This window comes from Rosa rugosa, chromosome 6, assembly GCF_958449725.1.
Source record: "Rosa rugosa chromosome 6, drRosRugo1.1, whole genome shotgun sequence".
Lineage (NCBI taxonomy): Eukaryota > Viridiplantae > Streptophyta > Magnoliopsida > Rosales > Rosaceae > Rosa > Rosa rugosa.
The window spans coordinates 482,745-622,200 of NC_084825.1; the positions used below are offsets into that span (position 1 = coordinate 482,745).

Sequence of the window (139,456 nt, forward strand, 5' to 3'; positions counted from 1 at the left end):
TCGACTGGAACCCCGAGTGTCAGGAGAATGCGGAAACCACTCCGGCGCCAGATCTCTAGCCAACCGCACAATGCAACAGAGCTATTTCTGGCCCACGCTCGGTGACGATGCCAGGAAGGTTTCCAAGTCTTGCAACAAATGCCAACAGTATGCTGACCTCCCCCATGCACCGGCAGAACCTTTGTCAATCATCATTGGTCCATGGATCCACTCCATGTGGGGCCTAGACTTGCTCGGCAAATTTCCAACCGCCAGGGGTCAGTTCAAGTACATCATTGTCTCCATAGACTACAACAGCAAGTGGATCAAGGCAGAACCACTGACAGCAATAACTACTGCCAAGGTAACTCACTTCCTCTGGAAGAACATATACTGCCGCTACGGCGTCCCCCACACCAACATCACAGACAATGGCACACAGTTCAACAACAAGGAACTCATATCTTTCGCCGCTAACTTGGGCACCAAGATGAGCTTTGCATCTGTCGCTCACCCCCAAACCAACGGCCAAGTAGAAGCAGCAAACAAGATAATCAAGAAGCTGCTAAAAAAGAAACTCGACGACCCCAAGGGTTTATGGGCGGAAAAACTCCCGGAGGTGCTATAGGCCATCCGGACTACCCCAACTTCCACCACTGGTGAAACACCATTCTGTACGATGTATGGTACTGAGGCCGTCCTACCCATTAAGGTCACCCAACCTACCGCTAGGGTCGAGGGCTACTGTTCCGAGACCAACGACGAGGGCATCAACCTTGACAGGGACCTCCTCGAGGAGAAACGACACAAGGCCCACCTGCACAACTTGCAAAACAAGCAGCTGGTATCACGTTTCTACAACGCCAAAGTCAAAGCCCGGAACCTCCAACTGGGGGACTAGGTAATGAAGGAAGTCATTCCATCGCCAACGGTACTCCGCCCAACTTGGGAGGGACCATACAAAATTGTGGAAGTCGTTAGCCTCGGCACCTTCTACTTAATGGACAAGGATGGCGTCACAACGACCCACCCTTGGAATACCAAACACCTTCGGTATTATTACAAATAGTCATGCCGCTACCCAAGAGCATCTGGACTTAGCTAAATTTTTGCTCTATGTTTAGCTAAGGGAAGCTACCCAACTGGTACAACCCCACTTTTGTAAACGCTGATCTGTCAGCTATCAATGAAACGAGGAATTATTCAAACCATTGTCACTAAGTCCAAGCACAAGAATTAACTGGCAACGCCAACAATATTTGGCGGACCACGTCCGCTACATCGTGCACTTGGAACAATTTTAATTCCTTTAATGTTTCGATTGATTGACAAAAGCCTAAGTCAAAACTCTAGAGGTATGTCAACATGAAAGCAACGTAATCATTACAAACAATCTCACACTTAGAAAATTTCAGAGAAACTACGTTTCATATATCTAGGGTCGGGACTCCCCGCCCAAAAAATATCGTCAAGGTACAGAGAAGCCTTAGCGGCATTACAAAAAAGAAAAGAAGTCAACAAGCGCAGGGCCACAAGGGCTCGAATGATCTTCAGGGATTGTTGGGCGCGACAGCAACTTCTTCACCATCCACCGGCGGCTGTCGATCGACTAGGCGGCTTGTTTGGTCAGACCCGTGAGTAGTAGGGCTTGGCGTCACCGTGGTACCATCCGCGCGGGTGTGAGCCGCCATGAAGTTTGCACGGGAGACTTCTGATTGAGTTGGGGGTGGATTCCGCTGACAGTCATCTGCCGGACGGTCACCGCTCTCGCCACTACCTGAGCAGACACCCTCAGCTTAGGTGGGAACCACACCGCTCGCAGGAGGTTCCCTCTGCCCTGACGGCCCAGCAGACTGAGACGCCTTGACCTAGTCAATGGCGCCCTTCTGGTTCAGCAGTTCCAGGTTAACAGTGGCGCCATCCTTCGCCTCCTCCTTCATTGCTTGCTTGTATTCCGCAGATTGCTTGAACGCCTCCACGGCAGCGGCCTCGGTGCGGCTCCTCTCCGCTCCCCGCTGGGTAAACTCGCCCTCCAACCGCTTCACCTCCGCAGATTTGGCGGCGGAATCCCACTGAAGGATCTCAATCTTCTTGACCTTTGCCGCCAGTTGATCCTTTAGCAGAGCTATGTCTTGCTCCAGCTGGGACACACGGTCGTTCCGCTCGAGGTCCCGCTTGATGGCGACATGCAGCTTGCCGCTGGCATCCGCGGCGTCGCACTCTGCCTTGGTCAGGCGCTGCTCAACGTCCGCCAGCTTGTCTTTGGCCTCCCCCAGCTCCCTCTGGAGACCGTTAATCTCCTCCCTTAGCCCGGGGCTGGCTCGACGCCGCCAGGAACATCTCGTGTAGCCCAACAGACAGATGCCTGAAGGTAGAACTTTATGGCGATTGGTCTATGGCGGTCGAGTGCACTATCCCCTCCAGTCCGCCGAACCCCAACCGCTCGCAAAGGTGGAAGAGAAACTCCCGCTCAGGGTCAGTCAGAAACTCTGCATAGGTGGTAAACGAGTCTAGATAGCTCGTCTGCACCTCCCTACTGGCGGCCGCAGTCACCTTGGGCAAAGCCTGTTTTGCCCTCTTCTGCTGGCGGGCCCCGAGGTTTTCCGCATCACCTCCCTCCTCTTCTTCATTGGCATCGTTCTGTCGCCGCTTCTTCTGTAGAGCCACTCGTGTGGGACCGGCGGCGACAAGCCTCAAGATCACCTGGGGCTCTAGCACCGTAGCAGTAACGGATTCCCTCTCAGCCACCACTCTGTCCCGCTGGGGTCCACGACGGTTGGCGAGCACTCTCTCCCTCACCTTCTCGACGGCGGCTTGTACCCCGCTCCGGCCGGATGCCCCGCGATATGCGCCAATTCCCGCCTGAACCACGGGCAAACCATCGGTACCAAAATGAGAGTGGTGCGGCATCGGCAGCACCACAGGAGTCTCGAATTGGCTCACTGCCAGCATCTGAGGATCAACGACGGTTTTCTGAGCGGCCAGCCCAACGGCGTACATACCCTCCAAAAAATTATTCATCTCCGCGCGATCCATAGATTTGGCAAAGGCGTCGCGGCTCGCTTTGTTACCCGGCGGAGAATCTATACAAAAACAACTGGTTAGCCCGATACAAACAGAACTAGGACATAGTGCAGCGAAAGTTACTTACCAAGGGCGCGCGTCAACTGTTGATCTACCAGCAGCTCCCAACCAGTGAGAAGACCAAGGTCAAGCAGGTTGCGATTCTGACAACAGCCTCTAATCCTTGCCACGTGACACTCTTCCTCGCGCGTCAGGTTGAAACGCAAGCCCGCTACAAAAACAAAACGAAATAAGGGTGAGAACAAAATACAGAGACATCTAATACAAGCAAGGCTAGCAACTCAGGCTAGCGGAGACTAGCGACAACCTCGGATAGGTTGGAACTCCGACTTAATCGTGAATGTCGGCTCCCCAACATTCTCCCCCACTTGATATTCCCATCCAGCGGTAGCAACGCAGAAGGTCCCCCGCCAAGGAGACATGGAATCCTTCAAATTCTCGATTAGCTTGAGCGCCTCCTGGCGGCGGCTCAAATTCACTTGTCCGCTGCAGTCTTGGCGCTTCACATATACCAACTCGTAGAAATGCAGTACCTCCGCCACGGTCGGACCCTCGCAACCGGAAAAGCGCCATAGCGAGTTGAGCGTCATTAGGAACCGCCACATATTAGGGCATACTTGCTGAGCGACACGTCAGACCCAGAATCCTCACTACTCGAGATCTCTACGACGCTAGCCATCACAAACCCTAAAACCCAGGTACGTTAGTTCAACAACGATCTAAACTGTGCCTATGTCAGATTGCAGCCAAGAACATCAAGAACACCCATTCCTAGAAAACCCAGAAAATGCCAAAACAAGAACAAAACACATCCACACTCAAACCCAGATTCGGCCATCTAGCAAGGTAAGAAAGCCCAACTCTCTGTTAAACACCTAAAACCCACCCCCAAACACAATACTAGACCCTTATATACACCAGGGAATGGCAGAATCACTTCGAAACCACAAAACCAAAAAACTGACAGAAACAACAAAAATCTAATCAAACAGGGACGAGAGTCAGGCTACCAACCTCAAAAACGGAAACTTTGGTGTGCTCGACGGTGCTCGTCTTCGCTTCAAGAGGCTTTCGTCCCCCACAGATCGATAACTTCACGAAATCGCAGAATCTTCTTCTCAGCTCTCAGAGCGAAGCTTGAAGACGACGATACTGGTTCAAGATGCAAAGTGTTGAACCACTCAGTTTCCCTCTCTTTTATGTCAATATCAAACAAATCTAGGCCGTCCGCTACGAAACGACATCGCACGACAGCCGTACACGTGCCCCATGATCACACTAACTCTCCAGATTAACCGAGGCAATCCATCATTACTCACATTAATGGCGAGGATGCGGGCGTGTTGAGGAGATGTTATCCCACACGCTAACCAAATGAGGGAGGGCCACATGTCGAGCCCCGTCAACCGAAGCGTCTATCCGAAGTAACCGTCCACAAAGCAGGTATACCAACCGTCAAGCGAGAGTCTTCGCTAAGCGCAACACTGCTAGCGGAACTTCTCCATTTTCTTCTTGCAAGCGAGAGTCTCCGCTAAGCGCAACACCGCTAGCAGAACTTCTCCCGTTTCCTCTTGCAAGCGAGAGTCTCCGCTAAGCGCAACACAGCTAGCGAAACTTCTCCCGTTTCCTCTTACAAGCGAGAGTCTCCGCTAAGCGCAACACCGCTAGCGAAACTTCTCCCTTTTCTTCTTGCAAGCGAGAGTCTCCGCTAAGCTCAACACCGATTAGCGGAACTTCTCCCTTTTCTTCTTGCAAGCGAGTCTCCGCTAAGCGCAACACCGCAAGCGGAACTTCTCCCGTTTCCTCTTACAAGCGAGAGTCTCCGCTAGCGGAACTTCTCCCTTTTCTTCTTGCAAGCGAGAGTCGCCGCTAAGCGCAACACCCCTAGCAGAACTTCTCTCGTTTCCTCTTGTAAGCGAGAGTCTCCGCTAAGCGCAACATCGCTAGCCGAACTTCTCCCTTTTCTTCTTGCAAGCAAGAGTCTCCGCTAACCGCAACACCGCTAGCGGAACGTCTCCCTATCTTGTTGCACGCGAGAATCTCCGCCAAGCGCAACTCCGCTATTGGAACTTCTCCCTACCGCAAGTAAGACAGTTCGCTGAACTGCAACCAGCCAGGTCCCTGCGACAATTCTTGCCCCTTACCATCAGCGGAGGGACTTCCGCCAACGACGATTCCCGAGGTGACGCCTCATTCTGACGGCGACCGCCACGCGACGTCGCAGAAGCTACGTCCCTACGGGACAGGGGGACTTGTCAACAGTCTACGACAGCCCTGATCAGGCATGTAGACCCCCGCCATTTAGGTATCAAAGATTGGGCTCGCTACCCAACACCCTCTGCTCCGCGTAGCTCCCCTCAACAAACAATATACCGACCAAACGAAGGTCTATCTTAGCCGGGGAGTGGGGGACTCCCTGGGGGGCCTAGCAGGGGCCCACCCGAAAGGGTATAAAGCGTTTGCTCAGCAAGTCCATGGTTGACAACGCCCTGACGCTAATTATGCTCTTGCAAGTCTAGCAGAAGTAACGCTTCAAACCGCTAAGCAACTCCCCAACCAAGATTGCCCTCCTTGATTGGGGACTTGTACTTATATGAGCATTTGCCAAACATAATTAGCTAGAGTGAGCCACACTCATGGTACCACCAGCGGTACCAACTACCACCAACGGTGTGACCTACAAAAACACAGCCAAGCAGGCTATCGCCTGAGCCCCGGCTCACCCCCAGATCACCGCTGACGCGCCGCCACGGGCTGAGCCAAGATAGCATCAGAAGCTCCAGAAGCTGGGAACTGAAGCATGTCAGTCCCACATCGAAAACAAGGAAGAGGTCAGCCTCTTCCCAACCTATAAAAGGTTCTCTCCTCTCTCCTCATTAATTACGCATTTACTACTTACCTACTGTTACGTTGTCAACATAAATACATTGACTAACTTAGGCATCGGAGAAGAGAAGACCGCCCAGCGCGGTCTCCCTTTGACGCCTCTTTGTATTTCACTTGGCAGGTAGCAGGAATACCGATCATATTGCAAGTAGCGGTCCGCCCATCGGACTAGCGTTAATCAAGGTTTAGCTACCGCTGAACTTTAAACATTAACAACGTCATTTGCGTAAGAGTAGAAATTTGGATTCGAGTGTATGAAGTCTTGGAGCTGTCCTTTCAGCTCCAGCAGGGCTTTAGCAAGTACCCTGTTGTGGAGTTTTGAAAGTGCATTTACTTCTTCATTACAGGTGCTTGTGTTTCCTGGTTTAACTGTTCTGAAGCCCGGTATGCAACCCAAATTCCCTATGCCTTTAATCCCAAATTTTCTTCCAATTTTCTTGTATATTTCCTGAAAAAATGCATTGGAGGTAAGTAACTCATCTGAATTCATTTTTGGATTCATAAACATATTCAAAAAGATGACATTATATATTACTTTGATCACATTTGTAAGGGTTCCTGTCACCATGCCAACATATTCTTCATGTGAGTGAGACTCGAACAAACTTGAATTCGTTTTGAATGGGAATGATATAACGCCCCAAGCTGCACCTCACCAGCTTAAGCTCGTTACAGTGCCGCGAGTCTCTAAAACATAAACCGAACGCTCGGCTTACATCCTAGAGAGCCGCTAGGCATTTTATTTGAAAAACTTTTTGTATAAACACAGCGGAAGCTACAAATATTTTTGAGGTGAAAATTCTTGAGTTGCTAAAAATCATTTCATTCTTCCAGAACTTGAATGAATGTTTACACGAAGGATACGAACTTTAAGGAATGAGAACTAAAATTGACACAAGCTAACTATCAACAAGTTTCGGAACACAAAGTTCGAGAAAAAGAATGTAGAACAAAGTCCAAATGATGGTTTACCGAACTTGCACCGCACACCCAGCTCCGTCCGCTACTGTCCCTTCACCAGTGCACAGTACCTGCATCCACACTGTTGTAGGGGTGAGCTTTCGTCCTCGCTGCTCAACAGGAACTCTACCTCGACTAGATTTAAAACCAATAAATAAATCTTTGGGGCCCCAGTATGAAAACATGCTTAAACCAAATTTTTCAATGAAAGACAAACTTTTTAACAATGCTATCTGACTCGAAAATCGATGCAAGATACTCAAGTAGGCATGCAAGCTGAATCTTACCCGATGGCCAGTCCCATAGACCCACTAGACGACCTTACCTCAACTAATTTATGAACCAGGTAAGCGTAGCGAGAGCGTCCGCTACCTAGCAACATACACGGAATCCGGTCGTCTTTACGATCGCTCACTGTCCGATCGGTGTAGCTAACCCTCCGGAGGTTTCGGGGATCGAACCCAGGGAAGTCAGTGCCCCATTCGCTCTCAAGCCATCACATTTCTCACACGGTTTGGTTAGTATGCATTGCACTTTAACTTAACCAAACCATACCAACTAACATGCATCATTTAATAACAATATATAAGAAAATCACTAACCGAGGAGAGTCCTGAATCCCTACCTGGATTTCGATGCTTTCTCTCACGTACTCTGAGAGTCGCGAACCTTCCGTTCCTCGGGTAACTGGAGTCCTAGATTCCGACATTTCGATCGTTAATATCTCATTGAACTAATAGTGAAATCTCGACGATTAACAAATCGTACAACCAACTTTTCCTGGTTTGACCAGGAGTTGACCAAGGTTTGACTAACCTTTCCTGGTTTGACCAGGATTGACCAACGTTTGACCAATCGATACTGGTTCGATAATTAACCCAAATTACCGAACATTTACTTGAAATTACAATATCGATCAATTACGACTATGTCGAAGTAAATCAAGCAACGACTTAATTTCAGGCGTACATGAAATTTACTAAGGCCACCCAATATGCTATTTTCATTTCTTTACTTATTACCTTTTCACACAAGGTGTGTCCAAACTACTAAGGACACCCAAAATCACACGTGAGAAAGTTCACTCCTCACAACCAGTTCCTTGACAATTTACCTTATAAACCATAACAAAACATCAAGTTTACCAATTATCCACTTCAAGATCACAATACCAGATTATCAATTCTCAACAACTTAATAAACTTAAACACACAACCAGGGTAATCCGAATTCAACCACAACACTGTTCATAACTATTGAAGGAAAGAATCCCATGTAATCAGGAATTTGATTTTGTCAATCACTACGTGATAACTATGTATGTAATTATGCTTGATCTTAGGATTAGAATGTGGATCTAATTGTAATACTCATATGTATAAAGCGTGTAAATCAATACTGTGAATGATAAGAAAAACATTTTCTTCCATATCATTTCTGTTTATGGTATCAGAGCAACGATCTGAGACCTAAATGTGGAACAAACAGACCACAACCAAAAACTCCATGGCTGGTGATGAAGATCAGAAGGTCATTCAAATTGGCACGTCTTCGAATTCACTGAAGAACACATAACCATGGGAAAACTCAAACCATCCGCTTTTCCTCCACCATTCAGATCAGCCTGGCGCGGTACTCGTATCACAGCCTTTGGTGGAAGACAATTACACAACTTGGATTCAATCTATGAGCATGGCTCTCACAATCAAGAACAAGAAGGGATTCGTTGATGGATCCATCAAGAGGCCAACTGAGAGGGTTGAAGAACAACAACAGTGGGATTGATGCAACACACTGGTGAAAACGTGGCTGCTGGGATCCATGTCAAAGAAAATTTCTGGCAGTGTTATTCATTGCAAGGATGCAAGAAGCATGTGGCTTGAATTGCAAGAACGGTTCTCGCATACAAACACTGTGCAACTATTTCATATAGAAAATGCCATTCATGATTGTGAACAAGGCAGTTCCTCAGTAACATATTTCTTTACCAAACTCAATACTCTCTGGGATGAGAGAGACGCCCTCTGTGAAATCCCTCCATGTAGTTGTGAGACAGCCAAGGAGATTATGGATTACATGGAAACTCAGAAGACAATGAAATTTTTGATGGGTCTCAATGACAATTATGCCACGATTCGAAGCAATATCGTGGGAATGGATCCTCTTCCAAGCGTGAATAAAGCATATTCCATGGCACTCTGACATGAGAAGCAAGCAGAGGTGTCAAGTGGAATGGCGATGACTCAACCGGAAGCAGCTGCCTTCGTTATGAAGAAAGCCAACCGTGAGTTTGAATTTGGAGAAGGTGAAACTAAATGTGAAAAGTGCAACAAAACCAATCATAGCACAAAGAATTGTAGGGCACACCTCAAGTGTACGTTCTATAATTGGAAAGGCATACTTACGAGTACTGTCGCAAAAGAAAGGCTGCTATGGAGGGAGGACAAGTACGTGCGAAAGGTAATCACGTTGTCTCCATGAATGATAAAAGAGAGGTTGTTTCTAGTTTCCCATTTTCACAGGAAGAGTGCCAGCAGCTCATAAGTCTCCTAAACAAGAACAAAACTGCCACAGCAAATCAAGTTGGTAATTTTCCAGACTTTGATGAACTCTCAGGTAAAGCGTTCACTCTCTCTCAAAATGGTAAAGAAACAATATGGATATTGGATAGTGGGGCTAGTGATCACATAGTTTGTAAATCTTCTTTTCTCACCACATTGAAATATGTTAGCAATCGTTGGGTTAAGTTACCAGATGGTACCTCTGCTCAGGTCACTCATATTGGCAAAGTAGTGTTTTCTCCTCATTTTGTCCTGCATAACGTTTTATGTGTCCCATTCTTTTATCTGAACTTGATCTCAATTGGCCTTTGATTCCTTTTATATCACTATCTTTCTCAGACAAGTTTGTGTCATACAGGACCTACGATCGGGGAAGATGATTGGGATGGGAACTGAGAGGGAATGACTCTATTGCCTCGACCCCATGCAGAAAAGTTCATGCAATTCTATTCATAGCAAAACACACATCCTCTGGCATCAACGACTCGGTCACCCTTCAAGCAAAATATCTTTGTTATTTCCCTTTTCTGAAAATAAAGCTTGTGACACAAGCAAATGTACCATTTGCCCTTTGGCCAAACAAACCAGGATGTCATTTCCTTTAAGTACTTCTTCTAGTGAGTCTTCTTTCGATTTGATACATGTTGACATTTGGGGTGGATATCATGTTCCTTCAATTTCTGGTGTTAAATACTTTCTCACCATAGTTGATGATCACACTAGGAGCACTTGGGTGTATTTGATGAAACACAAGTCCGAAACACAAAATTTTCTCATTAACTTCATTCACATGGTTGAAAATCAATTTGATAAGAGGGTTAAAGTTGTGCGTAGTGACAATGGTCCCGAGTTTAAGCTTGAACATTTTTATTCCTCCAAAGGGATAGTCCACCAAACCATTGCGTCAACACACCACAACAAAATGGTGTTGTTGAACGCATACATAGACACTTACTCAATGTTGCTCGAGCCCTTCTTTTCCAAGCTCATTTACCCAAACGTTTTTGGGGGGATGCCATACTCACCTCAACATACTTAATAAATAGGACTCCAACACCACTCCTCAAGGGAAAAACACCTTTCGAAAAATTCTTCAATAAGGCACCAAATTACTCTCATTTACGGGTATTTGGTTGTTTGTGCTTTGTGTCAACTCATCCTCTCAAACCAACCAAATGCATATTTCTAGGTTATCCTCATGGTCAAAAAGGGTATAGAGTTTATGATATTGCCAAACACAAAGTTCTTGTTTCTAGAGACGTTTTATTCTTTGAGGATGTCTTTCCATTCCAATCCAACACCAATTCTAATTCTCCATCTCCCATGCCTCTTTTCCCGCAACCATCACAATCTTCATATCTTGATTCTGAACTTCCAATTTCGTCTCCATCACGACATGAAGACTCAATTCCTGAAAATCCTCATCATGATCTTTCTTCCGCTGCATGTCAACCACTTCCTCCTATCACCAATCCCTCTTCATCATTGGACTTACTTATTCCTCCATCTACAGATCACTCTTCTTCTCCTAATTTACATACTAAGCCTACCACCATGCCTTCTTCACCACCATCACTAATACGTCGGTCATCCAGGCCTACCAAGACTCTATCATATTTGCAGGATTTCCATGTAGAGGCCTCTCTCCCCTCCCGACTCACACCGTCATCTTCAACGAACGTGGTTCTTCCCTCAGGTACTGCTCACCCCCTTTCTCATGTCTTATCTTACAATAGACTTTCTTCTCACCATCGAGTCTTCACCACTAAACTCACAATCCACCGAGAACCTACTTCTTTTTCCCAAGCCGTCCAGAGTCCACAATAGAGAGAGGCAATGCACAAGAAGATTCAAGCACTCCAAGCAAACAATACTTGGAGTTTGGTGCCCTTACCATCTCATAAACGACCCATTGGTTGCAAATGGGTTTACAAGATCAAACTCAATCCAGATGTCACTATTGAGAGATACAAAGCACGCCTGGTTGCTAAGGGATACAGTCAGATTGAAGGGGTTGACTACAGTGAAACTTTCGCCCCTGTAGTCAAACTGACAACAGTGAGAGTTCTTCTTAGTCTTGCAGCTATGCAAGGCTGGCATTTACACCAATTGGACGTGAACAATGCGTTTCTTCATGGTGATCTATATGAAGAAGTCTACATGCATATACCTCCTGGGTTCGAACAAAAGGGGGAGACTAGGGTTTGTAAGCTACACAAGTCAATTTACGGGTTAAAACAGGCTTCACGTCAATGGTTCATCAAGCTTTCAACAGCTCTCAAGTCTGTAGGGTTCCGTCAATCTTGGTCTGATTATTCACTATTTGTCCGAACTCATCAGGGAAAATTCATAGCTTTATTGATTTATGTTGACGATGTAATCTTGGTAGGAAACAGTTTGAAAGATATCATGGACACCAAACAATTTCTTTCCAGTCATTTCAAGCTAAAGGATATGGGGAAGCTAAAGTACTTTTTGGGAATAGAAGTGGCCAGATCAAAGCAAGGCATTGCACTATATGTCAGAGGAAGTATGCCCTAGAGATTCTTGAAGACACAGGTTTCCTTGGTGCCAAGTCCTCACGTTTCCCTGTTGATCAAAGTATATCACTCACACAAACAAATGGAGATTTGCTAGATGATCCATCACAATATCGCAGATTGGTAGGGCGGCTCATATACCTTACCATTACAAGACCTGATCTTGTCTATGTTGTCCACTTACTAAGTCAGTTTATGGACAAGCCCAGGAAACCACATCTTGAGGCAGCGCATAAAGTCTTAAGGTACATTAAACAAGCACCAGGGCAAGGGATTCTTCTGCCTTCTACAGGGTCATTAGAGTTAAGGGCATATTGCGACGCTGACTGGGCTTGTTGCAAGGACACAAGGAGGTCAGTGTACGGATATTGCATTCTTTTTGGTAATGCACCAATTTCATGGAAAACAAAGAAGTAGAGTACAGTAGCTCGCTCAAGTGCGGAAGCGGAATATCGTTCCATGGCCACTATGTGTTGTGAGGTGACTTGGTTGCGCAATATATTGAAAGATTTGAATGTAAATCATATACAACCGGTTAGGTTATTTTTCGACAATCAAGCTGCAATTCATATAGCATTAAACCCAGTATTTCATGAGCGCACAAAGCATATAGAAATCGATTGTCATGTTGTTAGTGAAAAGGTGCAAAGAGGAATAGTTAAAACAGCATATGTTCGCACCAAAGAGCAACTAGCAGACCTGTCTACCAAGCCCCTGAGTTCAATCCAGTTTGAGGCATACTTCGCAAGTTGAGTGTAATCAACATATGAGGGGGAGTATTGAAGGAAAGAATCCCATGTAATCAGGAAGTTGATTCTGTCAATCACTACGTGATAAATATGTATGTAATTATGCTTGATCTTAGGATTAGAATGTGGATCTAATTGTAATACACATATGTATAAAGCTTGTAAATCAATACTGTGAATGATAAGAAAATTTTTTTCTTCCATATCGTTTCTGTTTAATAACACATACAAACAATCAACTCCTCCAAACTTAATTCCTAATTCGAGCATAAAATCCAAAAGCCATCAGTAAACTAACTTAACACAATCGATATCAGATAGAGATTTCATCTCACCATACCAAACCAAACTCAGTTCCCTATCTTCCAAGAACCAAACCAAGATCAAAACTTGATTCGAGGTTTGAAATATACCTTCAAAATCCGACTGCAATAAAGCTAAACCACATGCCGAAACTAGGGTGACAGGACCCGCCCCGGATTTTACCCCGAAATCCGAAGTAGCCCTACGGGGCCCACCTTAGAAGAAATTCTACCAAAAATTTGGCAGAACTTCCTCTAAAATGGACTACCCAAAACCTGTAGAAAAACATTTAAACTTCTAAACCATCCATCCTTATTCTCCTGAAGCCACCCTGCTCCCCAAATCAACATCATCCCAATTCACATAACACAAATCACAACTTAAATAACATTAATTCCTCAGGTGATCAGAGCAATTCTAATAGCAAGGGTAGTCAAGGAAAACCTAAAACAAAGAGAAAAACGCGGAAGCCATGCTGTTGACTATGCCTCAACTCCAGTGTACGCCCGACCTCAACTAATTTCGCCTGCAAACTGGGCATTTGAAACCGAAGGGCCCAGGGGAAAGTAATTGAAAAACATGTTAGAGTGAGTGGACAAAAATAAACAAATAAATGAATAATTTTAAAGAGAAGAAGCTGTATTACTTTCCCACGAACTTAAATTCATAAAACTTCGATGCATGCAACGTTTATAAAACGCATGTGTTTAAAACTCGGAGTCTCGTGAAAACATACCAGTCCCCGTTGGCTAAAAGAATCGGACTAGCCCCGCTAGTCAAGTAACAAATAAAAGGATATGGGGAAGGGATGTCACCATACGGTAAAGGAACCCCTAACCTCGACTGCCACCCACACATAGATTGTGTGAGGAAGAGAATAATAACCTCGACTACCACTCACGTGAGGAGGAGAAACCTCGACTGCCACTCACAAACACAAAGTAAGTGAGGAGGAGAATAAGCTACCTCAACTGCCACTCACAAACACAAAGTAAGTGAGGAGGAGACCTAGTAATTGGACCCCGGTATGGTGAAGGAAAACATTCAAAATCCATAAAATCCGAAAGGCTTCCCCAATCTCTCACGAGAAAATATATATATTCCAATGACATGACCCCGCACGTCAAAATATTCTCGAAAACATAATCAAATAGGAGAGAATCCTTCCGAAAACCTCAAGTACGATATTATGGTAGAAAAATCTCAAAATCGCCGAATAAGATGTAATAAAATTTCTGGAGTTCTCCTCGGAAAAATCTTCATCGATCATCACATAACTCACAAATTCATTTCCCAACTCATACTCGAGATGGATTAATCAATTCCCGAAAAATAAATCTTAAATCCAAATCCGAGTATAATAAAATTAAATTCCGAAACTCATACAGAAAAACAATGCCCAAAAGTATAGTCCAAAGCCAAATATTATACTTAATAAATAGAACGATAAATAATTAAATAAACCAATCATCATTTCGGAAAAATAAATGCATGCATCATTCTTTGAAAACAAAAGTCCACTCACAGTACTATTTAGGCGATCAAGCGTACGAGTTTCTTCGTCGAGCAATAGCTCGGTACGTCGCCCTGTACATAAATATAATTCATGAATAACGGTTCGGCAATTAAATACGAATCCCAAAATCAATCCTCTCAAGCCAACATCTCTATTTCCTTCTCCGATCCAACCCAAACTTTACCACTAACATCATTCCATTAATTTACAAGTTCTAGGGCAAATTCAAGAGAAATCCGACGGTCGGATTCTCGTAAATCGATAATCGAAATTCTAAATTTCAGAAATTTATAATAGATTCAAAACTCCTCCAATCTTCACCAAAATCACATATACAAACTCTACCTCAATTATGTGATTTAATTAGATAAAAACAGAATTTAAGTCACTAATCACGCGCTGCACTATTCACGCGACGCCACTGTTCACGCGGCGGCCAACATCTCCGATGATCACCAAATTTTGGCAGCAGCTTCATCTCAACCTTCCTAGCATTTTTCTCAACTACACCAAGTTCAGAAAACAACTAGAACTACCTCAACAATTAAGAAAACAGTAAACCCCAATTTGTGAATAGTGCCGGATTTTCAATCTCTAAAATCCTCCAATATATATGCAAAATTATACTCAAAAGAAAGATCATGAGGTAAAGAACAACTTTATACCTTGAGGTTTCTCTAAAATATCGACGGTTTGGACGGATCTCCCTTTCTTTCTTTCTTTCCTTCTTTCTTTCTCTTTCTCCTTCTCTTTCTCTCTCTCTTCCTTCCTTTCTGGTTCTGAACGTGATTACATGAATAGTAGAAGAAGATGGCTGATTTAATGAAGTTAGGGACAAGGTGAAATGACTAAAATGCCATCAAAACGAAAATACCCAAAACTTTCGCATACAAACTGCAATTTTAACGTGCCACATGTCTACGAACTCGGTTTAACGTCCTCTACGACTTTCATGAAGAAAATTTTCTCAAATTTTGATCCGAACAAAAAGTCATATTTTAGGGCTCCCTAAAAGTACCGAAACGACAGTAAAAGTGAAAGTAAATGTCATTTACCGTCCAAATGACTAGTAAATCGGTAAATTCAGGTTCGGGACGTTATATAGGGAGCTAAGGATGTTGACATAATCTACCCAGAAAGTTGCCCAATATCTTGCCTATAGTTGCAGTCGAGGCTGAGACCAAGCCAAGGAGAGCCGGAAAGGTCGCCGGCGGTAGCAACGACGCCGAACCCGAAACAACCCAGAAATCGATTTGTCAAAACTTGATCAAATTGAAAAACTAATTACACAGACTTGTAGAACATGACGAGAAGAGCGATTTTCATATCACTTACAGCCCAATCGGTCGTCGGAATTTGCAGAAACTCGCCGGAGCAGTCAGACATTCTCACCGTCGATTCTTCTTTCTCATCGAGTGCATGGACGATCTGAGGCCACAGGCGTGACGGCGACGACGAGAGGAAGAGATTGGTGGTCTTGCGTCGTCGATCGGTGGCCGGACGCCGGAGTTGTGACCGGATTGCCTTGCGGGACGTCGGGTTTCTGTAACGTCCCGTATCTTAAATTACCAATTTACAAGTTAGTTGGACGGTAAACGACCGTTATTTTCACTTTTACTGTCGGGTTTCTGCTAATGAGACTTATTGGAGGCAACGATCAAGGATTCAGTGGTTAAAAGATGGTGATCGTAACACGGCTTTTTTCCATAGACATGCTTCTAATCGGAGGTGTAGGAACCGTGGCAAAGGCTTACTTAATGATGCAGGGCAGTAGACTTCCAATCCGGCAGAGGTGAATGACCTGATCATTAGGTATTATGATTCTATTTTTAGAGCTAGTAGTACTGATTCGGTGGCTCTCGAGTCGGTTATAACTTGCTTGCAGCCCAAGGTTTCTGTTGCAATAAATGCAGAACTCACAGCACCCTATTCTGACGATGAGATTAAGAAAGCCCTGTTTCAAATGCACCCATCCAAATCCTAGGGTCCAGATGGAATGTCTCCTTGTTTTTGTTTTTGTTTTTTTTTTTTTTTTTCAGAAATTGGAGCGTTGTGGAGAAGGATGTATGCATGGCTGTCAGGGAGGTTCTTTGTACAGGTCAGATTTCTCAAGAGTCTAAGTTCACTCATCTCACGTTAATCCCGAAGATTAAAGAGCCTAAACTTGTCTCTGATTTGAGACCAATTGCATTATGTAATGTTGTCTACAAAATTGCTTCAAAGGTCTTAGCAAACAGGTTAAAGTCGATTCTTCCTCAAATCATCTCACCTCTACAGAGTGCCTTTGTCCCTGGAAGGCCGATCTCTGACATCACTTTGGTGGCAACTAAAATAGCTCATTTTATGAAGAAGCTCCGTAGACAGGTTGATGGTGTTTTCTTCCTAAAACTTGATATTTCTAAAGCATATGATCGCTTGGAATGGCAGTATTTGGAAGCAATCCTGTTGAGGTTAGGATTTTGTCCGAATTGGGTTAGGATTGTGATGGCTACAGTGAAGTCAGTTAGCTATTCTATTTTGATTCATGGGACTCCTACATGGTTTATCTTGCCTACTAGGGGCATTCGACAGGGGGATCCTCTCTCCCCATATCTTTTTATTCTATGTGCAGAGGGTCTCTCAGCTTTAATTTCTTCTTCAGTCCAGCAAGAGTTGATCAAAGGCATGAAAATGTCTCCTACTGCACCCACTATTCATCATCTGTTATTTGCATATGACAGTTTTTTATTTGGAGAGGCCTCAATGGTAGAATGTATAGCCTTCAAGCACATCTTAGCTGTGTACGCAAAGGCCTCGAGCCAAGACATCAATCTACAGAAATCAAGTGTGGTTTTCAGTGGTAATGTCAGTCTCCACAAGAGAAATCAATTGGCGGCAATCTTGGGTGTTGAATGTGTTAAGGAGCATGGGCTGTACCTGGGGCTCCCTATACATGTAAGGCATAACAAGATGACCATCTTTGCCTATTTGAATGAGAGATTAACAAAAAAGCTCATTAGCTGGCGAGCTAAGATTCTTAGTGTTGGAGGTAAGGAGCTGCTCATCAAGGTAGTTGCTCAAACTTTACCAAACTATGTTATGAACTGTTATGCTTTACCTAGGTCTCTCTGTGATGATCTCCAACAACTCTGCTGTCAATTCTTTTGGGCCCGTACTGATGATAAGCGTAAGATCCATTGGAGGTCTTGGGAGAGAATGTGTCTTCCCAAAGAGCAAGGAGGCATGGGTTTTAAACATCTCCACGCCCATAATCTTGCCATGTTAGCTAAACAAGGATGGCGATTACTTACTCATCCTAGTTCTCTTGTGGTCCAAGTTTTCAAGGAGGTATATTATCCGCATGGAACGTTTCTCATAGCTGACATGGGTGAGAGACCATCTTACTCTTGGAGGAGTATTATGGAGGCTAGGCCAGTCTTGCAAGCTGGATTATCTTAGAGGATTGGTAATGGTGCTTCTGTTGGCATTTGGGACTCGGATTGGATACCTTCTGTTTCTCATCATACTTTAATCCGGCCTCCGAATACTGTTTTCGAGAGAGTTACGGATTTGATTAATTTGGATACCTGGTTGTGGGATGAAGCTGCTGTTCACTTATGTTTTGATCCGCAGGTGGCAACTCAGATCCTATCTATCCCTCTTAGTAGACATCATGGTCAGGACAGAGTGGTGTGGAAATTGGATAAGAAAGGTTTCTTCTCGGTGAAGTCTGCTTATACCGTAGCTCGGGATCTTGTCATGGGCAATCAGTTTGGCTCATCTTCTGTTGGGGATACGTATGGTCCAGTTTGGAGGGCCTTGTGGAAAGCCAAAATTCCCAACAAGGTGGCCATTGGCTTTTATTTTTTTTAATTAAAAAAGTTACAGCGCAATTTCTCTCCTAATTTTAGGGAAGCTTCTCCTTTTTTCATGGGAGGTATTGCAAGTTTTTCAAATATGATATAGTATATTGACTATCTTATCCTCATATAGAAATAATTTATTTATTAATATTTATATTATGTGAGGGCATATATGGCGTAGTTCAAAAATTTAATTGGCTTAATTATATATATAAGATATAAGATTAGATTGCATTCTTTATTAGTTTCCTTATCTATTTTCAGTTTCCAATTTCGCTACATACTCATTAAAGCATTGATGTATATTTAATAAGAATTAAAAGCATTTATAAAAAGGGATATTGGTGAAAGAGAACAAAAGAAATCCTATTATGACCTAAATCTAAGTCTATACACACACACAAAAATAGCAATAAAAAAAAAACTTTTGAAATAATTAAACATGAGATACAAAAAATAGAGAAAAAAAAATAAACATTAAGAAAAAATGATTACTATGTTTTAGGAAAAGAGATGTAGAGAGAATAATAGAGAGAATTTGGAGAGAATGAGTTGTGCTTTCATTGATAATAGGGGCCTCTTTATATAGAGGATTACAAGCAGAGAATCTAAGTCTTACAAGGAAACTGAATCATACAATGAATAGAATATCTCTGTAGATATAGGTAAGACTAACCCTATTACAACTCAGACAAGTAATCAGAGTTTGGGCCAGACAACACAAACTAAGTGTCTTTAAACACTCCCCCTTGTGTCACCCAAACTTGGTGCTCCTCTCGTTGCCTCAGACATGTGCTGTCGCATTGAGAGTAACTCCACCGCCTTGGTCCATTTAGAATAGCGTTCTAATCCTCTCCCTCGATCTACCATGGCCTCCGATGGTGCTTCTCTAGTCAGTCCCTTCTTCTTCTTCTTCTTCTTTCTTCTTTCTTCTTCTCGGAATGCCTGTAATAACGGACTTTGATTTTGATTGAATTATTGGAGGCCAAACAAAAGGAATAGAGTAGTGAAGTTGTTTTTCGTCACATTCCACTTAAACCAATATAAGGGTCGAGGCTGACAAAAATAGCCATACGCATTTCGTCAATCAATAAAGAAATTTCAAACAGGCATTCTGTAGTTTGAGGGTTGTGTACGTGCCATATGCATCAACTGTTTTATTCATTATCGGCTCAAAGATACACCATATGCATATGCAAATAACCAAACTCAAAAGGATTTGAATCAAAAATATGAAGAACTAAAACAGTTAAAAACAAATTCAAGAATAAAAAATTAAAAAATTAAAAGCAACTCACCCAAATAGGCAAAGAAGACCCAATTGATGCATGCACAGTGAATAACAAAATCGGAGAGATTATTGGCACCAGCTAGATGTGTAGATGCAAAAAGTATTATTGAACCACGTTGTATTGTACAATGATCAGATATGTTGACCAAATAAAGTATGAGAACTAATGGAAATAGAAGAAAGCAAGTGTGAAAAGCTTGAATGAATGGAAGACAATGTGCATGGCAAAGAAGCACCCAAACTAATTGCTCAAACTATATTGGAGCTGAGATAGAAAAGAAATTGGATTCAAATACTACCTTGCAAAAACCCCATTACTCGTTTGTGACATCAACTAAAATACAATGTCGAAAACTTACTTGTTGAACAACTTAACCCTGTATTCCATCTCCTTCTCTGCCATACCAAAAATCCGCACACAATTATTTAAAAAGCATGAGTTCTAGGACAACAACTCAATAGCAAAAGAGTACCAATCCATCTCTAAGAGTAAAAATAAACCATCTTGTCGCCTATTAAACTCTCAGGAAATACCTTAGTTTCATTAAGATCAAACACTCATCACTGACCAATTAGACAATATGCCAAAATTGATTGCACCCAAATCGACAGAAAACAGAGATTCCAAATACCCACTAAGAATTATTTCAATAACAAAATCCCAAAACTTTCCCAAAAATCCAATCTTTGGCACACCTGAATTCCTTTTCTCATTCAAACATGTACAAAGGAAAAGCAATGAAGAAAAGGGTATGTACCTGTTCCTTATCCAAACCCACTGTAACGTTGTTAACAGGCATTGGACTCTGAAAAGTGGGTAAAAGAAAACCTGCTTCAGTTTGGTGGTGAGCTCGATCACATGACTTTGAATCTCCATGAACGGCTGTAAAAGATTGATTGTGGTAAATAGCTAGCAAGTAAAGGAATTGGAAAATCGAGAGAGAATGACAAAAGAGGGGCTTACAGCTCATTCTTCTTTCTTCCTCTTGGTGGGTGAAATTGTTCTATCACTCTCTCTCTACCCCTCTCTCACTCTTCTTTTTGTGTCAATCCAAGTTTCTACACTAGAAGATGAAAACTGCAAAACCGGATCTGTACGGATTCCGGCAGCATTTACGGCCAAACCACGATGAATTAAGCTCTGAAATTTTATTAGGATGATCTACACATATGGATAAACATTTGGTATGAAGAAACCGAAGGCCAATTCCGAAGTCTCGGTGGATATTCAATTGAAGGAAGAAAGGAGAAGAAAGTGCGCAAACGGACAAAAAAATGGGTCAATGGAGGTCAATGCCGAATTTCCAACCATTTCCAGCCAAGGACATGTGTGGAGGGCATGGAACAGCTATTGACTAGGGTTAGAGAGCTTAGGTGGGAAGACTTTAGGTGTAGGTTATTTTAAAATTCAAAATTTGAAAGATGACAAGTGGTCCTCCTCTTACATCTTACACCTTTGTCTCCCAATCACCCTTCTACCCTTACCTTTTCTTCTCCACCAAAATATCTATGGGCTTTGTAGGTCATTTCTATGTGGAGTTAAAGATTAGATCCACATTTTGTGCTCACACATTTGTCAATCACATCTAGCCCTTCATTTCCTTTGATCTCCATCCTCCATTCATCACTACTTTTGGCCTATAAAAACACCATGCATCCCCTCATTTGGACGTTTTTTCATCTATTCCTTCATCCATTTCATCTTCTTCCTCTCTTTATTTCCTCTCCCCTCTTCTTAGTTCTTCATCTTTTAGGTAGTTTTGTTTAGCCTTTGTGTATAGAGAGAGGTATAGCATCTTTGGTTGATAATCAAAACCAGATATTCTATACCTTTTTATCAATCACACTTGTGGATATATTCATAAAGCCATGTTCTTCATCTTCTCTTTGTGTTTGTAGATTTGTATAGTGTTTTGGGTTTGAGGAAACCGAAAATACTATACTTTGAAGCATCACATCTTCTTGGTTTGCATCTAGAAAACTTGTGGGGGGATTGATTCATCTCGGTTTGGTATTGACACACCAAACCCGTGGGTATTGTGACTTTTTCTCACCATCTTCTCTTTCTTTTTATGATGTATTACTCTTTTAAGGCTTTTATGTATATTTTTATGAGTTCTGAGTAGAATAAATTTGGGGCTAGGGTTTAGCCCTAGCCGAATTTGTGTACAAACTATGTAGTTAAATTTAATATGGATCATGCCATGAATTTCTACTTTGCTAGTTTAATTGTTCATCATTTATGCATCTTAGATTTGTCACCTAAGATTGGTAAGTGTTGATAATTTCATGGAAGTATGCTAGGCTTGACAAACTTAGTAAACTAAAGCATGTTGCAAATGTAGAAATGGTAATCTTGTGATAATCAAATAAGGTTGCTTGGGTCTTTACAATTGGGCTTGTCATGTGGATGTGGCTTAGGTGTCCGATAATCAAGGGATCTTAGCTTGCATTTACATACGTCTACTTGTGTCCGATAATCAAGGAATAGGTAGAAACTAAAAGGTTTGTAGGAGAGTTATGTCCGATAATCAAGGTGTAGCTTAAATATATTCTCTAGTATAATTGTTTCTTGGTTACTCGATAATCAAGAGAACCGAGGGGGATTTCATCTTGGCATGAGCATGTTAGATTTGGTTACTTAGATTTGTCACAAAGGAGGTTAGGTGTGATGCCTTACAACCTATTTATCTCATTGATCAAAGTCTCTATTATATTTTGTTTTTATTAGCTTAGTTTATTTTTGTGCAACTTAGTTTACTTTATAAATAATTAAAATCAACCAAGCCGATTCACCACTTTACCATTGTAAATATCATTCTTGATAGTTTTGGCTTCGAAAGGGCCGAGACTATTAATTTGTAAAAAGATAGACTCGCATGTGTTTTTCTAGGTTTATTTTCATGGTGATCTAGCTAGGGTAGAGTTAGTCAATCTCTTGGGTACGATACTCTCACTTTCCCTTTACTAAAACTTGACCTCCTATACTTGGGAGTAGGGCACATCAAACACAAATTTGCACATAGTTTTCATACTCGTGATGCACCCAACATTGTGCATAGTTGTCGTTCGATTTAGATACTTATAGTCGTTAAAAAAAATGGAATGAGTGGATCAATCCAAGTGCAAGAAATATAAAATAATGCAACGAATCCTCTTCACTATTTTATCAAACCCTAGCCGGCATGGCTGGGGATCTCAACAACAGCGATCGGCGCCAAGCCCAAGTGGAGTTTCCCTCTCTACTTCTCACTGTCTTCTCGCGATAATTCAACGTCAATTTCGTTCGATGAGATATCAACCTGAATTCCTCTCCACGACATCTCATATGAGTGATTTTGGAGAGATAGATGGATTTGCAGTCCAACCTATCGAGGTAGAGTCTGTTTGCCGAGGAGGACTCCGATCGGGTTCCACATTGCAAAGGCCGTCTCAAGGCCTATTATGATTGGTGAGCATTGCTGGAGTTGCAAGTTGGAAGTGAAATCGGACCTAACTAGTTGTTGGTGATGATGATGCAATATCGTTCCGGGCCAAGAAGAAGGAATGTGAAAGCCTTGGCGCTCAAATGTGCAGGTGCACAGGCAGTGGTCGGTGTGGAAGATGACGATGTTCAAGGGGTGCTAGCGGTGTTGGCTGCGACCGGGATAGGTGCAGGAGAGGGGATGCCCAAGTACGAGATGCCTAGATCATTTTGGAGGCCCAATTCGACTTCAGTGGTGAAGTCAATTGGGCTTGGGTGTCCAAAAGAGATAAAAGTGCTTTTTGGATTTGGGCTCTTTTGTGGACCAAACCGATGAGTTCTGATTTTGTAGTGTTTCGTATTTAGGAGCTAATCACACTTATGTTCTTTATGTTTGTAGCGGGTCTATGTACAATGCTTATGTTTCATAGTTTACTAGGCTTGCTTGAAATCAGTGAGCGTTGAATGTTCAATGAGTGAACCTATTTCTATGTACCATTGTGGTACAATCACAACTTCTTGTTTATCTATAGATGGCAGCGGAAGGATATGTAATGGTCATTCTAGCTTGAGATGAATGGAAAATCGTTATGATTTTAACTCTAACGGTGGAGAATAATTAGCATTATAACTACCTTAATATTTTTCACCGTTGTATCTAAATTCAATTGCTGTTGAACGCAACTGATCACTTGAGCAAGACTGGCCTATCTAAATAATTGGTCCTATTTGATATGGAACAAAATTGACGACTAACTAATGTTAACAATATAGGCTAAATAACTCAAAAATTAGTGGACAAAACCTTTGGTGACCAAATTACATAGGATATCATTGCCAGTCTATTAAATGAGAGTAGAGCTGAGCCATAACAAGCAAAACTCTACAACCTTGTTTGGTTTCCGTAAAGGAAAGTAATTCATTTGTCTTTCACATTAGAAGAGAAATTAATTAAATTTCCCACGAACTTTTCTTTCTGGTGTTTGGTAACAGATCCGGATCCTCTCTTAGGCTAGCTGCTAGTCTTCTCCTTGGTTGTCCTTGACTTTTATTTTCATATGTTGATGTAAAATCTAAAGGTTAACAATCATCCACGTCAGCACCAAGAGTATAAATTACCCAAAATTGGGTTTCTCAAGCTTAATGATGTCAGTTTTCCTTTTTCTTTCCATGGTATGTGCCTTTTCTTCTCAAACTTGGCTCTGTGAAATTCTCTCTTCCACCATACCATGAAAAATGGGCAGCAGACATTGGCGGAGGTGGTCGAGCCAGAATGGGAACTCGACCAGTAGTGAATGAATGGCCGTCGGCCACTAGATGAGAAGCAGTTATTGTAAAACCTCTTTCCCCGATCAACAAGGAACCTCCATGTGTTGTTGGCCTTAAATATAAGACGTCTCTTGTCTTCTGCTGGCGAAGAGCATGGCGATGAAAATGCCTCTGACATAATTGGCGATTCTGGAGTTTGGATTCCCCGATTTGAGCTGAGCGCGTTCTCGAAATAGGTTCGGGCCTAAAGAATCCCGCGCATACCTCCGCGGTCGATGCTAAGTATCCAGATTTAGCCTCTCTAGTTCTTGATCACGGCATTCAGGTCGGGTTGGGTTTTGGATTTCAGGTCAAAGGCCGATGAAGAAATATGCTTTGGCACCTAGAGCTTCTGATCGTCAACTAAAGCAAAAGGTGAAGAAAGAAAGCGAAAGAAAAAAAAATCACATTGAAAACTAACAATTGATGGTGCAAGAGTGAAACTTTTTTTATTCAAAGAGTGAATTTTTCAGAGAAAGAAATTCCAAGAGTCTTTTCTGAGAAAGGAGAAGGAGAGTTGATGATAATGATGTTGACGGAGAAAACCTACGTTGTTAAGCTTGAGAAATCCAATTTTGGGTAATTAATACTCTTTATGATGACGTGGATCAATATTAACCTTTAGATTTTACATTAACGGATAAAATAAAAAATTCAAGGATAACCAAAGAGAGAGGATAGCAAAGGAGAGGATTCGGATCCTTTAGTAACATAAGGATGGTTATCGGAAAAATTGTTAAAATATTTGTAATTAATGTAATAAAATAATAAAAAGTGAGTATTAAATGAAAGGAAATAAAGAGGGGAATGAATCCTTAGGTATGGAATGAACCACTTTCCCCCATATTTTTCCTTCATTCAGGAAAGTATTTCATTTCCTTTTGCATTTCAAACACAAAACAGGATTGAGTTTATTTTCCCAAGGCTCCAATTCCATGAACCAAACGAGGCCTAAAAGAAACAGACTCGTCTTTCCCTTGTTAGGATTTCCTCATAGTTTCATCAACACCTCTCAATCGCTTCCATTGCTTTGATGACTACAAGGCGCGATTCAGAGCTACCCCTAAAAGATGAGAAGGAGACTGTGAATCTTGGCAACCTTTGTGAAAGGGAAAAGGCTTCATTTCTAACCATTATTACTTGGTAGTAAGTGTACACACCAGCAAGGATATGCAGACCTAGCCGCATGGACTTATCACCATTAGCCACAATGTTCCAGGCCACACCAGTTTATCTAGACCATGCAGTACTATTTCTTGTCATGACCCAACATCGGAGCACTCATGGTAGGCAACACCGGCATCCACTGACAGTAGTACAGTAGCGTGGATAGATGCCTCAACCAAGGAGATACTTTCTGTTGGGGTAGACATCCATCCCACATCGAAAATAAAGGAAAGCTCCCTTCACTTTAGGAACATTTAATAGGCTTAACCACCCTCATTAATGGTAATTACTTCTAATTAAGTGTTATTATTCTGTCAAATTACATACATCGCCCTGACTTAAGCATCTGGCTTAGACCGACTAATGGTTGACGCCCTGTGTATTTCCTTTGACAGATAGCGGTACAATCCGTATCACAGAGACATGGACTCAACCTTGCTTCTACTGTACCTGGCAATCAGATATATACTAAAACATTAAGATTGAACACTATTAAGGACATTAACCATCACTTCTTGAATGACATTGGAATTTTAGAGGATGGATGGTTGCCTTCCATTCACTTTTATGGTGGTTGGGGATGTAGACAAAGTTAAGCACCAAGGGCTTTAGAGTTTCAATCGAGGTACAGTGGTTCTCAATGATTATAACATTTTCTTGTCGATCAAAGATTTGGCGCTGAATCATGTGTGGATATGGTTCAAATTTTCACGATACCTCCAAAATTCATCACTTCATCGATCATAACCCTTACCAACAAAATTACTAAAAGGATGTTGGATCTGGATCGTTGTGGTTTAAGGGAAACAAAGGCATGGGTGCACATGGAATTGAAAATCTAAAATCAGGTTCTCTGGACTGACGACTTAGGTTCTTTGCAATCGAACTAACCCTACGATTTAAGTTTGAACACCTAATAGGGCGTTGCAAGGATTGCGGGTCTCTCAATCATGTTGGAGCCTAATGTCATCTTTCTTTGGAACCACAAGATTGATAGTGTGGTGGTAAAATCGGCTGAGGACTTTTCCAATGATGTTTCGTCTTTGTGCAGTGTACCATAACCTACTTTGATTTTTCAAACAAATGTACTGGCATTACTGTCATTCCCCCCTACTGAACAACTTGCATTTTCATGATGTGTTTGGGAAACACATGAGTAAGAGATCGGAATCCTCATCTCCGTAAACGCTTGCATGTAACTTGCAAAATAGAATCTGAGCTCGGTTTGATACCAGACTTAGACACTTTGACGCTCAAGTCAATAATCAAGCTCAAGCAGTAAGCATAAGCTAGAATTCGTTACCAGAGATGGTGCATTGCGCCTCCATATATAGGAGAATACATGTCGAGGTAAGATGGTCTAAGGTAATCCGAACCCTAGTTGGATTACGTGTCTTTCAAGTAAAGAAGATTCATAAGGATTCTCTTTCCTTACTTAGGCTATCTGAGGTGAACTCGAATACCACAAGCCGTGATAGTGACCATATATAGGCCAAACCCATCCTTATTCAGGAGATGCCTTTCAAGGTATTAATATGTAGTCAATTGGGACTCTTCCCTATTCGGGGTCATATACATACTGAATTTGGTATGCAGGTTACTTCATTATGACCGTATCTAGGCTGTTATGGGCTTATATCAGGGAATACTTATTGGTCATGGGCCTTCCGTTGGGCTTCTTAAGGGGAAATTCTTTAGCATGGGCCTCCTCGAAGCTTGTTGGTTTACAACGCATATGGTTTTGGGTATCCTTATGCAGGTATACTGGCTCATGGGCCAAGTATATACGCAAAGTGAAAATCCATGTCCCCACAATGAGGTTTATGATTATCAGACTAGTAGAGGAACACCAGCTTGTGGTAGGGGTCCTTAGTTACTAGGGGACCTAGCGTTGGCCAAGTGTGGGCTGAAGCACCCACTCAAAAAATATACATGCTCTTCTCTATATAGAAGTTTTGATTGCTAGTGTGAATTTGAAGGTGTATACTAAGAAGGCTGTGCGCCCACTAGGAGCTAGTAATTGAGGTTCTTATACATATTTTTGAAAATATTATAGATCTTACTTATAGTTTCCCATGAAGATTAAATCTAATGGTAAAATTTTATCTTTAGATTGTAGTTTGACAATTTTCGCCTATCAATTTGCTATTACAGTTCAAGGTCGCCCCAATAGAAGTAAATTTCTGGATCTGCTACTGTACCTAGCTCGTCTAATTGGATTCCATTGGAACTAAGATGAGGATGATGACGATGAGGAGAAGCGCATGTTGCTCTTCATATAGTCATGCCCATTATGTTGCAAGCAGAGAATTTGGGCAATACCTAGTTAGAGTTGGAGATTCAAGTGACTATGGAGACATGGCCAAGCTTGCCCATGGTAGGCCTGGAGACAAGCCACAACCTAATTAGTCGGACATTGAACCCTTTACTCTTTCTTCCACTACTTCTATCCCTTTCCAACCATCATTGGGGAAAAGCAAAGGTAAGATGTGATCGCTGACAGTATCCATATTCATAGTGCAACTATGTTCGTGGCAAACTCCTTTGCAACATGAGTAATGTCTTATACCACAATTGTGTGCTTGGACAAGTCACAAGTGTTATTGTGACAATTGAGTGAGGTAGTTGTGTTTGATACAATTTTTATTCACTCGATTAAGTGTGCAACTAAAATTGTAATCGACTTTATTTGCTGAGGATCTTCAGCCTATTTTAGGCCGCAAATTAATACATGACAGTATGTTTATTCGGAATATAGACACTAGTGTATGCAATTTTGTGACAATGAGTATGGATAATCGTTCTCCTAAAAAAGAAACAGTAGAGTAGAGTAGAGTTGAGCCTTTTTCTTTAAGTTAGAGTTAAAGAAAAGACTCCAAAAAGGGAGATGCTTCGATTTAACAGACGGTATGACAACATTGCCGTTGAAGCCTTGAAGTTGAAGGACTGCAACTGCAACCTCTAAAGACAGAGGAGGAGACTTGGGAGTGAGAAAGTAGGCAGTACGTAGCATTTTACCATTCAGATTCACCAAATGAGTCAACAACACGGTCAGCTACTTCAGCAGAGAGATTTAAAAAGAAAAAAAAAAAAAAAAACAAAAAAAGAATAATTACCGCGTCGCCTTCAATCTCATCTATCATTCCCCAAATTCAAGTGCCTAAGAAAGAGAGGACTGAATTATTGAAAGGCAAACAGATTGGATGCGGATGCCATAACATTTCCAATTCATATTTGTTGTTTGGTCTTGTTCGAGGGAGATGGAGATGGGTCATCAGCAGACGTTCTGGTGCCACGAGTGCGACATGAGCGTGAGTCTGCCGACGACGACGACGACGACGAGTGTTGTCTGTCCTCACTGCTTCAGCGACCTCCTGGAGCTGATGGATTCGAGTAGTGGCGACAATTTCCAAGCTCCAGAAGCATTCCGCCGCCCCCACGATCAGGACAACTACCGCCTCAACAGCCCAGTCCTCCAACGGCTGATCCACCGCCTCTCCGAGGACGACGTCGTCGTTCCGCCGCCCCCCGCCAATACCTACTTACTGCCGGCTTCCAAGGCGTACGTAGACGTCATCCCAACGGTGAGGATGACGTCACGTTCCATGTCGGTGTGCGCTGTTTGTAAGGAGCAATTTGCGGAGGACGCGGAGGCTAAGCAGCTGGCTTGCAACCACGTCTACCATCCTGACTGCATTCTCCCTTGGCTTTCTTCCCGGAGTTCGTGCCCCCTCTGCCGCTATCAGCTCCCCACCGACGACCACCACGCTCCTCCTCAACAAGACTCCCAACACCGAATTCAACGTCTGGTGCATTACCGACTTCAACTTCAACTCCAGCTCCAGCTCGACCGCTCATCCTTTAATGGTATCCCTTCCTTTAATTGCTTATAATTCCGACTTCACTACTTTTACCAAACCTTCTGCGTACTTCTAAATCTCAAATTTCGTGCTTTTTTTTAATGCCCGCCTCTGCAGCTTTCTATATATCCTCTAAAACGTACTGCAGGAATATTGATCTTATTAATCATACGCAACTCTTTGATTTTTCATTATGTACCCTTGGAATATGATGAGAAATGTTAGAGAAAAATATCAACCAAAAAGCACATTTTCTTGTTTCCTAGGTAGTTTCCAAGATTTTACTCAGATTAGTACAATTTAATAGGACCTGCTGGGATGATGGCGTTAGTATAACAAAAATTGCCTAGCTTGTATACTTTGAACGTTTGCACCATTTCAGTCTTAAGTCTCGGCAGAGTGATTTGTATCTGTTTCTTTTTCAGTGGATTAGATTCTTACTGAGTATACATTCATGATGCTTTCTTGTTAGTTGACAGATCGAACATAGAAATTCTGCATGAGAAAAAAAGACCTTTGCGTTGATGAAACAGAACAAGAACAATAATGGCTCTGACTACCCTACAGTTTAAGTAGCCATGAATGATGCTTTCTAGTAGTTTTAAAGTTTTTAGCCATCACAAGTACATGTCCCTTTGGCTGGGGATTTTTCGGGACCAAAGTTTCAAAATGTCTGCTCTAATTTAGCATGGCTTATGCTTGCCACGGTGGAGTTCTCAATGCCATGTTACCTGGCTTAATTTATAATACTTACATGTATCTTTATAAATGTCAAGTACCTAGTTAAGAGAAAGGTTTCTGGATCTAATTGCCGGCAGGACATGAGTCTGGGCACCTACAATCCTAAGAGATCTTGCATCTAGGCAAAGTTATCACTTTTCTAGTCTAATATTGTCAAAAGGTAAAAGAAAAAAAGAAAAAAAAAATGGATTTCGCTTGCTTAGGGAAAGGGTTAACATCCTTTGGAATTGACATATAGGGCTTGCTTCAGGAGTTTCCTAACATTGGCTTTAAGGAACTGAGTAGTTAAATATTACATCATTATAAAATGCTTAAAGATAAAGACTTGTGTTTTGCTCTGGTTCTGTTGAAACAGGCCTGGTCTGAATTGGTACCTTAGCAAATAACTGGTTGTAACTGAGTAACCCTTTAAAAAAAGAAAAGAAAAGAAAAAATACCGCAATTTGTTGCCTAATGCCTTGTAGAAGTTTTTATTGTGACTACAACATGCCGTTCAAATTGTTTGGGTTGGAAGTTACAATATCTGAACCAGCTTTGGCATTGCCTAAGACCAGGATGCTCACAATGCTACGTAACCTGGCAAAACCATGTTTTTTACCTAGCTTGTATCGTCTTTTAAATACGAAATACCAAAGAACAAGGCTTGTGGTTTTTTAGATTTGGACTAATACATCTATCCTAATATCTGACTGCAGGTGGTTTACAGTAATATGTTTCTAGAGGAAACTGAAAGTTCTGTACTCGTAAAACTGGAGTGCATTTCTGAAGCGAGCCGTTGTTCTACTTTTTCTTGTTTGCCTTTTTGGCTGGTTCAGCAAGTCAATAACTAGATCTTATGAACGACAATTGTGCACTATTTCCACCTTCTCCCTCTCCCTCTCCTTTTTAGAGCCAGGGGTTTAAGTAATCTGTATACCTTTTTCACCTTCAACTTCAGTTAATAAATAGAAGACTTAATTGTCTGCGTCTGTGGTTTATGTTGAATCAGAGTTGTTTCGACCTCTTTTTTCACTGTATCAGTAAACCTTTGATCTGAATGCTCTTCCATGCATGATGTCACTTGTATTTGACACAGGCAATTAAGGATGTATCTGTTCTGAAATTGAAAAGTAACAGCTATGCGGATTCCATCTAGAATTCAAATAACAGATTATTTTGTGGCCAGGTGGTGAAGTTATTGTTATTATTAATTATCACGCTTGAAGCTTCCCTTTTCATTTAACCCCTTCTTATCTTTTTATATTTAGTGCGGCTATATCGAGGGATTTTCTTTGGTTCAATTCCCCCGGTATAACCAAAAAGAAAAATAACAAATTACATATAAGTTATTGACAAAAGATGACTTAACAAATACATCCATTAAAGATTGAATTAAACATATAAGGACTAAATCTTATAAATAAGGACAATATGCTCTTCACTTGCCACATGTCATGAGTTAATTTACTTTTTTACCCTTAACTACTTCTTTTGACTTCTAATCTCTTTACAATGATTAAATCTTACAAATAAGGACAATCTACTCTCCACTTGCCACATGTCATGATTTAATTTATTTTTAACTATTTCTTTTGACTTTTAATCTCTTTATGTAACTTTTTCTTTTTCTGAGAATAATCAAGTTATGTTACTTTTTTTTCTTTTTTTTTTTCTGAGAGTGATTCATTTATGTTACTTTTTTTTTTCTTCTGAGAACAATCCGTTTATGTTACTTTTTTTTTTTCTTGAGAATTTACGTTACTTTACAAAACCTCACTCTCCTACTACTCTCATCTCATCGCCTAATCCTGCTACTGCACTCATACTCGTCCAGTTCTGCTACTGCACTTGTACTCGTGTTCTAGTATTGCACTTGTGATCGCCTAATCCTGCTACTGCACTCGTCCAATCTTGTTATTGCATTCACACTCGTCCAGTTCTGCTACTGCACTTGTACTCGTGTTCTAGTATTGCACTTGTGATCGCCTAATCCTGCTATTGCACTCGTCCAATCTTGTTATTGCATTCACACTCGTCCAGTTCTGCTACTGTACTCGTCATCGCCCAATCTTGCTACTGCACTCATACTCGTCCAGTTCTGCTACTGCACTTGTACTCGTGTTCTACTATTGCACTTGTGATCGCCTAATCCTGCTACTGTACTCGTCCAATCTTGTTATTGCATTCACACTCGTCCAGTTCTGCTACTCGTGTTCTGCTACTGTACTCGTCATCGCCCAATCCTGCTACTGCACTAGTCCAATCCTGCTACTGGACGAGTATGAGTAGCAGAACTGGACGAGTGTTCTGCTACTGTACTCGTCATTGCCCAATCCTGCTACTGCACTCGTCTAATCCTGCTACTGGACGAGTATGAGTAGCAGAACTGGACGAGTGTTCTGCTACTGTACTCGTCATCGCCCAATCCTGCTACTGCACTCGTCCAATCCTGCTACTGCACTCGTCTAATCCTGCTACTGCACTCGTCCAATCTTGCTACTGCACTCGCTGCACTCATACTCGTCCAGTTCTGCTACTGTACTCGTCTAATCCTGCTACTGCACTCGCTGCACTTATACTCGTCCAGTTCTACTACTGCACTCGTCATTACCTAATCCTGCTACTGCACTCGTCCAATCCTGCTACTGTACTCGTACTCGTCCAGTTCTGCTACTGCACTTGTACTCGTGTTTAGAGATGATTTAAAGCATACATCGATATTGGATAAAGAAAATGACATATTTAAACATCAAATGCAAGCCACAATAAATTGAATCACCAGAAAATGACATATTTAAACATCAAATGCAAGCCACAATAATTTTAGAAAATTACATAGTAGTAGCAGTAGTAGGAGCAAGAGCAGGAGCAGGAGCAGGAGTAGGAGCAACAGCAGTAGCAATTATATATGTCAATCCATAAATGAAATTGAAGCCTCCGGTTGATTATCGGGTTATGAGTAGGATAATCAAGTAATGAAAACCCTATTTGGACAAAAAAATTGAAACATTTCTCAGTTTATGACCTCATCCTTGAGCCACGCAATTCTAATCTTCTGTTTATCAAATATCTCCACTATATTCTACAACCCTGCTTATGTTACATTCTCTCATCAACGTAATTCTGTATTTGTAACATCCAAATCATGCAAAGCAATCCTTAACTTCTATTCCAAAACAAAATTATGCTTGAACAAAGGTATCCTTCTTCTAAGCTCCAAACCTATCTCCTATGGCTAAAGCTAGTATGAGTATAGTACTATATCTACACCACCACAACGAGAAACCAAATTCAACAAAATCAATACATTACCAAACAAAACCAATTTCCGACATACATACAATCCAAATTAACTATAAGCTACAATATAACTATTAGGATTCAAAAAAGATTTAAACTTTATGAACCAGTTGAAGCACTATAACATACTTGGTGACTATAATCTGCTCAAACAGCACCTTCACCATATCAATCCCACGATTCACTCTCAGCAAATTCCTCGCATGATACCATGCCTTTCTCACAGTGCCCGCCTCCATATCCCGGTCCACCAACCTAATATGATTAGAATGAAGGCAAAATCCATGTCTGTGCCAAACGTGGTGATTGGTGTGCAATCTGGGTTGGTTTGTGAAAAAGAAGGGCATTCTTTTGGGTTCCCAGTATGATTAGAATGAAGGAAAAATCCGTGTCTGTGCCAAACATGGTGATTGGTGTGCAATCTGGGTTGGTTGTCGAGATTGATTTCGACGCTTCGGCCAGATCATGCACCTATATATATAATCATCCCCAAGTCCATCAAATTCACCTTCAATTTCTTCCGATTCCGATCAAACACAAATCTGAAAACAATAAAAAGCTCGTACCATTGCTACGTAGTCCATCTCGGCGAACAGCGGCGAGACGAGAGAACACGCCTGCGAGAACAGCGGCGTTTTGCGTTTTGGGATTATGCCCAGTGGCATGAGCATAAATTGTAATGAAAATTGGACATTTTAGTCATTTTCTATCAAAATTAGAAGTCAGGCCTGTTTAATTTGATTTTGGGCTTGAGCTTGTGTCCTTATTTGTATAAAACAAATTGAAGGTGGGTTTTCTGTGTTTATATCTTTGGTCAGGTGCTACTATGTAATTTTCTAAAAGAAAAAAGAAAAAACTCAAAAGGTTTGTTTTATCAGCTGCAGTGCAGATTAGGGCTGTCAATGGGTCGTGTCGGGTTGGGTTCGTGTCGGGTCAAGGTATTTGTCGTGTCGCAAAAGACAAACTCAAACCCAACCCATTTAATAATCGTGTCAAAAATTTAAACTCAAACCCAACTTATTTATTAAACGGGTTACCCGTTTCCAACCCGCTTAACCCGTTTAATAAATAGGTCGTGTCATGTTAGACAAAAGGACACATTTAAGGGTTAATAATGCAACCTATTTAACTAAAAAAATACATAAATTAATTAAATTTGCTAAAAACTCCACAAGTCGAAGAATATAAATAATTAAATCCAATAATTATAAAGAAAAATATGTCAAATTGTCTAATCCTATGATCAAATACTCCTGACGTCTAAAATTTCAAGAAGAAGTATATCATATTCAGGTTATACGGGTTCACTTCGTGTTGGCGGGTTGACCCGTGGCCGACCCATTTATTAAATGGGTCATGGTGGGTTGACCCATGGTAGACCAGCTTTTTAATCGTGCGGGTTGAACCCGCTTTTTAATCGTGCGGGTTGAACCCGCTTTATTTCTTGCTGGTTTCGAGTCGTGTTATTGGATCATTTCGGAATTAACAGCCCTAGTGCAGATTCCTTGAAGATCATCACCTCTGTAAAAAGGGTCCAAGTGCGCTAATTGGTGAGGTGGAGTATTGTAGAATTTCCGGTTTTGTTTTTTGTTTTTTTTCCTTTTCTTTTAATAGATAACAGAAAAGTTAAGTACGATTATATGGATTTGACTACAAGTTGTGTACGTAGAATGTGAGCTGAGAATTCAGTTTAGCTTACCTGAGTTGAGTTGAGTTGAGTTATACGTTGCTATCCGAGGAAATTAAAACCGTTGAAAAGGAAATGTCAATTAAGGGCCGTGGAAGTAAGAAAGAACCGATGGTTGAAAAATCAATTAATCAGCCGGCCAGGCAGCCAAACACGCCCGAACTCCGATCTCCAAGCAAGGAAAGGCAAGGCAAGGCAGGCTGCGCAAGTTATCTGGTCGGTCATTACATGCGTCATTCAACAAGTCACGTAGCGCTTATTATATCCCGGTCATTTCTACACGTGATATATTTATATTAATCAACTTGGGCCGATAGTTGCGATATCTAGCTATTATCAAACAAACACGTCCTAATCAAGTCATGCTAATCAAGTCATGGTGAGGTCCTATGAATGCAGTTGATTCATCCAAGGATTAGCCCATTAGGTGAGTAATGATGTGATGATAGTGATGATGATCGAGATAGCCTTGGATCCATATGTCCAGTATTATTGGATAAGAACTAAGGACTATTTGGTTTGACCCAGTCCCTCCTATTCTGCTTGACATTTCAAACTTGAACTGCTTCATTTACCTGTTTAGTTTGATCAACACATGCATGTAATTGCCACGTCCGTCACGACTGTTCTAGATTTGTGTGACGGCAAGTCAAACAGATTGGCTAATTCTCCTCCTTTTCCCTATAAATATACACATAGGCATATACCATAGATGCTGTATATGTGTCTCCATTACTAATTATTCGATCATCATCCCCTTGTCCATCTTAATTCAAAGCTGTGCTCTCCAATCCCAACTAGTCTGGTTATTGAAGCAGCTAGCTAGCAGAACAAACAGTCATATTCATTATCTCTATACGATGGAATTGAGCTTAGCAGATACGTTGGTGAAGGTAGCCCTGTTTTTCCTGGTTCAGGGTTTGGTGTATCTCATCCTTTCCAAGTCATCAAACATCTTCTCCTCCAAATCCAACATGATGAGATCCCATAGCTTCAAACCAGCTCGCTCTGTAAGTATTCGTCGCATGCTCGCCACTCTTGCCGACTTACCCGCCGGTGGTGAGCTCTCTCCTTCATCCAGGGACCTGCGTTCGCCCGATTACCAACAAAATTCAAACTCCAGCCTACATCTCAATTAATTAATTAGGATCGCAACAACTCCTAATTAATTTACCCGGTTTCTGTTTCATTGTTCTATGTACAAGATTGTTAAATTGCGCGCGTTAGTCTCATCATTTGCTTGTATATGTACGTTTTTTTTTATAAGTGCTTGTATATGTACGTTGGTGAGCTAATTTATTGAGATCGAGTTACATTCGTTTCTTCTTTAATTGATTTATGAGTGCATTTTTTTTTTCTTCTTCTTCTTTTTTTGAGAGATAGGGTATTTGTAGAGTAAAAGAGTTGTTTCAACAACAAAACCTCTGATCAAACTGGATGTAATGCTTGCATCTTATTGAATCTTAAATTAGGCTTTAAATAGCCTTTTACAAAGCAACAGAATACATGAAAATAGCTCACGTTAGCTACTGCTATCAACTAAAACTAGAATAAGTCAAAACAGCTATCTTTCCTAGAGACTAGGACTTATTGAAACAGAAAACTAAATGCTCCTAACTTCAACATATGAAGACCCTTTCAATCCCTCCCTTAAACTAGCTGCAGAATGCAGTTAGTTTATATCAGTGAGATCACACATTTCCATCTTCTTTCTGTGTCTCTGAAAAGCCTCGAGCTTTAGTGCCTTGGTCATCACATCTGCTACTTGTTCTTGAGTTCCACAATGAACTAACTTAACTTCTCCATCTTTTGCAAGGTCTCTCAAGAAATGAAAACGCACCTTGATGTGCTTGCTTCTTCCATGCATTACTGGATTTTTTGAGAGTTTAATTGTAGAGGTATTATCACACATGATGGTGGTGCTTCCTTCTTGAACATGATTCAAATTTCTCAATACTCTCCTCATCCATACAGCCTGACATGCACAAGCAGCAGCTGCCACAAACTCTGCTTCGGTGGTTGAAAGTGTAACAATCGGCTGTTTTTTCGACATCCAAGACACAGCACCTGAACTCAATAAGAAAACATAACCTGATGTGCTTTTGGAATCTTCTTCATCACCAGCATAATCTGAGTCTGTGAAAGCAAGCAAATCTTCTTCCCCTCCCTTCTTGTAGAAAATACCATGACTAGTAGTCCCCTTCAAATAACGCAGAATTCTCTTAGCAGCTTGCAAATGTAATTTAGTGGGTTTTGACATGTACCTGCTGATTAAGCTCACACTAAACATGATGTCTGGACGTGTAGCTGTAAGATACATTAAGCTTCCAACAATTTACATTAAGATACAATTGGCTGTTTTTATGTGATTTGTGTTCTTAGTTTGGATTAATTAAGTTAGGATTTAAATTGATTACCAATCTTCAATTAGAACGACCTCATACTTGCAAATTATACTAATGATGATTCGTGTGCTTGCGAGTTTTGATTAAAATTTCACAACACCAATTGTTCTTCTGAGAATACAAATGGGAAATGAATAATCCTCATATTCAGATTCTTTTTAATGAAGTGGCGATCAACTTCCATATGCTTAGTCCTGTCATGCTGAACTGGATTAAGATCGAGCAATCTTAAAAGCAGCTGTATTATCACAATGCAAGTCCATAGGCTTTTAGAGTTTAAAACCTAGTTCTTTTATAACATTCCGGATCCACAACATATTACATACTCCATGTGTCATACCTCAAAATTCTGCCTCTGCACTTGACCTAGAACATTTTGCTTCTTACTCCGCCAAGTAACAAGGCTCCCTCCAACAAAGGTGAAATATCTAGATGTAGACCTCCGATCAATTTTATCACCCGCCCAATCTGCATCAGTGTATCTTGTAACTCCTAGCTCATCCTTTTTCGCAAAACAACAAGCCTTGACCTAGTGCCCTCTTCAAATACCTTAGAATACGATACATTGCGTTCATGTGCTCTTCGCTGGGACAATGCATGAACAACTGACTGACCACACTAACAGCATAAGCAATGTCAGGTCTAGTATGAGAGAGATAAATTAGTCTTCCTACTGAACATTGGTATCTGTCTTTATCAGTCAAGACTTGATTAGGGTAAATCGCAACCTTATGGTTCATCTCAATTGGTGTCTCAATTGGTTTGCAGTCAAGCATCCCAGTCTCTGTTAACAAATCCATAACATACTTCCTTTCTGACAACGAGATTCCCCTATTTGATCTTGCGACTTCAATACCTAGAAAATACTTCAAATGTCCTAGATCCTTCATCTCAAACTCCTTTGAAAGATATCTCTGTAGATCTTCCATCTCCCTTAAATCATCTCTTGTGATAACCATATCATCAACATATACTATCAAAGTTGTTAGCTTACCATCATTGCACTTGATAAACAAGGTATGATCAGAGTTGCTCTGTCTGTATCCAAAAACTTTCATTGTTTTGGAGAATCTTCCAAACCAGCCTCTCGAAGACTGTTTTACTCCATACAAAGACTTCTTCAGTTTACACACTTTTCCGACATCTCATGGTTTACACTTAACTCCTGGTGGCACTTCCATATACACATCTTCCTCCAAATTTCCATTGAGGAAAGTATTCTTCACATCAAACTGGTGTAAGGGCCAATCTTTAACCGCAACAAGTGAAAAGAATTTGAACAGTAATGATCTTTGCTACTGATGCAAAGGTTTCTTCATAATTAACCCCATAGCGTTGTGTATAACCCTTGACAACCAGCCCAACTTTGTATCTATCAATGCTCCCATCAGCCTTGAGTTTCACTGTGAACACCCGTCGACATCCTACAGTATTTTTTCCAGCTGACACAATATCCCATGTTGAGTTCTTTTGTAGAGCTTCCAACTCTTCATATATTCATCGCCTTTGTCCACTTCGGATCCGCCAAAGCATCATGTACATTACTAGGAATAGATACAATGGATAACTGATTAACAACAAGTGCATGTGACTTGGATAGCCTATGGTTAGACATGTAGCTAGCAACAGAATATTTAGCTTTGACTTTTATGTATGGGTCATACTGTTTTTTGGGAACACCCGTATTAACCCTACGTGACCTCCTAGGTTCTACAATTTCTACTCCAGATGACTCATTTAATTGGGACATACTTGAGGTGGATCATTCTGAGCGAACTCTTTGGTTGATGATGTAGAAGAGGGAATGTCTTGTGTACCAGCTTCAGATGTGTCGAAGACCGGTCTCACATCCTGAGTCGACTGGTCTCCATCATACGTAGAAGTCTCAGCATTTCAGCATCTGAGACTAGTTTCACTATTTCTTGAGATCGGTCATCCTCTGATACATTAGCTTCATTGTGACCGATCTCAGCCCTTTCAGGCTCATCCATTGACGTTGAGACTGGTCTCTGCCATCCTGTCCTTCGAAACGAGCCTCCAAATTCTCAAATTCTTCAAACTCAAAAATAGGCTGAGGATTCGCTTCACATCCTCTTTCTCCCCTGAAGGGAAAACTAAGAAACTCCCCCTAAATAATAAGGCTTGGATGATTCATGGAAGGAAACATCAAGAGACACATGAACTGTATCCGCGAGCGGATCATAACAATGATAACCCTTTTGGAACTCCGCATAACCAACAAAAATACACTTCTTGGCATTTAAATCAAGCTCGCTGCGTTGATGCTGGGGAAGATGGACATAAACTGTGCATCCAAACACTCGAGGCTCCAAATTAGGCATAGAAGGAACAAAGAGAAGCTTCTGGAGTATCTGTTGAGGATTTTGAAACTCAATTACTCGAGAAGGAGTACGATTGATGAGATATGCTACTGATTTCACCGCTTATCCCCAATAAGAACGAGGCACGTTCATGCCAAACAAAGAGGCACGAACAACTTCCAACAATTGTCTATTCTTCTATTCTGCCAATCCATTTTGTTGAGGAATATATGGCAGGAGGTCTGATGATTAATTCCATGAGAACGTAGACAGTTTGTCATGAGACCATTAACAAATTCTCCACATGCATTGTCAGACTGAAAGACCCTGATGGGTTGTTGATATTGAGTAGCAACCATTTTGTGGAACTCCTTAAACATAGCAAACACATCACTCTTGTTCTTTAATAATGAAACCGAAGTCATCCGAGTACAGTCATCAATAAAAGTCACATAATAATGAGCTCCAGAAAAATAAGGAACCTTGGCAGGCCCCCAAACATCAAAATGAATTTTCATAAACGGAATGGGACTTTAATTAATACTTGGTGAATATGAAATACGATGGCTCTTAGCCAGTTCACAGACATCACAATGAAAATCAGACTCGCTGACAACCGAAAACAGATGAGGTTGCAGGTTCTTAAGATAACTGAAAGATAGATGACCTAAACGACTATGCCATAACCACACAACAACCTTAGCACTCTCTACTCAACTAGTTTGATTGGCTTGACCCAAGCGACATAACTGTTTCTCTCCGCTGTTTGTTAGATCCAAGTAGTAGACTTTCCCCCTTCTAACACCATAACCAAGAATCCACCGAGTCAGAATGTCCTGAAATACACAGAAAGACGGATAGAAGGTCACAATTCATGCAAGAGCCAAAATAATTTGAGTCACAGCTAAAAGATTATACGCCAAAGAGGGAACAACTAATACAAGATCAAGAGTCAGTGTATTAGATAAAACTACATACCTTCTCTGGTAACTGGAGTTGGAGTACCATCAGTTATTGACACAACACTTTGAGAGGAAGGGCTTAGTGTTTTCAAAAGGCTAGGGTCATTAGTCATGTGATCTGATGCATCTGTATCAATTATCCATGTACTATTCGTAGATGCCTTACCCTTCATACCTGACTGTGCTACATTAGCGGAAACATTTGATGGACTCTCTTCCTCTGTAGTAGCAACTGCAGCTTTGCCCAAATTCTTCCGAAGTTCCGAGGCTAGTTGGTGGAATCCCACCAATTTGGGTATATATAGCACCGTTCTTGGAGTGGGCAGTATCTCCATAATGAGTACAGTTGCGAACTGTCGAGCTACGGTTTGCTTGTGGGGAGGCGAGGAGGAAGACCAGAAAAACCATGAAGAGGAGGACCCGGCCTATGTTGAGTAGTCAGAGCAGAGGACTCGGTGGAGTGACTTATAGCTTGTGTCACACCCCGAATTCTGAATTTAAATAATTCATATTCGAAGCATGAACCTCAAATACCCCGTTTATAATCTCAGAATTTTTTTCTCAAAATCAACTGTACATTACACCTCTCGATAATTACATAAACCAAATCCTCAAGCTACAATAGATGTTAATTTCTGATTGGTTTGTAACAGGTTTCACATGAGGTTAACCTTACCAGATCACAAAAAAAAGCCCTAACCTAATGCAATCTCAATTCCTCATTTCATTCATCGCCGTTTTCAGTTTCTCGACACTCTCTCTCTCGACTTCTCGAGCTCTCTTTCTCGATCCAGTCTCTCTTTCTCGACCCACTCTCTTCCTCTCTCGATCTAGTCTCTCTTTCTCGACCCATTCATTGCCGATCATCATTATTCAAATCAATAGCATGTGAGCAGAAATCGCCGATCATCATTTTCAAACAAATGTTATTTGGTTAACTCTATTTGCAGTTTCCTCCTTCACCATCTGATCCCGTTGGACATGGACTTGGTATAGATACTCTCTCTCTCGATCCTAACCTTCCTCTTTCAGTCTTTCTGATATGAAATTAGGGTGATGAGATATACTTTTGCAGAGACATACTTCGATTTTAGGCTTTGGGTTGCAGAAAATGGGTTTTGATTTCAGTTTCACTCGGTCTAGATTTAGGGGTTTCAAAATCTCATATGTTCCATCGATTGTGGGTTTTATTTTTGGGTTTCTGGAAGTGAAATTACTCAAATTAGGGTTTCAATTTTAGGATTTCTGAAAATGAAGCATGGGTTTTTATTTTAGGGTTTCTGGGAGTGAAATTAGGGTTTCAATTTTAGGGTTTCTGAAAATGAAGCATGGGTTTTGATTTTAGGGTTTCTTGAAGTGAAATTAGTGTTTCAATTTTAGGGTTTCTAAAAATGAAGCATGGGTTATGAAATTAGGGTTTCTGGAAATGAAATTAGGGTCTTTGTTTATGTGTTTATGTGTTTTACTGTGATTGTATGTCTATCAGATTATGTTTATGTGTTCAACTATTTTAGTGTCGATATGTTGCAGTGATTGAATGTTTGTTTATGTGTATTGTGTGTCTATGTGATTATGTTTATGTGTTGAAGCAGTGATTGAATGTTTGTTTATGCGTATTAGATTATGTTTATGTGTTTTACTGTGATTTTAGTTTTTATGTGTACATGTTTATGACTGTATGTTACTATAATGATTAATGAATGATGTTCAGAAAACTGATTTGCTGTTTGTTTTTCAGTCCATGGAAGGAACGTCGCAGACCCCTGATCCGACACATAGTTTGAGTGAGTCTTCTCGTACCAGTCAAGCCGGGCGTCTTCTCATGCCGCTTCCTCAACAAGGAACACCAGCTACTCCTACTAGTGCTTCAGATGAACCTGCAACAAGTGAAGCTGAAGAAATTGTGAAGAGGAAGAACCAGTCAGCAGCTTGGGATCACTTTGTGAAGATGAAGAATCTGGATGGTTCAAAGATGGCGAAACCGAGAGCAAAGTGCAAGTACTGCCCGCAAACCTATGCCTGCGATCCTAAAGCCAATGGGACGACATCAATGAGGACACACATGCTGTACCAGTGCAAGAAGTGTCCAGTGTACATCCCAGCAAAAAGGCAGAGGTTCCTTGCTTTCGAATCTGCTGAAAAAGGTGGTAATTTAGAATCCTTAGCTTATGATCCTATGAATTGTAGAAGAGCATGTGCTAGGATGATTGTGAGGGATGAACTACCTTTTAGTCATGTAGATGGGCAGGGGTTTCAGGATTTTATGAAAATTGCTTAGCCAAAGTTTACTGTCCCTAGTCATAGGACAATCTGTAGAGATATTTGGGATCTCTACCAGTTTGAGAAGGAAAAGATAAGAGAGTTTCTAGCTAGGAATAATCTGAGGGTTTCACTAACCACCGATACCTGGACTTCGGTTCAGAATATCAATTACCTAGTAGTCACTGCCCATTTCATAGATGACACTTGGACTTTGCATAAAAGAATTATAAATTTCTGTGTTATTCCAAACCACAAGGGAAAGACTATAGGGAAATTAATAGAGTCTTGCTTGATTACTTGGGGTATTGAGAGGGTTTTTAGCATTGTAGTTGATAATGCTTCGAGTAATCAAGTTGCACTTGATTACATGAAGGAGAAGATTGGAAATTGGAAGTGTCTAGTGCTAGGTGGCAGTTTTCTGCATGTTAGGTGCTGCTGCCATGTCTTGAATCTGATTGTGAGGGATGGGATGGAGGAGCTTGATTCCTCCATCGATGCAATTAGGAATGATGTTAAGTTCATTAGGAGTTCACCCGCTAGACTTGAAAAGTTTAGGAAGTGTGCTTCTAGAGAGAAGGTTGAACATAAGGGGGTGTAGTGCCTTTAGATGTCTGCACAAGGTGGAACTCCACCTATTTTATGCTTGACATCGCTGTTAAGTATAAGCAGGCATTCTCTAGGCTTGAAGATGAGGATCAGCAGTATGAGAACTATTTTATGGAGAGAGTTGGGGGAAGCAAGAGGGTTGGGCCACCTAAGAATGAGGATTGGGAGAAAGCAGTGAGGTTAGTGAAGTTCCTTAAAATCTTTTACGATGCAACCTTGAATTTTAGTGGGACTAAGGTAGTAACTTCAAACCAACCTGTTCAGTGGATTTGTACCATAATCGATGAATTAGAAGAATGTGCAGCTAGTGATGATCCTTTGATGGTTAGTATAGGGTCCTCTATGAAGAAAAAATTCGACAAGTATTGGTTGAAGTTAGAGGACATTAACATGGCATTGTTGCTTGCTGTTGTCTTGGATCCAAGATACAAATTATTGTATCTTGAATACTTTTTTCCTAAACTGCATCCGGACAGCAGCTTGGTTGAATTTATGGTAGATGAAGTGAAGAGGAGCCTCTTGCAGCTATATAGGGAGTATTGTCTATTTGATCATGTTGCTGCACAAGCCTCAGATGACATAACACAACCTCGTGTTGATCATTGAGCTTCTGCACAAGAACAGGACTCACATGCTGCATCGTTGAGTAAGTTTTTGAAGTTTAGGCAAGAGAAAGAGGTGGTGGAGATAAGGAATGAAGTCGACAAGTATTTGCTTGAAGCTTCCGAAGACCCTGCGAGCAAGGATTTCCAGCTTTTAGGTTGGTGGAAGGAGAATGCTGTTAGATACCCAATTCTGTCAAAGATTGCAAAGGATATCTTTGCTGTTCCAGCTTCAACAGTGGCTTCGGAGTCAGCTTTCAGCCTAGGGAAGAGGGTTGTATATCCATTTCGAGCATCATTAACTCCTAGTATGGTTGAGGGGCTGGTTTGTCTCAGCGATTGGTTAAGGGGTGGAGCCTTTAATGAGTACAAAGAGCCTACTAAGACGGAGTTGGAGCTGTACGGTGAGCTTGAAAAGCTTGAATCAGGTAACTTCCCTTTATTTTCTGTGTTATAAAATGAGTTTGTTGTTTGAATATTTTTTGTGTTGTGAATAATGAATATGAGAACTATTTAAATGTTAATCTTATGTGAATATGTTGTTCTCTTGATTGGCAGCATCTGTTGTAACCACAGTTGACGACGAAGAGTGATTGATGGGTTAAGGCTGTGAGGGGCATGTTGTTTTTGGACCTTTGGTGTTGGCTGCAGGGTATGTTGTTTTGAAGTTGGTTGTGGACTTGCAGATCTGCATTTCTATGCTTTCTTGAACTTTTTTTCAGTTTTGGAGATCAAGAACTTACTTTAAAGTTTGAAACTCTTTTATTTGTTGAATTTCGGTCTGTAATGACTAACTATTTTAAGTGTTTCCAGACTTTGTTTAATTTGTGAAGCTCTAATGATTTAATGAACTGTTGTACTAGGTTTCTGCATTTGTAAACTCGTGTTGAATGTTTCAGCAATGTTTAACTGCTTGTAGTTGTTTCCAGGTAGCTTGGGCCAATTGGGCCATGGATATTTGCTTGTTTATGTTCATGGTTTTGTTTTAATGGATTGATTGATCTACAAAAATTGGGATGTAAAGAAAAAATAAGAAAAGCCCAACTAAGACCGAACCCGAACCGGGCCGAACTGAATATTCGGCCCACCGAAATAGTTCGGCCCACGTTATTTGGAAACAGTTTTCGGCCCAAATTATGCCCCAACCGATAGAAAAGGGTCGAACTCGGTTTGGGCCCAACACCGACCCGGCCCAACTCGAGCCCAGCCCTAAATTTATCGAGGCAAAGAACACCCTTTACGATTAACTCATACTGGTACAATCTATGCTCATGAGTTCTTACTGGCTAGTTAAAGGAAAGAGCTATAGCTCAACCAAAAAATTTCAATGGGTGTATATAAACCGTATGTTTGGCGAGTAATAATTCTATGGTCCCGGATTAGCACATGACAGTGCCAAAGAATTTAATTGGGTGTATATAAACTGTATGTTTGGCGAGTAATTATTCTATGGTCCCAGATTAGTTGTCACGCCAAAGAATTTAATTGGGTGTATATAAACCGTATCTTTGACAGTAATTATTCTATGATCCCGGACTACCACGGTCAAATTTGATGGAAACCTTGTAGAGATTAAAAAAAAATTTAAATTACCCGTCAAGAATAAGTACATGTTCCTAACCAAAATAACACAGCAAATTTTGCCCCCCTTTTTTCGCTCAAGTAAAGGGACTAAGGGAAGTAAGTTAAAGAGTTTGGTCTGGGGATTTTTCGCTCATTCATGTCTGTAGATCAGTAGGGTATTTTCATTCCTTGTCCATTTTGTCCATATGAACCAATGACATCAACCCGAATCACCAGATATACCATGGTCCGGGACCATAATAAATTTTTTCCATGTTTAGCGATTACAGTATGAGTTCTGGGGTGTATGCACTTGTCACTTGTTCCCACAATAACAAATAGGATACTGAGAAAAATGTTTGTTACAGCATAACGCCATCATCACAAGGATAACAAGAGTGAGATACGGTTCTGACATCTCATTGCCTTCTACCATTATCCCAGCAACAAATTGACATCAACACATTCTTCTCCCCCAGTCCCTCTTCTAATGAGATAGCAAAAGTTTATTAAGCAAATACGGGATGACTCTGTCACATGCAACTTCATATTCTACAAAACCTGCACTGAACGCTTATTCCATTATGTCTTAATGGAGAACAAATTATCATTACTATAGAAATAAGAAAACAAACTACAGATTCTTTTCAAATTGCTTGGTTATAAAACTTCCATAAAAGAGGGATACAAACCATTAGCCACCAATATGTATCATGGGCCTATTTGCTGTCTTTGCAATGTCAAACATTCCAGCATGCGAAGCTTTCTTCCTCTTCACCTAAAGCAAACATGAGAAGTCCTTGAAAACATATAGGAGAGCTGAAAGCTGAATTTGTATTAAAACATGATACTTAATCCAACACTAGACAGTAACATCTCTGAGGCATAGGCATTATTCAAAAGCAAATTTGTCGTACCGCTGAACCAATTATTTCCCTTAGTTCATGATCATCAGCACCCTGCCGAAGGGGATCTCTTAAGCTGACCTTCACAGTAAACATGTACGATATCAATAGCATAGCAACGAAGTTTATAAAATAATCCTATTGCAGATATAATAGAAAAAGACTCCAAGGAAATTCCATTTAGTACCAAAGAAGTCGGTTCACTTAAACCAAAGTCCACACCTACAAGCTTGTTGCATTGACTACAAGCTTCACCACCTTATTATATTTCACTGTCTTCAAAAGACGAAGGGTCTCATACAGCAGAGGTCCCATGGAGAACTACTAATCAGTCTAGTGACCTCTAATTGCCGGAAACATATTTCGAACTATCAGATCTATTAACTCCCCATTCTCATTCATAAGCCAATATGAACATAAGCATATACAGGTGTCAGATGGGCAGGTAAAGACTGGCCATAGTTTATGGGGAGTGATATGGGATCTATACAAAGAAAAAGTTAAATAGATACCCAACTCATTATATATATGCACCTCAATGAAGTGTTAATCACCCTTAAGGCTGCTTTAACTTTCAGTTTTGATAACTTGAGTAACTGATGACTCAAGAACAAAAAAAGTAATTGATGACGCCCACTATGAACCACATTCATTTCTTGGTTTAATACATCCATAAAGAAAAGTACACAGGACTTTACAGAACTAAAATGATAGGATAGATAGCCAATGCATTATTCTGTATCTTATTATGGTGTAGAAAGAGACGGAAGAAAAACCACAGCAAGTGGTCTAGTGGTTGAGCGTCTTGGTTAGGAACCGCCAGGCACTGTGCTGCAATGCACAGTTGAAGCATTTCACATGTGCCGAGGGATAAATCCTCGGGCCTAAGAAGCCTTTGGGATACCAGACACTATCAAAAAAGAAGAGATAGGAGAAAAGAGTGCCACTAGACGCACTCTGGTTGCCAATCATGAAGACTCATCCGGACATGATTTCACTTTATCAACAATACTGATAGACTATCCAGAGAAGAGAATTAGTCTCTCTACAAGGTTATTTAATATCCCTAACAGGCTTCAGAATTTGGAGGTTAGAGCTATTCAGGTGATAGACATGAAAGCCTAAAAACAATTGTAAACTTCCTTATAGCCAGAATACCAACTAGTACCGTCACCTTTATGCTGTGTGATAAAATGTACTCATGGTTGAAGAAATCATAAACTTGGTGAGACAGAAGTTCATGGAATCAGGGGTTTGTCAGCGGCCATGTTCTTGGAGAGGAAAACAAAAGGAAGAAACCCTCTTTTCCCCATTAAAGGAAACACTAAAAAGAAATTTAAAAATATAACACACACAATTCCATCTTGTAATAATGAATTTAAGTATATAGTCTAGAGCAAGGCCTCTATTTATAGGGAAGACCCTAAAATCCCTAATTAATCTGAAAACTAGCCTTCAAAAAAGAATAATGCCAGTCGTCTACAATAAGCCAATAAAAGTAACAGAAAATCTAATTCACAATAGTGCTAATATAGCAAAGTGAACAGTAGCCAGCAAAAGAACTTCCTTGAAAAAGAGTCCCTGGTCTGGTCCTGTAATAATACTGCATTATCCCAAACTTGCCACTTGACTTGTCGCAAAAAGATGAAGTTCAAAATTATCTAACAGTTGGATTATTTCAGGAAAAAAAAACACATAGATCCTCAGGAAGTAAGCATGTCTAAATAGTCGGTGGTAGCAAGAGCCAAATTGGAAATCATGGCAAAGATCACAACATTACAATACTTGTCAAATGCTAATAACAAGATAAAGTACGGACAGGCATATGACTGACCTCTGAAGGACCAAACAAGCAAACTTTGAAGTTCCCATCAGCTAAGAGTCGCAATCTATTGCAACCAGCACAAAAATGCTCAGTCATTGATGTGATAAAAGAAACTGTACCAAGATGATCATCTATCCTGAAATTCTTGGCAGTATCAGTTGGGTGATCCTGAAGTCTTTTTAGGCCTGTAAAATGTTTTGCCTGTTCACAATAATAAGTAAATTAAGGAATGTACAACAGTATAGGGAACATTCAGACAATTAGTAGGATTATCCGTCAGAGTTCTACCTTACCACTCTATCCAACATTTCTGCGTAGGGTACAAGTTTCTTAACATTCCATACATTTCCATCAAAAGGCATGAACTCAATGAATCGAATGTTAATTGGCTTTTCACGTGTCAGCTCTACGAAATCGCAAATCTCATCATCATTGAACCCACGCATTACAACGCAATTTACCTGAATAAGAGCACAGATTACATATAAAGACGCATGCATTTGTATATACGGGGCGTAGGAATGATACTTGATAAGCACGTTCCCCATCAGCAAAACCAGAAACAATAAGTAATAGTAATCATAAACCCATCAACAAAAATGAAAGATTGCATAAGCAAGGAAAATGGTTCAAAAGCAAGAGTGTACCAGAATAAGTTTGAGAAGCAGGAAATACCTTAACAGGATTATAACCGAGGTCTATGGCAGCATTAATTGAGTCCATAACCCTTTCATGCCCTTTACGCCTGGTCAGAAATTCAAACTTTGCAGGGACCAAGGTGTCTAAACTAATATTCACCGCACTAAGGCCGCATTCTTTCAACTTGGGAAGTTTTCGTGCAAGAGTGATTCCATTAGTAGTGATAGCCAGTGTTTTTAGTCCCTTCAAGTTAGACAAGTGTAAGCATATGTCTTCAATATCTTTCCTGACGGTTGGCTCCCCTCCAGTCAAACGAATTTTATCGACTCCTGAGCTTACAAATAGATTAGCCAAACGAACAAGCTCATTCTGTGAGAGAATCTTAGGGCCAGGAGTGAGGCTGACACCCTCGGCCGGCATGCAGTATTGACATCGCAGATTGCAACGCTCTGTTAAAGAGATCCTCAAGTAAGTGTGCTGCCTTCCAAAAGAATCAATCAACATATTGGAAACAGGATTATCTTTTGGAAGCTCCTCCGGTAACTTGGCACAACAAGTTGCGTAAGGGGAGCCATTTTTCATTCGCTTTTGCTGATGAAGTAAGCCCTTGGCATCACCATTGCTGGACCCAGTTTCAAAGCATGAGCACTGATAAGATTAAATTATTTCCATGAGAATCATCAACTGGCTAGGCCTCTAAACTTATTCATCATAATATATGGAAATCCAAGCCCTGATCCTTACCAGTAATACAATTGAAAAAAAAAAAAAAAAACTGTATTGGGGTAGAGGCTGTTAATGAAGATAGAACAAAGCTAAAGGTGATGCAAGAAAAGAGAAAAGAGAGAGATACCAAGAAAGAATTGAAATTTCCAAAGCCTGTACGCAAGTGGGGAAGCTTTGATAGATGGCGCTTCATCATTTTCACAAATGAAAGCAGAGAAGAAGAGTTATCTTTTATCTTGATATGGTGGGTAGTGAAACCAAAGCAGAGCAGAAATTGGGACCTAACCTTACCCGCCTCAATGTGTTTTAGTCCTTCCTTCCGTCCTTTTGGAATAGTCGAAAGGCCGCCTCAACTTCTGATAGCAATTGACCCGTCTTGGATCCTCTGTTCAAATCTCAACCGTAGTATACCATATGCCGCCAGTGGATGGTGCACTATCATTTCTTTTAATCTCGACCGTTCATTGGTATTATTGGCCTTTTTGATTTGTCCGTTACTGCGCCGCTCGGCTCCCGTTGCAGTAAAACTAAAAAGGCAGAAAATAAAAAGAGATGATCGAGTTAAGGTGAACTGGGTTTAGGGTCGGGTAAGTACCGAGGGAGCCGTCGGGTATTTGCAGTAAAACTAAGTTTGTTTGCATTTCTGTAATTACTCACTTGTTTTAATAGCTGATTTTGTGGCTGCAGTAGTCTTGGTCGGAATTCTTCCGCAGTGTCTCCAACCATAATTTTACGACTGTAATTATTTGTGATATGATCGATATTTACTATATTATCAATGATTGTTCATTTTTAACATACATGGTCGGCTCTTTGCCCTGGAATTATTTATTTATTTATTTACTCTCTTTTTTCTAATCTCTAGTGGGCAATGAGAAAGATATTGCCATGTTCTTCCAGATGATCTCATCTTGTCAAAACATGTCTGCTGAACTCAGGACTCTCTCTGAATAGATAAAATAGTTATATAAATAAAATAGGTTGTTTGTCATTGAACTCCTAAGTTTGCTATGGAAGTTACCTCTTTAGGCACACATTTATTGGTTTGCCTTTCTGCTCATTCTTTAATATCTTTCGGGTGTCTCTTCCACCATCAGTATTGAGTAAAAGTTTACCCGGCAAATAATCATTATTGTTCCACCACAACTGCATTTGTGAATTTCAGTTGTTTTCTTGTTAACTTCAAACAAATTTGGTTCTTGGCATCATATTGATCAGAACCGTTCTAGTGGGTTACATTGAAATTTTAGAACCAAGGAGATGTACATATATATTAACTTTCATCATTTCGATTATCACTTGGTATTGTTCATCAAGGTCATAAGTTTGTGTAGAATTCATTTGAAGATCAAGATGTAGTTTTTGTTTTATCAAGTATAGACTTATTTGTGATGCTTAAAGTGTTATTCTACGAGACTATAAAATGGGCTCTCAAACTGAGACATTGACGTGCTCAAGTAGTACGTACCATGCTATTCAGGAGTTCTCAACCAGGTTTGTGTCGATATATGGGCAGCAGTTTCACCACCTTTTCCCAGCAGATGCATGACAACAGTGGGTAATACAGTTGAATCAGCAAGTCAAGATTCAACAACTGAGCTTGATGCACCTCTCCGCATCAAATTTAAGAGGCTTGATAAAACTGGCAAGCACATAATGCAGGCGTGCATCTATCTCTTGGCATTGATGATAAGAAATAACAGATGATCTCTTCCTATTGTCAGCAATTGTTAATTCTATGCTTTCCTCAGATTCTAGATAAGGAAGCTGTAGAGGAAGTGAGGAGGCAGAGAGAAATACCTGATATAAAGCCTGGTTATTTCGTGCAACTCAGAGTGGTATAATATATTCTCCTTGATGCATGTTATAGTGCTATATATCTTTTTTCTTGTGGATGCTTTTCTGTTGGAGACAATTTCTTTTGTTCCTCTCACTAAACTCCATATATATGTTAACAGGAAGTACCCGACAACAAGCGGCGTGTTTCAGTCTTGGAAGGCATTGTGATAGCAAGACGTAATGCTGGTCTAAACTCTACATTCAGAATCAGAAGGCTAGTTGCTGGAGTCGGGGTTGAATCTGTCTTTCCACTGTAAGAAAATCTGGTGTTTCTGTTTCCTAATATGGCCCTTTGTTACTACTGTTTTGGACTCTGCGTCAAGTGTGAAGTGTGAACCTGTGATTTTTGTAGTTGGATGACCTAGAAGCAGGATGTATCCATTTACCCTATTATGAGAAATAACTAGTACCATATGTATCACATAGTTGTACAACGTCCTGCATACGATTTTTATTAATTTTTGTTGCAACTTATAGAGTAATGGCTCAAATAAAGAGTAGATATTTGTTGATTGTGTAATAGTATGGTTACTAGTCACGAAGCCCGCGCGATGCTGCAGGTCTCTTTTCTTTCTGAATTTTATACATAATAAAGTAGCTATTATAATTCAAAATTTGTCGGCTTATGTCCATAGCGCATATGTTATATAAATCTGATATAGAAAAGACATTAGTCTATCTGTAGGGCCATACTTGTTCACAAACTTACAAAGTTTATTCTTATCTAAACTATGATTAAAAAAATTAAAATAAAAAATCTGCCATTTTTTATGAGCGGTGGGTGTTGTCGTTGCTACAAGTGATGTTTATACATGTAAGTAGGGCTGTCAATTCTGACACGACTCGAAACCTGCACCGCACGATTAAAAAGCGGGTTGGTCGCGGATCAACCCATCATGACTCATTTAATAAACGGGTCAGCCGCGGGTTAACTCGCCAACACGAAGTGAACCCGTATTAAATAAGTCGGGTTATATATTTTATATAATCAGTGTAGACGACCGATTTAAAAAAAAAAATTATAAATATAAGGGTCGAATAAGTCTTTTTCTCACTTTAAACAACTAGGGTTACCATTTCACTGTTAACACTATAAATTTAATCAACTAATGCATTTTTTTAGTTAAATGGGTCGCATTTTTAACCCTTAAATTAGTCATTTTGTCCAACACGACACGACCTATTTATTAAATAGGTTAAGCGGGTTGGAAATGGGTAACCCGTTTAATAAATAGGTTGAGTTTGGGTTTAAATTTTCAACACGATTATTAAATGGGTTGGGTTTGTGTTTGTCTCTTATGACACGACAAATCCCTTAACCCGACACGAACCCGACTCGACACAACCCATTGACAGCCCTAGATGTAAGGTATAATAATTTATTTTTTTTGTAATAACTGGAGGGACACTTTCGTAAAAGAAGAAGCAAAACAGGGGTAGAATGGTCAAGATTCTATTCATTTTGTTTGTCCTTTTGTGAATGGATTTTAGGTTATAATTCCAAATCTTGCTATAAGTCATTAGTATAACTGTATAATTGTCCATCACTTAAACCGTTAGGATTATTTTTCCACTGTTTGATTAGTTCTTTCAGATAAACAGCAAAACATTGTAAATTACAAGCTCGATTGAAGCCTGTGACTTGTATTTGTCAAAGATTTGAACTCAAATTCTAAATATTGCATGTTTTATCATTTGTTACATTTTCTACTATGTTCGTAGTCTCTACAGAGTGACCGCTGACCGCTGTTAGTGTATGACAAGTATTCACCTAACATAAAGGAAGATAAAAGTACTGGACAAGAAGAAAGTGAGGAGGGCGAAGCTTTAATATCTCATGGACAAAATGAATGCTCTAAAGAAGCAATAGTGATCCATTTGCCTAGTGGGATAGAAATGATGTTCCCTATGATGTCCATGTATGACTTGGGTCCAAAACCATTTTTATTTGTCATCTTTGAGCATGTTAGATCTTTGAATCTTTTGCAAATCTTTGATATATTATGTGCTATTTTGCCCTTAGTAATACTTCTCTTTAGAGGATAGTGGTAGTTATTTGGAAGAGAATTTCAGTTTTGAAAGTTCTAATGATGCATAGGAGAATCCGAGCAATGAGACATCAGTGAATATTGCAGCACTAGTCCATTAATTACACCACTAGATCACCAACACTGGAGAACACAACAATTCATCGATAAGTCGAAATAAGTCCATTCACTAATTGATCACTGACATTGAGGAACATAGTAGACCATCGACCAACTATTTCTGACACTAGAGATCGCTAGAAGATAACTGATCAGTCAAAAACCTAATATCGAATAAACTTCAACAACACCTTTTTCTCCTTTAGTCTCTCATCTCAACCATGATTTCCCATGCTATGAAGTTCTTCTCGAGGTAAGCCCAAATCACTTATGTATTCAATGATATTGTTGCACATAATGTTGAACCTGAAGTCACCAATTATGTGTTACCTACTTGATCAACCACTATACTAAAAATGTAATCAGACGACAAAGGATATTTATCGTCTGAAGGAACTCAATACTTGAGGGTATCAGACAACAGAGGATATTTGTCATCTTAATTTTAAGATGACACAAATATTTCAAGACATGTGTTGTCTGTGTACACCAATTCATGTTTAATCTGTAGGGTCTCATGAATTCAAAAGACAGATGAGTATTGCAAAGATGAAAACCAACAATACCGGCCATTGTGTAAAGTGTATGGTTTAATGCATACTTCAAAGACATTATACTGGTTAACGGTGATCTTGGCCTGAGCTTGAGCTCAGGTGACAGCCCGTCTGACGGTTTTCCCGGAGGTAACACCCTTGAAGGTACTCGTGCCGCTGGCGGCAGCATGGGCATGACCCATTATAGCTAATTATGCTTAGGCAAATGCTTATGTAAGTACACACTCGTCCAATCATGCTACTGCACTCGTTGCACTCATACTCATCCAGTTCTGCTACTACACTTGTACTCATGTTCTGCTACTGCACTCATCATCGTCTAATCCTTCTACTGCACTCGCTACACTCATACTCGTCTAGTTCTGCTATTGCACTCGTACTGATCTTGTTCTGGTACTACATTCTGCTACTGCACTTGTACTATTCCAATTCTGCTACTGCTTGAAGATTAAGACAATATTGAAGGTTAGTTCTGCTATTGCACATGTACTCATCCAGTTCTGCTACTACACTTGTACTCCTCTAGTTCTACTACTGCTTGAAGATTAAGACAATATTGAATGTTAGTTCTGCTACTGCACTTGTACTCCTCCAGTTCTGCTACTGCGCTCGTACTCCTCCAGTTCTGCTACTGCTTTAGAGTAGTAGTAGTAGCAGAACTTGTAGAAGTTATTACCAGCTCCACCGTTCAACTCGAACGAGTCGTAACTCGGACCGTCCTGGTCATCAAACCGCCACAACTCGCTGATTCTGGACGAGTCAGACTGTGAGCCCCGAAAATTTATTTGTCGAGCTAAGTTGAAATCGTTGGCGAATTAATTTACAATCTTATTATTTCTTAAGTGCTCGAGAATATTTTTCAAAAATGTTCACAAGTTGAAATTCTTGATTTAAGAGTTTGATAATAAAGTACGCGACATGACGAGTTCGTGGGAATTTTCGGGGAATTTTTTGGATACCCGAGCTAATTTTTATGAATTTTGGAAGTTTTGGTATTAAAGAAATTATTTAAGAAAATATTAAAAAAAAAGTCATAACCTTTTGACAATGGCATCACAGTAATTTTAACGAAAAATTGTATTAATTCATGATTACGCATGAAATCTCAGAGATTATGTCTATTTTATTCTCCTTGGGTCAGGGCTTTGTATCCTTATTTGTATAAATCTAATAAAAGATGGGTTTTTTGTTTTTTGTTTTGTTTTTGTTCAAGTATATCCAGAATATGTGTCTGGCTCAAACTCTAGGTTACTTGTCGAAGTTGTAATAGAGTTAATCTTAGAGATATTCTCAGAGATAATATCATTCATTGTACGATTATGTTTCCATGTACAACTCTGATTCTATGCTTGTAATCCTCTATATAAAGAGGTCTCTATTATCAATCCTCTATATAAAGAGGTCCCTATTATCAATGAAAGAGACAACAATTTCTCTCTCAAATATCTATTTCCTTAAACAGTTTTTAAAATTTGATTTTTTATTTTCTGTGAATCCTGTTTGGACCCGAAAATCTGAAAACTTGGCCCAAAAATTTTTGGTACTGGTTCGGGCTCATTAAATTTTAAACAAAGCCCAGCTGTGCCCAACCTTAGTAGTACAAAAATGCCATAAACATAATATGTCGATGCCCTTGGCCAAGGCATTGACATGCATGTTTGAAAGTTTAGAAAGGTAAAGAAGAATACCACAAGGGCACAAAGATAGCATTGGAGTTGTGATTAAGCTTTTAATAGACAGTGAGCATATTGATGAGAAAACAAATGAAAAAGCCGAACAAGATGGTGGGCTTGAATGGTGAGACACCAGGCAGGCATCAGATGCCAAGTACCTGCCTGCCTAATTTTGATATTGACACTCAAATCACGTTCTTAATAACAAGCATGCCTGTCAAGACTTTTTGCTATTTTTATATGTGAAATTCTAACCGCGACGTGAGAATGAGATGCCATCTATTCTGTGGCGAAAAGATAGTCAAGCAAAATAAAAAAAAGGGCAAACCAGTATATAAATACCGAGTGAATAAAACCTCTTTTATTATTATTTATTATATTATTGGGTTGGTGGCCTTGTCAAATTTGATTATATCACACAGAGCTCCAGAGTTTCTGACTTTTGACTCAGTAGGTTGCCATTTTATTGGAGATCCCTCGTTATTTTCATTCTCTCTCAGACGAAACCCTAAGTTTGTTTGCATTTCTGTTTTAATAGCTGATTTTGTGGCCGCAGGCAGTAGTCAGCGATGGCGTTCTTGCGCAGTGTCTCCAAGCTCCGTTCACGTCTCGTAAGTAGTCTTGGTCGGAATTCTATATCTCAGATATTCAGCGATGGCCTTCTTCTGATTGCTTTTCCTTTTGGTTTTGGTTTGCACTGCAGGGCCAGCAGTCTAGTCTCCGTGATTCCGCCAGATGGCTTCAAACGCAGACCACCTCCTCCGATCTCGTGAGACTTTTGATTCGATCTTTCTAAAATTTAAACTAGTAATCAATTCAATTGTGCTTTGTATCTTTGCCTTCTTGTACTAGATTAGACTGCCATTAATTAATTCTAGTTTCATGATCTTTATTTATTGTTTCCTTTCTACATGCCACTTTGTATTCCTGTTGGTGTTCATTGTGCAAGTAATGAAAAATATTACAGTCTAATCTAAATTGAAGCTTACTCATGCTCATCCTTATGTTGCCATGCAGGACCTTTATTCTCAGTTGAAGGAATTGATTCCAGAACAACAGGTGATCCTTCTAGTCCAGATATGACTGACTTATGATAGTTTAGAAATTTGAGCATTTCTGATATCAAGGCTAGGGAAGTCTTATACTTGATATATCTCACAATTATGATGTTTGGTACAGGAGCGTCTGAAGAAACTGAAGGCAGAGCATGGAAAAGTACAATTGGGCAATATCACTGTTGATATGGTAAAGCATTATTATTATTATTATTTTTAATTTTTAAAATGGTTCTCCTTGTTGATAAGGTTAAGTTTGTAGTACTCAAAAAAGATGGAAGTCAGTCTTCGTTTGATTCTTCACAAATATATTCAACTTTTAATTTTGAATTGACATGTGATTAAAGTGTCTCATTATTTACTTCGTAGGTGATTGGTGGAATGAGGGGAATGACGGGGTTGCTGTGGGAAACCTCTTTACTTGATCCAGATGAGGTATATATTTGGGTTGCTCATCTTTGAAATTTTCTGAATTATAGGAGCTACATAGTTTCTTTCCTAGTTCTTATAACAATTAGTTAAACAAATGATTATGATAAATTGACTGCTTTTCATCAGGGGATTCGCTTTAGGGGTTTGTCAATTCCAGAATGCCAGAAAGTATTACCAGCTGCAAAGCCTGGTGGTGAACCTTTGCCCGAGGGCCTTCTCTGGCTACTTTTAACAGGAAAGGTATGTGTTGTGTTTGAGGCATCTGCCATTACAAGATATATCCACAATGCACTCTTTAAAAGTAAACAAAGTGTCAATATATTGTAATGTATATAGCCAGAAATATCTGTAATTTTATATGAACTTCTGGTCGATGTATTCTAAGCCGACTATTTACATTTGTTTGATTTTCAATTTTATGTGGTAGTTCTGGTGTATTCTAAAACACATTCTTCCCTGCCTGTGTTCCATAGGTACCAAGCAAGGAGCAAGTAGATGCATTATCCAGCGAATTGAGGAGTCGTGCCAAAGTCCCAGGTTAGTTATGGGCTTATGGCGCCGTTTTGCTTACTTCAGTTGGTTACTTGTTAGAATTATCATATATAAGAACCCTACCTGTTATATTTTCACTCCGGGTCTAGGGTTAAAGATTTTAATGGGTGAGGTTTGATTGAATCCTCGGTTAGTAGTCGCCCAACTTTTACACTATCATGATCGTCAGTGCAATAGTATCCCTCAATAGATATCTGTCTTTCTTGGTTGCAGATTATGTGTTCAAGGCCATTGATGCTCTGCCTGTTGGAGCACATCCAATGACTCAATTTGCAACTGGTGTTATGGCGCTCCAGGTCGGTAAATCGGCTTCCTAGTATTGTTGTTCTTTATGCTCGTATGTGTCATATATCACTCATTGTACATTTGCAAAGTTAATAGATCAGAATTGGTGACATCTTGTTCATTTATTAATTTGACACTTTTGGTGCCATTGGGCTTCTAGGTAATTGAGAAATAGAAAAAGAGCATGACATGATTTTTTGAACTTTTCCATATAGCAATGTATTTTCTAAGGTTATTGCTTTGGAAGGACATTTTGAGTGAGATATCAATGATGATTATCATGTATGTTTTATGTTTGAAACTTGGTAGGAATGTTGGGACCCTGAACTTTGTCTTCAGTGTTCTATTTGTGGCATTTCATGGTGTTTTCAATATTTTGCTAATGTATTTACTGTGAGACTATATGTATGCGTTTAATTTTGCACTTTTTGGGTTGTCTTTCGCAGAACCTTTGGGCTTCTAGGTAGCTTAAATGGGAAAAGAGTGAGACATAAGTTTTTGAATTTTTCCTTAGTTAATGATGGATTTTCTGAGTGCCACCAAGGACAATTATGGATTATCATCAATTTAGTCAGAAACTTAGCAGGAATGTTGAGGCCCTGAACTTTGTCGTGCATTCTATTTGTGGCATTCCTTTGTGTTTTCATTTATATAATGTTTTACTCTGAGACTTCTATCTATCTGTAATTTTTTTTCCCACTTTTAAGATAAATATTTGATTGGCTTGAGAGTACTTCGTAACCTTTTCTAGTGCAACAAGTTACCAGCGTAAACGGTTAGTTCATGGGTCACTAATGAGATTTTGCACAATCCGACAACTCCAACAAAAATTAATAATTGGTTTGACCATGGTTCAATCTGGAAATACAGTAATCAAATTGGATATTTTGCAGAAGTTCGATAATAAGTGGTAGAGACACATGTATTGCCATCACTATCTTTGTTCGACCTTTCCCCAGCTCCAGTGTTTTGTTTGTCCATTATTGATTTGTATCTCCTCATGATGAAAATGAAGTCTTGTCTGCATAAATTCAATGATTGTAAGCAAATGCATCTAACATTTTCCATTTTACTGTTTTCAGGTTAAGAGTGAATTCTCGAAGGCATATGACAAGGGAATACCAAAGTCAAAGTAAGTTTTGTCATGGTTATAGAGCTAAATATTGCATTACATTTTGAGGTTTCATAATCTAACTTACTTTTAGGTACTGGGAGCCAACTTATGAGGATTCACTTAGTCTGATTGCACAAGTGCCGGTGGTAGCTTCCTATGTGTATCGAAGGTTTGTGGAGCATTTACCTTATAGTTATATTTTTAACCTTGTGGTTTCTACATGGTTTGAAATTACATTCAATCCCGATTTGTGAAGTTTTAAGTCTTTCATATCAGTTCTCATGTAAAATATTAACTAACTGTTGGCGATACTTCTATCCTTTCCTTGTTGTTATTGGTATGTACTATTTTTCTGAAATCAATAGATGTCTGCACCTGTCTTTTCTAGTGCCTCATATAAAAATTTATATGATTTGTCTTGAATTGTATTGAGATTAATGTACTTTCTTCTTTTCTGAAGGATATATAAGGATGGAAAAATAATACCCGTTGATGACTCTCTGGATTATGGTGCAAATTTTGCACATTTGTTAGGATTTGACGATCACAAAATGCAAGAGCTTATGAGGCTTTATGTCACCATCCATAGGTCTGTATAAATTTCTCTTCTTAGGACCATATAGTATGGTTTCATTTCGTTTATTCAAGTTATGTGACTGTCAAGGAATCATGCATTACAGTGATCATGAAGGCGGGAATGTCAGTGCTCATACCGGCCATTTAGTAAGTTACTATTATCTTTTAAGCATGCTTTCATCTGCTACCTCTCTTTTTTATATTTTTTTTATATATTTTTTTTTATCGCTATCATTCTATACTTCAGTATGGAGAATTCTGGTGAACATCTTTTAGGAAAGCTGTGATTAGTTGATCATAACTTTATATTTCTTCCCATTCATGCTGATGTTTATGTTGTTTGATTGATGTCTGAGTACAGGTTGCTAGTGCACTTTCAGATCCTTATCTTTCATTTGCAGCGGCATTAAATGGTTTAGCTGGTCCACTTCATGGTTTGGCTAATCAGGTAATACATCTTCTGTTGTCCTGTCTCTTCCATCTATTTATTTTTTCTAAAGTATTAGCTCTATTTTTCTTATGTAAAAAAGTAAATGATGTACTAAAATAGAATGCTTTTAAATATTAATGAGATTTGATTTTACGTAATGTTAATCCACAATATTTTGTGCTTTTAGTCTATTGAAGTTAGCAGTAGGATTTACTCAGCTTTGGTTATTTGAGGTTTTCTTGCTTGGGTTTAGAAATACTTGCATTTAATTTGGTGCAATATGAGAATTCTAAAAGCAGGCATGTCTACATGCACATGTATGGTAAATTTGAGATACATTTTACTTGATTAATGTGTATTTGTGTTTGGTAATGTCCAGTTATATTTGTATTGGATGTGACTTGAATTTTGTAGTTCCGTCTTGTAGTTCAGGAGCTGCATTTTGTTTGTTTGAATTTTTTGTTTTATTTTTGGTTTCTTTTGTGTGTAGTTGTTTGGTGTATTTTCCGTGCATGCAAGTCTTTGTGTCCTTCTGTTGGTTGAGGGTAGGCTTGCTCTTTTGTGGACTTCTGGTACACTGTCCACCAATGATTGCACCCTTTTTCTTGTGAAGTGTTTTGTTTCCTATGGAAAAAGTATGCATTAAATGTATAGAAGAATCATTTTATCAAAGTGCTAGTTACCTGATGTCAGAAGAGTAACCTTTACAGTTAACACAGACTTTGTATGGTATATTGATTGAAGGGCAACCAATTTAAAGTTTTCTTGTAGTTTTGTTAACGAAGCTTGCTTTGATGATAGACTTGGCTAATTAGCAATCCAGTAGTTCTCTTACTATTTCTGTTACATGTCTATAGTTGGTGATAGATTACAGTCTCATAAATATAATGATTCCTTTTTCTTCTGTTAGCTATTTGGTTCTCTAAGTTTATTCAAATTTAGCGGACTGTTCAATGTAGAAATGTAAGTTCAAGTGTAATTTAATGGTTTTTACATTAGTGATTTACCTTTCTAATATCTCCATGCAGGAAGTTTTGCTTTGGATAAAATCTGTGGTAGATGAATGTGGAGAGAACATAACTACAGAGCAGTTGAAGGACTATATATGGAAAACATTAAACAGTGGGAAGGTAATGCCATATTTTTACGACGGTAATTATTTGTAATTTGATCAATATTTAGTATATTATCAATGAAATTTTTTTTTTAACATACATGGTCGGCTCTTTGCCCTGGAATTATTTATTTATTTATTTACTCTCTTTTTTTCTGTCTAGAATTGCTAATCTCTAGTGGGAAATATGCATCTTGCTCATTGCCATGTTCTTCCAGAAAATGAGTGAATTATTCAATCTTGTCAAAACTTATCTGCTGAACTCAGGACTCTGTCTGAATAGGATAATATAGTTATATAAAATAGGTCGTTTGACATTGAACTCCTAAGTTTGCTATGGAGTTACCTCTTTGAGCACACATTCATTGGTTTGCCTTACTGCTCATTCTTTAAGCAAAATGGGTTTCACTTTGAAATTAAAATGAATATCCGCTACATTGTTAGACTTCTTATGATGTCCCAGTTTGATGAACTGTTATTACTCTTTTCTCTAATTGTCCTCTCTTTTATGCATATTGCAGGTTGTTCCTGGTTTCGGCCATGGAGTTTTGCGTAAAACAGATCCACGATATACATGTCAGAGGGAGTTTGCATTGAAGCACATGCCTGATGATCCTCTGTTTCAGCTGGTAGGAATAACCATGACCTCACAATAAGGCCGTTTTCTGGCACACTGTCGAGTTTAATTGTAATTGACTTCTTGCTGAGCTAACTTGGCCATTACCTTAACAGGTGTCCAAGCTTTATGATGTTGTGCCTCCCATACTTACCGAACTAGGCAAGGTAATTCAGTCTTTTATTCTATTAAGATATTTCACTGGCTGTGAAGTACATAAATATTTTCCCTGCAGAACATGCTACTATCTTTTATATTGCTTTGAATAATTAATGTTTTGTTTACTGCAGACATGATTACATGAAATTTTTGGAAATTAGAATATTTGGCCTTGAATTGATCGAGTTTTACACAACTCTTGCTGATTGTATCTGGGAATTTTCATATTTGTAGGTTAAAAATCCCTGGCCCAATGTAGATGCTCATAGTGGTGTACTGTTGAACCACTTCGGTTTGACTGAGGCAAGGTATGAATCATGTTATTTCATGTTCTTGTTTAGTATGTTGTTCTGGGTAGGGGTTCTGTGATATAACTATTATGAGTTGATAATGCTCTTAAAATTCAATTGTGAGCAGATATTTTACTGTTCTTTTTGGCGTCTCAAGGAGTATCGGGATTGGCTCTCAGGTTCTCTCTCTCTCTCTCTCTCTCTCTCTCCCCTAAACCAAAATGTAATATATCCTAGTTCAACTCTTAAATATTATAGGGTTTCATAGTTTTAATATGTTCTCTCTTTTCTTTTGGCTCAGTTGATATGGGACCGAGCTCTTGGTCTGCCTCTTGAAAGGCCCAAGAGTGTTACGATGGAGTCACTTGAAAGTTACTGCAAGAAAGCAGCTTCCTGAAGGCATGGTTCTGTGCAGGATTAACTGTTGGTGTAAAAATATCAGGCTCTACTGCTTTTAGTTGAGTTGACAGGAAAACTTGGCATTTTAAGTACTTCGAAGAAATTTTGAAGATAGGCAAATAGTATTTTTACTGCTCTGTCAATCTTTGTTTGGTTGATTTTACCCAGTTTGTCTGGGGTGATGCTCGTCAATAAACATGTCAAAGTCTCAATAGAGCTATTATGAATAAAAGGTCTTAATTGTGTTACCACAAACTCTTCCAAGTATTTTTCGTTTTCAGCTTTCGTTCTCTTTACTGTTTATTGGTATGATCTTGAATCTTTAGAACTGGATGTAGTTGTACAACTGTCTTGTTTGATCAAACATGATACCAATCCTAGTATGAAAATGCGACTTGATGAAAAATTATGACTCCAGTATGAAAGTGCAAAAAATAAAGAGAACCAATAGAACAAACATGATACCAATCCTAGTTGATGAAGTCTAGTACTCGAGCTTTAGTTGGAGTGTGGTACTCTTCCCAACCGATTTGTGGTGGGTTTAATGAGGCCACTATATACTCCTTGATGTAATCCGTTATTTGATTAATGAAATCTTTTGATAAATAAAAAAAAAACATGATAAGGTGGAATTCTCCTCGTCAAGATTTTGTTAAACTGAATTTTGATGGCTCAGTTTATACGACTAATCAAGGTGCTGCAGGTTTTTTAATTCATAATGACCAGGGGGGGTTTGCCCATTTTAACTTCCTCAAAAAAGTTAGGCCCTTCAAATGTTTTGGTTTCAAAGGCAATAGCTCGCCGACTTGGTCTACAAGCTGCAGTGCTTCAAAGTGGAAGGAGATTCAAAGTTGCTTATTAATTGTATCTACAAGAAGATTGGTATTCCCTAGCGTATACGAGTTCTTGTCCATGATATCAAACATCTGGTTGTTCAATTCTAGGATATTGAATTCAGGCGAGAGTTGCAGATGTTCTAGTTAATTTAGTCCACTCAGTTAATACTGCAAGCTGACATCAAGGTCTTCCTCCTAATGCTTTTAAATTTGATTTTCAAGGAGTAGGTTCACCAAGTTGTATTAAGAGTTTTAGTCTGTAGTTTTTTTTTCGCATACAAAAAAAAAACATAATTAAATTTTTTTTTTAAAATTTACTAACGAAACAAATAATCCGAAAAATCAACGATTCGAGTTATTAGAATTCATTGTAATTATCGAATCGATGAGGTCCACACTTGAGTTGTTCCTGTAAGGGTGTGGATATGATATATTAGCATATGTGTGCCCTGGTTAAAGTAACCGAATGGAAATGGAGTCCGTATTTGCTGCAGGAGCAGGAGCAGGAGCATCCCAATTGCTCCGTCCCAGGGTCGCACCTCAGATTCCCATCGCTCTCAAACTGAGCGCCGCCGCCGATAAAGCGCCTTTTGATTTCAGGTACCTCTTCATCGCATTTGTAACTATTTGGGTGCTCGTTGACTACTCTTTCTACTCTGAAAATGGGTCATTCAATTAGTCTGTTGTGGCAGGGGGGCAATCATAGATATAGATATAACTATAACTATCAGGTTCCCCATATATACCATTAGCCATTGCTGGTTTGTGCAATCTCCTTGATATTTGTTTGTTATCAACTTATGCACAAAGACATAGAAATGAAGAGTATTGAAATTCTATCACAACCTTCCTCAGTTGGTTTTTGATTTACATCATCAATGTCTACTACTACTTGATGCATGCACATTCCACAAGCATTTTGTCTTTCTATTTGCTGCATCTCTTTGGTGCGTTGCTTGTTCTGCAGCAGGCCGACCAACAACACAAACATTCCTAAAAATTAGAAAATATCATTTTGCACGCACTACAAGGGTCAATGGAGCAAAGTGAGTGAAGTTTTGTCTAAAATTGGTAGCTGTGGAGTTCCTTTAGGAGTTCCAGGGTGGAATACAGATGGGGAAATCCTCTTACACTTACTGGGTAGATACAGTATGTAGATTTTTTTTTTTTTTTTTTTGAGAGAGAGAAAAAATTGCATATTAGTTAAGCAAATGAAAAATGCACATGTACTGTGATGGCGAAGAAGGACCATCCTCTATCCAAACTTGAATCTAGGAAACAAAAATGCATTCCTAGCTTATAGATGCACTACCTGATTACATTTTCTAGGGGTATATGTATACATAACTGTATGGAAGAAGCAGGAAAAGGTCCTCACTTCCTCTAACTAAGCACCTTTCTAGGACCAATTAGTGTCTTCATATCTGAAATAATCTCTTGTGCATCCATCTCTAAAATAATGAGTAAAACCACCATTCATTAGCAACTTGGAGACCCAAAGAAGCAGCATATACCACCATTTGGAATAACAGCGCACTTATTAATTTGGCATTTCTGGGGTTTGCTTGAATCTTGTCATTCTTGTAAAGGTAAATAAGGAGAGTTATCCATTCCAGCTAGTGAATATATTTCATCATCATTGCTCACCCAAAACTTAAAGTTTTATTGTGGTTGAAATCTTCTATATCATGTTCTTCATTATATTGATAAACTTACTTATAAGACTCTTGTTTTAGTTAACTAGCTTATCAATGTACTTGGAGGTTGCACATGCAAGTCCCAATGTATTGTTTTGATCTTACTAAGTAACAATTTCTAAATTAATTTTGTCATATGAAGAATCTCCTTCAAGGTTGAAGAAATATGATTCCTCAGCATTAGGATTGTCCTAGAAAATTATGAGCCTACATTACCATCACAACCTATAATTGTATGTCATGGTGACTACCTGAAAATTGGATACATGAATCGTGTTTGGTACTTCGTACAGTGTACTACTATTCCTTGTGCTTAATTAATCGGCTTTACAAGAGATAATATGCTAGTTGTGTTGTACGCTGTAAGTACATGTTAGTTTGATCGTAAACTACAACTTGTGCTGTACTCCATGAACTTTTGTCTCTTGAATTCAGGTTCAAGAAGAACGTTTTAAATTTGCAAATAAGGGAAAGATGGCAAGCTGTGTCTGCATCAAAATCTAACCTTCCAGATGGGGATTCCATCGAAGATAAATCAGGCAGGGTTAAAAGTGGTGATGCTCCCCAAGGCCCTCCTTTCCTTACCATCTTGGCTGGATTTCTAGTCCTTTTACTGGTATTCTGGATTCTTGGATCAATTCTAATGTGGTTGATTAGTTTCTTTGTTCGGAACTAGGGGACTATCTTTATTAACTTTTGTCTTTAAGCATGTACTCATCTAGAATTATCATCAATGAAGACGCTCTATTTTATTTCAATTGTTTCTCTCTATGCTTTTTCCTATCCTTCTGTGTGTACTTAAGTTGATAGTGATAGAATATAAGCTCATTGTGACTGCCTACGAGAATGCAACAGAAAACATGATAGAAATGGATATTTTACAAAATAAAATCCGGGGACTATGGATTGAAGAAGACACTCCAGCGAGGATATTGTTTTATTTTGATTTTTATGAGGATATTGTTTTCTTGAATATCAAGGATGAATCATTCTTTTGGATTCCGCACCCTTCAGAAACTCTGAAATTGGTGTACACTAGAGAGGAAAGAAGACAAATCTCGGTCTCACGAATTGATCCCACAACTCATATGTAGTGTTAATTTATATTCCTGTCAATTAGACTAGAGGAAAGAGAGAGAGTTGGATTGCTCTGCTAAGGTTTCTACCCTAGGTATTTTTCACGTCTCTTGACATCGCCATTATCAAGCCGCCGTGGTTGATGAAGTATCAGCTCATCTTCCAACATCTCTAGCCATCACAGAGAAGGGAAAGGTCACATCTGGAGGCAGTGGAAGTGCTGCGCTTTCACAACATCATTATGCGGTCGGTCGTCTGCTTCTTAATGATGAAGAAGGTTGACACGATGGCACTGATGAGGACTCTGTCTTCAATTTGGGGTTTGAAGTATCGCTTGTCGATTAGAGAGCAGGGGGACAGTTTGTTTTCATATTCATTGAGGACCTTGGTTTTATGGAAGATCGATCGTTGCTGGCTATGGCTCCGTATGATGGTTTATCTGAGGCTAGTGTTGCGCCAATCTCCTCGATTCCAGTTTGGGTGGAGATCTTTGGTCTCCCGCCGGCATTAGTCACATATGAGGTGGCTTTGATGGTCAGTTTTACACTGGGTTACGTTTTCCAGCTTAACAAAGTCAGGATCAGAAGAGGTGAGTCGGTTAGGGTTCATACCAGGCACGAGATCTTTGCGGCAATCAAGCAGGCTTATCCCCCTTTTGAATTTGAATTCTCTCCAGGTGTGATTGCAATTCTCCGATTCAAGTATGAGAAGTTTGTATGTTTTTGCCGGATTTGTAAGCTTCTGGAGAACCCAAAGATGGGCTGTGCTGGCATGGCCCTCTTTTTGAACGGCAATGGTGGAGTCCTCCTCAACGATGACATGGGTTCCAAACCCTAACCCTAAATCTAGGGTTTCGAAGCATGGTAATCAGCTAGCACTTACTGCTGCAAGCACGGACAGGCTAGTTGTCTCGCACTCTGGGCCAGACTGATCTTCCCTTTTCCGGTGCTCAATCCATTCATAGTTGGCAGTCAACCTTTACTATTCAATCTACCAAGAGTTACTATTGCAGACTTGGCCGCTTAAGCTACTAGGTTTTGTGCTCCGAGCTCTTCTGCTATCACTGTTGGGGATCAGTGCATGGTTACTTCTTCAGGCTCTGCTCCCATATCAGGATCGAAGAGGTCGGCGCTAGAAGAGGTTATTGCTTACTCCATGCAGTCTAAATAGGGTAATCCCTTTTGTTCCGGTTCAACTGGATTTCAAGCCCTTATTGGCTCTTGCTTAAAAAATTGGTAGTCTAGCTGTATCTCTATTGGGAAGGTCTGTCGGTAGTAAAAAAAAGGCCAAGTCGGAGTTATAGCCTAAGAGGTTGAATTTGGATGTAGATTGTTGGGGACGAAAAATTCCGTAGAGGAGTTTGACTCACCAATGAATGCGGACTGGAGCGGGAGCTGACCGGGAACAATCGAGAAGCTTCCCTCGAGCGTTGACTCTAAGTTTGACCGTCGGCTCGGGGAGGGGGGGGGGTGTACCTGCAGAAAACTCTCCGATGCCTAAGTCAATACGTTTCTTAGTAGTGGAGTAGAGAGAATTGGAATTCGATGGTTTACCTTGACGTCGGGCCGCCTTTATATAGGCGATGACTTACTTAGAGGACAAGCCGCCATTATTTATGCTTTTATGACTGCATTTATTTATGCACTTATGATGACAATTATTGCTGCACTAATAACAGTTAATTGCGTACTTACGACGATCATTCATTGCGCACTTATAATCGTAATCATTGCGTGTTTATTACAGTAATAATCGCCGCATTCATGACTGAAATTCAACGCCATATTAACTACGGAGTTAATCGCCTTAATTGCGGGCCCAGCAAAATTTGACCACTCCCACAATGCCCCCAAATTTTCTCTTTGGACACTCATCCTAAGAGGAAATTTCCATTCTCTGGCTGTTTCGAATCTTGCCTCGAATATTTCCTCGAGCCCTGGCCGTCCCGATTCTTTTCTCAAGCCCTGGCCGCCCCGATTCTTTCCTCAGGCCCTAGCCGCCCAGATTCTTTCCTCGGGCCCTGGCCGCCCCGAATCTTTCCTCAGGCCCTGGCCGCCCTGAATCTTTCCTCGGGCCCTGGCCGCCTCGATTCTTTCCTTGGGCCCTAGCCACCTCGATTCTTTCCTCAAGGCGAAGATTCATTTTCAGCATGAAACATGGAATTGCCCCCATTTCCCTTTGAATCTGATCAACAACATTTTATTCTCCTTGGCCACCGGCCTTAGGTATTTACTCTGGCCACCAGCCTTACACATACATTTCAACAACACTAACCACAAATATATTTCAAATATAAAAGGAAAAAATCAGAATATGATTACTAAAGGAAAGAACGTTAGTCTACGTTACCCAGACTTTTATCACTTTGGGGCTTGTATTCCATCACTCCCAGTCCTTAGTGACAGAAATGAGATTTCTAATGGTGCAGCTCCCTCCATCACTTTTTAGGGAAAAGTGCTTCCCACAGACGGCGCCACTTGTTGGGGATGAAAAATTCCGTAGAGGAGTTTGACTTACCAATGAATGCGGACTGGAGCGGGAGCTGACCGGGAACAATCGAGAAGCTTCCCTCGAGCGTTGACTCTAAGTTTGACCGTCGGCTCGGGGAGGAGGGGGGGTACCTGCAGAAAACTCTCTGATGCCTAAGTCAGTACGTTTCTTAGTAGTGGAGTAGAGAGAATTGGAATTCGATGGTTTACCTTGACGTCGGGCCGCCTTTATAAAGGCGATGACTTACTTAGAGGACAAGACGCCATATTTCTGCTTTTATGGCTGCATTTATTTATGCACTTATGATGACAATTATTGTTGCACTAATAACAGTTAATCATTGCGTACTTACGACGGTCATTCATTGCGCACTTATAATCGTAATCATTGTGTGTTTATTACCGTAATAATCACCGCAGTCATGACTGAAATTCAACACCATATTAACTACGGAGTTAATCGCCTTAATGGCGGGCCTAGCAGAATTTGACCACTCCCACATAGACCCAAGAACTTCTGTTTATACCTAGATCAGAGGGTCTCTAGATAGAAGCAAATTATAGAGAGAAAGACACACGATATATAGTGGTTCACCTCTCGTTTTGGGGAGGCTACATCCACTTAATATTTCACTATATGATTTGGGCTAATATTTCACAATATGATTTGGGCCGCAAGTTACAATACAAGGAATATGTAATGAATGAATGCTATCTAAGTGAGAAGGAGTCCCCTTTTATAGGTGAAGGAGGCTCCCTACTTTCCATCTTCTTCCATTTGAGGTGCAAAGTGCTATTATAATGTACAAAGACTATTATAATGTATAAAAGCTTATTATGAAGCATATTGGCGAGGCCGGGAGCACAGCCTATCGGTGAGGTCTTCGCCAGCTTCCACCATCACGAGGTAGCTTAAATGTCAGTCTACGGGGTCCATGTCGTGGTCGGGTCCCATCTTGCCTTTGTGGGCCCACTAAGAGGGTATCAACTATGGTGACATAGTAATACTACAGGTATCTATAACTCCTAAGAGTACTAGGAAACAGAAAATTAAGAAAGTGCCCTGCTGAGGTCGTTGTTCCAGTTGTGCCTTCTGAGGCTGTTGATAGCCTTGGGGAAACTCCCTCTATGTAGGGTGGTCCTAAGGTTTATAAATAAAGTAGGGTTGGATCTTGAATTGTTCGGAAAAAATCCTAGTAGTGTCAGGTTACTGGTTTTTGTGCTTCTATTTAGGTTTGCTTTACGTAGATTGCTTTAAGGCTTTCTAAACAGTGATGCAAGTCGAACGTACCCTCAGTGGTGGTCAATGTGTATTGTTAGTTACATTTTCTTTTAATGGATTGACACTCAATTTTCTTCAAAAAATAAAAAATAAAAAGGGACTAGAGGAAAATACTCCTATATTCAAACTCTGATCTTCTTTATTATCTGGTTATGATTAGAATTGTATACAAAGTACGCTTTAGATATTTTGTCTAAAAAATTAAACAAATTGAAAATTGTTTTTTTTTTTTTTTTTGAAAGAGGGCCAGGACGGCTGCCATTAAGCCTTGATCATTACTGAAATTGCAGAATACATGGGGGGGATATGATACCTGAACCCCAACTTACAATAAGCATAAGGATAATATTAGGGCTGTCAATAGGTCGTGTCGGGTTGGGTTCGTGTCGGGTCAATGTATTTGTTGTGTCGCAAGATACAAACCCAAACCCAACCCATTTAATAATCGTGTCAAAAATTTAAACTCAAACCCAACCTATTTATTAAACGGGTTACCCGTTTCCAACCCGCTTAACCCATTTAATAAATAGGTTGTGTCGTGTTTGACAAAATGACTCATTTAAGGATTAACAATGCAACCCATTTAACTAAAAAAATGCATAAATTGATTAAATTCACTAAAAACTCTACAAGACGAAGAATAAATAATTATATATAATTCATAAATAATTAAATCCAATAATTATAAAGCAAAATATTTCAAATTGTCTAATCCTATGATCAAATACTCCCAACGTCTAAAATTTCAGGATGAAGTATAGCATAATCGGGTTATACGGGTTCACTTCGTGTTGGCGGGTTGACCAGTGGCCGACCCATTTATTAAATGGGTCATGGCGGGTTGACCCATGGCTGACCCGCTTTTTAATCGTGCGGGTTCAACTCACTTTATTTCGTGCGGGTTTCGAGTCGTGTACGTTATCGGGTCGTGTCGGAATTGACAGCCCTAGATAATATCCCGAGATAATAACGGGAGTCTCTACGAAAAATATGTATTCTACCATGGACCAATTAGCGAAGTTGAAAATTGATTATTGATTCATACAAATCGTACAAATTTACAATTTGTCATGAGATGTTGATGTTTACCTAAACTATCAACAAATTAAACAAGTTAAAATTCTTCAATTTCGTTGGATTTTTTTGTCTAGAATTCTAAATAATGTCTAGAAAATAAACCATTGTGATTATGGAAAGTACAATGTGGAATGTATCCAAATAAGAGGTACAGTACAAATATTTTGTGAAGGTACGATTCGTTAGAGACAATTAGCAGAGCGTATCGTATATGATTGTGAGGAGTAATCCAACTCTTTTTTTTCCAATAAAATAGAAAATTAGGCGATATTAGCTCTTCTACGATAGTTGATTTGGGGCGACTAGCACTCACCCACAATCTCAAAAGAAAGAGGGCCATTGCAATCGGAAATCCACCGCATGTCCCTCCATTTTATTTTCTTAATAAATATAACTAAAAATACAAGATAAGAGAGAGACAAGAACCAAAATCTCTTCAACAAAAATGAAGTAAAGTAATCAAAGAGCCAAAACAATTACATAATCCAACTCTTTCTCAATACATTGTCATGCATAAACATTGTCCAGCACTCCAGCATGAGCTTTTATTAGCTTCTAAACGGTTATATTTGCATGTTATTGTACTGTAATACACATATTCATAACTTCTCTCTCAAAACCCTAAGAGTCGTTTCCGTCAAGAGCGTATGCCTGATCCGACGGCACGCCCTCGCGGCAGCGCTGTCGGACAGGCCATAGTGTACCTCTTGTCCGGATTTCTCTCGTCCAGCCGGAGGAAGGGTTGTGGGCTGACGACGGCACTACCCTGTGAGTTGGGAGAATCTGATAGGGAAGGGCATCGGTGGTATGGTAGGATGAGAGGGCTAATGTCGCGTTGCCTCAGAGAGGAGGGCAGATGGTCTGGTTCGTGGATCGAGGTGGTGAAGCCGGAGAGAAAGGCGCCCGGTCGTGATGGCTGTTTGGTGGAAACGCCGAGACCTACTGTGCTCAAGTCAGATCCATCGGATCCGACTAAGGAAGGCTTCGATCTGGAGAAGGGCGACGAGTCGGGTCAGCATGAGGTAGGCGGTGGAAGCACGGATGGCAGTGGTGGGATGGCATGGGCGGCTCAAGCGGGATGGTGGTGTCATGGAGTCTGCAACCTGACTTTTGGGCTTGGGCCTGGTGGTTTGTGGGTCTGGGCTTTGGCTTTGGACCCTTGCTATTTTCTAACTTTAATTTCCTGCTTTTTAATTTTATATTTAGTAAGATGTGGCTTGATGCCGGTAATAAGTCTCTACCACTATTGGGTAGGGCGACGTGGGCGTTGTCCCGGTATGCACACTCAGTGTGCCTTGTTTGGCCTAGCAAGGTGGCGAGTTGTTTGCATGATCAAATGGACGCAACCTCCTAGTGGCAGGATGAAACGAAGTGTCGCCAGATTTACTTCCATGCGGCAACATAGTGGGAAAGCTGTGCTATTTGTAATGATGTTTCTTCGTGATAGAGTTATCTTTCTGGTATGTCACCGCTATGTCAAAGCAAATAAAGTAGCAATTGGTGCACTCTTTGCTAATTGGTGCTTGTTAGAATACATAGATTTTGTGGAGATTCTTGGTATTATTTCAAGAGGTTCTCTCGATATTTATTGTAATTTGGGGTTCAGGCTTCACGTCCCCCCTTGTATTCTGCAGTTTCATTAATCAAGGCTAGCTTGAGGGCAGCTGCACCAGCCCCCCTTCAAAAAAAAAAAAAGGGTTTTATTTGCTTGTTAGAATTTTAGTATGGGCCTTGCTTGGGTTGTTTGCAAGTTAGGTGGACATTTTAGCAAAGAAAAATAGGGTCTTGTAAAGAACAGAAATACTTGAATTCAAACATCAATTATGCAGCCCTTTAGGAAGTTCTCGGTGTATCATCAATCAATCAATACACTAAGTTAACTTAGTTTAATAAAGATATAGATTAGTTTGGTATAGAAGTAGAGTAGCCAATAACTAGTATACTAATGTACGGAGCCAATCTATTTATGAATTGAACTAGTCTACTTGATATATTGGTACATTGATATATTATAGATAAATCATGCACCTTTTATGTACAAGTCATGTTTTTAATTTCATTAATTTCTTAATTTATTGCAAAAATATTAAAGTTTTAAGAAGAGAAAACTTGAGGCTATTGCCTCATGAGCTTTATACTCTTGATATATGTGTTATTTTGAATTTGATTCGATAAATCTGTATCTAAAGAAATTTTGTCAATCTTTTCACCTTTCTTAGATGGTCATATCACCTGTTACGGTTTCATTTACAATCTTCATTGCTCAAATGACATTCGCAGTGCATTATTTGAATGCATTTTGGCATTTGGTGTTATTCTTGTCACCTTTTTTTTTTTCTTTTTTTCTTTTTTTTGGAAAAAATGGTGTTATTCTTGTTACCTTTTTTTTTCTTTTTTTCTTTTTTTGGAAAAAATGGCTGGTGCTGCTACCCTCAAGCTTTGATTAATGAAACCGTCGAATAAAATGGGGGGACATTGAGCCTAAAACCCCAATTACAATAAACCTCTAGAGAATGTCCTGAAATGATATCAAGACTTTCAAGAGTGTCTACCAAATAAATGTATTCAACTAGGCACCAACTAACAAAGAGTGCTCTATTGGCGGCTACTCTATTTGTTTTGACATAATGGAAAGCAATGTGTAACTCGATTACAACGTAGTATAATTACTAAAAGCACAACTTTTCTACTATGTTGTTGCTAGAGGATACATACGACGACACTTAGCTTCATTTTGCCACTACGCGGTAGCGACCATTTAACGAACCAAGGAACTTGCCGCCTACCTAGAGTAGACAGGGCAATTTGAGTGCACATACAGGCACAAAGCCCAACTAGCCCTACACAACTAATGTAGGGACTTATTTCTCGCAAAAAGTGCAACAAAACTAAACAACATAATTAAATAATTAAAAACTGTAAAGAAAAAATAGTTTGGCTGGGCCCAAAAAATGAGCCCAAGCCAAAACACAAGCCCAAGCAGCAAGGAGAACATAGCCATCACGCCAAACCCAGCCTAACTCTGATACAGTCTCACCCAACAACCCCCAGCCCCTGTCGCACCACCACCTGTGACGGGTTGCCACCGTCAGTGCTCTGTCAACCTAGACGCCCCAAGACAGCCACACCATCGCCAGCTCTTCAACAACTTGGTCATTCCACTGCCTATTTTTCCTAGCCTGAGCTCGTCCAATCCAGGCGACCTCCTTCCCCGGATCAGATCTGGAATTACCCACATATCCAACCTAGAAAAGCTCCCCCAAGAACCCACCGATTCCGCCTACACTGGACCTCCACACCAGACCCAAACCGGTGACCCCAGGAAAGCCCCGCGATAGCGCACTCCACAACCAACCCTGCTTACCAGAACCGAGCCTCCACCCAACAACGACTATGAACTCTTCCATCACCTCTCTCTAATCGAACCTCATACAATTGAGGACACCAGTTCCTTAACCAATGCAGACAAACAAGGTAGCCCGTTCGACGACAACCCCCGAGGACGCGCTGCTGTTGGATCATAATTCATATACATATTTGTGCCCTAAAACATGGAAATTACTTGTTCTAAAGTCCAATTTAATGTTGACTAATCCAATTCCATTAATCCCCTAATCTTGTATTTTTGCTTAACCTTTGTGTTTATTTATATATATATTTATTATGTTTTCCTTATCATGCTAGGAAATGATGGAGAAGCATGGAAATGCACTAGAAAGTCAACCTTAATTAGTACATTTTCCTACTCCGGCTAGAAGAAAGCAAGCCAGACAAGGAAGAAGGGGCTTCAGCCTGACCAAACGAACTTCAAATGAGTTGAAACTTTCCATATCTATTCTAGACATCCTAAGGATCATTTTTTATGAATAGTTCAAGAGCTAGTTCGGAGTGGAAAGCCTTCAAAAGATTGGTCCAAGTTTCTGACTAAAAGACGAAAATGGCAAAACCGGACCTGTATGGATTCCGGCAGCATTTCCTGTCAAACCATTGTGAACTAAGCTCTGAAATTTTATCAGGATGATCTACACTTATTAAGGAACATTTGGTATGAAGAAGTCGAAGGCCAAGTCTGAAGTCTCAGTAGAGATTCAATTGAAGGAAGAAAGGAGAAGAAAGTCCACCATCATCACCCAAAAACCTTCCATGTTTTAGGGTGTAATCATCATGTTCTCTCCATATTACCCAAACCCACTCCAACATTCTTCATTTTCATGCTTCCCTTGCATAATAAAGAGCTAGCTGCTCCTCTCTTCTCCCTTAGCCATATTTCTCTACTTTATTCTCTTTAATAGCTCATCATTATTTCCCTCTTTTTACTCCATCTCTTCCATACCCATTTCTCTTGTTTTTAGGATCTATTACCACTCTCATACTCCACCTCCATGCTTCTTACAATGCTTGAGCTGCTTCCTTTTACTTTCATTCATCATTTTACTCCTCTCTCTCTTTTCTATATAAGCATCTCTTCTCACAAGGAAGAGACATCACCCATTCCACCCCATTACATCTTCTTTCTCTCTTCATCTCCTTCATAAAACCTCCATATCCATCTTCCAAAATCCAAACCCATAATATCCATACTCCCCTTACTACTCCATCTCCTCCATCACCACCACCACAACTACCATCCTCCACCACCATAAACTCTATCACCACCACCATAAACTCCATCACTACCACTCAAAATTAGCCAAAGAAGCATCATATCTTCATTACCATTTCATTCATCATCAACACCAACAAGTTCATAATCCATTCATTCCACCATCAAGGAGGATCTAAGGGCATTGAAGGAGGAAAACCATGGAGGAGCTAGTCATCAATTTTTCAAGCTTCAATTAGTTCACTCTTTTCTTAAACTCCTTAATTTTCCTTGATGTATTTTAGATTTGGTGTTAATTTGTATGAATATAAGTGAGTAGTTACTTTGTTGGGGCTAGGGTTGAAAGCCCTAGCCAATCTTGTATGGATTGATGCTATAATATGATGTTATGCAATTTTCTTTAACATGCCTACATGCTAGTTCAAGAGTTGAATGCATATGCTTAGACTTTACCACTTTGAGTATGTGTGTTTGCTATGTCATGATATAATGTTTAGAGATTGGTAACCTTTGAATGTTAAAGCATGAAAGCACACTAGTGTGCATGTAGGGGTTGTGAATTACAATCACTTAGAGATAAGCTTGGTTGGTTTGCATGATTTCTTCATCTCCAAACTTTATGCACTTAAGGTAATGCACTAAATACCTAACCAGATTGAAATGCATGACTTAAGTAGATAAGTACTACACCCGAGAGGGATTGCTTGATATCACAAAGGAGTTGCTTGATATCAAAAAAGGAGCATGTCCTTTGTCATACCCAAGAGGGATGCAAGGAGAGAAATTGGTTAATTAATTTAGCATCATTCATATTGAAATGCATCAATACTTGCAAGAGAGGTTAGTAGTAGACAATCTAAATCCTAACTTTCATCTATTTGATCACTAGTTTAGTTTAGAGTAATTTAGTTTACATTTGAGCATCTAGTTGTTTTCAATTCAAAACTATCTTCAAAAACCAAAATCAAATCACTACTCCATCTTGCACAAACTCACCATGAGCCTAGATTTCCTTATGAATTTAGGTTTGTGATTGTACATTTGCACACCCTAGCTAGTTAAATGAATCCAATCCTCATGGGTTCGACAACCTTTATTAAATCCCTATACTATTACCTTATCCTTGAGGGTGGCTATTTGGCTAACAGCTGCCGGACAAAGAGGAGAAAAACTTTTTCTAAACCCTAGAGCGCGTGTTGTGAACGAGAAAAAAATACTGATCGGTTCTTGTTACCTTTTGATAGATGTGGTTATGCATCTTGCTATGTTTTTTTGTTATTTTTTGTGATGTTCATTTACATCATCGCATTGCACTCCTCAGTATCATTTAATACATTGATTATCATCTTTCATTTCAAAAAAAAATAAATAATAATAATAATTAATTCTAGGGGAAATGATCATTTACCCAATTTTGGAGTTAATTAACCCCACTTACCCAAACACTCTAAGAGATCATTTCCCTAATACCCAATTAAGTATTTTTTTTTATTCCTTTTTATTTATTTTTGGGACAATTTTGCCCTCTCCTTCTTTGTCACTTAGAGAGAGAAGTCACCGAAGACCTTGCTGGACTCTGGTGACCAGTGGCCAGCCGGGGACTCCGGCGACCGGTCACCGGAATCCCTAATCCGGCTACCGGACTGGTGACCGGATTCCGGCGTCTGATTTTATTGCCCCCTAATAATACCATGTAATCATATTATTACCCCCCAATAATCATATTATTCCGGTGACCAGTGGCCAGCCGCGGACTCCGGTGACCGGAATCCCTAATCCGGCTACTGGACTGGTGACCGGATTCCGGCGTCTGATTTTATTGCCCCCTAATAATACCCTGTAATCATATTATTGCTCCCCAATACTCATATTATTGTCTCCCGATAATCATATTATTGCCTCCTAATAATTATATTATTGCCCCCAATAATCATATTATTATCCTTTAATAATTATATTATTGCCATCAAGTGAGTTTCATTGTTACCCAAGCTATACTTGGATTCTTCTCTTTGGTACAACGGTGACTAAGGCCCAAACTAGTGGGTGATGATCATAGAAGTTTTGTTACCCAAGCTATACTTGGATTTTCTCTCAAAAAAAAAAAAAGAAGCTATACTTGGATTCTTCTCTTTGGTACAACGGTGACTAAGGCCCAAACTAGTGGGTGATGATCATAGAAGTTTTGTTACCCAAGCTATTTGCATATTTGGGCTTACTTTAACCAATTAACCACAAACTGGCACACATGCATGATTAGAATTACTTTCTGCCAACATAATTGTAACATACAGATTCCAGAGCACCCGTAGCCTGAGCCTGGGTCGGGTCGACCTTCTCTAGAAAATTATCCTCCCTCAACCTCTCAAAAATCATGGCGCTCAAGTCCCTTCCAGACTCCACCCTCTCCATCAGCATCTCCTGCTTGCAACCCTCATCACAGAAATCCAGAAACCCGATGGTGGAGCGGTCGGAATCCGGTTGAAGGCGTCGAAACCCAATGGAAATTAATCTTCAAGAAACGGCAACCGGAAACCGGTGGTGGTGTTCAGAAAAGCTTCACAGGTGACAGAGTACCAATCGAATTCCATGTTCCGAGTACTAGATCGGAGTTGTCCTTCGCGCCGACCGTCGTCGTCTTCGGGAGACCATTGTTGAGCACGGAGATCCAACCGAGCGACGTTGTTAGGGGTCTAATCTAAGAATGCAGAAATTAAATGAAGAATAGAGAGAATTTGAAAGGAAAAACTGGGTTTCATATATTCGATAAGTCCCGAAATTGGGTACAAGCCACCCCAAATAGCTAAAGAGAAATATCAAGAGCTAGCTACAGCTGTCCTACTCACCACAAGAGAGCAGCACGTGTATCTTGGCCAAAAATATCTATCAACAGTAAGAAAGTAAATAGGTAATGGGCCTGGTGGTCACAAGTACTGGGTCTGCATGGTTGGGAACCCAACATTCCACCCTTCTGCAAAGAAAACTTACTCTTAAGTTTTAAAATCTGGGAACTTCTGCATGAACTCATCAGCGTTCATCCAAGTAGCATCATCCTCAACAGAGTTCTCCCATTGAACCAACCATTTGATCTCAGCTGAATTGCCTTTCTGAAACATACCCCTGTCAAGAATTTTCTTAGGATACCAGTGAGATTTATCAGAATCCAATATTGGAGGAAGGTGTGGGCTAGGAACGACAGAACTGCCAAGTTTCTTCTTCAATAACGACACATGGAACACCGGGTGAATCTTAGCACTTGCTGGTAATTGGAGCTTGTAGGCGACCTTTCCAATCTTTTCAGTAACTTGGTAAGGACCAAAATATCTCGGTGCTAATTTCTGTGACTTCCTTTTCTGGATTGAGCTTTGCCTGTAAGGTTGTAGCTTAAGGAAGACCATATCGCCAACTGCAAATTCTCTCTCTGTGTGGTGCTTATCATAGTACACCTTCATTCTGTTTTGAGCAAGTTGTATGTTGTGCTGCAGTATCTTTAAGAGCTCATCCCTATCTCGTAGTTGCAAATCTACTTGATGCACTGCAGTTGTACCTGGCATGTAAGTCTGAATGGTTGGAGGGGATATTCCATATAAGGCTTGGAATGGAGACATCTTTATGGCTGAATGGTAGGTAGAGTTGTACCACCATTCCGCCCAAGGAAGCATATCTGGCCAATTCCCCTTTTTTTCACAGATGCTGCACCTTAAATACTGCTCCAAAACTTTGTTTAAACTCTCCGTCTGACCATCCGTTTGTGGGTGGTATGCCATGCTCTTGCAAAGCTGAGTACCTTGTAGAGCAAAGAAAGACTTCCAAAAGGCACTTAGAAATATAGGATTCCTGTCAGTAATCATGGTTTTGGGCATTCCATGTAATTTGAAAACATTGTGCACAAATGCTGTAGCTACTGATTTAGCGGTGTAAGGATGCGAAAGAGCAATAAAGTGACCATATTTGGTTAGCCTATCGACAACCACCAAGATAGTAGACATACCTCCGTGGGTAGGTAAACCGTCAATGAAATCAAGTGAGATATCTAACCATGCTCCCTGAGGAATGGGATTTGGTTGTAAAAGGCCAGGTGGGGCAACTGCTTCATAATGATTCTGCTGACAGATGATACATTCAGAGACATAGTTTTTTTATCATTTTCTTGACACCCAGCACAAAAAATTTCTTGATACTCTCTTATAGGTTCTAAGCCAACCAGAGTGACCCCCTTCTTTCCCTGCATGGAACTCTTTCATAATTCTTTCTCGCCAATGTGCTACTTCAGGAACATAGAACCTTCCTTTATAATACAACCTCCCATCTCTGTAAGTGAAGTTCTTTCTGGTAGTCGGACTTCGCTGAACTTCATCTATGAGTGTTCATGTTTCACCATCATTCTCACACAATGATTGAAGGTCCTCCATAAACTTGAAAATTGGTGTAGAAACACCCATTAGAGACATGAGTTCAGCTTGTCGAGATAAGGCATCAGGAACTACATTATTAGGACCAGATCTGTAAGCAATAGAGTAATCATACCCTATAAGCTTCAAAAGCCATTTTTGCTATGCTGGGTTGTAATCCTCTGATCCAAGAAGTGTTGAAGAGTCCTGTGATCAGTAATAATTTTAAAATGGTGCCCTAAAAGGTAGGGTCTCCAGTGTTGTACTGCGTAAACCACTGCTAACATCTCTTTGTCATATACCGACAAACCTAAATGTTTGTGAGCTAGAGTCTTACTCAAGAAAGCTATGGGATGCTTGTCTTGTGAGAGAACTGCTCCTATTCCCAAACCGGAAGCATCGCACTCTACGACAAATTCCTTGTCAAAATCTAGCAGGGCCAACACAGGTGTTGTAGTCATGGCAAGTTTTAATTCCTCAAAGGCTCTCTCAGCTTCAGGAGACCAGACAAAGCTATCTTTCTTCAACATATTTGTCAAAGGTTTAGCAATTATGCCAAAATTTGGCACAAATTTTCGATAATAACCAGCCATTCCCAAGAATCCTCTCAACCCCTTCAACGTTTTTGGTTTAGCCCATTTTCTGATGGTCTCAATCTTAACAGGATCAACTGCTACTCCCTGAGCAGATATGATGTGCCCTAAATACTCCACTGCGGAAGTGCCAAATTCACACTTACTCATTTTCACCTTCAACTCATGCTGTTGTAACTTCTGAAATACCAAAGACAAATGTTCAAGATGAGTTTCTAAGGAAGGGCTGTATATGAGAATGTCGTCGAAGAACACCAAAACAAATTTCCTCAAGTATTCTCTGAAGACATCATTCATGAGAGATTGAAACGTTGACGGTGCATTGGTTAACCCAAATGGCATGACCAAAAATTCATAATGACCTTCATGAGTCCTGAATGTTGTCTTATCAATGTCGGAAGGATGCATGCGGATCTGATGGTAACCTGATCGCAAGTCCAATTTGGAAAAAATAACTGATCCATGCAACTCATCCAACAGCTCGTCAATGACCGGAATTGGAAACTTATCCTTGATGGTGACTGCATTCAAGGATCTATAATCAACACACATTCTTGATCCTCCATCTTTTTTCTTCACAAGCAACACCAACGATGAATAAGGACTGACACTAGGTCTTACCACTTCGGTTGCTAACATTTCCTTAATGATTTTTTCTATTTCGCTCTTCTGGAAGTGTGGGTATCGATAAGGCCTGACATTAACAGGGTGTGTTCCAGGTTGCAAGTTGATCCGATGATCATGTCTCCGTTGAGGGGGAAGACCCTTAGGCACTTCAAACAGATCATTATACTGCGTTAGTAAAGCAGAAATTTCAGGAGGAATGTCCTTACCTGATGGCTGTGCTTCCACAGGACAGAGCTGCACCATCATAGCCTCTCTCTCTTGTTGCAGTAATCTTGTCATGACCCTACAACTTACCATTTCTGGTTCTCCAGAAGTGATCCCCTGTAAAGTGTATTGTTGTCCTTGCAAAGTAAACTTCATAGTCATGGAATCGAAGTTCTATGTTATATCACCTAGAGTTCGGAGCCATGATGCTCCCAAAAGTACTTCACAACCATTCACTGGCATCACAAAAACCTCAGTGTCCACCCATGTGTCTTGCAACTGTAATTGGATCTGCAACTTACCACCAGACTTTTGAGGAAGTCCCCTGGCCAATACCACCTTTAAAGAAGAAGAATTATCCACTTGAGCTCTGCAATGTTTCAACAAATTAGGGTTAATAAATGAATGTGTGGAACCTCTATCAATGAGGACATGAACTTCTCTCTTGTTGAAACATCCTTTCAGCTGCATTGTCTGAGGCTGCACTGAAGAATTAATGACATGTAATGTGATGGTAGTGCTGTCAATGGTTCCATCACTAATGCCATCCTCTAATTCAACCTCCTCAATCATTACAGGTGGTGAGGAATCCAAATTCTCCCCTACTTCATATGTAGCTTCTATTAAAAGAGCTTGACCAGATTTTTTACAAACATGAGTTTTTGAATATGCTTCATCACAGAAAAAACACAACCCTTTAGCTCTTCGATCATGGTACTCAGCTTGCGACCATTTTCTATCACGAGTAGGGTTGAAATTTGGTCTAACTAACTGATTGTTACCTTGTGTAAGTCCCCTAACACCAGAGGAAGCAACTGGAGTAGGACGAAGTGGTGGACTTGAGCCAAAGAGTTGATTTGTAAAAAATGATCTATGTTGATCGAGAGGAGGTTTCATGTTCTTACGCCCAAGATGCTTGTCTTCAAACACATTAGCCAACTCAAACGCCTCATAAAGAGTAGTAGGTCGCAAAGCTCTAACATTAACCTGTATATCTTCTTTAAGGCCACCAATAAAACTGGCTAACAAAACATCATCAGGAAACCCACCCGCTCTTCTAGCAAGTTTGTTGAATTTTGATTTGAAATCTGCCACACTACCATTTTGGGATAATTTAAACAAAGCAGCTTGACATTCAACTCGAGTCTGCAATCCAAATTCCTTCATCAACAAATCTGAAAACCCTTGCCAAGTATTAGTATAGTGATGCTTGAACAAATGCCAAACATCTGCAGCATCATCAGTCAAATGCATAGCAGCTATGGCAACTTTCCTTCCTTCCGGTATTTGATAAATATCAAAGTACTGTTCGGCCTTATTAAGCCAGTGCAAAGGGTCGCCCCCACCAAATGTTGAGAAATCCAATCGCATCTGTTTCATGGTAGGGAGATAAGGATCAATATCTGGTGGCATTTGTGGGTGAGGGTTTTGGTAGTAGGGTGCATAAGATTGTGGCTGTAAGTATGGACACTGAGAATGGGGTAGTGAGGTTGAAATTGTGGCGTAGGTAGGGGGAACATGAACATGTGTGGTGTGAGTTTGTGCCTGGGTATATAAATATTGTGGTACTGCAAAAGGAAGAGAAGCCCTGGGCTCATAATGTTGAGAACCAGAAAAATTGCATCGGTTGGTGAGAATAACCCATGTGCCTATGAACATTGAACTGATGCGGGTTAGCAGACACAGATGTAGGAGGGAAAAAATATGGGTCATGTGGTTGCTCATAACCTTCCATATAATTAGAATAGCCCACTCTAGTATGCTGAGAATATTGAGGTTGAAGTGCAGCCCTTCCATCTCTCTGTGTAAAAGCATCTCCCATAAACTTACTAGGGCCTGACCTACTTCCATGTGTGATAGGACTACTACCTGCTCCCATTTCCCCCTTATCTGAACTTGTACCAGCACCCACAAGTATGCACGCAGCAGATGACGAAGAATGAAGAGCCATGGACTGATGAGCAGAGTTATCATCTTGGAAAGTGTTCAAAACCCCTAAGCCCGTCACTGGAATTCCCGTCATCGGAATAGACCCCGTAGCCTGAATCTGAGGAGAAGTGGTTAACGGAGGTGGAAGAGAACCAAATCGAAGGGAATCCGAGCTCACTAGATCGGGTTCAGGCTGAGGCAAAGTGTTGACCCGTAGCTGTCGCATCTCGTCCAACAACATTGAACGAAACTCGGCGTTTTGAGCTCGCATACTCGCTTGTTCTGCACGGAGTTCGGCCACTGACTCACTCATCGCTTGTAGCTGGGATTCCGCCATGGCCTGGTGAGCCAAATAGTCTAGCTCCGCCGCCGATAGATCTCGCGACGACTGGCCATTGTTGCCTCCTTTGGGTTTTGGTCCCATGAGCTCGAAGGCTTTGATACCAGTTGTTAGGGGTCTAATCTAAGAATGCAGAAATTAAATGAAGAATAGAGAGAATTTGAAAGGAAAAAACTGGGTTTCATATATTCGATAAGTCCCGAAATTGGGTACAAGCCACCCCAAATAGCTAAAGAGAAATATCAATAGCTAGCTACAGCTGTCCTACTCACCACAAGAGAGCAGCACGTGTATCTTGGCCAAATATATCTATCAACAGTAAGAAAGTAAATAGGTAATGGGCCTGGTGGTCACAAGTACTGGGTCTGCATGGTTGGGAACCCAACAGACGTCGGCTGTCCAACTCTGACGAGGAGGGAGGGAAGGGCCGGAGAGAGAGATAGAAAGAAGAGAGGGAGTTTCAGATCGAAGAGGTACGACCGTGTGAGAGAGAAAGAGAGAGAGAGAGAGACCGTCCAACTGGAGAGAGAGAGAGTATGAGAGGAGTGTAGTTGTTGATTAAAATGAGAGTAAAACTGTCAATAGATGTTAGATTTGGTAAATGGTCACGGCCCTAATTCTATATCCATAGAAATTTTCTCAATCTTTTCAATATCTAGACCAAAATTCTGTGAAATAAAAATAATAATAATAAAAACTCAAACTATAAGGGACTGTTCTCAATCGACAAAGCAACAAACCAAAAAAAGGAAAAAAAGAAAAAGAAAAAAAGGGAGCTCGGAAGGGAAGCGAAGACGAGGATGGCAGAGGAAGGGAAGCCAGATGCCCAATTGTTCCACCTACTCTCTGGTCTCCTCCACCAGGTTCTATCTACCTCTTTTTTTTTCATCCAATTCTTCCTGATTTATTCAGCTTTCAGAATTATGAGGTTGATAATCATCTGGGTATGCTTGTTTTCTTGAAGTTTATGATCTGGGTCTTCTACTAATGTGTTTTACAAGCCTTTTTAGGTTGATAGAGAGAAAGTACAAACTTGATACTTGTTCATTATTTATAGTTTTTATTGGTTCTTGAGACAATTATACGTGCATAACCCTCTTCTGTTATGCTTAGGAAGAAAGAGGCAGACAATCACGCTCATGCCCGTCTGCACTGTTATACAAATGTGATGTTCTAGTGTTAAATTGATTCATATCTCTTCGGGGCCACGTGCTAAACATTTTTTCTTCCTGTTCGTCAAGCAAGATTTTATTTAATTTATTGCAAAAGATGAGACTCTCAAGTCCTAAAGCCAAAGTAATGGTCGTGCATTTGAAGATGAAACCAAGTTTCAGTGCCTTTTTTTCTATAGGAGTTTGAGAAGCAGGTAGGAGAGACTGACTGGCCCTAGCTTTCTATTCTAATGGAAAATACGGATCATGTCGCTGTTGGAGCAGAAGTACCATTGCTGGGGAATATGCATTTTCATGATATGCTTGCTAGTACGTAAGGTCACTGAAGCCATCATCAATTTTTCTTGGTTTTAAGGAAAATTATAGATACACCCTTTCAGCTAACCCTTAAAAAGTGACAAATATTAGGTATTATTTCGTGATATTTGGACCCATGTTATTTGCTATGGGGTGTATCTGTCAATGGTAGAATGATGGTCATTCGTAATAATATAATGTGATAGACTATAATGAAGTTTTGCAGTTAGTAAGAAATAGAAAACAAGATGCAGACAGTTTTTTGGGTAGTAGTCGGAATGTTCAATCGGAAGAACAACATTTTCAAACACCTCTTTTGAAGATTGTGTTTGTGTGTATGTTTTTGTTTAAGTTCAATCCCACGTACTGATGTATTTGTCTTGGTTGGCATTGCTGTTTTGAACCTACCCTGAACGTTTTCCTATTGTTCCTTCCCCGAAAATAACTTGTCAATAACTTCTATGATGCAGGTGGAAGCATTGACCAATCAAGAAGAAGTTGAATTGCGTTCAAAAATTGAAGCCCTTGGATTAGAGGTTACCAAAGTTCCCTCGAAGTCAACTCAGCATCTTGATGAGGTAGTTTCGAGTCCAAGGACATAATTCACTCATAACTTACACATGTTAAGTATCAACACAGTTCTCTATTCTCTATTTATGAATAAGCAGTAACGGTCTTTGTCTGCGTTCAATATGTACAGCTGGAAATAGCCAAGGAATTGGATAAATTATCTGCAAAGTTGGATGATGTAGATGAAATGATATCTTCTGCAATGGCTTCAGATCCTCAGGTCAAGTCACTATTGAGTGGTACTGCTGATGTATGGATGCCGGTCATTACTGCTAGTGCTGATGAACGGCGTACTTTCACAGCATCAATCGCAGATGATAACCCAGAAGCAAAAGGGAAAAGTTTCAGTTAGTTGTTGAGTTGTATTCTTTAGAAGAAATTCAGGATATTATTCTTACATGTTTGTTTAATCCACCAAATAAAAAGAAGTACATTATTCTTAATGACTACTATATATAGTCTTCTTGTCTATCCCCTAATGGTTATTTGTCTTTGCAAACAATCCTGGGGAGTACGGTTCCAAAGGGAAAGTCGAAATTGTTGCTTGCTGTGTTCCAGAAACACAGGGGCTAAAGTTAAATTCATATCCCCTTGATGTCCCAGAAAGACAATGGTGAATGCCAATCCTTTTCCAGAATTCATGGCATAGAACCGATTGTACATGACCCTATAAACCGGCCAAAACTTGGTAACCTTGACATCTTTCACACCTGTGAAGGCTGCAATAACATCGTGGGTGTAAAGTGGCCAATATCTGCCCGAATTAGCATCGAGGGGTCGAAATTACCTCAGGCCCGGGTACAGCTTACCATCGAAGTGAGGACCTTTGAAGAACTGAGGTTGGAGTCTATCGGTTCAACAATCTTCAATCCCATAATTGTAAACTATCTCGGCAGCTCCCCAGTCGTAAAATAGCTTGAGATTGGGTTGAATTAAGTATTCTGCAAAAGTTATATTGAATATTTGAATTAGTTTATGGGAAATTTTATTCACACATCCCTAAATACTTAATACACATCTCTTACTTAATACACCACCCATTTGATTTCTTATTCTATCATTTTATTAAATACACCACTCAAACTACCTAAATTATCCTCAAATCATAATCACTATATATAAATCAATATTAAAATCATCATGCTAAACTTTATCATAATCACAACATTCTATATATATCATAATGAATTTAAATGCATTTAATTATCAGAATCATCATAATAATTTTAATTTTCTTTCAATTATTATCATGAGACCTGTACAATCTTAACAATTTTGTTATTCAAAATTGCTGGTAGTCAAAATTGTTGAAAAATAATCAAGAACATATGAAGAGGATCCAACTAGGTTTATAACTACATTGTTATTATTTTCTCTCCATTAGTTATCATGAATTTCATAAGAGCATCTTTAGCAATGCTAGCCATTTTTTAGTCAAATTTTAGCTAAAGTAGCTAAAAAGTCATTTTAGCTAGCCACTTTAGAATTACGTCTGCATCAATGCTCTCTATTTTAGCTAGTTTTGAATTTATATTATTTTTTAAATGAATATTAAATAGTTTAAATGTATTTATAAATTACATAAAATAACTTAAAAGGAATGTTTTAAATTATAGAGAGCCTCATCCCGCTCTCTATATTTAGGAGCGAGATAGCTAAAAGTTATAATAGAGAGCCACTTAGGAGTCTGGTGCAGCTGCTAAAATAGATAAAAAACTAAACATGCTCTCCAAAATAGCTAAGGAGCCACAATAGAGAGTCTGCTAAAGATGCTCTAAGGATTTTGTAATGCAAAATTGCTAGTCAAGCTTGTAGAAGAAGATTCCAATTAGGGTTTATATATATCATACTAGGTTTTATTTTCTTTCTATTTATTACCAAGAAACAATATGATCGATCATAAGAATTTTGTAATGCATAATTGCTAATAATCAAGCTTGTCATGAACTCATGACAAAGATTTCAACTTGAATTTATAACAATATTAAAAGCTATTAAACATATTCCAATTATAGTTCCTTTTCTAATATGAATGTCTTTTCAGTCATTTCATTTACCCATATAATCTGATTTTAAATGTAAAAAAATTAGAATGTGTATTAAGTATTTAGGGATGTGTTAATAAAATTTCTCTTAGTTTATGTGAGAACACTACTAGCAAAATAACAATACACACAGATTTAACTCATTTAAAAGCCAATAATATCCATTTTCAATAAGTTCGTGTCAAACATCGAAAGACTTTCTTTTCACCTCTCTTCTGGAGCTCCAAAAAACCCGGGCATCCCTTGGTCTAGGGTTTTGAGAAATCTGCTCGTCCGGTGGCGTTCGGAATCGGTATGGGCCTGCCTTGCCGCTGATGAGTCGCTGCCGGACGGGTCTTGATAGCTACGTCGCTCAGTTTTGTTCCAGAGGATGGCTTCGACTCAAGGGGACGATGGATGTTTGACTGGTGAGCATCAGATGTAGGCCCTATGTATGGTGGTTGGGTTGTGCAAGGATGGCTTGAGCGGCGGCGTGGGTCTGCAGATCTAGCGACGACGGCGTGGGTCGATTGGACTGAGCGGCGGCAAGGTTCCCTGGGGCTATGCGGTGGCGAGGTGTTTTGGCTGATCCGGCGTCGACATGGTGGCTGTAGGATTATGCGGCGACGTAGGCAGGTGTGGGACGCGGGGTTTCCAGCCGGCGAGGACGTGGTTCGGCGCCGCTGGTTGCGGCGGAAGTGCTACACAATCACTGTGCGTTGGATCTAGTTTTTGGGCTTGCTGCAGCAACCTGCTGGACCTGGAGTTTGGGCTCTCTTTGGGAGCAGCTGGGCTTCGATTTTGGGCTAGGGTTTTGGCCTTGGCCCGACACTATGTTATTTAGTTTTTGTCTAAATTACAATCATGTTCCGTTTTCAGGGACAGTCTAGGCACTTTTGTGCATTTAGTTTTTGCATTTGGCCTGGTCTTGTCGGCTTAATTCTCAGTGGATCTAGGTGTACACCAATTGAGGTCTCTAGGCAGCTAGGTTTATTGGTTAAAGAGTTAGGTTGGGAGGGCCGGATCTTTCTAGCGCCTCCGGCGTAGTACCAAAGGGGGATTCCCGCTATGTCTACGTATTGATTGTACAATGAGTGGGTCTAGTTTCTATGTACCATTGTGGATACTACCACTATCTTCTTGTCTGTCTATAGATGGCAGCGGAAGGGTATGTAATGACCTCTTCTGGCTTTTGATGAATATATATTCGCCCTACGGGCTCTTTTCAAAAAAAAAAAAAGCCAATAATATTCGTGCTAGACATAAATAGTAACAAATAACCGTGTGAAAAGAGCATAATTGAGCCCACAATAATTTATACAATAACAATATCAACGGAAATCCGTGTGAATAAACAACACTAACAGATGTCTATGTAAAAACTAAAATATTTTTACACAGATATCTGTGTGAATATCAATTCACACTGATTTCTGTACGTATTATAAATTAGTTTATTTCGAAATCATTAATATTTTATGTTATGTGAATTACGGAGGGACGAATTTCTGTTACAATAAGTTTTTTATACAGATTTTTGTGTGAAATGTTGATATGGATATTCGTCTGAAAATAGCATAATTGGACCCACAATAATTTATACAATAACAATATCAACGGAAATTCATGTGAATAAATAACAGTAACAGATGTCTGTGTAAAAGCTAAAATATTTTTACACAAATATCTGTGTGAATATCAATTCACACTGATTTATGTACGTATTATAAATTATATTCACACTGATTTATGTACGTATTATAAATTAGTTTATTTCGAAATCATTAATTTTTTATGTTATGTGAATTATGGAATTTCCGTTACAATAAGTTTTTGATACATATTTCTGTGTGAAATGAGTAACACACGAATATCTGTGTGAAATGTTAACACGGATATCTGTGCGAAAAAAACAATTAGCTATAGAATTTCGTGTGAAAAATGAGACTAGAGATAGAATTCTGTGTAAACAATCAACTGACAATTGACATGATAGTTAGTGGTTACCGAGGTAAATACACACATAAATCAGTTGCAAATGTGTAAGTATTTCACACGGATTTCCGTGGTAATTCTACTTATAATTAGCAAATTGATCAAATTTGGTCATTGTTCTTCTGTTCTCCTGTTCTTCCTATCAGAGCTTAAACCAGCTGCTGATGTTGTACTCCTTATTGCTGTTGATTATCTTTTCAGGTTTGTATTTCCACTTCTCTCCATCTCATCATGTATATTGCAAGTAGGTTTGATGGTTTATTCATTTTTATGATATTCATGATAATAATGATTAATTTGTTTGGATCCTTATTTTAGATTTGTGTATGTAAACTAAAATGATCATAAATAGGTGGTTGTGAAATAGGTTGATTGATTTGCTAGTATGTGATATACATAATTAGAATTTACTACTTCAATGCTTAGAGTGGTATGGTATAAAATTTTCAAAGAAAATATATTGGTATAATTTTATACCAATTGATTTTTTTTTTTAAATTTATACCATTCAAATTGCTAGAATGTTTATACTTTTGCATTGCACAAAAACTTAGTACCCGTTTAAGGATTTGGTATTGGAATTTGATGCCTCCTTGCCAAATCCTTAAATTGTCCCATTTTTGGATAGTTTGGTAATGACGTATTATGTATATTCTATGATACCCATTCGTTGTTACATGTTATTGGAAAATTTGACGGCCCAACCCTATGATCCTGCTGTGCATATTAAGTTCGTGCACATGTGGGATCATAGGTGGAGTGCTGCCGAATTTTTCAATAATATGTAGCGACGATTTAGGGATCATAGGGATATACATAATATGTCATTGCCGATGGGTTAGGTTCTACACCTTAGGAAATGTGCATATTTTTAATGGACTTTTTCATTATGCAGTGGTTCTCTATCGAAGTGGCTGAATAGTTGAGCAATATGGACAAAGATTGGGTGTTTCTCGATCGAGAAAGTGATAGATATATTTTTGGACTCCGTGCATTTATCAATCATGCACAAAATATCTCCCTTGTTCCAAATAGAATTTACTGTCCTTGTAAAGAGTGTAAAAATCGGTGGAGACAAACTGTGAAAGATGTGGAGGACCATATACATTGTGTAGGCATGTGGAATGACTATGTAAACATTCCTTGGACCTCACACGGTGAGGAATTACCTGTAACAAATGAACTAGATGCAACACGTACCTCCTCCCCCTAACAAGTTATGCCAGACCATGATATGGCTTATATGTTACAGGATGCATTTGTGTTTCATGATGATACAACCATGCCTCAGTCTTCTTCAGAGCCAGTTGGAGGTCAAGACTCTAGTCCTACCCCAGATGCCAAAAAATTCTACAAACTACTTGACGATGCAGATACTGTGGGTAATTGTTGTTTTGCTAGTAGTGGAAGGAACTCTGCAGGTTCAGGAACGTCCTGAGGGAAGGTTTCTATTCATCTTCAGCAATGCTGGGGATATTTTACAAATCAAGAAAAGGGGTCCATGGACTTTCAATAGGGCTCACGTAGTCCTCAATTACTACGATGGAAGATATTCCATCTCCAACGTCCTCTTGGACCATATCTAGATCTGGATCCGAATTAATGGACTACCATTGGCCTTTCTTACGCCGGCAACGGTGTCATTGATCGAAGAAATGATTGATACGGTTCTGGAAGTGGATCAACGGGGCTTGCCAGAGGCGAGCTCGAGTCTGTGTTGCTCTGTGCGTGAATGAGACTGTGAAGTTGAGTTGGAAGTTTAGAGTTTCAGCTTCTGAAACCCTAGAGTTGTCCTTCTGTTATGAGAAGCTTGTGGGACGATGTCGGGATTGTGGCTCTCTGAACCATGTGGTGCAATGTGCCCTGTACAAACGGGGACACGGTCTGGACAGGACGAAGACATAAATGGGGCGACAACGTTGGTTTGCCTTCTATGGTGTTCCGCGCCAACTCCTCAACTCCATCATCTCCTGGCCTCCAAGGGGCATTGATGATAAGGGGAGGTGGCTGGTGGTCTACCGGAGGCGTTTGAACAAAGCAGCGGAGAATGATGGGGAGACCTCGACGGTAGGAGTAGAGCGTTCGAGGGCAAGGGAGGAGATGGAAAATACTTTTGAGGAACAAGGTAACACAGCTAGGGCTATGGTGGTTGCGGTGGAGGAGGCAACGACAGGTATGACGGGGAAGCGCCGGCTTGAGAGGAGGAGGAAGGGTCAAATTCCAAGCGCGCACGCCATGCACTTTCGCTGGCCCCTGGAAGGATGGAATAGGAGAATTTAGGACTGACTTGGTCTCCAGGCCAGAACGGCTTTTGAAAGACATGTGCATGTTGGGCAAGAAAAAGACTCCAGGCAAGCCTCGAGGTAGTCGTAACAAAATAAAGAAGAATGGTGCTGGGACCTCTAACATGGCAGCAACCACTCATGTTAACCCTTCTACCTCTATGGGGAAGGGTAAAGGTATAACTTAGCTGGTTCAGGTTAACAAGTCAGATCCTAGACATCGTGGCAAGCTATTTGAGGGAATTTGCAAACAATCGTACAACATTTGCGTTTTTAGGTGAAAGCTTGGTGATTCTTCGGATAATGTTTAGTTTTTTTTTTTTTTTTTTTTTTTTAAAATTTAAAGAGGATCAAAGGATTTCACTCTTACCCCCATGGTGACTCGAACCCATGACCTGGATCTTAAGTAGTGGGTGCTCTAACCACTGAGCTAACACTACTTCGTCAAATGTTTAGGTTCTTAATTTGTTGGGATTAGGGCTGTCAATGGGTCGTGTCGGGTCAAGGTATATGTCGTGTCACAAGAGACAAACCTAAACCCAACCCAGTTATTAATCGTGTCGAAAATTTAAACTCAAACCCAACCTATTTATTAAACGGGTTACCCGTTTCCAACCCGCTTAACCCATTTAATAAATAGGCCGTGTCGTATTGGACAAAATGACCAATTTAAGGGTTAACACTGCGACCCATTTAACTAAAAACATGCATAAATTGATTAAATTCACTAAAAACTTCATAAGACGAAGAATATAACTAATTATATATAATTCATAAATAATTAAATCCAATAATGATGAAGCAAAATATTTCAAATTGTCCAATCCTATAATCAAATACTCCCAACGTCCAAAATTTCAAGAAGAAGTATAGCATAATCGGGTTATACGGGTTCATTTTGTGTTGGCGGGTTGACCCGCGGCCAACCCGCTTTTTAATCGTGCGGGTTCAACCCGCTTTATTTCGTGCGGGTTCAACCCGCTTTATTTCGTGCGGGTTTCGAGTCGTGTCGAAATTGACAGCCCTAGTTGGGATAATGACCATTTACACAATTTTAGCCTAAAAATTGCATACTTACTCCACTAAGAGTTTTTTACTCCCATTTACCTAACCTAACATCTATTAACAATATTGCCCTCATTTTAATTAATAAATTACACTCATCTCTCCCTTTCTCAGACTCTCTCCCCTCCCCTCCCCTCTTCGATCTATTCTCTCTCTCCTCCCCCCTTACCGATTTCTCTCTCTCTCTCTCTCTTCCTTCCGGGCCGAGTCGACTCAACGACCACCGTTAGCCTCGAAGATGCAAAGTTCACCAACCACCGTCAGCCTTGAAGATGCCGGATGAGGAATGGACGGCGATTGATGTATGAGGTGGTCAGGGATGGAGATTTCAGCGTCCCCGCACTAGATCCAGAAGGGCATATTGATCAAGAAGCAGCACGCCCCGATCCCCGACGCGGTGGCGCGTTACCATAAGCACGGGGTGGGCCCTGACAAGTGCCGCTCCGCCGTGACGCAGGAGATCGTTGCTCCCGTCTCCACCGTGTGGTCGTGGTCCAGTCCAGTGCTTCGACGACCCCCAAGCCTACAAGTACTTCGTCAAGAGTTGCTGCATCATCGTTGGGGATGGCGACGTCAGCACCTTCCGCGAAGTCCAGGTCATCTCGGGGCTTCCGACCAACAACAACACGGAGAGGCCGGACGTGCTGGACGAGGAGAGCCACGTCATCAGCTTTAACATGCTGGGCGATGACCACATCCTGTCCTTTTTTTTTTTTTTTTTTTTTTCAGTTATGCACTAGAATAGCATATGTTTGGTAGATTTTGTAGATTTGTGACTGATTTTACTAATGATTAACTGATGCAATTGTTTTGTTGGGGAAATGAACACTTTATTGAGGGGCAATAAACATTTTATTTGGGGGCAATAATGTTTCTATTGGGAGGCAATAAACCTTCTATTAGGGGGCAATAATGTTTCTATTGGGAGGCAATAAACCTTCTACTGGAGGGCAATAATGTTTCTATTGGGAGGCAATAAACCTTCTATTAGGGGGCAATAATGTTTCTATTGGAGGCAATAAACCTTCTACTGGAGGGCAATAATGTTTCTATTGGGGGGCAATAAACCTTTTGTTTGGGGGCAATAATATTCTCTGGTGACCTATGAGATCCTCGTCGACCTTTTTAGAGACATCCGACGAGGTTTCTTGCGATCGGTGACCGGAGTTCGGTGAAGTGTCATATGACTTCTCTCTCTAAGTGACAAAGAAGGAGAGGGCAAAATTGTCCTAAAAATAAATAAAAAGTAATAAAAAAAAATACTTAATTAGGTATTAGGGCAAAATATATATAAAATATTGTGTAAGTGGGCAATCTCTTAGAGTGTTTGGGTAAGTGGGGTTAATTAACCCTAAAATTGGGTAAATGATCATTTTCCCTAATTTGTTAGCCTCTTTCATTGTAGTTAGGAGTGAAATAAGTGGACATGTATTGTTAGAATAGATTTTATTTGCTAGAGATATGTTCCCGGTTAGGCTGCATAAGCAAAAGTAAGGTTATGCTTTGGGAGCTTTTGCTGTAGTGTATGTAATATCTTAGCAGTGACTCAGTGTAGTCGTGACTCGTGAATATATCTATAGATATTTATTCTCTTAAAAAAAAAAATTTGAAACTGTAAATAAAATTAATAAATTGATTAAGGGATAAAGCTATAACCTTTCCAACAGAGAGTCGCACAGAGGCAAAAGTTGAGATGCAATTCTTCCTCCTCGGTTCCAAGTCATTTTCGGTAATAATTAAAGAGAGATGATGATAACAGTTTTGTGTTTTTTTTTTTTCGATGACAAACCCCGTCAGTTAAGTCTTGGCCATACATGTAAATCTATGTTTGGCCGCCGCCACTCACTGCATCGTTGTTTGTCCTTTCCCCCTTATCTATTATTTGATTTAACTTCACTTCTTTTAGGTGGCTTTTTCATTGCTACTTTCCTCACCATATAAACTCTATCTTGTTCATCACGTAAGCATACCTAACTTTAACTCTTGATTTTTGATTCATTTCATCCTGTTTAAAATTCGTGATACTAGTTAATCACTTTACATAGAAAATTCATCATCTCTATTTATGAATAATAGTGGGTGAACTATATTTTCTGAATATTATGCTGCAGTTGATGTATTATAAAGTTAATTTATAAAAAATTTCATTAAATGTACTACATTTTTTTTTTTAGAAGAAACGAGAACACTTTTCATTACTCCGGCCAACAAAGTTACAAAGAAACTCACCACGTGTGTGGCCCCGATAAAATGAGTACCTAAACATAACCCTGTACTTACAAACACAGCACGCTCAAACGGTAGGGAAACTAAAGGACATGCATTTCCTTGCAAATTCCCTTTCCTTGCTATTTGCTAGCTTTTTACTATCACCATTTTGTTTGGTTACGGCATAATTAAAGTAAGCTTCAAGTGAAGGGTTTTCATATATGATATGAGAGATTGAGAACTAATTTGAGTTTGTTATATGTCGCTCTCAAGTCTCAACAAAATAAAGGGGCAAGTGCATGGCTAGTCTCAAAACATTAAGTTTTACGTTTCATTTATTTATTTATTATTATTATTTTTTAATCCTTTTAGAATTTTGGCGGGTAGAGAGTGCTGTCTATCCGGTAGAGAGTGCTCTCTATCCTTCTTTAATCATGTCATAGCTTGTTTTTGACAAACTTGTTGGGTGACCAATCGGCATTGTACGGTTGGATTGTGTCTTCGATAGTGGACAATAGCAATGATGAAATAGTTTTTAGTTTAATTAGGGTTTTATTTATTTCTTATTGATTAGATTTTTAAAAAGTTTCTATTCTTCTGAGCTAGGGGTTTTGGATTTGCCGTTTGGGGGGCCTTCTTGTTGGTGTTAACTGTTAAGGTCTTAATTTGGTCCTCAATCATTGTTTTAAATGTTGTGCTATGACTATAGCATTTCTTTTTGGAGTTTCATCAATATTTTTTCATTATCACCTTTTAAAAAGTCGCTTTTATTGTACGTTAAAAAAACATAAGTATTATCTAATATTTTGATGATAGGTTTTTGAGAAAATATTTTGATGACAGTGTTGAATAAGTTTAACATGGAACCAGTTTTGTTATCTTTGCAATTGAAGGGAAAATATTCAGGTATACATCACGGTAGGGGTTGGTTGGGACGTTGGCACGTAGCAGCACCATGCCACCATATATATATGACGACAATCCAAACACAGTTGCCATGGGCATGAAACTAGGAAAGATCAAAGACAACGTCACCCAGAAAAGGACGGACGGTGGATGGTAGGCTTGACTATACTTGCTTGATAGTCGTCGATGATGAGTGAGTTTTGCTGTTTTGGGTCGAGGTGATAGGTCGGTCACACTGGCAGTCACTCGGTGAGACCCACCACCTAACTTATATTATTTCTTTTCCTTTCTATTCATGTATGTCAGTAGTTTCCGAGCAAATGAAGAAGGGAAGGGAAAGGAAAGCAGGGGACGCGGCTCCATTGGATTGGCCAATTGAAACCCAAGGAAAAGGAATGGACTTTCCTGAGTGAGCAGCTGATTGGCTGGCCGCTACTTTTGAAAATGGAGAAAGAGTGAGAGTGTTGCATTTGCATCATTGCATGTGCATCATCGCACGGATCCTCCTCTTTGCCTTTGTTTTATTTTAACTCTAAAATAACCCCCACTTCCCTTCCTTTCTCTCTGTACTTGTTTTTAATTGATTGGGTCTTTTTCTTCTTCAAAGCTTCAAGACCTTGGTAAGCATTCACTACTTGCTTGCAAACTTCCCAGATCATCATCATCGTCATCGTATGGCGAGGTGGGTGTCCAACTAACCCAACAAGGTACATATATTTTTGCCTTTCTACTCTTCCTGAGTTCCTCCCATCACATATGGTCCGCTAATTCATTTCCCGGAAACTGCTTACTACTTTTATCACTCTTTTGTATTTCTGTTTCCATTGTCTTTTAACAACAAACCACTTACTTATATTAGAGACCATCTTCATTTCATGGTCTCTTGTTCGCTTTTCTTATTGGAAAAAAAGTCTACTCTTCTAACAACACCAACTACTCTACTCGCGTAAGATTCAGATTCAGTTGATTTTTATTGTTTCTGTGCACTGCTAGCTACCACTGAATAAGTTCTCATTCCAAGTGATCTCTAACACTTCCTCTTATCCCTTTTATATATATGTGTGTGTCATTGGCTACCACAGCCTGCAGGGCAGACCAGCAATTTCAATTGCTATTGTTTAGGGCATAGATAAATTCCAGACATGGCATATAGAAGGGGCTTCGACCAGCAGCAACCGCAGAGGCGGATTCTGCGGACTCAGACTGCTGGAAGTTTTGGAGAGCCGTTGGATAGTGAGGTTGTGCCTTCTTCTCTGGTTGATATTGCTCCTATTCTCCGTGTTGCAAATGAAGTCGAATCTAGGAATGCAAGAGTTGCCTATCTCTGTGAGTTGCATCTCCTAACTTTATTCCATCTGTTTTCCATGGACTTGACATCAACTGCTGTGTCTCACATTTTTGGTATGTTCGAGAATGCAATTCACACTAATGTTGTGCTTGAAATTAGGTCGCTTCTATGCATTTGAGAAAGCTCACAGACTAGATCCCACATCTAGTGGCCGTGGTGTTCGCCAGTTTAAAACTGCACTTCTTCAACGTCTAGAGAGGGTAAAGCTTTGATTTCCTATTGCAACAACTTCTTTGCGTATGCATGATGTTATCTTTAAGGACATAATTAACAAACAAACAGAGAGATATATAAATACACAAAAACAAGATGAGAAATGTATAGAGTTCAAAAGATGAATGAATTTAATCTTTAAATGAGAGTGTGAATAAATAAGAATTGAAAATTGATGTGAGGAACAAAATTTAAGATTGCATTTGACACTGTAAGGATAAGTGTCATCTTTCCAAAAGGAATAAGTATTTTGTTGAATAATTTCTATCAGTGTATTTTCTAGTTTATATGAAGGAATATCAGGAAATTGGAGTTTGAGCAGAGATTTACCTATGGTTTTGTTCTCTTTAGGAAAATGAAACAACATTGGCAGGACGAGCAAAGAGTGATGCTCGTGAAATGCAGAGTTTTTATCGAGATTACTACAAAAAATACATTCAAGCTTTGCACAGTACTACTGCTGATAAACCTGATCGGTATGTTTGTAAGAGTGTTGACCAGTGGTTTTCTTGATTAAAAGTTGCTACAGCGCATTATACTTAGCATTCTAAAGTTTGTGTTCCTAATGCAGTGCACAACTGACAAAGGCATACAAAACTGCTGCTGTTTTGTTTGAGGTTTTGAAGGCTGTCAATCAGACAGAGGCTGTTGAAGTGGCTGAGGAGGTGAAATATAATTTTTTTTTTCTCTGTTTTTCATAAACTTTACTTGATACTAATCTTCATTTTCACTTTCTTCATTCTAAGTGAATATGTTTATATATATAATCAGTATTGTTCTTACTGTAGATTTTGGAAGCTCAGGCTAAGGTTGAAGAAAAACAACAAATATATCTACCTTACAATATTCTTCCTCTTGATCCTGATAGTCGAAATCAGGCAATCATGAGATATCCCGAGGTTTCAACAATTTCGATTTAGAAAGTCTATGTTTTATGTCTTTAGATTGTAGGTGAAATGCATTGCCTCTTTTATTTCTTTACAGATTCATGATACTGTTTCTGCACTCCGAAACACCAGAGGTTTACCCTGGCCGAAGGACTACAAAAAGAAAGAAGATGAAGACATTCTTGATTGGCTTCAGGCTATGTTTGGTTTTCAGGTGAAGTTACTCACCAGACCAGTTGTCATACACTTATTAAATTGCATGTTTTATCAACAAGCTATGCTCAACTCATAAATGTGCAGAAGGATAGTGTCGCCAATCAAAGGGAGCACTTGATTCTGTTGATCGCTAATGTTCACATACGGCAATTACCAAAACCTGATCAGCAGCCCAAGGTTCTTATTCTACTCAGTTGTTATATTTTCACTTTCTGATTTTTCTTTTCTTTTGTGCCTAACTTACTCTACATGGCCATGCTGCATAGTTGGATGATCGTGCTTTAACAGTAGTGATGAAGAAACTTTTCAAAAATTACAAAAAATGGTGCAAGTACTTGGGTCGCAAAAGCAGCCTTTGGTGAGGATTCATATTTGACAGCACCAAGTAATTTAACACTATATTGATGTATTCTTTAAAAAGAAAAAATTGTGTTGATATATGTCTTGGAAAATATTAAATTATATACTTATAGTCCTATAAGAAGGAGCATCGCTGCTTCTTTAGCTATGGCTTGTGATTGTTCAGTTATGTTCTGTTTCATACCTGTAACTTAAAAACTGTTTATAACTGGCAGGTTGCCAACTATTCAGCAGGAAGTACAGCAGCGGAAATTACTATACATGGGTTTATATCTTCTTATATGGGGAGAGGCTGCCAACTTGAGATTCATGCCGGAATGCCTTTGCTATATTTATCATCATGTAAGTCTTAAGAAGTTTCTTTGTGACATTTATGATTTATATTCATGCAAATGTAATTTAGAAACACACTTGATCATAGTATGCATTTTACAAAGACTTCTAACCAAACATAGATGGTTACATCTTTTCTCTTTACACTCTGTTGTCATATATTTATTTAAGTAACGCCTCTATGGAATTCCAGGAAATTTCAGAATTAACCTCCCGTTTATAAATTTTTGTTTATTTGGATCCAATCAATAACAGAAGATCATGGTTGTCATCCTTTAGGACTCTTTCTGTACAAATCGTTTTAACATCAATTGTTCAGAAATCTCTCCTTCTGAGATTCTTAAATTGATTGGCAAGGTTCCACCAAGAAAATAAATTTGATTTACAAGGCCATTGTTCGAACAAAATTTGCTCTTGGCCAGTGCTCAACTAAATGGTAGCAGGTGGGACCCAAGGTTTCAAGTATCGGCAGTGATAGATATAACCAAACTTAAACTCAAGGGTATATCTATAGATATATTGATAATGTGGAAACATCAATAAAATATATAAAGTTGTATTCGTGAACATGGTAGGTAATAGCTCTTCAAAAGATTGATTTGATAGTGATAGTTATGCTTTTGAAGGATTGCTTTACTGGTTAGGGTAGTTAGTCTATGAGTGTCAATGAATGTCAAGAAAAGGCCAAAGGTGTGTCATCACCTTTTGCTTATTCTTGTCTGGGATCCAATGAGAATTACAATGATTTAGTGAATGACTAAGTTAATAAGGTGTATTTTGCCTTTGGTTTGGAGGAATTATGAATGTAAACGAAATTGATGACGGATAAATAATTTCATCAGCCACGTTTTCATTTTCGTCAAATGTATCTCTTATTTTAGAATATTTGTAATTTTGGTTTGGTGTCTTCAAAATATCAGAAATATTGGTCCAATATCAGGGATAACTCCCAGAGATAGAGGAAGATAAGATTTCCCGATTTATTAGAGGTGCTTGGTGTGGTCTGGGTGTGCCCAAGAAACTGCAATTTGATGCAGCAGAAGGTTGTTTGATAAAGGGGCATAATAAGAATGTCCTTACTCTTTGGAGATATGTTGTTTTGGCTCTTTTGTGGTGTTTTTGGCTGGAAGGGAACACGACAATTTTCAATTTTAAGGAGCAAGATGTGGGAGCAGTTGGGGTAGTCACTAGAGTTAGAGTGCTTGCTTCTCTTTGGGCTTCTTTGCCAAATGATTTCAAGAAGATTCCTTTATCATTTTTTCTTGATTGTGGGGTGCCTTGTTTAGGGTGTTTTTGGCTGGAAGGGAACAAGACACTTTTCAATTTTAAGGAGGTGTACTTTCAAAGTCTCTTTCTCCACTACTTATTCAGATTGGAGGGCATACGATGTATTGTATTTTATCTCTTGAATGTGTTTCATTTTGATGTCTGCTGTTTGTCTATTTATTCTGGGGATTCACAGACTCATGGTGTATCTGGAATGTTTTATTGTGTATTGTAGTGGACATCTTGTCCTTGGCTTCTTGTGGTCTAACAAATTTACATTTCTTAGAAAAGAATGTTTAGGAAGTTAATAGTAAATTGTCCTCTAGTTTGCATATCTTTTGTGCTACCACCTCAGAATGTTCACAAGAATTTGCTTGAGCATTATAAGAGATATCTCAAACCAAATGCACACATATGTACTATAGACGTAGTCGGTTTCAGAAGGAGAAATTATCAGTTTAGATGGTCTCAGATTCTTTGCATGTTGTTCCCTGTATTTATATATGTTGTGTAAAGTGTGCATTATTTCTGACCAAAGTGAAGATACGTGTTTGTGATTTATCCAAGCCATTAATCGGATAAATCCTCTGTTTAATTTAGCAGTTTATTTAATGTTGTTCGTTTCCCTTTGCAGATGGCATTTGAATTATATGGAATGCTAGCTGGGAGTGTTAGTCCAATGACGGGTGAGCACATAAAGCCAGCCTATGGTGGTGAAGAGGAGGCCTTTTTGGGGAAAGTAGTAACTCCAATATATGATACTATAGCACAGGTGTGGGTTATGTTACTTTCTTTGGCTAATTAATGTATTTGCCATCCCTTTAACATTGTGTTACTTCAAAGCATTGTAATTGTTTTGGTTGTCCTTTGCAGGAGGCTGAAAGGAGCAAAGGAGGAAAATCGAAGCATTCCCAATGGAGAAATTACGATGACTTGAATGAATACTTTTGGTAAGTGATTTTCTGTGTTTTTGCTGGTGTCCTATGCAAGACCGGATGTCACAATATTTTGTTGGTGTCGAATTGCAGGTCAGTTGATTGTTTTAAGCTAGGCTGGCCGATGCGTGCTGATGCTGATTTCTTTTACAAGCCCAGTAAAGAGCTTGAAGTTGACAAAGAGAAGGTCTGTTGTAATATAGATACAAAATACTTTTTTACCTCTTTGCTTTTCCTGTACTGGAAAAAGAAGGAAAGAAAGAAAAGGGAACAACCGTTGTTTGCCTTATTTGACCTTGACAAATTACTTGGTCCCCTTGTTGATTAGTAGTCCAATTTCCTAGCTTTTATTGAGAGTTTTGTTCCGAACAGTTATATTGAAGACTATATGTACTTCTTAAGTATGCACTGTTATAAATATGCATGTGTCTCACAGTTTCAGATATTAGTGATACTATGAGGTCATATATCAGATTTAGAATTAACCAAATCTCATATTTCAACTTGTTATCTAAAGAAAAAGTTCAGATACTCTTACTGGCGCAATTTATGATTGTAGTACTTTGAACCCAGTCAGTTGATGCAAAAAAATAAAAATAAAAAATATAATAATAATAATAAAAAAGAAATAAATAAAACTCAAAAGATGACCATGTTCTAGCCTATCTTTTTGGTTTAAATTCTTTCTTTTTAATTGTGGAAAGTTTATGATTTTCAGAAAAAGAAACCATACACGGGGCATCGATGGATTGGCAAAGTCAACTTTGTCGAGATACGCTCATTTTGGCACATTTTCCGAAGTTTTGATAGAATGTGGAGCTTTTATATATTGAGTTTACAGGTACTCATTGGTACTCATTAGTTTTGTTATCCCCTTTGTTTCTATGCTCATTTTTATTGAATCTTGAGACTTATGTAGAAAATATGATCTCCTTTAGGCAATGATCATAGTTGCTTGGAATGGGTCAGGGAAATTAAGTTCAGTGTTTGAGGGTGATGTCTTTAAAAAAGTGCTGAGTATCTTCATAACTGCTGCAATGTTGAAGCTTGCACAAGGTAAATAAAACCAATTGACCTTACTACTGCTAGTATTGATTCATTGTTATTTTAGCCTCGCACTGGTAGTCAAAATTGCAGCTACTCCATGCACCTAGTCTCCTGCCCGTACTCAAATTTCAATTTCCCCTGCATTTGATATCTGACAATTACTGCAGTTGTCGAAATTGGAACTTTATCAGTTTAAATTCTACATACTTGTGCTAGAAAATCACTACACTGTTGATTCCTACGGATAATTAACCATAGTTGCCTCAATTTCAAGTAGTTGACAGAACCATCACAGGTGGTCGAGTTGGTAAGAGCCTCTAGGTTTGGAACCCCCACACCCGGGTTCGAATCCCGCTGACGCTGATTGGAGTTAAATCCCAATCTATTCTTGGTGGCCAGGGGGGAGGAAGCATTCTGACATGATCCCCCGGCACGGATTAGTCTTTGGGCCTAGAAAGTTTTTGAGGAACTGTGTGACCTCAATAAAAAATAATAATAATAAAAAAAATAAAAAATAAAAAAAGTAGTTGACGGACACAATTTCAACACAAATTGCTTGATGAAAGTAGATAATTCTTCTGGGTCATGCCCATTTCTATAACTTTGAATATAAGCTTGCTCATCCGTCATCACATAGCTGTAAGGCTGTGAGGTTGTACACCATAAGAAATTTGATCAGTAAACAAATTTTAACTAGTGAGAGGTTCATTTGGTGTCTGTTCTTATTTCAGTAATGTGTATACCTTTGATGAAAGTATCATGACTACATATTCTGTAGAATTGCTGCTATATACCAATTAATTTAACTTTTAATGACTGTGATTCTTCTACCTTCTAAATTCCTGATATGCTGAATCCTTTTCTTTTTATTTTTTGGTTCATTTTGCAGCTGTTCTCGATCTAATTCTGAGCTGGAAAGCTAGGCGAAGCATGTCAGCCTTTGTCAGGCTAAGATATGTCTTGAAAGCTGTTTCAGCTGCAGCCTGGGTCATTGTTTTACCTGTGACTTATGCATTTAGTTGGAAAAATCCCTCTGGGTTTGCACAGACTATCAGGAGTTGGTTTGGCAACGGTCCAAGTTCATCTTCTTTTTTCATTTTGGCTATTGTCATTTACTTATCTCCAAACATGCTCTCAGCATTGTTGTTTATGTTCCCATTTATTCGCCGGCGTCTTGAAAGATCAGACTATAAGATTATGATGCTGATGATGTGGTGGTCTCAGGTGTGTAACCTTGAATTCATTTCTAGTCAAAGTGTTTAAGTGGTACTGGAGCCTATAGAAATGATACCTGAATTTGTTCTTTTGCTACCTATATATGTATATATATTTTTTCATTGAGAATATCTGCTTGAGTCTCATGCATTTGTTATTGTCTTTTATATCCTGTAGCCTCGGCTTTATGTTGGAAGAGGAATGCATGAAAGCGCGTTTTCCCTTTTCAAGTAAGCATATAAGTTTTTATTGCTCTCCCTTTTCTATGGAATGACTTGAGCTAAGAGGTTGTGGTAGTGTTATGGCTTATTTTTATTATTATTATATTTTGGCTACTGATGGCTTTTGAATGTAGGTATACCCTGTTTTGGGTTAATCTGCTTGTTTCGAAATTAACCTTCAGTTACTTTGTCGAGGTATTTCTCTTATCCATGTTCAAAGTTTACAAGCATCAGCACTGCTGCTTCTGCAATTTAAAGAAGTATAATTTATTACCATATCCAGGTTTAAATGATTGCTCTGGTGAAATATAATGGTTATTGACACACTTCTACGTTTGATTTTTGGTTTTGAAGGGTATAATTCTAGTGATAATCAAAAAGCATTATATCACCATGAAATTATGTAAAATCATGGGTCATACCATTCATAAGCTAACCTGAATTTCTTAGTAATGGCTTGTGAAAAAACCTTGTTCTCTATCCCAAAATCATGAAAGTACCCTTCACAAAAGTGTTCCTTAATTGATTGCCAGCATCTACTTTCTATTTTATTTTATTTTCTAGTTCTTTTCCTTTCATAACTGCCTTTCACGGGAGTATTTTAAGCCTAATTTATATCAGAATATCAAATAACTCGAAAGAACTCATATAATAAACAAGCTTACCACATTTTTGTCACATATCTTATTTTTAAGCATCTGGGCGAAGTTGAGTTTTGTACATGATTTAATAACCTGTTTCCAAATGGTTTATAATCTTATCTTAGAGTTGTGGAGAATAAATAGTTGACTCATATTTGTTTGTTCTTCCTTCTTGTAGATTAGGCCTCTTGTAAAGCCAACTAAAGATATCATGAGAGTGCACATTTCGACCTATCAATGGCATGAGTTCTTCCCTCGAGGTAACTGCATGAGTTAAATAAACTTCCTTGTGCTCTTTACAAGTTTATGATGTCATCAGTTGACATTTTTCAGCATTTGACTTTTTACAGCGAAGAGTAACATTGGTGTAGTGATTGCACTCTGGGCTCCAATTGTTCTTGTATGTCGGTGTTTATGTCATTATCAGATGCGTCTTTCTTTGACTTATTCTGTCGGACTAATTTGATTTCTTTTGTTTTTTTTTGTTTTTTGTTTTTCTTCTGTAGGTGTACTTTATGGATACTCAAATTTGGTATGCCATCTTCTCCACAATATATGGAGGTATATATGGTGCATTTCGCCGGCTTGGAGAGGTTGGTAGACAGTTATTTCTTTACAGATCTGACATGTTCATATTACTTTCCATATTTATGAAAATGTAATTATAGAAGGTTAATAAACAGAAAATTAACGAGTGCAGTTATCAAGTTCTTTAAAAGGTCCTGGTGATTTGAGCAGACAATTCCAAAATGGGTGCAATTAGAAGCTCCTACTAACTTATTTGTGCTGAACCTATAGATTTGTCTTTCACAACAATTGCTCATTCCCCATTGTATTGCTAAATTTATTCATTTTTATAGACATTATGGTGGTACATGGAACTGAAATGCCAGTATAAATGAAGAGAAGCGTGCATTCCATTTGCACAAACATATGACATATTTTTTAACGGACTTTCAAGTTTCAACTTATACACGTATAAACAACTACATAGGCCCTTCAATTCAATTTCTTTTGTTGAACGTGGTGAAAGCGGATAAGAGTTTCCTTTACTTTCCATCATTAGATTGAATGTTACATGAAGTTATTTCCTAGACTAAGACATGTACTATAGTCTACTTTCATGTATTTTGCCTTGCACAAAATGTAGGTTGTTTGAACTTACACCTATGTGACGAGGTGTTTGTTTTCTTTCAGATTCGGACTCTAGAGTTGTTGAGAAGTCGATTTGAATCACTTCCCCGTGCTTTTAATGCTTCCTTGGTTCCTGAGGAGAAAAAGGAGAACACTAAGAAGAAGGGACTAAAAGCCACTTTCTCTCGTAAATTTGATAAGGTTTGAATACTGTTCTGTATCAGAAGCCACAAATATTGATAATGACTACCATTGTACAATTTGGCATGTCTCTCTGTAGATCTCTAGACCATCATTTGAATCAGATTGAGTTGGTTGATTGTTTCAGATCCCATCTAATAAAGAGATCGAGGCAGCAAAATTTGCACAGATGTGGAACGAAATAATCAGTAGTTTCAGAGAAGAGGATCTGATAAGTGATAGGTAAAATAATGCTGTAGCATGAACACATATTTTTCTTAACTTGGATGAATGTTGAGTTACAGTATCTACTTTTTGGACTTTCTTTGCAGGGAAATGAACTTATTGCTTGTCCCATATTGGGCTGACCCAGATTTGAGCCTCATCCGGTGGCCTCCTTTTCTACTTGCTAGCAAGGTCTATTTTATAATGAGTTAATTTCTTCCATTAGTCTCACCAAGCAAAATAGATATATTCACTCTGTACTAGTTCTGCAGATCCCTATAGCACTAGATATGGCTAAAGACAGCAAAGGTAAAGACAGTGAGCTGAAAAAGAGAATGAATACAGACAAGGACAGTTATATGGGCTGTGCTGTTAGAGAGTGCTATCTTTCGTTTAGAAGTATTATCAATGTTTTAGTCAATGGAGAACGCGAAAAGATGTGAGTACAGTACTACTTGGGTCCTGAATTAATACAGAAGAAAAGAAAAAGGGAAGTCATTGCCTGACTTTTGTGTCTTCCTGATCTTTTCTGTTCCAGGGTTATAAATGAAATTTTTTCCATAGTTGATGATCATATAGAAAAAGGAACGCTGACGAAGGAAGTTAAATTGAGTGCTCTCCCAAGCCTCCACGAACAATTTATTAAGCTAATTGAATATCTGGTATTATTCTTTACTGTAAACTTTGACATACTTCTTCCTATTAATCTGTAGCTAACCATAATTTTCTGACGAGTACAGTTGAAAAACGAAAGGGAGGACAAGGACCAGGTTGTAATTGTTTTGCTTAACATGTTAGAAGTTGTGACAAGGGACCTAATAGATGATGAAATTCCCACGTAAATGGTTCTGATCCTGTTTTCCATTTTGTTATTTATTGGTTCCCCAAACCTCTCATTATTGCATTATTTTTCTTTTTCGTGTAGCTTGGTAGATTCAAACCATGGTGGATCATATGGAAACGATGAGGGAATGAGACCCCTTAATCAACGAGATACATACTTCGGTGAACTGAATTTCCCAGTGACGCCACAAACAGAGGCTTGGAAAGAAAAGGTGAGTTTATAAATACTATTATTATAGCTAGTTGGAGTAGGGTTGCACTGCAAAAACTACTATGCATAGGAATTGAGTGTTCGATGTACTAGTTGGTTTGCTTGTGTTTCAGGTGTGTACTTACACCCTGAGATTTCTTCTCTGGTGGATTTCTTGTCCACATCTGTTTAGTCCCTCCCTTTTGTAAGGAATAATGTCTTGTGTCTGATTGTAGCTCTATTTATAAGATATCCTACAGTCATCAAAATTACATTACTAATCTTAGTTATGTTAGACAATAGAATCCTACATCAGAAAATCTAAGCCTTGCGAATTCACATATAAGATCTCAACCCTCTCCACCTATTACCAATTGGTTTTGGGTTGGATGGTTATGGTATTGGAGCCTGGTTTCTTCCAATTGCATCCCAAGGTGCCGTTTCTTGATGTGTATGTGCGCTTGCGCGTGTGTGTGTGATCTGTGTATTATGTATATGACCTGACTTAATCTGACGAGGGAGATGATTGCACTTGCAGCCAGATGTGTAGTCGCACATGAGGGGGCGTATCGGAGATTTTATATGTTGTTTTGCAAAATAACATATAAAATCTTGAACCTCACCACCTAGTGCTGATTGGTTTTGGGTTGGATTATTCCAACAATTTGTGTAGAGGACCAGCCTTTTATTTTTCATGTCTAATTTAACAGTCCTAAAGTTTCTGGTTCTCGTGTTTTCTATTTCTAATTATGATAAAATGTTATTTGTAAATGTCTTGTTTATCTGAGTCCATTATCTTCTATAGATCCGGAGGCTTCATCTATTGCTTACAGAGAAGGAGTCTGCTATGGATGTTCCATCTAACTTGGAAGCAAGAAGGCGTATTACTTTCTTTTCCAACTCATTGTTTATGGAAATGCCTCCTGCACCCAAAGTTCAAAATATGCTTTCCTTCTCGTAAGTTCTACTTCTTCAATTTTGGAATTTCTTCATTATCTCATTTTCTCTTTCTTGACTGGCTGCTGGCTAGTGAAAATATTTCAGGGTTTGTTAATCAAATTTTAAGTTCTGACGTTCCACCAATAGGAATGGAATCAGACTTTCTATATATATATATATATGTATGTATTTGATGATTTGACTAATGGGTTCACTTTATTACAAAGAAAATACTTATTTGATATTTCTTGGTCTCAAGTCTAATCCACTTCATAACTTCGATGTATAATGGATAATAATATGGCAGAGTTCTTTTACTTGAGTTTACCTTTTGGGGAGTCAAAATATGCAATACATTTGCCTGACATAGTTACTTATAACTACTTGGTTAGGGTTTTGACACCCTACTATTCAGAAGATGTTCTTTTCTCCATAGATCACCTGGAAAGGGAGAATGATGATGGTGTCTCTATTCTTTTCTACTTGCAAAAGATCTTTCCAGGTTAATTCTTGTCTATTATCTCATTTATGTTTATTATTTTATTTTTTATATGCTGTGTATTGTGAACAAAAATAATCTTATATTAATCCATTATTTGTTACAGATGAGTGGACTAACTTTCTTGAACGGGTCAAATGTGGTACTGAAGATGAGCTCAGAGCAAACGAAGACTTGGAAGAGAAACTCCGCCTATGGGCATCCTATCGAGGTCAAACATTGACCAAAACTGGTATAAGCAGATCTCTCATCTTCTCTTTGAATCTTGATTTGATTTCTTAGTGTCATTATGAGTTTTGTCTTCTCCTATTCTCTTCAATAAGTACGAGGTATGATGTATTACCGGAAAGCGCTAGAACTTCAGGCCTTCCTGGACATGGCAAAAGATGAAGGTACTGAGGATCGGATTGCTCTAAGTTCTAATTATCTTATCCTCTCGTACAGTATCATTAATTTTGTATATATTGATCTCGTTTTTCTTCATTGTTCAGTTCTAATGGAAGGGTATAAGGCTGCTGAATCAACGATTGAGGAACATTCAAAGGCTGAAAGGTCGCTATCGCTATTGGCACAATGTCAAGCAGTAGTTGACATGAAATTCTCATATGTTGTTTCGTGCCAACAGTATGGAATTGATAAGCGATCTGGTGATGCTCGTGCCAAAGACATTTTGAAACTAATGGCAACGTATGATCTTTAATATTTATTCTCTTTTTCATTTGAAATGTATGCTAATCAAGTCTTCATGCGAGGTGGTTATAGACTTATAGTATTGCGTACCTTTTCTCCTTAAGAGGCAAAGCTTCAATTGTTTCACAAGTATTGATAACTATTTGACAGAAAGAACATATTTGGGTTAAAATGGTTAGTAACATCAGTAGAATAAAAATTTATTTCTTCTTCAGTCCTGCTTTACTCAATTGTCAACATTGCCCTTACAGAATGTAAGTCTTCACTGCTTCATATGCTAATATGCGTTCCACATAAGGGCAGGTTAGTTGAGTTTAGGAAAGGAACACATCAATTTAGTTTTTAAGCAGTGGGGTGTACCGGATGACTCTTTGGAAGTGCGGATAACAGCCTTTAGTTTTTATCCCATTGTCATTATGAATTTAGTTTGTTAACTCAAATGTTCCCAATGGATTTTAAGTAGTTAGTATATGGCAATCTTCAATTCCTACTTGCTCTCCTCATTACTGCCACAAAAAAAGAAAAGAAAAAATTGCTTTTCTTCTTCATTTAATAGCATGTCTGTAGATATACTTTCTGGTTATTCAATGTGTAAATAGCATGTCTGTAGAGTCTAGTTGATTCTAAAAGCAAGGAGTAATTATATCTCTTTGTTTTATTGTTCCAGTTACCCATCTCTTCGGGTAGCTTACATTGACGAGGTTGAAAAAACTAGTGAAGACAAATCCAAAAAAATGGTTAGGAAGGTCTACTATTCGGCTCTTGTAAAGGCGGCTCCTCCAACCAAGTCAATTGATTCTTCTGATCCAGTTCAGAGATTGGACCAGGTAATAATTTGAATTATATTCAATACTGAAGAATGAACAGTACTTCTATACAAACTCTGGTAGAGCTTGCTAGAACCTGTAAGAGATGTATAGGGATTGTCCTTCAACAGAAGGATTACTATTGTGGTATTGCCTATTGTTAGATGTTATCCATAAGATAATTTTGGCTTTACTCTCTCCTTAGAGAAATAATTGTTCCATTTCAGTGCAACTTATACAATTGTAACATTGTCACCCTCTTCTTTACATGAATAATATTTTACGATGATATGTTTTTAATTCTCCTTATGCAGGATATTTATCGGATAAAGCTTCCTGGACCCGCAATACTAGGAGAAGGAAAGCCAGAAAATCAAAACCATGCCATTATATTCACACGTGGAGAAGGCTTGCAAACAATAGATATGAACCAGGTATACAGTCTTTCACACACAGAATCACTACATTAGTTAGATTTTTTATCACAAGAAAAAATTAAATTCCATTACTAAATGTATTAGGGATGACTCATGAACTGTGTGTGACAATGGCATGGCTGAAAACTAGTGGCTAAATGCTTTTGCCCCAAACCATCTAGACTAGTGACTAGAAAGGCTTTAGTCACCGACTCAGTTCTTACTAAAGTTCATTTACGGTAACTGGTTGTGATGTATTTTATAATAGTGCACATGTCCATGAGTAGAAAGTAGTGACTAGACAATCATCTTTTTGTAGTGAAGACTCTTTGCACATGCTTTGTGTGCGAGAGAAAAAAAATACAGCAAGGACAATTCAAGAAAACACTTGCACTTAAAAAAGAAAGATAGGTAGAGTCTGTATGCTGGCCTAGTGGGTTAACACTGAATTTTAATGTAATACGGATGAAAGGTGCTATTCTGTGAGTTTGGAAATTGTAACTGATTTCAAGATTTTATTTCCTCCTTGCAATCCTTAAATATTACTGTAGTTCCAAATTAACGTATGTGAATGACTTGGTCTGTTAGGGGAAATGGGCACAATAATGAGGGTGTATTGGCTTAAGGATATAAATTCTATATGGTTGATATATTTTCTGAGGAAGAAATGATTTAGCCAGGTCTCCTCGCTTAATCAAATTGTTGTATCGAACTCAACAGGATAACTATTTGGAAGAAGCATTCAAAATGAGGAACTTGCTGGAAGAATTTCTCAAAAACCATGATGGCAGACCTCCAACAATACTTGGGCTTAGGGAGCATATATTTACTGGCAGGTCAGAAGCAGAATTTGAAGCGCTTGTTAATTAAGACTCCCTATGCAAGAGTTTTCTGTGTTTGTGTGGCTTATCATGTCCTTTGTAAATGTTTGCAGTGTATCATCTCTTGCATGGTTTATGTCAAATCAGGAGACTAGTTTTGTAACTATTGGGCAGAGATTGTTGGCTAGCCCTCTGAGGTCAGAGTTCTTGAATTTTTCTATCCTTGTTATATTCTGATATAAATATTTTGAACACATAGTTTTCTTTACCACTCAAAATCAAATGCATGGAAAACTATTGGAGGGACATGAGGTTTTAGCTGTTGTGAATTCACACACTCAGATTCTTTTTTTGGAGGGCAGTTGGTTTCTATGCACGTTTTCGGTATTCAAAAGTCGGAACAACATAACACAATGAAACTAGAACATCCTAGCATTCCAGTATCATTCCATTCTTTGCATTTCTCAAAGCTTTGCCCAGATAAACGCTTTTCACATGGGTTACCATATCTTTGGCTCTTTGCTTATCTATTTGACGGGAGTGCTGAATATTATCATTTTTGTTGCTACATTCAGAGTTAGATTCCACTATGGCCATCCAGATGTATTCGACAGACTGTTTCATCTGACTAGAGGGGGTATAAGCAAAGCTTCTAAAGTGATCAACTTAAGCGAGGACATATTTGCAGGCATTCTCATGGCTCTGAAACTGTTTCAAGTCTTTATTTTAGATTGACAATGTACCAATTTGCAAAAGCTGTGCTCTACAGGTTTCAATTCTACCTTACGTGATGGCAAAGTCACTCATCATGAATATATACAAGTTGGTAAAGGACGGGATGTCGGCCTCAACCAGATCTCCATTTTTGAGGCAAAAATAGCTAATGGGAACGGTGAGCAGACACTGAGTCGTGACATCTACAGGCTTGGACACCGATTTGATTTCTTCCGAATGTTGTCCTGCTATTTCACCACAGTTGGTTTCTACTTTAGCACCTTGGTATGTAAGAAATATACTTTTTTTTTTCTTTTACAACACTATATAATTCTTCCAGCTATCTGAAATGTCTCTGTTATGACTTAACAGTTAACAGTGCTTACGGTTTATGTGTTTCTCTACGGTCGCCTTTATCTGGTTCTAAGCGGACTTGAAAAGGGGCTGAGTACTCAACGAGCTATTCGAAACAATAAGCCTCTTCAAGTGGCCCTTGCTTCTCAGTCTGTAGTGCAAATTGGTTTTTTGATGGCATTGCCTATGATTATGGAAATTGGATTGGAAAAGGGGTTCCGTACTGCACTAAGTGATTTTATATTAATGCAATTACAATTGGCCCCTGTATTTTTCGCATTTTCACTCGGTACAAAGACTCACTATTACGGAAAGACTTTGCTTCATGGAGGTGCAGAGTACAGAGGAACTGGTCGTAGCTTTGTTGTATTTCATGCCAAATTTGCTGATAACTACAGGCTCTACTCCCGAAGCCATTTTGTCAAGGGCATTGAGCTTATGATTCTGCTTGTTGTGTACCATATATTTGGTCGTTCATATAGAAGTGGAGTTGTATATATTCTCATTACTGTACAGATATGGTTCATGGTTGGAACATGGCTTTTCGCTCCTTTCCTGTTCAACCCGTCAGGGTTTGAGTGGCAAAAGATAGTTGATGACTGGACAGATTGGAAGAAATGGATAAGCAATCATGGAGGGATTGGTGTATCTCCTGAAAAAAGTTGGGAATCCTGGTGGGAGAAGGAACACGAGCATCTTCGCTACTCTGGGATGCGCGGTATCATTACTGAGATATTATTAGCATTGCGCTTTTTTGTCTACCAGTATGGGCTTGTATATCACCTCAACATTACAGAGAACAAAAGTATCCTGGTATATTTGAGTACCTTTTATGCATTTTCAACCTTAAAAAATAAATGATTTCAAATATCTATTTATATAATGAAGTGGGTGGAAATTTAATTTGCTTCTCAATGAGCATGCATGCAGGTATATGGTGTTTCGTGGCTGGTGATCATCGTTGTTTTGTTGCTGATGAAGGTTAGTACTGAGAATCTCGTCCCCTTGACTTTCAATCTTGTCAATATATATTAAATACAGCATTAAACATGAAATTATTAAGAGATCAGGAAAAGAAAACCTGTCATTATCTAGGCTTCATATATTCAATTGTAAGAGTTGGCCTGTTGGTATGTAATGGAGTATGAAGTTTTGCTTCAGAAATGATTTGCCAACTAATAGTGCCTACTGTAACACTTCGCTGCATGCTGGAATCTTAGAAATCAGTATAACTCTATTCGAAAAGAAAACTCTTGTTCTTAGCATTTGTAAGTACCAAGTAGAAGGCAGATGCTGGTATATGCTTTACGAGTCTAAATATGTATGTTTTCATGTTCATTTCAGCATATTTTGCGGGTAAAAATATTTAACAACGGGAAATAAGTCCATTTCTTTATATTAACAATTTTGCTCAAATTTTCAGGCTGTGTCAGCTGGAAGGCGACGATTAAGTGCAGACTTTCAGCTTTTGTTTCGACTCGTTAAGGGATGTATGTTTGTTACACTCTTATCTGTCTTTGTTGTCTTAGTAGTGCTCACTCATATGACGATAAAGGATGTCATAGTCTGCATTCTCGCCTTTATGCCAACTGGATGGGGAATGCTTTTGGTCAGTAAATCATTTTGATCCTTTTTTTTCCTCATTGTTATCTTTCCCATCAAGTTATGCATCCCATGTCAGAAGCTTGGTTCTTATTGTGTTCTTTCCATTTTGTTCTTTTACTCATTCTTTTATTTTACTGTGTTTCTTTTATTCTTATAGATTGCACAAGCTTGCAAGAAACCAATTAAACGAGCAGGATTTTGGCAGTCGGTTCAAACACTTGCTCGTGGTTATGAAGTAATCATGGGTTTGCTTCTATTTACCCCGGTAGCATTCTTGGCTTGGTTCCCTTTTGTTTCCGAATTCCAAACGCGAATGCTGTTCAACCAAGCATTCAGTAGAGGTTTACAGATTTCACGTATTCTTGGAGGGCCTAGGAAGGGTCCCCGCGCTGGCAATAGTGAGTAACCGCATCCAAAATGGTGGTGTCTCATTTATCTCAATGTACATATAACATATTTCGAGCGCGGCAGTGCTTACGCAAAATTATATATTCACTGAAAACAATTCAAAGATGGCTTTTGTCAAACAGTATCTTCTGTGTATTTAGAATGAGAGGTATAGGTATATGCATGTTATCAAGGTCTAAACCTCAGGACTTTGATTGATTGGTTGATGTATATATATATATATATATATGCACGTATGAATGAGTAATTCGTATTTGCTGCACTAGTGCACTGTCGAGATGCATCTGAAAGCTTAGTACTGTGGAGATTCATTTCAAAGCTTAGTGGATTCGAAGAAATTAAACCAACATAAAGCAAATTCAGTTATTGTGTACTTGTTGTAGGTAATCCAATGGCAATTATATTGCATTGTAGTTTTTTTTATTTATTTATTAGGAGATGACAATTTTTTTTGAATATGAATTGATTTTATTAGTAATGAAATCAGGTCAGAGTTTAACAAAAATTACAGAAGAAAATCTGGAAATCCAAAAAACCTATCTAAGCCAAATTAAACTAATTAAAGTCTAAAGAGATGCACACTGAACAACAAGTTTAAGCTAAGCAAGACCAATCTCACTTTCTAAGGAAAAAAATCATTCATGTAGTTTAGTCTGCCAACACATATTTGTGATACAAATATCAACTAGAAACATCTTAGAAAAGTTTATAGAATTCACTCCTACTTTTAAAGGCTCGAGTCCAGAATGTCTAAAAGTGTAAGAACCTAAGCTAGTACTTGCCTCAGATTCATCAGCAGCCAGCAACCTCGGCATCATGTTGGTCTTCTTGCTTTGATTCTTGTCAGATTCTCCATCCTTCTTGGCATTTTTATCTTTTCCTGCCATTCGATAAGGTAGCTAGTTCACACTGCCTACTGGGCGACCTCTTTTTCTCTTTGGTTGTTCATTGTTATCAGGAGGACCCTCCATTAATCCCATAGTCACTGCATCAAGATTTTTCTTTCTCACAGCTAAACTCAAATGCAATTTTTTTGGAGAAATTGTTACCTCATCTCTTTCTCTAAGATGTTTTTGTCCTGTAATTGGTTCCATATTTTGCCGTGGCTCTTCCAGATCTCTGATATGCACTTGTCGTTGTTGTCAACACATAGCTACCACTGATTGAGAGAGCAAAGCTTCTGGAATGCTGCGGGGTACTTGAGCTTTAAAAATTAGGATTTGGTTTGCTGCCATTCCCCCATTACCATTTGAGGATCCTTAATTCCACGTAGCACTCGAAGGGCATTAGACTGCTCTACTGCTCCAACCGGGGTGTCACTTTCTTCTACTAGTTCTGGCTCCGAGCATGGGAGGCCTACATGAGTGACAAAGCCGCAACGACTGCAACGGCCAAACAGTTTGTCATACCTGAACTGTACTAGTAATTGGACATCATCTTCCACCCAGAAATGACGCCGGAATAGCAGTGACTTCTCATAGTCAATTTCCACTCTTATGCGCAAAAGCCTAGTTCAGAAAGCAGGTGGGTCATACTCTTTGAACTCCCCTAAAGTACTGCCAATCAATCGCATGATTCGTTCCGATCTGAAAGCTGGAGCACCCCGTGCAGCGTCATCCAATAGGAGACGTCTTCAGAGGCACCATCGCTACCTGGATGATGCGTCTGCTACTGCAATTGGGGCTTTGTTGAAACCCCATGGACCTCCGTTCCAACTTCAAAACCCTAGCCTTATTTGCCAGATCTATGAAGGAGAAAAGAACCTAGTCATCTTCGCCAACCTCCTCAACTCGGAGAGTACCATTTACTCTCAATGCAGATATGAGCATTCCCAGAAAAGAGCCACGAGAATACTCCCTCGCTGTGAGAAGCTTGCCAACCAAGAAAACTTCTGATTGTCGCAAACCCTTAGATAGACGTACGGAGGTCCATCAGTTTCTTCTCTTCTGCTATGGCAAGGGAGGATGCAAGGCGTGCTGCCATGGACTCAAATGAAGCCATTGATGTTGGAGAGGAGGCTACGCAGACGCAAAGGAGAAAAAAAAAAAAAAAAAAAAAAAAAAAAAACCCTAACCCTAGGTTAGAGAGATGCGGTCGTGGCTAGTATGTGTTTTTTTTTTTTTTTTTTGTTTATTTATTTTTTGAGATGACAATGTTACTTGGGTGTTGTTTCTATATGTTGCTTAGTTTTATTTTCCTCTGGTAAGGTCTTGGTTTCGTCTCCTTCCTTTGTTTTTTGTTGTTTTTATTTTTTACTAATAAAAAATAAATAGAGGGACGGACGGTAGGTTCTCAGTTGTGGTGGCCCTTTTTCTTTCGAGATTGTGGATGGGCGCTTGTTTGACCTAGGAAAATTGCACATAGGGTCACCATGATAAGAACACAAATTTTAATTGTTTGCTTTAGTATTAATTCATTAAGACGATAAGAACCATTAACATAAAAGTATTCTTGTAAATTTTGAGTTTCTCTGTTTAATATACATTAGAAACTCTCTAATACATTAGAAACTCTCTAATGCATCTCTCTAATTCATCGTAACACCTTTCTCAATTTTCTTGACAACAACCTTAACTCTCAACTTTCAAAAAGAAAAAGGTATCTTGACTTAGTGCTTTTTAGGTTATCCTAAGTTTACACGATGTTGTAGGTAAACATTTAGGTAGTTTCCTAACAAGTAAAAGTTAACACGAAATTTAATGGTTCAGTTTTGGTTTTAGCATCTTCCACATATTAGCTTAACGGTTTGTTATCGTGTTTCACGATAAATATGACACTACTCGGTGTTTTGTCAGTAGCGCTTGACACCCTAAATTCTCCATCTATTTCTAATCCTCTATTTTTTTGGCCATTTATTGAACATGGCCCTTCTATTGAGGGATCTCTCTCTCTCTCTCTCTCTTATTTTTAAGGATCAATTATTAGACTAACTTTTCGATATATCAACGTCTCTACCATTCAATTTTAAGTGTATATGAGTAGATCACTTCTACAAATTTTTAGCCAAATTGATGATCGTTAAGGTGTTCATAATTGTTATTTATAATTATAAACATAAACAGTTCAGGTTAGACAGATTTGGTTCGCCCATTGATTTAATCTAGTTGGATACTTTAATAGTATATTATATGGGAATGGATCCTCTCCTGAGTTCATTTTTTACCTGAGCTTCCTGAGCTTTCATTTCGATTAGGACACGTGGCTATACTGAGATCCGATGGTCTACAATGTCAGTTTATCCTTCTCTTTTTTCCGTCTCCCATTCTTCTTCTACTTCGAGAGAGGGATTGGCATTTCGATCTGCTTGACTGCTTCAGTCAATGAATAGGATCAATCTCTCTTTTTGGGTCTAGCTCTTTGATCTCCGATCTTCAAGAATTAGAATCATTTTCTGAGTTCGTGTCTGTTTGAGATCTAGTGAAGAATTGGATCAATTCAAGAGGGTTGAATTGGGTTTTATGGATTTGATGAACTGGCCTTTTAGATGAGATAAAGTATATTTCTTTGATCGAGTATGCTCTCTTATAGTCTTATACTGTCTTGGGAAGCTTGCACAATTAGATGAGATTCTCTTTACCTCTTTCTCTCTCCTTCCTATACTGCTGCATTTCATTTAAATCCAAGACTGGACATGATACAATTGATAGTCATGGACATGTTCTTTAAGCTTCCATAAATAAATGCAATTTCTGAGCATTTTGAACACCATAGTTGATGCCCCCTCGTTTAACCGCTGCCAAGTAAAGCTTTCCGGCGACCACGTTGACGCTCGAGCTCGGGTAGTGGAAGTGTGGATTGTGGTGTTGTTCTCTCTCATTGGCCTCGGTGGTCCTCGGGTGGGTTGCGAATCGGAGCTCCAGATTTTGAACTGAGAGTTTCTACTACTCGCGTGGCTTTGTTCTAGTGTTCTTGATCACTTAGATCCATAGAAGTATAGATCCTTGTTCCATCCAGTAAGCAAAAGAAAGGAAGAATGTTTCATTAATTTGATATAATTATCCAATTTGTAGTTACCCAATTTGTGGTTATCTAAATTGGTGCAAAAGAAATGAAGAGAAGCAAAACTGGGACAGAGAGAGAGAACAGAGGAGAAGAAAAACTGAGAACGAGAGAGAACTGCAGTGTGAGAGAAGAGAAGTATAGGGGGGAGATACATAAAGTATATAAATAAAAAGTCAAGTTTGTTGTAGGCCATCGGATCTTAGTATAACCACGTGTCCTAATCGAAATGAAAGCTCAGGAAGCTCAGGTAACAAATGAGCTCAGGAGAGGATCCGCTCCCATATTATATAGAGGGCCCTTCCAGTGAGGGATCATTTTTTTTTTTTGGCCATTTTAAGAGATCAATTATTAGACCAACTTTTCGATCACGTATCAACATCTCCACGGTTCAGTTTTTAGGTTTATATGAGTAAATTACTTTTAGAAAATTTCAGCCAAATTGATAATCGTTAAGGCATTCATAACTGTGATTTACCACTATAAACATGAACGGTTCAGGTTGGACAGATTTGGTTCGTCTGTTGATTTAATTTAGTTCGATACTTTAGCAATCATCAATTTAGTTGAAACTTGCAGAAGTGATTTATTCATAGAGATGTCGATAAATGATAAAAAAGTGGGTTCCACAAAGGATCCATTAAAATCACCAAAAAAAAGGATCTCTTAGTGGAAGGGTCTCATACATACATACAAACATACATACACAAAAAAGATAAATTTGCAAGTGATATAAAAGGGAAAATTGTCCGGACAATCCCTGACGTTTCCGCCATTCTAAACTTTCGTACCTTAAGTTTGAAAAACTTCATAACGGTACATGAGGTTCTGACCTTGACCAAAAATTGGTACATGGAGCCGTTAGCTCCGTTACAAAGGCTGCCAGCTAGCATTTTTTTAAGGGTATTTTTATTTTTTCATGTTTTAATCCAGTATTTTTTTAATTTAAGCATCTTTTTATATTTTTTTTCCTTCTCCCTAGCTACTGGTCTTCTCTTCCTTCACTGTTCAGTCCACACACACACACACACTATTCTGAATCTCCCGAGCACTGAATAATTGGTTGAGTCTCAATTATGCTCTAAGCACTCAATTATATGGCATAAATATGTAATCTTTCCCTTTCTATAACCCCAATTTTCAAACAGATATCTTCACATAAACTCCAATCTTCTCTCTAATTCTCTCACCCCTAATGGCGTCACTCACTCCCGGATATATCACTCTCTTGCTTGTATTTTGATTACCGGAACAATGCAAAATTATCGATCTTGAGCAAATTTGATTAGTGGGTTTTAATTTGTTGAGAAATATATTGCAGGTGGCTGATGCATTATGGCAATGGAGGCTTGACTCGGTGCCGAGACGTGTTGGACTCCGAGTTTGCGAGCTATTCTGATCATAACGTGTCGCTATTCCCCAAGTGGAAGTGGGACCAAAAATTCTCAAACAGCACGAAAACTTTCCAAAATTGAGCTAATCTACCCGGAATTAAATTTGCTCACCACTTAATCTTTAGTGGTGATACCACCATCCTATCAAACACTGCCACGTCTTTTATAATTTAACTTTGGTTATTAACTCTGATTAACTATAGTGAATAACTAAAAATTAATCATTTTTAATTTATCATTGGGAAAATTTTATAAAGACCCAAACTAATGCCCATTCTAAACTTTAGTACCCGACTATTCAAAACTATCACATTGGTACCCGATGTTTGAAGTCCAACCCAACAATCGTACACGCAGTTATTAACGGTGTTAAGTAGCACATTTTTTAGGGATATTTTAGTCACTTCATGTCTTAATTCAATTTTTTTTAATTAAAAAAAATTTATGAGACCAATTTTTTTTTTTGAATTAATCCAATATTTTTTTAGTGTGCGTATGTTGGTGCAGCATTAGGCCAAAATATTGGATTAATTAAAAAAAATTGGTCTCATAATTTTTTTTTAATTAATCCAATTTTGTTTTTTAATTAATCCAATTTTTTTTAGTGTGTGTATGTTGGTGCAGCATTAGGCCAAAAAATTGGATTAATTAAAAAAAATTTATGAGACCAATTTTTTTTTTTTAAGGTTAATCCAATATTTTGGCCTAATGCTGCACCAACATACGCACACTCAAAAAATATTGGACTAATTCAAAAAAAAATATTGGATTAATTAAAAAAAAATTGGTCTCATAATTTTTTTTAATTAAAAAAAAATTGGATTAAGACATGAAGTGACTAAAATATCCCTCAAAAATGTGCTACTTAACACCGTTAATAACTGCGTGTACGATTGTTGGGTTGGACTTCAAACATCGGGTACCAATGTGATAGTTTTGAATAATCGGGTACTAAAGTTTAGAATGAGCCTTAATTTGGGTACTCTTTGTAAAGTTTTCCCTTTATCATTTTATATTTCTCTCTTCCTCCGGTCCCCTCCTCTCTCTCTCTCTCTGTCTGTCATCCACCACCAGTCCACCACAACTACAACCAAGCCTCTCACCTCACCCAAAATTCATCTGTTTAAAATCTATTCCCTCTACACTCTAAAACACCATAAAAAATTCTCAACCAACGGCAAATGCGTCTCCTATCTCACTGGTGGTGCTTCGCCGGAAAAAAAAAAAAAAAAAAAAAAAACCGACTGGAAGTGGGATTTTTTTGTTGAATTCAGAAACCATTTGAATACCTCAAGAGATCTGAACTTTCCAACCCCATCACAATTCACAGGCGATAATCAAGAAAGAAGCAAGTAAGCATTGAAATACGATGCTGAAGAAGAGCATACCCAACTGCCACCAATGATGAAAACCCATCATCAAACACCCAAAACCCAGACACAATAGCAAATTACAAAGCTGAGCTGAGCAGCCCAAATGAATATTGAAGACATTGAAATATCAATGAGGAAATGAAGACCATATGAATGCGAGGGTTATGGTTTGAGAAAGTGAGAGATATGATGCTGAAGAAGAAAAGAGAGGAGCTTTATTATTATTATTCTTCTTCCACTATTGTTAATGGCGGATCCGGTTGGGTGTACCCATTATACTCTGACCCGAGTTAATTGGACGTCTAAAGGAGTCTTGATCAATTTCAGATCAAAAATCCTCTCTAACTCTCTCTTTCTCTATCAATTTCACAACCGATCTAGTCTCATCGATCTCTTTCCTCAATCCATTGATCACTCTCTGATTTCCAGATCACCTAAACAGGCCAAAGAAGAAGAAGAAAATAGTGTGAGGAAGAAGAAGAAAATAGTGTGAGGAAGAAGAAGACATTAAAGAAGAGATTGAGAGAATAGATGAAAATATCCTTCAAATTATGTCAACTGGTAGCCGCCGTAATGGAACTAACGTCTCCATATATTAATGTTCGGTCGAGGTCAGAATCTCATGTACCGTTCTGAAGTTTTTCACACTAGAGGTACGAAAGTGTAGAATGATTGAAACGTCAGGTATTATACGGACGATTTTCCTTACCATTCATGTTGAATAGATTTGGTTTGTATGTTGATTTAATTTAGCTCGATATATACCTTAGCGATCATCAATTTAGCTGAAAATTTACAGAAGTGATCTATTCATGGAGTCCTAAGAATTGAATGGTAGATATGTCAAATAAATGATCGAAAATTGAGTCCCACAAAGAATTTCTTAAAATAACCAAAAAAGAATCTCTTAGTGAAAGGATCCCATACATACATACATAAAAAAGAAAACTTTGGAAGCCATATAAAAAGTGAAGAAGCAAGCATAACAAGCCAAGTAAAGGAGTCCATAAACCTGGATTGATTAGCAACAAATCAAATTGATGATAATAATAAACCACCATAGGTAGTCGAGTTGGTAAGAACTTCCAGATGTGGAACCCCACACCTGAGTTCGAATCCCGCCGACACTGATTGAAGTTAAATCTCAATCTATTCTTGGTAGCGAGAGAGAGGAATTACCATGTGATTATAATAATGTTTGAGTTATTCATGATGATGATCATCAGCTTCAGCAATCGAACAATGGAGATGGGTACAATAATCACAATCTTTACAGTAGTAGAGCCAGCAACCTTGAGAGATAGAGCCTTTACACAAGTCACATATCGTCGTCATCTTTTGTTGTACGTTATGAGAATTTGGCACGGAAAAGAGGAGAGTAAGCGGGTGTTGATGATGTTGACGGCGGCTTGGAGTTTGAGGCAAAGTAGCGCATTGAACATGGAGATTGAACTTGCATTTGGGGCACTGAAAGCTGAAACAAGTGCCGGATTCACCGCAGGCATTACATGTGAACTCACCGCTGTTGTTTTCGTTGTCGTTTTGATAGGGAGGAAGGGAGAGAAGAAGAGGGTGTTTGGGGTGAGAGTTGTGTAGAATTTCTCTGGGGAGTTGGAAGCACAAGTCGTGGAGGTAAAAATGGCACTTGGAATTAGAAGACTTGCTGCATTGGTAAATTACAGAAACAGCTTCACCTGATTGGTGGAGGTCTAGTTCATACTCGCAGACGGAGCAAATCAATGCTTCATCATCTTCATGCACTGGTTGAGGCATTGTTGGGCACAACTCCAACTCATGCCGGTGGCTGAAATGTTTCACCATCTTCGATATCCCGATCTCCTCTTCTCTTCCGATCCTTTGAATAATTGCTATTGGATGATCAATCTTGTATATATATATTTCTATCGAGTATCATTCATTCTTTATGTGTATGTGTGTATATATATCAACTCATGGTTGCCTTCCTTTTTAATATGATTTTGATTGATTGATTGGGTAAACAGAGCCTTGGATCTTGGCATCCTAGCAATCAGTGTGTATGTAATCCTATATTTGACTATACATAATACATAATATATTCTCTGATCTGGTCCTTAATGTCATACTGTTTTTCATCTGGTCCTTAATTAATCCATTTAATGGAGTGGATACTGTTTTAAGCGTGGATTATTTAGGTTGGTGGAGATGATTTGAATGGATCTTTTCGGTTTAGGTTGATGGAGTCAATCAAGGCATGATTGGCTTCAACAATTGAGCCTTGATTAATAACATATTATCTGTTATGATATTTTTGTTTTTGGTCAACTTATTTGATTCTGAGCTTGCTAATTGTTTTGGTGCAAGCTAAATCAAGAATTGAATATGATTTTCTTGGTTGGAGATGGACGTGAACATCAATTTGGACATACCTTTCATTTCATTTGACTTGTTCATTAAGTTCGAAGGTTACGCGCATTCCGCGTTCCATCTCTCTGCAGGCCCAAAATATTGACCAGCCATTTCATCTCTCTCCATGTCCAATCTATGTGATCTAAACTTTAAAGCTTACCCTCACGGCCTCACACACACATAATGTTTTTGAAGAATATCATGTAGATATATTAATAATTCTCAGGCCAGAAAAGACAATTACATATCCTTCATCTACCATCTCTGAGTAGATAAAGAGTTTGTGGTAAAAAAAATCACAGCGATACATAGATTAGGTCCGATCATTTGACGGTACTCATGCTTACTTATTCAAAGAAAGCCTATAAACTATGTTACCAATGACAAGTAAATAGGCAAAGTTCAAATGGAAATAAAACTAAATTTTCTCCTTGCCCTTAACACTAGGGCTTGGAGGTTTGCTAGGGCAAATGACACTCAGCACATCTTCAGCAGAAACTTTCTTACTTTTGGAGAGGTTTTTGTTCTTCAACCCCATAGGCCTTCCTTTCTTCTTCTTGATCGGCTGCATGTCTTCTTGTTTCATAACTCCTTCCTTAGGAATTAGGATTCCCCCTGGAGCCTCAATCAATCCAAGAGACTTGGCAGAGAATTTGGTGTGGAATTCTGGCAACTTTAGCTTCTTTTGGAGCATGGATGGGCTTGTAGCCTGGCTACTTTCTCCAAAAGGAGTTTTCAATTTCTTTGGGGACGTGAATGGTGAGGATGGACGCCCTCTCTTGACTGTAGCTTGGTCTGTTTCAGCATGAGGTAAGGCTAACACCGTATTTGCCTCTTCAGGCCTCACATCCTCATTCCTGATGATAATGGCCGGACACCTAGGTTTGTGTGTAGATGGAGCACCAAATAGATTCTGATCGATAGATGGCAGTATGGGGGCTTGAACTCCATGAAAACGAAAGGTTCCATTTTGAAAGCGGAGATCAGAGAGGCCCGTAAAATGAGACGCCAGAGAGGTCCCAATTGCAACCTATGCTTCAGTGTTATTTTGCAACTTCAGTGCAGCCCCCAGAGGGCATTCATCCTGTTCATGGATAATCAAATTGTAGTCCCTGCACTTTCCATGTAAATTCTCAAAGAAATATGTTATCTCCTTCACCACACCAGGGATCAGTTTCAACATACGTTTTAGAAAGAAGGGTTGGGATATAGCATGCGCTACATGAACCCTAATCAGGCCTGCGTCTGGTGGTGGTCTGATTCTCGCTGGCGAGGTTGGAGGCTGGTGTTGTTGTCGGGTCTGCCGAAGGTCGCCTGGTCTAGAGCTGTCGGAGACGGTTGTTCAGTTGTTGCTATGATGTGGATGGGTGCCCTGAACGATCCCATATTCAATCTGGATCGGGTGGTTTCTTGGGTTGGTGGAGATCAGGTAGTGCTGCGCTGGTGGTGGTCGGATTGGGCGAGCTGGTGTGGTGGTGCAGCTATCATGGGGCAACCGGGTCGGAGGAGTGCTGGAGATGGAGGCCCAACGCTGGTCGTGGTGCGATTGTGGGAACAAAGCAGGGGACAGTCGGCGGTGGTTTTGCTTGAATTGGACTGGGCCTTACATGGCTCTCATCTCTTTGATAGGGCTTGGGTTTGGGCTATCCTATTGGGCCTTGCCTTGGCTTATATTTTATTTCTAGTTTTCATTTCTTTATGTCGTTTAGTTTGGTTGCGCTTCTTGCGAGTAATAAATCCCTTCATTTGTTATGTAGGGCTGGTCGGGCTTTTTGCTTGGGTGTGCACTCAAAGTGACTTGTCTGCTCTAGGTAGGTGGCGAGTCCCTTGCTTCGTCAAATGGTCGCTACCTCCTAGTGGCAGGGTGAGACTAAGTGTCATCGGATTTATCCTCCGGCGGTAGCATAGTAGGAAAGCTGTGTGTATGGTAATTATGCTACGTTGTAATCGGGTTACATATCGAGTTATCTTTCCGTTATGTCGCCGCTATGTTAAAGCAAATAAAGCCGCCAGGAGAGCACTCTTTGCTAGTTGATGCCTAGTTGAATACAATTATTTGATAGAGACGCATGATAGTATTTCAGGACGTTGTCTAGATACTTATTGTAATCAGGGGTTTAGGCTCAATGTCACACCCTGATTTTCAAGCACAAATAATAAACAAATACAAATACACAGGGCGTGATGGTTCAGACATCAACACTAATTACCTGTAAAAATTTCAACTTAAAACAAGTACATGATAATGTCTAGAACCTATAATGTCAATACAAACTCGTTCTTTAGAGTCATATATTAGATTACACAAAGTTTATGAATTAAATTACGTTAACAAAATAATAAGTAAACGCTCCCTCAGAGTTTACTACAAAACGGAAGTCTAAAGAAAGTTAAGCAACAAAATTAGCTTCCGAAACACCTACAGTTACGACCTCACGATTCCTACTTCAGCCACGGTTTCCCTGACCTACAGGATCAACCCCTACACCATTGAATAGTGCACCGGGTTGCAACAACAAACTCGGTAAACTTTTGACAGCTCGTATGAGTAAACTCCAACAACAAAATAGAAGTCCAGAATAATAAAGTTAAACAATCACACAAAATAGTAATCCCCGCATATGATTTAGTTAGGGTGATGACGTGAAGACAAAACAAAAGATAATATATGCAATTAAAGTAATACTGAAAAAATGGTAATCCCTGCATATGATTTAGTTCAGGTGATTACATGAAGACAAAACAAAAAGATAATCCCTACGTATGATTTAGTTCAGGAGATTATATGCAAATAGAACAATACAGAAAAATGGTAATCTACTTAACAACAAATACTGTAATTGCACACAATAATAATCTCCTTTCACCTAGATGACACATGAATCACTGAAATACTAGACATGATCATCGTAAACAACAACCGATCCGACAACTCTACTCAAAATCGCCACACCGGTTCCGCCGCACAGGTCCTACTACACACACTCTGCTGATTTAATCACACACACCAACACAACTCGACATGAAAACAGGAACAGAGGAAAATTGTCAAAATATATAATTCCACAATCACAACACAACATATTATTTTCATCCCAATCTCAAGTATTCCCAGAACTATATGTATATCACGTAAATATATGTATACATAGTCATTCACTCAGGAACGCCACTAATACCAACTATAAATCACAATTAGCTAAATCCGAAAATCATTTTATAAAAAAAAACTTCATTTTAACTTACCCATGAACCGTCGACGATCAAGTCCATATATTTCAAAACAAATATTTATTTCGATAAATAAGACTTTGCATGCTAATAACTAGTTCTAAAACAAATTAAAACATATCTAATTATCAACTGAACACACGTGAGATTTACTCACCTAAAATCCAGCTGCGTCTTCAACAAAACAATATTAATTATAGAACGCCCTCTGTCAAGCACCTAATAGAATGAGATCACAACTCAGCATACGAATCACAAAGCAATTTAAAGTTTGAAACCCCCATTTGAACAAAAAACCCAAAAGTAATGTAAATCGAGGCGAAACCTCATCCGAGACTATCCAAAGTCTCCGGAACAGTCCTACGATCAATATGTCAAAGCTACAAGTCGATCAAATGACCAGATCCTCACGGATCGAAAACCGAGACAATCAAAAACGGTAAAAACCCTAACAAATTCATGCGAACTCGGAAAATTACGTACTAAATATGAAAATGCTAGTATCGACGAGTAGATAATAAATAAAACTAAAAACTGCCCCTGGCATGGCCAGAAATGCCGCCACCCTAATCAAACCATCCAAAATGGAGATAATACCAAGTAAAGCAACTTTAATACCTGGAGCAAAGCCCAACTCGGCCTAGATCGCCGCCACAAGCTCAAAATTTATTGTTCACCTTGAGTTGCAACTCCACATCGAAAATTGATCAAAGCTACCACCAAAGATCGATTGAGGAGGATGTTGCGAGCTTGACAAGCTTGGTTTCAACTCCAGTCGTCACTGGAATCGAGAGAACCAGTCTGGTCCACCGTCGCCCATTTTCGCCTCTTTGCTGCACCGCCGTGGAGGAGAATCATCATTAAAGGCCACCGTAGGGAGGACTGGAATGGGGAGAGGAAGAGATTTGGGTAGGTTTCACTACCGGAGATCGCCGGAAAAAGGAATTCTGACCGAGTCGGCTTTCCTGGTTTGGGTCGGGTCTGACATAGTGAGGAGAGAGAAGAGAGCATTTGGGTTTTCTGAAAAAGGAAGCTTTCCAAAAATGTAAAATTATGAAATTCCAAAATAGAAACAAATAGTTATAGTAATTTTCCAAAAATGGCAGAAACTTCCGCTGATCATAACTTTCTCATACGAACTCCGATTTTCGCATGCCACATATCCAAGAACTCGTATCAATACGCTTTATGACTTTCACGAAGGAAGTTTTCAGAGAAACCTAATGTATAAAAATTCAAACTTCGTACACTCTTTAAAACGTCGTCCGAAATATTTCCACTCCACCCCGAACCACACAATCATCCTAACAATCAATTTAATAATCTCTGGAAAATCATCATAAATTAATAATGAATTTTTAGGGTATTACACTCAATGTCCTCCCTTGTATTCGACAGTTTCATTAATCAAAGCTTAAGGGCAGCCGCACAAGCCCTTTATTAAAAAAAAAAAAGGTCAAGAATAATTTCAGCAATTAACACACTTAAATCATAACCCTTTCCTCTTAAAAGAAATCATTCGTCCTTTTTAGAAGCTTCCGGCAATGGTGGAGGACCAAGGCCGGCCGCCGGACTGGTAACCAGAGGCTGTTTCTCTAGGTGGCTCGGTGCAGGTGGGTTTGGTGAAGGAAGGTGGAGGAGATGGACGTTGGCTACTTGGGCCTCCGTCTTCCTGGGTCACTGTTTGTGGTCTAGATGGGCTAGCCCATCCTTCGTCATTTCTTTGTTGGATCATGGTTGTTGTGGGCCTAGGGGAAGCAGCAGAAGGCTTTTGTTTTTCTGCTTTGAATAACTGAGCGCGACTCGGCTCCTACCCTTTTTGGCTCTTGATCATTACTATGTGCTGATTGATGAGTGGCGATGTACACCATTGTAGGTCTTAGGCGTCAATGCTTGTCATGTCGGTTGCTCTGATTTAGGGTAAGATCGGTGTAGGAGTTTTTTTTATTTCTGCTTTTTCTTTCTTGCAGTTGCTTTAGGTTTTTAGTTTTTTTTTGTTAAAGTTTTGGGCTGCTTTTCGCTGTCTGTATTGTGCTTGAACTTGTACTATGAGTGGTTTCTTAAAACCCTTTAGCTTGACACAGTGACGTCGTAATATATTGGAACCTGATTCCATTTCCCTAAAAAAAAAAAACATTTATCACCCTAATGACATTTCGAAATCATTTGAAAATCTCAACAATGGATTCGCTCCAGTCTCATTTCTTTTCTCTTCAAAGAAATCATTCGTCCTTTTCAAAAAAAAAAGTTAAAAAGCATTTGTCAACTCTAAGACATCTCAAATCATTTAAAAACTTAACAACAAATTCACATAAATAACTTTTCGTTCCTCTGAACAGAATGTATTTGTGACCTCAGTGACATTTCAAATTACTTGTAAACTTAACCAAAATTTCACTTCAATCACATTTTTTTTCTTAAAAGAAAGTATTTGTCACATCAATGTCGTTTCAAATCATTTTAAATCTCAAACAACAATTTATCATTTTAAATCTCAAACAACAATTTCACTTCAGTGCCAAGCTAGCAAACTTTGGTGTCTCCAATGAGGGTGCCGTTTGGTGGCTCACCATCCCATCCTTTTTGAAAGAGTCTTTTGAACATGATCTCTCCTCAAGAAATGCCTATTGATTTTCCTAGTTTTGTCTTTTTTGTTTTGGGATCATCATTTGAGTTCCAATTTGTACTTTCCTCGTTTTGGTTTGTGTCGTCTTTTTTGTTTATTAAAGCGGTTTCAGGTCTAGTCCCCTGGTTTACTATTCTTGTATTAGCTTACTTTTTATTATTAATAATAATTGGAACCGGGCGTGAGGCTGAGCTTCCCAGCTAGGCTGGGTTCCAAACCCTTTAAAAAAAATTCACTTCAATTACGAAATCAAAGCCAAATCAGTAATCCCTGCATATAATTTAGTTTAGGAGATTTCCCAAAACCCACAATTCACTAATACAATAATCCATGCATATAATTTAGTTCAAGAGATTACGTAAGATCAAGCCATTCACAATGCAGTAATCTCTGCAAATAATTTAGTTTAGGAGATTACAATAAAATCAAACAATTCAACATACAGTAATCCCTACATATAAATTTAGTTCAAGTGATTTCTCGAAATCAAACAAAAATAATACTCAAGGTTCAACTAAAGCAACACCACACAATTCGTTACTCATTTTTCTACTCAAGCAACAAGTCAACTCACAGCAATTCAAACTCATTAATTATCAAATCTCTTACGTATACGAATTCACACTGAAATCTCTACATAGAAACTTAGTCCAAGAGATTATTTAACATCATCACACAACAAGGTATAACCATCAATATTCCTTTTATCTAAAGAGAAAACACAAGTCACCGCAGTGACAATTTCAACCATTGTTAACTCAACAATAAAGCATTATTCTTTTATCTTAAAAGAAAACATAGATCACTATAGTGATAATTCAAATTATTGTTATCAGAACAATAAAACAGACATCATGTCCTTCTTGGACAATAGACGAAGAATACACTTGAGACTCCTACTACACAATATTCACCACACATGTCACCGATGTCATAGTCCTTCTTGGACAATACAGAAAGAATACACTTGAGACTCCTTTAACACAATATTCACCACACAGGTTACTACCATGACAATTCAATTACATCTCAACCAAACGATTATGGAGGTCATACTAGACCCTTAATACCTCATCAAACACAACTCCACAGTCACAATTCGATACACAATTTCATAATCACAACTCAGTATATTATTCCACAGTCACAACAATTAATAATAATTCTACAATAATCGATATTATAACTCAAAACGGGTCTTATACCCACACATTAGTAAAGAGGCCACAATCCCTCAATTAAAACATCGAAAACAATAACAAAATTGTACTATTTACAATAACCATTTTAATAGTTCAAAACAAATCTCAAAACAATATAATTGATTGCCTCAAAATATTTTGGATTAATTTCAGTTTACCCCCCTTGAGGTTTAGAGGTGTCATCATTTTACCCCATTTACTCTCAATGTTGAAATTTTACCCCCCAAACTTTCCAATTTCAGTCAACCGTGTCCAATTTCTCAGATTCCGTCCAAATTGAATGTTAACTCAGATCTTGAGGCCCACTTTCAGGGCTAAAATGGTCAATTCAAGATAAAAAAAATTTTAAAAAAAAAAAAAAAAAAAAAAAAACCACCACCACCACCGGATTCGACCTCTTCTCTCTCTCTCTCTTAGAGATGATCACCATCACGCCTCTTGAAACCGCCGGCAGACTCTGCTCAAGACCCACGTCAGAAGCCATTCTCTTCTCCACAAACTATATCTCCCAGAAATCCATGACATGGAAGAAGCCAGTGCTGAAATTGAAGCCCCAAATTCAAACCCTTATTAAAACTTAAACAATCTACCTGACGAAATCCTGATCAAGATCCTCTCCTTGATTCCGACCTCGGAGGCCATCCAGAACTCTCTCGTCTCCCGCCAATAGCCGACGTCGTTTTGGTCTCTTGACTCCTTTGAATCGGAAATTGCCACTGCGATCGATCACGTACCAAATTTCTACGTCCACCATCAGTCCCGGCATCCGACCCAGACTTCAATTGAACCAGTTTTCAATTGGGCTCTGAGTCAATCTTCCCCAAGTCTCGACGTTTCTCTACTTCAATTTCAAAACCCATCTTCTTTGGGGCCACCGATAACTGCCGTGTGTTTCCGTTCAGTAGATTAAAGGGCACCGAAGATGCAGCGAAGACCGAGCTCAGATTCACTTTTGCTGCAATCGGATGGATTCCAAAGACCATGAAGGTTTGATGACGGCGCCAGAGACTTCAGAGCCCTCGCTGTTGTCCAAGGCGGTGTTTCTCCATACCTGAAGTTCTCAGACGTTAATGGGTGATGAACAGAGCCAAATAGTCACAAAGAGGACGTTAAACCTGGTTGGATCGAGGTGTTGGGTGACTGCTTTGTTTAATTTTTTTGGGGAAGATCTGGTTGGTTTTCGTCGAGGGGATTGTTGGATTTGCTCGTCAAGAGAGGTTATGTGGGGGGTATCGGAGTTGGTGGCTCCAACGAAGACAGCGGTTATGTGGGTGCTGGGAAAAAAAAAATGGGCTTCTGTCTTGGGGAGAGGAGGATGAAGGAAGGGACTATATATTTTTTTTTTTTTTGTGGTGAAACGTTTTTGTCTTGAAATGACTATTTTAACCCTTGAAGTGGGTCCAATCGTCAAAGTTAACGTCCAATTTGGACGGAATCTGAGAAATTGGACACGGTTGACTGAAATCGGAAAGTTTAGGGGGTAAAATTTCAAAATTGAGAGTAGAGGAGGTAAAATGATGACACCCCTAAACCTCAAGGAGGTAAACTGAAATTAATCCAAATATTTTTTTCACAACTCCACACCAATCTCAAAACAATATAAAAATAATTTTCAAAATATTATTTTCACACCTCAATACATTCACAATAATCGTGCATATTTCTTTCAAAATATAAAGTCAACAATACGGTCATTTCTTTTCACAAAAAAGTCAAGTCACCAAACACAATAGTGATCAAAATCACAAAACATATTAATTTCACCTCACAACACAATTCCCCCAAGTTATATATATTTCACGTAAATACACACACACACACACACATGGCCCTTCTAGTGAGAGATCTCATTTTTTTGCCATTTCAAGGAATCACTCATTAGACCCACTTTTCGATCACATATATATTCACATCTTAACTGTTCAGTTTTTAGGTATATATGAGTAGATCATCTCTGCAAATTTTCAGCCAAATTGATAATCATTAAGGCATTCATAACTGCGATTTACAATTATGAACACGAACGGTTCAGGTTGGACATATTCGGTTCGTCCATTGATTTAATCTAGTTCGATATCTTAACAATCATCAATTTGGCTGAAAATTTGCAAAAATGATCTATACATTAGGACCTAAAAACTGAACGGTCGAGATGCCAAAATACCAAGGTTCTAAAAATCAGCCTAGGCAGCACCTAGGCGCTAGGCGTGCAGGTACCGTTCGGATTTTGCTCTAATCGTTTGCCTTACGCGGAGGGCTGCTAGGCGTCTGCCTAGGCGGGCTGGGCGGAGCTTAGGCGGGCTAGGAGGATGCCGCCTGGGGCTGGGCGCTAGACACTAAACTATATACAAACCGACATCTCTCTTCCGCCACCTCTTTCCCTCTCTTCCAAGGCTTTACGGCCGCACATCAGTCCATCTCTCTCCTCGATTTCACTGGGATTTGAGACCGGGTCGGGTTGGGAGGTGGCGATCTTGGTGAGGACTATGGGATGGATGGTTGGTGGTCACAGGGAGCGAGGAGTCTTCGACGATAACGTCAGAGTCTTCAAGGTCAGCGTGGGTGAGAATGGGAGAGAATCAGATCAGAGAAAAGAAAAGAAATAGAGTGAGGTGATGCGGGATGATGATGAAGATGCGAAGTTGCTGCTGCCACAAAGAAGTTTAATTTTAAAGTGTCTCTTCTTCTCTTCTGTGCAACCAACAGATGAGATAAGATAGTGCTTATCTGGGCTCTAAGAATATTGGGTATGGTTGACTAACAGATCGTTAGATTCATACCACTCAATTAATTCTTAATTAATAAACATGATTTTTTTTCTTGGCTGATAAGTATGATTGTTAAATTTTAAAATACTTTTTCTCCCTAATATTTTGATTATTTCGACAATTCTCAATTAATTATGGACTTTAAATATTTTTATTTATATAATTATGTCATAGAAATATTATTAAAATTAAAAATTAAAAAACCGCCTAGTCCTTGCCTAAGGGTGCTAGTCCCTGGATCACCGCTCGACTAGAGCCTAGCGTTTTTTAGAACCTTGCAAAATAAGATCGAAAAGTGAGTCCCATAAGGGATCCCTTAAAATGGCCAAAAAAATAAATCCTTTAGTGGAAGGACCCTATGTGTGTGTGTGTGTGTGTAAGTCATGTCACCAAACACGATAGCGATCAAAATCACAAAACATATGGTTTTCACCTCACAACACAATTCCACCAAGTTATATATAGTCATCTTCTCACGATCAAGTTCATATATTTCAAAACAAATATTTATTTTTGATAAATATGATATCATAACTAACAATTATTTCGAATAAAACAATAAAGTAGACTCGTTCTGAACCCAAAACAACATGAGATTTACTCACCTCTAAATCCCGTTATGTCTTCGCACCAAAACGAGATAAAGCACAAAACCACCAAAACTCCACTTAAAATAAATTTGTCAAGCACCTCATCGAAAAAATGTCTCAACTCATTACAAACATGAAGTACAAAAGTGTTTAAAGTTCGAAACACACATTTGAACTAAAAACTGAAGATTACACTGATCAAGACGAAACTTCATACAAGACAACTTAAGGTCTCCGAAACACTTCGAGGATCAATTTGACACAACAAAAAGAATATCCAACAGTAGGATCCTCATGAATCGAAAACCAAACAACTGAAACTACTTTTAACCTAACTTGTCCAAACAATCAAGTTATGAAAACCAAAACATATCTACATGTTTGTCTCGATGAATGCAAGATAATAGAGCAACCAACTGCTCCAAAGATGGCTAGACGCGCTGCCTCATGCTGCCACAAGCGGCTATGAGTGAGCCCCACTCGCTGCCAGTGAAAGTCACAACCAGCAAGATCGGCATGGTTCAATTTGGAGACCACAAGCAACTTTTATACCTAACACTAAGGCCGATTCTGCATAGATCGAGCTAGATAGTCGCTGAAAGCTCACGGTGGCCAAAAATTCAAATAAAAAAAAACTGAGCTCCACATGTTGATACGATCTACAAGACTAGCATGGATTGAAAGAGGAGGAAAAAATCTAGTTGGTTTCACGCCCTGTCATTACTGGAAAATGAAGTTACACTCGGGTCAACGGCCGTCGATTTTGTGGGCTTTGATCCGTCTTTTACGGTGCAAATTGTTGGCTTCGGCATTTCCAAAGGATGTTTTCCCCTTCTTGGAGATAGCAAGCGAAGCCGCAAGACGAGCTGAAACTTCATAGACCATGTTTGACGGGTGGGTGTTGAGAATGGCCAGATGATGAGCTACAACCTAATCCAATTCTCTCTACTTTTAGGTTAACAAAAAATATAGATTATTCATTATTCTTTATTTGGATATTGGAGTTACTTTTGTTTCAAATTAGAGTCATACCCGTGTGATGGGCATAATAATAACTAGAAACTTGATGTGTTCTGGTCTCAAATTTCAGCAACCAAAGAGAATCAAAGTTAGGAAACTGCTTACAGCAATTTTTGGATTAAAATTGTGTTTCTCACCCACTCTTTTTTTCTTTTCTAATTATCTTTTATTTGATTTTTGTATTACCATAATGACATTTTAGATGTTTTTTTCTTTTCTTTTGAATAATTGGATCCTTTTTATTCAAATTAAGTTTATTTTATTTAAAAGGCATATATGACAATTCAAGTTTTGGTGAATAGAACATCATAGAGACAAAAAAATATTCTGACTCCCGAAACCTAGCTGCCTTTGCTCGGTATTTCAATCATGGCGACCGATGCCGGTCTGCCTTCTAAATAGAGGAGCCCTCTCCACCTCCGACTATCCAAGCCCAGCCTTCCAATGCTGGAATTTCCCGACAATCACCTTTCAAAGCCAAGAGGTTGAAACTTTCATGGTTTTTGCTTCTTGCCAGAATAAGTACGATTCGGATCGACTGTTAGAGTTCGGTGGTCTGCGGCCCAAACAGGGACGGCTGAAACTGTACTTGTGGCTCAAGTTATCGATGGAGAGACTGAACACGGAGGCGATGCTCTATAGCTCGGGGACGTAGCCTTCATTATGGAGGTCGATCTCGATCCGGCATGATTTAGGCTCAATCATTCACCTCCGAATGACGGAGTATTTGGGGCGTGAACCTAGTTACTGTGAGATGGGAGCAGGGACGTAGCCAGGAATCCTCGGAGGGTTGGGCTAATTTTAGCCATACAAAAATTTTGCGCAGAACTCTTTTCATAGTGCTCTCATCCAAAGGGCCTTTGGCAAAGGCTGATGAGTTTTGACTGTTTCTGGCTCGGCATTGCCTCCTTGGTGATGCTGAGACTGGTGTGTAGTAGAAGAATCTTTGAGAGCTTCAATGGCGGCCTTGGCCTTGTGAATGAGCTAGTCAATGGCCTTGCTTGGTCTATCAAAGCCAAGACGGTCTTGAACATCATAGAACTCTATGGCAGACTGAGCTGAAAGCCGGACCTCCTGTCTCTTGGGCCCTTGGACGTGTAGATCTTGCTGTGCCTGTCTTTTCTCGCAATTGATCTAATAACGTGGCCTCCTTGAACCTTCACAATCCTCATGATACCACCAATCTTGGGATCAATCACATTCAGCAGAAGAATAGTTTCATCTCATCTTGTCCTATAATGGCAGCAAATGGATACACCGGCCTCTGACTTTCCTTGGCAGCAAGCCTCAGTGCCTAAAATATGACCAGTATGACTAGAATTAACAACACATAAACTGAAAGACCTAATCTTTATATACCATTTCTAGTTCTAAACTTAAAAACTATTTCTTGAAACTCATCAAACACAATGTTTCTCCAAAATGAACATAATGAACAAAACCCATCAAAATAAACAGAACTTTCATCTCAAATCAGACCAAGGCAAGCCAATTACAATTGCATAAAGGTCATAAATTATCACGGACAAACAATTATCATTTATCAAACAATCAATTATCATTTATCAAACATGATGAACATCATCAACAATCCTTGCCAAAAAAAAAAAAAAACCATCATGAGGTTTCGAGTTTCGACCTCACGGGCAAACACCAAAGTGACCAAACCAGGACCAAACAACACAATCTAGACAACCCATTCCCTGCCCATTCCCAATTAGCAAACATCATCACTTCATCAGCAATTCGGTAAATTATGACCTCACCCAGTCACATTAAACACCAAACATCACGAATTCACGATTCAAAGTTTCAATTTTCAAACATCATCAGCATGGTAGTGGAGGTACCTGAGAATCTGAGATTCAAGGATTGGAGGTGGCTCGGTGGACTGAAACTCTGAGAATCTTGATAGGAGCGTTTTAATGCGACGTTTTAAATGTTATTTCCTCATATTTACTTAGTTATTTCCTTAAATAAATCCTTCTTGTTTAGGAAAGTTTTCATCTTTAGAAAGTTTCTATTTTTAGTAAGTTTAATAAAAGTTTCTATTTTTAGGTCCCATGGAGCAGATCGAGCTGAGATAAGGCACAAAGGGCTGCATAAATGAGCTTAAGCAAAGAAATGAAGTTTTCCTGGTCCAACCAGGAAATCTTGTTCAGAAGAGGAAACTTTGTCAAGCAAGACTCCTGAGTCAACCAGGAAGCAGGGTCGGAAAAATGAAGACACATGGCGAAAAGAGAAGAGTCCTGGAGGCACTAGGAGACCTCATGGCTTGCAGATGACACATGGAGACCCAAGAATCTTCTGGATTAATTTGGATTTTCGGCAAATGGAGTAGGCCCATTGGATTTAGGGTTTTGTGGACGTCAAAGAGGGATTTTTGGAGAATTAATCCTTAATTTCCGTGAATTATCAAGAGAAGATCACAAAGACAATGTGAAAATCAAAGGATGATAAAAAAGATTACGTTGGAGAATATTAAGGGAGAATTTCAAGGAAGGGTGAAGTGTGTGCAACAAGATAAGGCTCAAAACAAGTCTAGATTCGTTCCTCAATTTCCTCAAGATATGTTGGCCGAAATTAAGGAATTAAAATCTGCAGTATTAATGTGAAAATCAAGAGAAAATCAAGGGGAGGACATTAAGGATAAAGCCATGGAGAGATTTAAGGGAGAAAAGGTCCAAAATGCGTCCAGATACATTGTCTAGGTTACGTTCATACATAGATATTTGGCCGAAATTTATGAATAAAATAAGAAATAATCCTTAAAAATTAGGCAACAATATATTAGGGATTTATTCTGGAGCTTTTTGATTGTTTGAATGACACAACAGAGCTGACGTGACACTACGTGATTGGTCGAAGCTGTGTGGCATTATCAAATTAATTCCTTGGGAAATTAAAAGAAGGATCATGAAGCTTGGCCGTCCCCCTATATAAACCCCTCTTTGACAGGACCCGCCCCGAATTTCACCCTGAAATCCGAGGTGGCCCTGCGGGGCCCACCTTAGTGATAACTCTACCGAGAACTGGTCGAGTCACCCCTAAAGTGGACTACCCAAAACAGTAACCCACAATAGATCAGAGCAAAACAAAGAAGTGCGGAAGCTATTCGTCAACTATGCCTCGAACCATGTACGCCCGACCTCAACTAATAGCGCCTGCAAACTGGGCATTAGAAACCGAAAGGCCCAGGGGAAAGTAGACGAAAAACGTTAGCGTGAGTGGACAAAAATAAACAATTTAAAATAAGAAGGATTTCATACTTTCCCACATTTATTTCATTAAAAACCTCGATGCATGCACAAATGGTAAAACACATTTAGCTTTAAATCCAAGGATTTCAAAACGATAAACCGACTAGCCTCGCTAGTCACAACATTCGAAAATAATATATCGTAAAACTGAAATCTCGTTTCTCAAGA

The 139,456-nt window shown here is 39.2% G+C and overlaps 7 protein-coding genes, 1 long non-coding RNA gene and 1 pseudogene across 12 annotated transcripts; 7 read left to right on the forward strand and 2 right to left on the reverse strand.

The window, feature by feature from the left end:
- Positions 1 to 13,433: 13,433 nt before the first annotated feature.
- Positions 13,434 to 15,382, reverse strand: LOC133718511 (uncharacterized). Its single transcript, XR_009850338.1, has 3 exons — positions 15,244 to 15,382; positions 14,588 to 14,649; positions 13,434 to 13,595 (listed from the first exon to the last, which is right to left on the reverse strand). It is a non-coding gene; the product is annotated as an uncharacterized LOC133718511 (long non-coding RNA).
- Positions 15,383 to 28,701: 13,319 nt separating this feature from the next.
- On the forward strand, positions 28,702 to 31,414 carry LOC133718042 (E3 ubiquitin-protein ligase RING1-like). The gene is made up of 2 exons (XM_062144839.1): positions 28,702 to 29,516; positions 30,946 to 31,414. The coding sequence occupies exons 1-2, from the start codon at positions 28,910 to 28,912 to the stop codon at positions 30,957 to 30,959; spliced, it is 621 nt and encodes a 206-aa protein (XP_062000823.1). The 5' UTR covers positions 28,702 to 28,909; the 3' UTR covers positions 30,960 to 31,414.
- A 4,507-nt stretch (positions 31,415 to 35,921) lies between these two features.
- Positions 35,922 to 36,547, forward strand: LOC133715422 (uncharacterized). The gene has a single exon (XM_062141910.1). It carries the CDS (start codon positions 36,077 to 36,079, stop codon positions 36,353 to 36,355), a length of 279 nt encoding a protein of 92 aa, XP_061997894.1. The 5' UTR covers positions 35,922 to 36,076; the 3' UTR covers positions 36,356 to 36,547.
- Positions 36,548 to 46,173: 9,626 nt separating this feature from the next.
- LOC133717727 (GTP 3',8-cyclase, mitochondrial) lies at positions 46,174 to 50,396 on the reverse strand. 4 transcript variants are annotated; one of them, XR_009849898.1, is made up of 7 exons: positions 50,160 to 50,396; positions 49,343 to 49,954; positions 48,961 to 49,128; positions 48,677 to 48,868; positions 46,855 to 46,918; positions 46,630 to 46,715; positions 46,174 to 46,498 (listed from the first exon to the last, which is right to left on the reverse strand). XR_009849898.1 is itself a non-coding variant. In XM_062144445.1 (7 exons), the coding sequence occupies exons 1-6, from the start codon at positions 50,226 to 50,228 to the stop codon at positions 46,632 to 46,634; spliced, it is 1,194 nt and encodes a 397-aa protein (XP_062000429.1). In that variant the 5' UTR covers positions 50,229 to 50,396; the 3' UTR covers positions 46,174 to 46,503; positions 46,630 to 46,631. The 4 variants fall into 4 exon arrangements, 2 of the variants coding, with proteins under 2 accessions (XP_062000429.1, XP_062000428.1); XR_009849899.1 differs by having other exon boundaries at positions 46,174 to 46,503; XM_062144445.1 differs by having other exon boundaries at positions 46,174 to 46,503; positions 46,855 to 46,923.
- Positions 50,397 to 51,501: 1,105 nt separating this feature from the next.
- LOC133714470 (large ribosomal subunit protein bL19c-like) lies at positions 51,502 to 53,741 on the forward strand (annotated as a pseudogene).
- Positions 53,742 to 56,598: 2,857 nt separating this feature from the next.
- LOC133714432 (citrate synthase, mitochondrial) lies at positions 56,599 to 63,547 on the forward strand. Its single transcript, XM_062140547.1, has 20 exons — positions 56,599 to 56,695; positions 56,802 to 56,856; positions 56,949 to 57,014; positions 57,263 to 57,304; positions 57,425 to 57,490; positions 57,670 to 57,735; positions 57,859 to 57,972; positions 58,206 to 58,269; positions 58,498 to 58,580; positions 59,652 to 59,701; positions 59,775 to 59,852; positions 60,144 to 60,272; positions 60,364 to 60,406; positions 60,621 to 60,707; positions 61,718 to 61,819; positions 62,325 to 62,432; positions 62,536 to 62,586; positions 62,813 to 62,886; positions 62,996 to 63,047; positions 63,170 to 63,547. The coding sequence occupies exons 2-20, from the start codon at positions 56,815 to 56,817 to the stop codon at positions 63,263 to 63,265; spliced, it is 1,413 nt and encodes a 470-aa protein (XP_061996531.1). The 5' UTR covers positions 56,599 to 56,695; positions 56,802 to 56,814; the 3' UTR covers positions 63,266 to 63,547.
- A 455-nt stretch (positions 63,548 to 64,002) lies between these two features.
- Positions 64,003 to 66,558, forward strand: LOC133714433 (uncharacterized). Its single transcript, XM_062140548.1, has 2 exons — positions 64,003 to 64,703; positions 66,236 to 66,558. The coding sequence occupies exons 1-2, from the start codon at positions 64,570 to 64,572 to the stop codon at positions 66,474 to 66,476; spliced, it is 375 nt and encodes a 124-aa protein (XP_061996532.1). The 5' UTR covers positions 64,003 to 64,569; the 3' UTR covers positions 66,477 to 66,558.
- An 18,562-nt stretch (positions 66,559 to 85,120) lies between these two features.
- LOC133715790 (uncharacterized) lies at positions 85,121 to 86,922 on the forward strand. Of its 2 annotated transcripts, XM_062142437.1 has the most exons (4): positions 85,130 to 85,275; positions 85,526 to 85,893; positions 86,352 to 86,459; positions 86,582 to 86,922. In XM_062142437.1, the coding sequence occupies exons 2-4, from the start codon at positions 85,831 to 85,833 to the stop codon at positions 86,801 to 86,803; spliced, it is 393 nt and encodes a 130-aa protein (XP_061998421.1). In that variant the 5' UTR covers positions 85,130 to 85,275; positions 85,526 to 85,830; the 3' UTR covers positions 86,804 to 86,922. The 2 variants fall into 2 exon arrangements, with proteins under 2 accessions (XP_061998420.1, XP_061998421.1); XM_062142436.1 differs by lacking the exon at positions 85,526 to 85,893 and having other exon boundaries at positions 85,121 to 85,275.
- Positions 86,923 to 97,365: 10,443 nt separating this feature from the next.
- On the forward strand, positions 97,366 to 115,699 carry LOC133715449 (callose synthase 2). The gene is made up of 43 exons (XM_062141947.1): positions 97,366 to 97,638; positions 98,014 to 98,257; positions 98,379 to 98,479; positions 98,844 to 98,968; positions 99,064 to 99,157; positions 99,281 to 99,391; positions 99,477 to 99,593; positions 99,680 to 99,772; positions 99,862 to 99,953; positions 100,171 to 100,297; positions 102,189 to 102,326; positions 102,428 to 102,504; positions 102,583 to 102,676; positions 103,208 to 103,330; positions 103,428 to 103,545; positions 104,426 to 104,760; positions 104,929 to 104,981; positions 105,107 to 105,167; positions 105,792 to 105,873; positions 105,964 to 106,013; positions 106,120 to 106,206; positions 106,811 to 106,948; positions 107,076 to 107,170; positions 107,260 to 107,344; positions 107,425 to 107,591; positions 107,691 to 107,814; positions 107,893 to 107,990; positions 108,078 to 108,207; positions 108,991 to 109,142; positions 109,517 to 109,626; positions 109,730 to 109,855; positions 109,947 to 110,015; positions 110,115 to 110,310; positions 110,981 to 111,140; positions 111,434 to 111,553; positions 112,256 to 112,371; positions 112,470 to 112,553; positions 112,932 to 113,044; positions 113,126 to 113,355; positions 113,443 to 114,237; positions 114,355 to 114,405; positions 114,848 to 115,033; positions 115,187 to 115,699. The coding sequence occupies exons 2-43, from the start codon at positions 98,074 to 98,076 to the stop codon at positions 115,433 to 115,435; spliced, it is 5,856 nt and encodes a 1,951-aa protein (XP_061997931.1). The 5' UTR covers positions 97,366 to 97,638; positions 98,014 to 98,073; the 3' UTR covers positions 115,436 to 115,699.
- The last annotated feature ends 23,757 nt before the right edge of the window (positions 115,700 to 139,456 follow it).

What these genes read in the sequence shown, in the direction of transcription:
- LOC133715449 (XM_062141947.1), top strand. Translation starts at nt 98,074, where the DNA reads ATGGCATATAGAAGGGGCTTCGACCAGCAGCAACCGCAGAGGCGGATT. An exon ending in TTCTTCAACGTCTAGAGAGG is followed by an intron (nt 98,480 to 98,843) that starts GTAAAGCTTTGA and finishes TGTTCTCTTTAG; the next exon opens with GAAAATGAAACAACATTGGC. An exon ending in GAGGATCTGATAAGTGATAG is followed by an intron (nt 107,171 to 107,259) that starts GTAAAATAATGC and finishes CTTTCTTTGCAG; the next exon opens with GGAAATGAACTTATTGCTTG.
- LOC133715422 (XM_062141910.1), top strand. Translation starts at nt 36,077, where the DNA reads ATGGAATTGAGCTTAGCAGATACGTTGGTGAAGGTAGCCCTGTTTTTC.
- LOC133718042 (XM_062144839.1), top strand. Translation starts at nt 28,910, where the DNA reads ATGGAGATGGGTCATCAGCAGACGTTCTGGTGCCACGAGTGCGACATG.
- LOC133714432 (XM_062140547.1), top strand. Translation starts at nt 56,815, where the DNA reads ATGGCGTTCTTGCGCAGTGTCTCCAAGCTCCGTTCACGTCTC. An exon ending in AGACCACCTCCTCCGATCTC is followed by an intron (nt 57,015 to 57,262) that starts GTGAGACTTTTG and finishes GTTGCCATGCAG; the next exon opens with GACCTTTATTCTCAGTTGAA. An exon ending in ATGATCCTCTGTTTCAGCTG is followed by an intron (nt 62,433 to 62,535) that starts GTAGGAATAACC and finishes TTACCTTAACAG; the next exon opens with GTGTCCAAGCTTTATGATGT.
- LOC133715790 (XM_062142436.1), top strand. Translation starts at nt 85,213, where the DNA reads ATGGCAGAGGAAGGGAAGCCAGATGCCCAATTGTTCCACCTACTCTCT. An exon ending in TCTCTGGTCTCCTCCACCAG is followed by an intron (nt 85,276 to 86,351) that starts GTTCTATCTACC and finishes TCTATGATGCAG; the next exon opens with GTGGAAGCATTGACCAATCA. An exon ending in CAACTCAGCATCTTGATGAG is followed by an intron (nt 86,460 to 86,581) that starts GTAGTTTCGAGT and finishes CAATATGTACAG; the next exon opens with CTGGAAATAGCCAAGGAATT.
- LOC133717727 (XM_062144445.1), bottom strand. Translation starts at nt 50,228, where the DNA reads ATGATGAAGCGCCATCTATCAAAGCTTCCCCACTTGCGTACAGGCTTT. An exon ending in GCTTGTTTGGTCCTTCAGAG is followed by an intron (nt 46,924 to 48,676) that starts GTCAGTCATATG and finishes TTTACTGTGAAG; the next exon opens with GTCAGCTTAAGAGATCCCCT. An exon ending in GGGAAATAATTGGTTCAGCG is followed by an intron (nt 46,716 to 46,854) that starts GTACGACAAATT and finishes TGTTTGCTTTAG; the next exon opens with GTGAAGAGGAAGAAAGCTTC.
- LOC133714433 (XM_062140548.1), top strand. Translation starts at nt 64,570, where the DNA reads ATGGAAATGGAGTCCGTATTTGCTGCAGGAGCAGGAGCAGGAGCATCC. An exon ending in AAAGCGCCTTTTGATTTCAG is followed by an intron (nt 64,704 to 66,235) that starts GTACCTCTTCAT and finishes TCTTGAATTCAG; the next exon opens with GTTCAAGAAGAACGTTTTAA.